The sequence below is a fragment of the Balaenoptera borealis genome (genome assembly GCF_965194805.1).
Source record: "Balaenoptera borealis genome assembly, chromosome: 20".
Taxonomy (NCBI): Eukaryota; Metazoa; Chordata; class Mammalia; order Artiodactyla; family Balaenopteridae; genus Balaenoptera; species Balaenoptera borealis.
Window position 1 is genome coordinate 1,424,239 of NC_138879.1, and position 140,849 is coordinate 1,565,087.

At 52.3% G+C, this 140,849-nt stretch overlaps 3 protein-coding genes and 1 long non-coding RNA gene across 16 annotated transcripts; 2 read left to right on the forward strand and 2 right to left on the reverse strand.

The window, feature by feature from the left end:
* Positions 1-32,744: 32,744 nt before the first annotated feature.
* On the reverse strand, positions 32,745-37,259 carry LOC309619356 (uncharacterized protein; the record flags this gene model as incomplete). Its single annotated transcript, XM_082374462.1, has 3 exons — positions 32,745-34,652; positions 36,269-36,982; positions 37,143-37,259. 3 exons carry the CDS (start codon positions 37,257-37,259, stop codon positions 34,119-34,121), a joined length of 1,365 nt encoding a protein of 454 aa, XP_082230588.1. The 3' UTR covers positions 32,745-34,118.
* Positions 35,921-68,581, forward strand: AXIN2 (axin 2). Of its 9 annotated transcripts, none has more exons than XM_082370431.1 (12): positions 36,347-36,688; positions 37,749-37,842; positions 38,600-39,534; positions 48,792-48,923; positions 56,540-56,642; positions 58,810-58,950; positions 59,037-59,563; positions 59,747-59,944; positions 60,220-60,444; positions 60,868-60,963; positions 62,168-62,335; positions 65,645-68,581. In XM_082370431.1, the coding sequence occupies exons 3-12, from the start codon at positions 38,720-38,722 to the stop codon at positions 65,769-65,771; spliced, it is 2,532 nt and encodes an 843-aa protein (XP_082226557.1). In that variant the 5' UTR covers positions 36,347-36,688; positions 37,749-37,842; positions 38,600-38,719; the 3' UTR covers positions 65,772-68,581. The 9 variants fall into 9 exon arrangements, 8 of the variants coding, with proteins under 8 accessions (XP_082226559.1, XP_082226557.1, XP_082226558.1 ...); XR_014238124.1 differs by lacking the exon at positions 36,347-36,688 and having other exon boundaries at positions 37,121-37,842; positions 65,645-67,194; positions 67,817-68,581; XM_082370435.1 differs by lacking the exon at positions 36,347-36,688 and adding an exon at positions 63,633-63,724 and having other exon boundaries at positions 37,121-37,842; positions 65,645-65,782.
* Positions 68,582-68,750: 169 nt separating this feature from the next.
* Positions 68,751-73,395, reverse strand: LOC309617789. Its single transcript, XR_014238138.1, has 3 exons — positions 73,267-73,395; positions 69,600-69,843; positions 68,751-69,381 (listed from the first exon to the last, which is right to left on the reverse strand). It is a non-coding gene; the product is annotated as an uncharacterized lncRNA (long non-coding RNA).
* On the forward strand, positions 72,101-91,408 carry LOC309617785 (uncharacterized protein). 5 transcript variants are annotated; one of them, XM_082370505.1, is made up of 6 exons: positions 72,101-73,383; positions 74,836-75,001; positions 75,536-75,748; positions 79,119-79,181; positions 81,387-81,499; positions 87,832-91,408. In XM_082370505.1, the coding sequence occupies exons 3-6, from the start codon at positions 75,713-75,715 to the stop codon at positions 88,016-88,018; spliced, it is 399 nt and encodes a 132-aa protein (XP_082226631.1). In that variant the 5' UTR covers positions 72,101-73,383; positions 74,836-75,001; positions 75,536-75,712; the 3' UTR covers positions 88,019-91,408. The 5 variants fall into 5 exon arrangements, with proteins under 5 accessions (XP_082226631.1, XP_082226629.1, XP_082226633.1 ...); XM_082370503.1 differs by lacking the exon at positions 72,101-73,383 and having other exon boundaries at positions 74,117-75,001; XM_082370507.1 differs by lacking the exon at positions 72,101-73,383 and having other exon boundaries at positions 74,136-75,001; positions 87,745-91,408.
* Positions 91,409-140,849: the final 49,441 nt, after the last annotated feature.

Here is a 140,849-nt window from a genome sequence, read left to right on the forward strand (position 1 = left end):
AAGGCTGAAGCCTGAGCCGGCCTCAGATCCTGGTCCCGCCTCTCCTCGCTCGGCCGCCGTGAGAGCCGACTTGGGCGCGTGGGTTTCATCCGGTCGCCCGCGTGACGGGGCCAGAGCGCCCACCTGGCACAGGGGGGTGCCGAGCCCAGCCCCACCCCATCGCCCTGATGTGTCACCCCTCCGAGGCAATGCGGTGCCCCAACCCAGATGAAACACTGAAGTCTCGAGTCCCAGGCTGAGCAGAGGCCTGGGGCAGGCAGGTTGGGGACGCCTTTTATCAAAACCCCCAAAATTGAGTCCTGCAGGCAGTCGCCCCCTTCCTTCCCCTTCAGAGCCCCCCCGCCTCCGACCTCAGCTTGTCCTCTCCGCCACTCCAGTGCACATCCTCTTTCCAAGTGCAAAGCACTTTAGGGCCCATCACCAGCTGTTTCCAGATCCTCGGGAGCGTTTTATAAACCAGTTCACTCAAATAAGGATCCCATTATACCGTGCCGATTCACTGTGTCTTCCTAATGACCAAAGAGACAAGAGGTTGAGATGAAATTTTTCCAGTTGAACATCAATTGGACTTTTCAAACTTCATTTCAAAGTTCTGTTTTGAAAAAGCAGCAAATGTTGCATGAAATCTGCAACATATGTGGACAATTCAGATGCATCGTCTTCCGAGGCATCTTCTCTCCTGGGTGACCTGAGAGTTGTGGTGGCTTCCCGGTAGCCGTCAGTGGCCCCTGGCTTCACGGAGTTGGCCAGCGTGGCGGAAGAGAGGCGAGGCTGACCCTCCAGCCCACTGACGTGAGATTTAAGCCCCATGTCTTGTTCCTCGGGGAATGAAGAGACACTGCCCACGGATCCCATGGACACAGAGTTCAAGGAATTCCATTCCAAGGGACCACAAAATGACAAGCATCCCAGGCCCTTGTGTTTCTGTGGGGAAGCAGAGGACAGAGATCTGTGGGGAAGCGGAGATTTGCAGACAGAAGACGCAGGGCTGGAGGCACCTTGGGAGATCCTCAGGCCTAAGCCAGTTGGGATGGATGGGGTACGGCTGCCATGTTGGACTTTATGAAGGAGGAATTTGCCCAAGTTCACAAAACCAGAAAATTGCAGAGCTGGACCTGGTCTGACCTGAAGCCGTGACCTTGGGGATTCATCTGGTCAATTGAATCAGCAGGCAGCTGAAGTGCCTTTTCCTTTCATTTGTTAAAAAACAAAGGGAAATTGGGACTTCCCTGGTGGTCCAGTGGTAAAGAATCCGCCTTCCAGTGCAGGGAACACGGGTTCGAGCCCTGGTCGGGGAACTAAGAGCCCACATGCCGCGGGGCAAGTAAGCCCGCGTGCCAGAACTACTGAGCTCGCACGCCTCAATAAGAGAGCCCGTGTGCAGCAACTACAGAGCCCACGCACCCTGGAGCCCGCATGCCACAACTAGAGAGAGAAAACCCGCTGCCACAACTAGAGAGAAGCCCGCACGAAACTAAGACCTGACGCGACCAAAAATAAATAAAGAAATAAAATAAATATTTTTTTAAAAAGGGGAAATTGACAAACCGCTATTGTTATAGAAGGCCGACTTAGGCCCTGGAAGTGCAGACCAGGCACAGGCCCTGGAGACCAGCTCAGATGGGCAGGGATTTCTTGATGGAGAAGGTGTGAGGTATGAGGGAGAAAATGCAGGATGGCTCCAAAATGTTTGGCCTGAATAGCGAGAAGCACACAGTTGCCCTTACGTGAGATGGGAGAACACAGGGGACACGGGTTCGAGCCCTGGTCCAGGAAGATCCCACATGCCGCGGAGCAGCTAAGCCCATGTGCCACAACTACTGAGCCTGCGCTCTAGAGCCCGCGCTCCACAATGAAGAGTAGCCCCTGCTTGCCACAACTAGAGAAAGCCCGTGCACAGCAACAAGGACCCAACGCAGCCAAAAATTAAAAAAACATTTTTTTAATTAAAAAAAGTTCCTCCCAGAGCTGGAGCTCATGACCACAGAAAGGGAGCTGGGTCCCATGGCAGGGCCCTTATGTATTTGAAGATAAGGAAACCGAGACCAAATTGTGGGAAGAACTTACCCAATATTACACAGCCTGTTAGGGATAGACATAAGATTAGATGTAAAGCTTTTAATTTACTCTCTACCACGCAGCTACTTCCAAATGGGGATGAATCATTTCCCATAGGTTGCTGTGTTTCTGGGTGAAAAGGGTTTTTTATTGTTGCTTTAAGGGCATGTTAAGTTCTTTGAGAGCAGGAATTCTGTTCAGGTCAACATCTTTGATTTTGTGCAAGGTGCTTTGCTGGCCCTGGTGCCTCACAGAAGTATGGTCGATGTGGTCTCTGTCCTGAAGGGTCCCTGGTGTTTACCTCCATTCCCTGCCCCTACAGATGCTTAGGAAATTTCCAGATAGGAGTGGGCCTGGCCATCTGCCTGGAGGCCGTCCTCCGTCGCTTCTCTCTACGCCCCACACAGAAACGTGCGCGTACCCTAGGTGTTCCTACACGTCATGTAAAGTCTTCTTTACACCACAGTTTTTCTTATTCCTTTGGACAAAGGAGGATGTTCACTGTATAAAGATTAGGGGATAAAAAGCGTAAAGAGTGTGTTGTGGGCTTCCCTGGTGGCGCAGTGGTTGAGAATCTGCCTGCCAATGCAGGGGACACGGGTTCGAGCCCTGGTCTGGGAAGATCCCACATGCCGCGGAGCGACTAGGCCCGTGAGCCACAATTGCTGAGCCTGCGCGTCTGGAGCCTGTGCTCCGCAACAAGAGAAGCCACGGCAGTGAGAGGCCCGCGCACCGCGATGAAGAGTGGCCCCTACTCGCCGCAACTAGAGAAAGCCCTCGCACAGAAACGAAGACCCAACACAGCCATAAATAAATAAATAAAAATAAATTAAGAGTGTGTTGTATTCCAGCTCTCGTAACGGTGGAGCAGCTTGTATTGAACTAACTCTCTGGAAGAGATCAGTGAAAAACTCTTGACAAAATCATTAAAAAAAGAAAACAACAACTATTTTTGGAATTCCCTGGAGGTCCAGTGGTTAGGACCCTGCGCCGTCACTGCCGAGGCCCCAAGTTTGATCCCTAGTCAGGAAACTAAGATCCTGCAAGCCACACAGCACAGCTAAAAAAAAAAAAAAAAAAACTCTAATATTTGGAGAGACTGGAGAGTGGCCAAAATCAGGAATAATCTGGAGGTAGTCAACCTCTGAAAGAAGGAAGCAGCACAGGGAGCCGCAGTTTTGTTGTTTTCCCCCTGAGGGCAGTCTCCAGTCTATAGGACCTGGGGAGACAAGAACTCAAGCAAAAGCCCATTCTCTTATTTCTTTGAGGTATCAGAAGACACAGTGGGGCTGCCAGGGTGGCCAGAAATTGAGGAGAAATCTAGGAAAAGAGGGAGCCACAGATGGGGAACCTCAAAATCTGCAAATGAACTTATCTCCAATTCTTGACTGATCCCTGAACTGTCAATGTGTGGAGAGACCCCAAGGAGCACAGAAAGCAACTGCTGGAAAATGCAAGTGCGGAGCAAGTGTCTCAGCACAGCTACCACAGGAGAGATACAGGTTAGGGTTTGAGTCCCATCAAGTTAGCTGCCTGCTTAAAAAAAAAAAAAAAGCTGTGATCGTCAAAGGAAGATAAAATCCAAGCTCTACAGTGTTTAAAGCACCAATGTCTAGTATCCAATTTAAAAATTTCAGGATGTGAAAAGAAACAAAATATTATCTTAGTCAAAAGAAAAAACAATCAAAAGCAATTGACCCCAAAATGACTCAGATGTTGGGATTAGTAAACAACGACTTTCACTCAACTTCTATAATTTTGTTCAAGGACTTAAAGGAAAAGATAGTCACAATGAACTTTAAAATGGAGAATCTGAGAGGAGAAATAGAAAAAAAAATTTTTAATCAGAAATTCTAGAACTGAAAAGTGTGTCTGAAATGAAAATTGTACTAGATGAGCTTGACAACAGATTTGGAGAGAGTGAAGAAAGGTCAATAAACTTAAAATTAGATCAATAGCATTTAATTTGAAGAAAACAAAAAGTATATTGCAAAAAACAAGTAAAGCTTCTGTGATTTCTGGAACAATAATGTGGGTTAGAAGATATGTGTAATTAGAAGCACAGGAGAGAGAGAATAAGGAAGAAAAAATATCGAAGAAATAATGGCTGAAAATTTGGTAAATTTGGTGAAAACCATTAAGTTACAGATCAAAGAAATTCAGCAAATCCCAAGCAGAATAAACAGTACAAAGAAACCATACCTAGGTACATCATAGACTATTGAAAACCAGATATAAAGAAAAAATCTTGAAAGCCACTGAAGAAAAAAGACATTATAACCAGGAAATGATGTTATGAATGAAAGCTAGCTTCTCATGAGAAACTCTGGGAGCCAGAAGACAAGGGATCATCTCTGAAGTGCTGAAAAGAAAAAACGTGAGCATCCTTTCAGATTGCCTCTCCCTATCTGCCTGGCCACTTCCACCGCGTGGCTTGGGAGCACTGGATGTGTGTGGTTAGTTCTATTCAATGTTATCACATCTGTGTCTATTTTGTTTCATTTTGTTGGGTTTTTTTTTTCCTAATAGATATTTATAGTCTGATTAAGAAGACCAAGGAAACATATAAGAAAAGTTAAAATATATGTTTAGGGAGTGTTTTTGGTTGGTTTTATTTAGCTTTTTATTGTGGTATAATTTGCATACAGTAAAGAACACAAACTTTAAGTGTACAGCTAGATTAATTTTTATACATGTGATCATCACCCAGACGAAGATGTAAAACAAATCCATCACCTCGGAAGGTACTCTCATGCCCCTTCCCAGTCAGTACCCACCACCAGAGGTAATCACTAGTCTGACTTCTATCACCAAAGTTAATTTGCCTGTTTTATACTTCATATAAATGGAATATAGCATGCCCTCTTGTGCCTGGGTTCTGTTATTCAACAAAACATCTGTGAGTTTTAGCTATGTTACTGTTTGTACTAGTACTTAATTCCTTTTTATTGCTGTGTGGTATTCCATTGTATAAATACCCCCCTATTTATTTATCCTTTCACCTTTTGATGGATATTTGGGTTCCAGTTTGGAGTGATTATGAATGTAACTACTATGAACATTATCGTACATGCCTTTTGGTGGACGTGTGCAATCATTTCCCCTAGACATGTACCAGAAGTTGAATTACTGGGACATAGGACAGACATAGGCTTAGCTTTGGTAGATATTGCTAAATGATTTTCCAAAATGGTTGAACCAATTTACACTCCTATCAGAATGTACAGGAGTTCTCGGTGCTTCGTGTGCCTGCAAACATACGTATTGTCAGTCTTTGAAATTTAAGCCATTCTGGGGGCTGTGTGGTGTTAGCTCTTGCGGTTTTACTGATAATTTGCATGCCGCTGGTGAGTGATTATGCTGTACCAGTTCGTCACCCCAGCAGTCAGCACAGACTGAGGCGTAGAGTAGGTCCTCGTGCTGGCTGGATTGAATTGTGGCAGCTCTTCACCAACCTCCACCCTGTCTCAGCCTCACAGAGAGACCGTGGAGCAGACTTCTGCAGGCGTCAGAATGGGAAACTGGGGGGAAATAAAAGTACCCCCTGCCTTAAGGCTCTGCCCTTAATATAGGGACAGTGTGTCTACATCTTTCTTCCAAGGGACCTAGAATTGGGCGTCGTCCTACGATTCTTCACGACTTCCCCGTACAGTGAGATCACTCAGGACTAGCCCTGTAAGTCAGCCTTGAGAAGGAAAGTGGTGTCCAAGTTCATCATCTCAAGACAGTAGCACGGCTAAGGTGAGAACTCAGGTCACCTGGCTGAACCTAAACCCCAGGCTGGTCTCCTGAGACGCAGAGCCTAAGGCAAGCTGCACCTGATGCCCCCAAGACACCACGCGCTCTGATACTGCTGTGTTGGGGACGGTAGCCCTTTGCCAGGGGGCAGATGCGTGGGGAGCAGCTGCCTTGGCCTCGGCCCTGGATTGGAAAGGCTTGCTTCTCACCCCCACCTAGATATTAACCACGCCGCAGGCTGCCAGCCTGTCCCCAGCTGCATTCCTTGACGGCGCGTGTTTTAATAAGGCCCGAGCGCTCCTGGCAGGCTGGAATTCGCTGTGTGGATTCACCAGACAGGATTACAGAGGGGCTTTTCTTCGCTGCACCGGGCCTGGGAGTGGGTGTGCATTTCTGCTCGGCACAGCGTCTCCAAGGAGGCTTTCACTTTCTAAGAAGGGTGCTACCCACTGAGCTATTCAAAGTGGGTAAATGAGAAAATGGGTTAATAAAATACATGCTGGCGAAAAAGAAAATAAGATTAAGGGCTGATGTTTGGGCTGGGAGTGCTTTTCTGGGCTCCAGGAAAAACAGAACAAGATGATTTTTTTTTTTTCGGCCCAAAGGACGTCATACCCACAACACCACCACTAATCCAATTTTCCTGTTCTAACAAGTATTTTATCAACACCTTTTTAAAAGTTCAGTTCTCATACTGGCGAGCCACTAGTTCCACTTTATAGATATATTTTCAATTTCTTTGGCAGAATTGACTATACAGTGCTGATTTGCCCTGAGGCAAGGGCAAGGGGGTACATTTGATATCATCTTTCTACATAAGCACAGTTGGAGGGGTTCTCACTTTTAATGGCCCAAGAACCCGTGCGTTAATTACAGGCACTTAGGTGGTGCGGTCACTCTAAGGGAGCAGCCAGCGCCGGGGGCCTGGCCCTTCCCAGCCCGGTTAGAGTTAACCTTGTCCGGTGAACAGGCAGTGATCTTTTCTCTCCTGAATCAGGAAAGGGGGAAGGGAAGACACAGGGAAGCTGAGAACTGAGGGTTTCATCAGTTAAGACTCTTTCCCAAACTTTCAAGCCGAAAAGGTTTTTGAAGAGTTTCAAGCATGTTTTTGCAAGCCGTTAAAAAAGAAGAAGAAAGGTTAAATCTAAAAATTGCAGTTTGGCAGGCAGTATTCCCTGAACTCAATGCATTGCTTGTGGTATTTTTGAAAAAAGAAAAGAATTTTGCTTTGAAAATGTCATACTCCAAAGAAGTCTTTATAAGTTATTTGTAGGGGAGTTGACTCCTATTTAGTTGAATGGATGATACGAGTCTGCCTTTAAAGATATTTCAAACTGTTCCAAACAGTCTCCCTCCTGTTTTTTGGGGCTTTTTTTTAAACAGCAGCAGACCTACCAGTAGATCAGGGTAGGAGGAAAGACATTTCCATTTCAATGGAGAAATAATAATTACAAAAATGTTAAGACGCTAAGGCTCATGCCGGATCATCTTCTCAAAAGATCTGGAAACGGCTGCGGTTCTGCTGGGCCCACAAATCTCCCCAGATGTGAAGGCGGCATTAGGGTGACTTATTGGAACTTCAGGGAGGCGTTGCCACCATGCCATCAACGACTGTTCTAGAAAAAGCACTCTGCCTCTCTTTATTCTTCCGCCTCAAACAGCCTGCCTTCCTCCTGCCCTTCGGGGGCTACTCAGAGCAGAGAGGAAGTGCTGCCACGTCCCCGACTTGTCTCCTTGGCGTCGGGACAGGCACGGCATCCCGGCGGTGCTGACAGGGCACCTGCCAGAAACGGGCGGCACCAAGCCGGCGAGCTCTCGGAAGCGGGGAGCGGGCTGTCGGTAACGGGGTGGGGGAGCACGTGTGTGTGAGCGGCAGGTGATGTGGCAGGACGTGATTGGGACGGGCAGCGAGGACACCTGTGACCGCTCCGGAGCAGCACCGCTTATCCAGAGTGATGGCGCTTGCCTGTTCTTCTCCACGTGGCGCGTGATGCTCACAGCGTTTTCGCTGAAAGAGGCCTTGGAGAGGACCTAGTCCAACCCCTCACTTTACGGAAGAGGAAACTAAGAATTTCAGTGGCTTGGCCAAGGCCACAGGGCTACGCAACGATGAGTAGGACTGAGCTGCTCAGACGGCCCTGACACAGGTGAGCCCTAGAATAGACGCAAGCGCAGGCGGGCCTGCGTATTCTCTGGTTCCACATCCACGGAGTCAGCAGACTGAGGCTTTGAACCCGCGAATATGGAACCCGAGCGTACGGAGGCCCGCCCGTACTCTGCCATTAAAAGTGAGGGATTTGAGCACCCTGGGATGTTGGTGTGCGCACGGGGTCCTGGAACCAATCCCGCACCGGCACTGAAGGACTCTGGTCCTCTCTTCCCTCTTCTCTAGTAGGACTTCAGTCTCAGCACTGTCTCAGCCCGTCACACACAGTAGGTGCTCGGCGAGTGGTCTCAGCACGGTCTCAGCCCGTCACACACAGTAGGTGCTCGGCGAGTGGTCTCAGCACGGTCTCAGCCCGTCACGCACAGTAGGTGCTCGGCGAGTGGTCTCAGCACGGTCTCAGCCCGTCACGCACAGTAGGTGCTCGGCGAGTGGTCGTAGAAACACGTACGTGCACAGCCTCATCAGGTCACCTGCGCGTGACTCCTTCCGAGAGCAAAGGTCGAGGCAGGGGCATGAAACAGTGGGTTCTGGCAAAGATCACCGGAAACTGAATCCTGTTTTCCCATTGACTTCTTCTGCTGCCGTCCTGGTGGGGATGGGAACCTCTCTGACTGATCAAACATCAAGGCCGTGGCTTTGATCTCCTCTAGCCCCGTCCTATTTTCCTCATGCCGGCATTAGCCATCTGGCCCTGGTCAGTAGCACGTCTGCGATGGGCCGCGGAGCCCAGACGAGATAACAAGGGTGACGGACACGGCGCCGGGCAAGCAGAGCCGCTCACTCGTAGGGTCACAGTCTGCTGGGGACGGGTGCTGTGGCCTGTCGCCAGCAGTTTGAGAACTTGGTAGCATTCGACTCTTCCCAAGTTAAGAATGTCTCCTTCACCTTCATCTCCTCTTCTGTAGCTTCTGGGTCAGGGGTCCCAACCCCCGGGCGGCGGTACCGGTCCGTGGCCTGTTAGGACCCGGGCCGCACAGCAGGAGGTGAGCGGTGGGCGAGTGAGTGAAGCTGTGTCTGTATTTACAGCCGCTCCCCCTCGCTCACATTACCGCCTGAGCTCCGCCTCCTGTCTGCGTTATGGTGAGTGGTATAATTATTTCATTACATGTTACAATGTAATAATAATAGAAAGAAAGTGCACAGTAAATGCAGCGCACTCGAATCATCCCGAAACCATCCCCCCACCCCCGTCCGGGGAAAAATTGTCTTCCACGAAACCGGTCCCTGGTGCCAGAAAGGTTGGGGACCGCTGCTCAAGGGCCAAGGATCCCCGACTCAGAACCTCCTTCTCCTGGTCCTTGGGCTGATGGCCGACAGTGTCTAATAGAATCGGGTTGCGCTTCCAGGCCTGACCAGTAGGTGTCCCTGTTTAACACGTGATGGGCTACACCCTGGGCCTGAAAGTTTGCCCCGTCCTTGAGTAAACCCGGTGCACATCCGGTCTGGGCAGTCCTGCAAGATGGAGCTTGTGTAAAGCGAGGCCCACTGTGGCTCTCCTCGTCCCGCCGCCTCTCCCGACCAAGCAAGTCTGCAGTGGTCCCAGTGGCAGCCACGACCCCTCGGCGCTGCCCGTCTGTTCCAGGCAGCGTGCCAGGACCTGGGGGTGCGGAGGGAGACGCAGTGCCCACTCTCAAGAAGCTCCACGGAATGCACCCATCTTTCCTGGGTCTGTGCACACAGAACGACAACGCCTGGAGGATGCTGAGTACCGAGTGCCGGCGACAACGAGCCGAAGACACCGCACTGCCTCTGACGATCGCGGTGGTTCCGAGACGGGGTCCCGCCCCGCCCACCTTGCAGACGAGGAAGTCGAGGCACAGAGCGGCTGGGAGAGCTGTCCTCGGCCGGTACGAGGCAGCGCGAGCTGTAGACTCAGGCTAAATGGTGGATCGCACGGGGCAGTGGGTGTGACTTCCAGTGAGGCCTGCGGATCTTGAGGGCATTCCTTACTTCCGCCAAAGTGAAAAGCATCCCGGCGCGCGGGCCCTCTGCACACACACACCGCCCCCTCCAGGGGGCCACTGGGCCGGGGCAGGGAGGCTGTGCCTCCTTTGAGTGCTGACCTGAGGCCCGTTCTTGCTTTGAGGCCAGAGCCGGGTGGAAGCTTATTAAAAAGAATGTCCCTGGCTCTGGGCCCTCTCATGCCTCCAGCAAAGCCACCTTTAACAGGGCCTGTTCCTGACACTTCCTCTCATCACACGCTCAGCCATCCTCTCTGAAAGCCACTTGAAAGGAAGGCCTTTTACTCGGTTCCTAAAGTAACACCGTCTCTGTGGCCTGCAGCATCTTTTGGAGAACCCTCTGGGTGAATTCAGGGTTAGCTTCTCTTGGTAATGAACATCCATTTTTCTCCTGCTGCAGAAATGTTTGTCACATTAAAAAAAAAAAAAAGCAAGGTACAAAGGGGGCATATTGGCATACCCCAAAGGGAAAGATGGATGAAGGATGCTGAAGAATCCAGCCAAGCCCTGACCCCGGCTCCCCCAGAACATCCCGCTTACCACGCTGGACCACGCTTACCACCTCTGTGCCCGCCCACGGCCCCCCCCAAACCCCTTCCTGCCCAGCCCCGCCCCACAGATTTACATATCAGAAGCCAGGATTAGGCTTTCTCAAAACCAATAATTAAAAATAAACTTCCTATCAAATCTTCCTTTTGTGAGGAGAGAACATTGAAAGAAATGTTTTCAAAAGTATTTTAGAACAACCCAGGGCATTTAAAAGCTTAAAAAAAAAAAAAATCCATGCCTGCCATAAATTTTTTTTCCCCTCTTATTATAAACAACCCCAAGCATCTTTACTTTCCAACGTGCAAAGATTAGAAAACCACTAGGAAATGGAAAATCCTGCCGTGAGGAGGAGCGATTGCGATTATCCCTAATGTGGGCCAATGTGGGCTTCCAGGGCTTTTTCAGCCTTTTATTTCTTCACAGTAGAAATGTCTGAGCAGTTGTAGTTCTGGCAAAAATGCAAATGAAACCCTCCAATTCAAGTAGAAGTTCCTCCAGGGTCTGTACAAATCATATTAGAAAGCAGCTTTTATGTATCTAGAATAATTACACTTGATTTGAAGGAGTTTGTTTTCTGTTAAGCTAACTTTAGCATCGATGCTAATGGAGAGCAGCTGTACCGCCGCATCCCAGGCCGGGCAGCACCGTTCTGCTCACGTCGAAGGACGTGTACGTGTTGACATAGATGTAGCACGTCAGAGATGATCACGGCCAGGGACATCTGCCACCCCCTAAGCGACCCCGAATTTCTGCGCCTTCTCACTGGCTGGGCCCGGGCAATCTGCCCCCTCCTCCCCTGGGCCTCCTTTACGCCCATTCCCCACCCGCCTCCCCCAAAGCAGGGTGGCCCAAGGCCCTTGCCTCGTTCTGAGTGACATGCCCACATTTGTGACCCCTCTGGTTCCTTTAAATCCAAGAAATGGAAGAGTGACCTAAAAGAAATGAGGGCTGAAGCTTTAAAGGATTTACTCTCTCAGAGAAAAAGTTCAGTCCCTGGGAGAGAAGAGCCCTAGGCCTTTGGAGAAAGTATGAGAAACATTTTGATCTTTTCACATAAACCACTCTACTTTTCAAAACCTGCTGCTTTTTTTTTTCCCCAGAGTGCTCACTGAGTCTGTGTATAAATAAGACGGAAGAAATGAAAACCCCAGACAGGTTCGTTTCGCATGGAATCATAAGCATAAATGTTGGGGTCTCACAGCAGTGTGGCGGCCCCCTGGCCCTGGCAGCAGGGCCTGACTTGAGCTCTGGCCGGGGACAGGAGTGCAGCCTTTGCTCCCCGAGTCTCACTCGGGGGCCACCAACCACCTCCCTGAAACTCGAGCACTGTGGCCCCAGCTCTGGCCCTGGGTGCAGAGAGGCCTGACACCGGGCAGGCCAAGGGCAGACCTGTGTGTCTGAGCCCCCCCGGGCCGCCCGCCCCCAGCCCGGGGACACTTTCCAGGGCCGGGCTTGGCTCTGATGCTGAGATCACCATCAGGGCCCGGCACAGGGAGAAGGGAGCTTTCCAGACGCTGGACACAGCAGGGTGGGTTTTCGTTTTATTATTTCTTTTCTAATGAGGAGAGGGGGCGTCATAACAGGGGCAAAATGTGAGCTTTCAAGTCCTCCGTTGGCGGGGCGTGTGCGTGTGCGCGTGTGGGGGTGTGTGTGTGTCAGGCTGCCCGTTGGAGGGGCGACTCTGGAAACGTGCGTCAGAGACGGGGCAGGGCTGCTTCTTGCAGGAGGCGGCCTCTTGGTCCAGAGCAATTGGGAATCTGCAGAAATGGCCTCTTCCCCTGTGTGTTTTCATCCTTTCTGGGTAGACGAGCGTTCCAAATGGGATTCAGTGAAAAAGAGAAATGAAACATTGCCAACGTTAGTTAGCACCCGCCCCCGTTTTCTTCTTTTTTCTTTTCTCTCTGCATCTCTCTCTGTGTATCTCTCTCTGTATCTCTCTCCCTCTCTCCCTCTCTCTCTCCCTTTCTCTCTCTCTCCCTCTCTCTTTCTCTTCTTCTCTCTTTCTCTCTGTCTCTCCCTCTCTCTCTCTCTCTCTCTGTCTCTCCCTCTCTCTCTCTTTCTCTCTGTCTCTCCCTCTCTCTCTCTTTCTCTCTGTCTCTCCCTCTCTCTCTCTTTCTCTCTGTCTCTCCCTCTCTCTCTCTTTCTCTCTGTCTCTCCCTCTCTCTCTCTTTCTCTCTGTCTCTCCCTCTCTCTCTCTTTCTCTCTGTCTCTCCCTCTCTCTCTCTTTCTCTCTGTCTCTCCCTCTCTCTCTCTTTCTCTCTGTCTCTCCCTCTCTCTCTCTTTCTCTCTGTCTCTCCCTCTCTCTCTCTTTCTCTCTGTCTCTCCCTCTCTCTCTCTTTCTCTCTGTCTCTCCCTCTCTCTTTCTCTCTGTCTCTCCCTCTCTCTCTCTTTCTCTCTGTCTCTCCCTCTCTCTCTCTTTCTCTCTGTCTCTCCCTCTCTCTCTCTTTCTCTCTGTCTCTCCCTCTCTCTCTCTTTCTCTCTGTCTCTCCCTCTCTCTCTCTTTCTCTCTGTCTCTCCCTCTCTCTCTCTTTCTCTCTGTCTCTCCCTCTCTCTCTCTTTCTCTCTGTCTCTCCCTCTCTCTCTCTTTCTCTCTGTCTCTCCCTCTCTCTCTCTTTCTCTCTGTCTCTCCCTCTCTCTCTCTTTCTCTCTGTCTCTCCCTCTCTCTCTCTTTCTCTCTGTCCCTCCCTCTCTCTCTCTTTCTCTCTGTCTCTCCCCCTCTCTCTCTCTCTCTCTGTCTCTCCCCCTCTCTCTCTCTCTCTCTGTCTCTCCCTCTCTCTCTCTCTCTCTCTGTCTCTCCCTCTCTCTCTCTCTCTCTCTGTCTCTCCCTCTCTCTCTCTCTCTCTCTGTCTCTCCCTCTCTCTCTCTAAACAGGGACACACAGGGCACATAATGATCCTGAAAGAGCTTCTGCCCAGAAATCCCGGGAAGACTTTTGCAAAAAAGCAAAAAAGAAAAGAAAAAGAGTTGTGATTTTTTTCCTCCTGACAGTGAGGGTCTGGGTGAGCCTGACTTTCCTCTTTGGTGGGAGAAGCTGGGATGCAAGTCCCGCCTTCCGACAGCCTCTTGGAGGGACACTTCCTGGGGGGGACACTTCCTGGGGGGACACTTCCTGGGGGGGACACTTCCTGGGGGGGACACTTCCTGGGGGGACACTTCCTGGGGGGGACACTTCCTGGGGGGACACTTCCTGGTGCACGAACCCTCAGCGTGCTTCACCCAGTGTCACGCACCAGGACAGACATCAAAGCCCTAATTAAACCCATTCTTTAGTTGCGTCTTTTTGCTTCATTACTTTCTCTTCCCCTTTGATGAGGGCTGCACCTCTCTGATCGCCCCCAAATTATCCCTTTTTCTTTATTTTTCAGAGGATCTGAAAATCGCTCCCTGGGGTGTTGTTATGGGGCTTTTCCCCTCCTTTCCTTTTTCTTCCGCAAGTTGGGGACTCAGTCCCTTCCCCTACCCGCCCCCTAGCAGGCCCACAGTTAAAGGGATATTCGCACCTTTCCCCTCCCGGCTGCTCTATTCTCATGAAGTTTCCACTGATTATTGTCCTGAAATTCCTTGGTCCAGTCATAGATAAAAGGATAATGACTTCAAAGAGAAGAGTTAAGAGTTTAACCCCAAGCTAAGAGAGTGGACAGAGAGATAATTGAGGGTAATAACCCGTCACAGACTTGCTTTCAAAGGATCGCCAAGCTGAACTCTCAGGTGGCTTTAATTTTATTAACATTTGTAGCCGCGGACTTGAGAAGACGGTCTGGAGCCATTCCGAGCTTCAAAGCTCCAGGTAACACCCCGCCCGCCCGGCCGGCCGGGAACCTGACATCCGTCGGGCCTGCGGCTGCGCTCACAGGACGGCGGCATTGCCTGCAACCCCGAGCTTCTTAGCCAAACCGCACACCCAGCGCCCCCGGGGCCAGGCGGGGGGAGGCGAGCGGGCATCAAAGACCCCGCGGGGCCCCCTCCTCAGGATGGCAAAATCGAGAGTCCAAGTCACACGAAGACACAAAAAAGCGCAAGGGCTGTCCAAGGCCTGGGAGCCCTCGTCCGCTGCTCTGGGGTGGGCTTTGCTGAGGCTGGGGACCCCGCTTTGGGACCCCAGGAGCCCAAGTCCACCCCGTGCTGGTCTGGAGCGCAGGCAGTGGTTGTGGGCAGAGCTTCCTTCACCCTCAGGGGCCTCCCATCTCGACTCCTAGCCTCCTCTGAGACACCCACCCCCATCCCGCGCCCACGGAGAGAGTCAGGCCCGTCGACCCGGCGCCATGTATTTAGGCACGTGAGAAGATAGCGTTTTGAAAAGGGAGGTGACCTGCCCCGCAATCTCCTGCTCACCAGCGGCAGCAGCAGCACCAAGACGGCGGCAGAGCTCCGACCCACACAGCAAACGGCGCAGACCAGACCCGGGGAACGTAACCTAGAAAACTGCCCAAGGCAGACCTGCCGTTTAGCCTGGACCCTTGGAGCCTGCCTTGCTAGCGTCTCTCCGGAGCCTCCAGGCCGCCCTCCAGCCCTGCACACTGCGTGCTGCCCCTTCAGTAAACCCCAAAGGTGAGAGGGGCCTCTTCTCGGTCACTGTGGCCGCTTCGGGCCGGCCCTGGTTCATTAGGCTGGTCGCCCAGCTCCCAGCCCTAACCCCCAGGGTTGGAGGGGCCTCGGTAACCTTCCAGGGCACTGGAACTGCGTGGCTTCAGGCTGCCCTCTGGGCCGTTAGAAGTTGAACAAAAGGCCTTTGAAATGGATCTACACTTGCACAGCTGCCCTGGGCGGCAGCGATAGCCTCTCTCTGCTGACCCGGGGGCAGGGCTCTCGGACCACATTCCGGGGGCCGAGGCTGGGGGCTGGGGGAGGGCTACGAGAACACCTTCCCCGCTCCCCAGTCGGCCCAAAAGGACCACCGACCGACCACAGCCTGCCCATCCGCAGCCCTCACTCCAGTCCTCGCAAAAGCCTTCTCTCAAGAAGTGTAAACGACTGCTACCCTAGCAAAAGGGACCTTGGCAGCTTCTCAAGCTGCGGCCCAAAGTCCTGCAGTGGAATTGCATACCTGGGCCTCGGGTGGAAGAATTGGGGGCGGGGGCTGAAGCGAGCCGGGGGCCCTTGTGCAGCGGCCCATGTGCCGGCAGCTGCCCACCCCTTGCAGAACGCCTGCCTCGGGAGATGGGGCGGCGAGTGGGACCAGGGACGGGAGCCAGCTGTGGCCCCTTGGGTTTAGCATCTTTTAACACCTGTGATCTCTCGTCACCTGGTCTCCAGTAGCGTCTCCTTGGTCACACACCCTCCGAATCATGCCAGTGGGGGTGCTCCATCCGTTCTTTGCATTTGGTTGGTTCTTGGAAAATTGTGATGAACTTTCAGTGTAGCCCGGTAGTGCAAAATTATATATATTATTTCTTCCAGAATCCAATCCAACGTTTGTTTTAAAACTCATCTGCTCATTTAGATATTACATACTGCAGCCTGCGTGCTCCCGTAGGAAAGAGGGACATCCTGCATGCAGCCCCGCCTTCCCGCCCCAGGAGCTGCGTGGACAGCTTCTCATTCTCTCACCCAGAGCCCCTGGTCAGCAGAGACGTGCCTGGGGTCACAGTCACAGGCCTCGGCCCTGAGACAGAACGAGTCCACGCGTGAAACTGGATGCTGGGAATGTGAGCATCGCCAGCGTTTGATCTTTGTGACGTTGGAACCCTGATGTCTCGATTTAGACACACGTGTGGTGTGTTTTATGAACCCAAACTTGTTAGGCAGACAGACGTGCGTTCAGGTCCAGACTCAGCCATTTACTGCCTAGCTTGGCAGGGACAAGTCCTGTAGCCCTCGGATCCTCCGTCTCTCCAGTGGCGTGGGACGAAGTACAGTCCCCTGTGAGGCAGGCACCTGCCCTGTGTGCAGCTCTGGGCAGATAAAAAGGACTGAATCTTGTCCTTGCCCTTAAAGAGCTTCGGGCCCAGATCTCTGGGGAGAGGCCCCCTTACCGCCCAGTGGGACAGGCCTTGGATGTAGACACAGGGGTCCCAGGAGGGCCTGGCCCCGCTGAAGAACCCACAGCGAGATGGGGCACGAACTCTGCCAGAGGGAGACGTTCTCCGAGGCTCCACTGGTGCCCCTGACGGTTCAGATGTTACAATCTGTTTTGACTTTTTTTCTTGCAACCGTAAGAGTCCAAGACAAGTAGTAAATGGGCCTGGAGCATGGATTTTGATGCTTTAGAGGGAGTCTTTCTGCCTGCGAGTCTGCCAGGGAGAGAGTGCAGATGGTCTGCTAAGGGGCAGGGGGAGAAAGGGGTCCCCTGAGCACATCGCCCGAGTGCTGAGTCTCCAGGAGAGGGGCAGTGGCTTCCCCGCCGCATTCTAACGGGGGAGAGGTTGATTGGGGCTGAATGGCTCTAGAGCCCTGTGGAAGGCTGGCCTGGCCCCAGAGGGGGTTGGGGGGGCAGCGTGTATCTGGCTGGCTGGGAGGAAGGGTGACGAGCTAGCTGGCTCGGGCCGGGTTAAAGGCTTATCAAAGTCTTATCGACTGGCCGACTTTGATCTCTTATCTTCCAGCCCGAAGAGGTAACTCAGATGCTCACTGATTAATTGCATCTGGGTGGAAATCACGTGCCTTCGCAGTATCGGCGGCTTGTAGGGACAGACCAAGGTCTCTGTCAGTATCCCGCCTGAGGGTCAAAGTTCTACCCCGTGCACCTTCTCATCATTTGCGTGAAGGCTGCAAAGGCAGCTGGGGGCCTGGAGGGGATGCTCAGTAAATGTCACTTTCCTCCCTGCCTGCCTGAGTCTGACATTACTCACCATTTCGGAAGTGGAATATGCTTGAACATTCCTGGAGAACTTTCCCAGACTGGATTCCCGTTTTTATCTCTGTAACAGTCTTACAGATGGGCAGGGCAGGTAGGGCCATCCTGGTTATGGGGCTAAATGGCACTGAGTCACCGATGGAGGGGGACCCGCCCTTGCCCCACATTCAGACAAGCAGTCAGCGCAGCCCGTGGAGGGTCTCCGGGCTGCGGAAGCTCAGCTCCGATTCTTGCTGTGAAGCCCGTTGTAGCCACCGATGTGGTTCATTGTTAGCTCTGAGCTCGGCGTGGGCCCAGCGTTCTTTTCTCCACCACGGCCTCTGCCCTTTCGCAGCTGGGAGGACTCTTTTACAGCCACAGTTCCCCGTAATCCTGGAAATGGATTTTGGACTATCCTTGACCTCCTTGATTTGAACCCCGTAAGTTCCTCCCAAGCACGAGCTCCCGGCTGGGCCTGACTGAGCCCGGTGCCCGTGGTTTGCACAAGGAGTCCTTGGGCAGTGTCCTAACTGGAGCAGGTGACTGTCATCCAGTGTCTGCTCTCCGAGCCCTCACCCCCCTCGGGCACCGGCTTCTTCCTGCTTTCACCCTCAGCTTTCCCGCCTGCATCTCTGGTGGAAGCTGCTCGAAGCCACTTTGCCCGCAAGCGTGGAGAGCATGTCTGTGTCCCCTATCCTACCCCCACCCCAGCCCTTAACCAGTGACCAGCACATGCTGGGGTGTAAATACCCCAGCTCCCTCCTCCCCAAGCCAGGATGACCACGAGGGCTGGCCTCCAGATCGGCCTGTGGATTGGACCTAAGTTCCCCTCCACGAGACACCACTGGACATCACAGGCCCCCCCTGCTCCCCTACGGGTTTTCCCTGAGACTGTTTCCTAATAATTCACATGAACGCCCATCTCAGGGTCTGCTTCTGGGAACCCCGACCTGAGACGGTTGCTGAAGTCCAACATGAATATCTAACCAAGGACAACCTCTTAGATTGTAACGCTGTCCCATCGGGGTCTCGGCATCTGGAATGCCACTCCTCATGGAATCCGGCCCCTGACAGTCCACAGAAGGCACTTCCTAAAATGCGGCTCAATTACACAGCTTCCCCGCTAGCTGATGATGTGTTTCTCTGTGAAGTCAAGGCCAGAGGATCAGGTTTGCCCTCAGTCCAGCCACGCCAACTCCCCTCTGGATACCCGCATGCCTCACGCGTTCTGAGCTCCTATGGTGAGATCCTGCGGGGAGCCAGCCCCTCCCCCAGCTGTGTCTCGCTTCCAAGCCTTTGATGCTGCTGGCCCACCTTCCAGGGCTGCCCCTATGTCATCTCATCCTGGGCGGGCTCAGCGCCCTCTCTCACCACCCCCCCACCCCACGGGCATCTCCACTTTGGCCCTTACCCTGCGGTTGTCACACCGTCTGCTTCTGGGTTCGTCTCTCACACACTGAGGGCTCCAGGAGGACAGAGCCTGTGTCTGACCGTCTCCGACACTGTCCCTGAGCCTAGGACAGTGCATGGCCCGTGGCAGTCACCTGCAGATGTGGGTCGGGCTGACCTGGCCACGCTTTTTGAAACTCGGTGGTCTGAACTGAATTGTGTCTCCTCTCAAGTTCATACGTTAAACCCCTAACCCCCAATGTGATGGAGTTTGGAGGCGGGGACTTTGGGAGGCAATGAGGGTTAAATGAGGGCATGAGGGTGGGACCCCATAATGGGATTAGTGCCCCTATAAGAAGAGCAAGAGGACAGAACTCCCTCTCCCTCTGCCATGTGAGGACACAGTGAGAAGGTGGTCATCCATAAGCCAAGTAAGAAAGCTCTCACCAGGAACCAAACTGGCCGGCACCTTGATCTTGGACTTCTAGCCTCCAGACCTGTGAGAAAATAAGTATCTGTTGTTTAAGCCACTCAGTCTATGGAATTCTGTTACGATAACCAGAGCAGACTAATACCCCGGCACAGTCAACCCAAATGTATACATTTCTGAGTGAGTACAAAAGCACCTGCACTGGAATCCAGCATTAAGACCTGCTAGAATTTTTTTTTTTTTTAATAATAGGAGAAAAAATTAAGGCATTTCTGTCCATCAATTTTATCTGCATATGATGACAATGCTACCGCCCATTTGTTTTAGGGTATCTTGGTCCAGGCTTGTCTGAAAATCAGTGGACTAGCTCACCAAGCCCAAAACCTGGCCTCCTGAGTCTCCAGAGCAGAGCTCTGGGCCTCTGTGCAGAATTCTGACGCGGTGACAGGTGCAGCCTGCAGCTCTGTCTGGCACCACCGGGTCAGGGAACTAAGGCAACTCTAAGGCCGGACTCTCCAAATGCTCTCACTCCATGATCCCACCTTATCTATTTTACCCCCCTTTCCTGTTCTACTTTTAAATTTTTTGTATTATTTGCATGTGATATACGAGGTCAGCAGGGAGGCAGGTATCCCCAAAGCCAAATAGTGTGGATCCTTCAGAGATGAAGGCAGGGAGGCCAGCCTGGAGGAGGACGCATTCTGACCACTCTCAAGGCGTGTGGACATGAGCTTCACCTTCCTAGGCTCAAAGTCACCTATTTTTCCCGGTTCTCTGAGGGCCGGCCAGAGGGGTGGTGTGCACTTTCTTACTCTGTCTTGAGTGGGGGGATTGGGTGAGAAGGGGTCTCCCAGACCCCACCTGCTCCATCTGCACCCCTGGTCACCGGGCAGCCCTTGCCTCCTGGGCCTGCAGGACTCCAGGGGGGCGCCCCCCTCCTGCAGTGCCAGCATGTTGGCCGGGGCTTTGCTGCCAGCAGCGGGCACTGCCCTTGCCAGGAACTCGTAAGGGTGATCCCACAGCCAAGGCTTTGTAGCCCCTCACGGGGAGCGAGGCTGCGTAGCTTCCCCTTCAGCTGATCAGGGCCCGTGGGCCTCCCCCCACCCAAGGCCATCAGCCCTTAAGAAAGCAAGTCCTTGTCCGGTGCTCAAGATCCTTGCAGGGGGCTCCGCCAGGGCCCACGGGGGCAGAGACCCAGCCCCAGCCGTGCGGAAACGTCTTCGGCCTTCCCCGCAGAAAGCTTTGGGGACGAGGGCAGGGGAAGAGTTAAGTTCTGGGCTGAGGCTTCAGTGTTCAATTTCTTTATTTCCTGTTGATGACATTATTGTCTTCCTACAACCATTGACACATGTTGCTTTCATCTGTTTCATTTCAAGACATGAGTACACTCGCTGGAAACTATGCTTAATAGCTAAACTCAAAACATTTGGATTTCCTTTCCTTCTTGACTCTTGCTGGAATGCCGCATTCTCTGCTGGGCTGGTTTTTTGGGTGGTGGTGGCCTGGGTTTTTTTCAGCCACCATTTTTAAACCAGCAAAGAGCGGCTGCCTGGCCCGTTGCCTCGGGCCCATCTGTTACTCAGGGGATGCGTCCCTTGGGCGGGGGTGGGGAGGCCAGAGTGCATCCAGCCCCTCGTCACGGTGGTTGCCCAGCACCTCGTGGCCTCTTCTTTGGCCCAGCTCCCTCCCCTGCCTATGCAGCTAGGGGGTGGGCGGGTGGGTTCTCCCCGACGTGGCTGCGTCCTTGAGCTCCTTGACTCACGGCTTAGACCTCCTGAACAGAGCCGCCGGAACAGAGCGGTGAGCGTGTCAGTCTGGACCCAAGGACTGCGGGGGACAAACAGGCCTGGCTACCTGGGCATGGCAGCTGGACAGGCCTCCCCCTGGCGTGGCCTCGGATGGCAGGCGCCGTTGGAAGCAGGCCAGCCTCACCTGGTTGGAATTGGGTTTGACACATGTTTCCAAACCTGGTCACAGCCACTCACCCTTCGCTGGGCTGGGGCGGCGTCGCCTGTTGACGCGGTCTGCAAAGGGAGCGAGTCAGCTCAGGAGGAGCGTGGAAGGGGGCCGCCCACCTGGCCTGGGAGACGGCCCTGAGCTCCGCAGGCCCAGCGGCACCAGGCTCGCCGGGGCATCTTAGCCATTCTCCTACGGGGAGGCCGGGGCGCTGCAGCACAGCCTGGCTCTCTAAGGCGGAGGTGAACATCTACGGGGCCCCTACTGTGTACACGGACTCTCACGTCCACCTTCTTGTTTCACCCTCCCTGTAACAAGGTGGTTTATTCCCACTTCACAGTTGAGAAAATGGAGGCTCAGAAAGGGCAAAGTCTGTGCCCAAGCTCACACAGCTTTTCAGTGGTGCAACTGGGGCGTGAGCCCAGGCTGCAGTCTCCTTCTGGCTGCATCACACCTGTCCCCTTCCCAGCAGCCTGGGGTGCGGGTGTGGGTGCGATACCATTCAGCCCGCCTGGTTGCCCTAGAAGGAAGGGCCCATGGACCCCTCCCTCCTCCTCTTCCCCCACTTCGCCCACCCTGGGCCCTTTCTGCCCAGCAGATCCGCATTTCAACCGGGTAGGAAGCAAGTTCACCAAAGCTAACAGGTAGGCGAGGGCGGCTGTGTGCATTCTGTCCAGGGGGAGAGGACGTTTGCAGCCGCCCTGGGGCCCTTTCAGGTCTGCACACCTGGCCGGGAGTCTGAGACGGCAGGAAGTGTGGAGAACAGAACTTTCAAGGGAGAAGCCTGTGTGGCGAATAGAGGTGCTGAAGGGATCACAGGGCCGGGAAACATAGCCCTCTTATCTGTTCAGATTCACCAACACACGTCCCCTCGCTGGGGAAATGGACTTCAAATTCTGTAAAACTAATTACGTATTTTCCTCCATTTTCTCATCTGGTATTTCCAAGCCGTTCGTTTTCTGGTTTGTGTGTGTGTGAGTGTGGGCGTCTGCGTCAGGCAGTACAGGGACCCAGATGCAGTCTGAGGGGGCGAGCAGCATGGGACAGAGGATGCCGAGCTGTCTTTCAAAGATGACATTTCTGAGAAGGCCTGTTGGCCTGTCAGGTTGTCCCCAACAAATGGAGATCCTGGGTTGCTTGGGCTTCCAAATGGCCTTGAACTGCAGCTCTTCTGCAACCCTGGAAAAATGGGGCAAGACCAAGCTTATTTAAAATATTGTCCGGGTAGAAAAAGGCATTTCAGAATGGCAGGGTCAGGACTTCCCTGGCGGTCCAGTGGTTAGGGCTCCGCGCCTCCACTGCAGGGGGCACGGGTTCGATCCCTGGTCGGGGAACTAAGATCCCGCAAGCCACGCAGCATGGCCAAAAATATAAAAAAAAATAAAGTTAGGGAGGGTTAGTGGTGGGCGCCAGGGGATTCCCTCACCCTCCCCAATCACACGTTTAGTGGGTGAGAACACGTGGCCGACTGGACAAGGAATAAAGTCCTCTCAGTTTGGTGGGTCCCATCCTAAAGACGGCAGCGCCGGGCAGATGCCTTCAGATATTCAGGCCCGTGAGCCCTGGCTCCTGTCACTCAGAGAACGGGAAGCTGGACCAGGGTTTTTACGAAAACGCCCCTCTGCTAAAGGGCGCCGGCCACAGCTGGCAGAGGCCCACACACCGTCCCCAGGGAGGTTCATGCGGCAGCTGCTTCCAGCCCGGGCACGGCCACGGCCCCAAAGGGCACCTAAACAAGTGGGGCTGCATCTTCCCAGACCGCGGCCCCCCCGCCGAAGTCCCTGCCTCCTCACCAGAGCCCCCCTCTCAGGGAGCTGGGTGGCCTCGAACTGCTGACTTAGCCCCTCTGAGCTTTCAGCTGTGCTGGGCTGGCGGCAGCCCCGTGCACCTTGCAGAAGGGCTGGGGGATGGAGGGACCGACGCAGAGGCTGGTCTTCCCACACGCTGTGCCCCCACCCGGCCCCCCGGCTGCTCACCACTGAGCGGGTGACCTTCGTGAGGAGTCTGGAACCCTCTGGGCAGGATGGCTGCTCAGGCTGTGATCTGGGCAGCCACGTGGCCCCGTGACGGGAGGGCCCCACTGGCTTTAAGGTCTACTGTCACCATCTTGAAATTCCTAGTAACGGTCGGACAGGCACGGTCGGACAGGGACTGAAGTTGTGTCTTTACTGCAGCAGGTCCCGCTACATAATCTCTGTGAAACAGGCTGATAAGGGCGGCGGTTAGGCGAGGGCTCAGTGCGGTGAGCCGCCCGCAGGGGCCTGGCCGCCCGGAGGTGCCGCCTCTCCTCTGCCATCTCTTCCTGGTGTCACCTGCCGCTTGCCCTGGGCAGGATGCTCGCTCCCGTTCTTTCCGGTGCCCGCGGAAGGCGTCCCCTCCTTGATCTTCTCTATCTCCCTGGACTCCGAACCAAGGGTTCAAATATCTAGGGCACAGGGACCCAGACGTGGCATTCACAGCCGTCTCCTCGGAGCCCTTGAAGCCCTTATCAGAAAGGAAACTGCTAACGACTCCGTCTCTGTTTTATGGCCGCTGGCTCTCTTTATGGCCCTTTTACTGCCCCAGCCCCAAGGGTTCAGACGGTGCCGCTCTCTGTGGGGGAAGATGGCGCCAAGGAGGGAACCTCCCCACCTTCCCTCAGGGGACAGGGACGGGGACAGGCCTTGGCTTCCCTGGGGCCGGGCAGGGTCTGGCTGTGGACGCCTGGCGAGGCCCCACGGCGGCACTTGCTGGACCGAGGGTGGTCACCCTGCCCGCGTCTCCAGGGCCGGCTTCCTGGGCCTCACGTACCCCCGAGCAGGAAAGTAACACTCCCGGCGCTAGCATCGCTCCGCTGTCTCCGCGCCCGCCACTGTGGCAGGCGCTTTGGGCCTATTCTCTTGATCCTCATAACATCCTGGGCCTATCAGGTGCCAGCACTGAAAAGTGGCAAAGAAACCAGAAAGGACAGCTTGAAAATTAGGTCATGAACGACCCTTACCAAGTAGTTATTTGTCCTTAGCTCCATTTTATGGATGGGAAAATGAAGGCCTCAAAAAGATATATAAATAGGTAGGTAGGTAGATAGATAGATGATTGATAGGTAGATAGATAGATAGATAGATGTTAGATGATAGATAGATAGACAATAGATAGATGATAGAAGATAGGTAGATGATAGATAGATACATAGATAGATGATAGATAGATGATAGATGGTAGATACATAGATAGATGATAGATACATAGATAGATGTTAGATGATAGATGATGGATAGATAGATAGAGAGATGTTAGATGATAGATGATAGATACATGGATAGATGATAGATAGACAGATGTTAGATGATAGATAGATAGATAGATAGATAGATAGATAGATAGATGTTAGATGATAGATAGATAGGGCTTATTCAAGGTCACACCTCTATGGTGGTGGGGTCAGGATTTGAAACTTGATTTATCTTCCTGACTGCTGAGTCCAAAATGTGCTGTTCTTTAATTCCCCTGGTCCTTCCTTCATTCCACTGTGTTGGATTCGGGAGAAATGGAACGCTTGGTCCTGGCAGCTTTGGGAGCGCCGTGTCGGTCAGGTTGTCCTGACGAGCACCCCTGGACAGATCTAGCACTTTGTATGTGTGAGACAACAGCCCAGCATAGGCCGCGTGGTGAAGTGTGGGAAAAAATACTTCTGTGATGGGGGGACCGTGGCTTCTTGCCTCCGTGTGTCCCCCTTTGTCCCCATCTCTTCCCAGACTTGGGTGCCCCTGGGTAAGGCCCACCTCAAAGAGTATATTTATAGGGGAAACACCTTCTAAACTGGGTGTTGGAATTTTAGGGGGGGCTAAGAAATAGCACCCCTCTCCCCTGCCCCAGGGCACAGCGGAGGGAGAGCAGACACAAGGGTCAGGCGGATGGAGGTGAAGCGTCCGCAGGTGCCCAGCAGGGACCAGCGACAGGGCTTCCCAGGGCCAGGTCCCCGTCAGGCACGCTCGCCGCTTGGCACTGGGCTGGAGAGACAACCTCGAACCTTCCCGTCGGGCCTGTCCTCGAGAGAACGGGGTGACGGGGGCACTCTGCAGGTCCACCCCGAAGAGGGAGGGGCAGAGCTGGAGAGCCCCATCATCTTCTGGCACCAGGGCCCCCCATGGAAACTAGAGGAATAAGCAAGGCAAGCATGCCCCCCTGCAGGGCGTACGGCCAGGACGCAGCCCCCCAGCTGACCAGCAGAGGACGGAGCTCGCCTGTGTCCACAAGGGTGGCTGGAAGACGTGGTCAGCGAGGAGGCCTCCCAGCGCCTCCATCCCGAAGTCTTGGAGCTCTGTTCACAGACGTGGGCAAGGCCACGCGTGGAAAACCCAGAACTGTGCCCCTTGGCCTCCCCCGCCCCTGCACGTCCCTCCAGAGTCAGGAAAACAGGGAATCCCCGTGCTGGGCCCACGGCACCCGGTAAGGTCACCCAGCCGCTGTCCCTAGAGAGGGAACTGGAATGTGACAACTGCTGGCCGGGGGTCACCGCCGGGCAGCCGGACATCCCTCCAGGGCCTCCCTCCCACCTCCCTTCCGTCCAAGGGGCAGCAGTAGACGCCCGCCACGCAGGGCGCCGGGCTGGCTTCAGAGACGGCGGGAGATGCAGGTGGGCTTGCGTACCCGCTTTGGTGTCTGTGGGCGAGGCTCTGCCCAGAGGCCTCTGGGAAACCGAGGGCCAGGAGCCTCCGGGACGCGTAGACCAGGCACCTGTAGCAGGAGGAGAGCACAGAGGGCCGGAGAGCAGCGGGGGCTCCCTCCTGAACCCCATCATGCTCCACCGACCCCGCCTCACCAGACCCACCGCAACGCCAAGATGCCATCCCAGCCGCGCCCCAGAGGCACTCGAGGCCTTGGGCGGGTGAGACCCGCCCGCATCCCACCGGCTGCACCAGCGGCAGGACGCGCACCCGGGCAGGAAGACGTGACACGTCGGGGGCCACCGAGACGCTCACCCCGAGGATTCTCGTGAGACAGGCCTTTTTGCCAATGCAGAAAATGAAGGAGGCTGGAATCTCCACCGAAAAGGTTCCATGACACACAGCATCCCGCAGGATTTTCACCTCGATCATCAAAAAATCGTTAGAACGGAGAGCAGCAGCAGGCTGAGGCGGGCACCTGCTGCCAAGTGTGCGAAGCTCTGTGAAGGCGCTGTGTGAAGGCGGCCCCGGGCTCCCCTGACCTCACCCCGTGGGGCCCACCTTCCTGCCCTTGGGAGGAGCAGCGAGAGTCAGGTAACCCGTCAACACACGGCAGAGCCGTGGGCACTGATGCCGTGCAAGGCTGCGCAAAGAATGATGGACCGTTTTCAAGCGCCAGGAAGTCACACGGGCGCCGCAGTAAGAGGTCAGCTGGCTGCAGCCCCGAGCCGCATCCTCGGGAAGATGAGATGTGTCCGCCGGCCTTGGGAAACCATCTGCGCCAGGAAGCGGAGCGCGTACATCTTTCAGAAGCTACATTTGCCAGCTAGAATGTGTCCACGCAAACGCCACCTTACCTGTGCCAGGATTTTAGTCCCATTTTAGAGTTAAGGGAAGAGAGTCTCAAACAGCCCCAAAGACTTGCAGGCCGTCCTGGTCAGGGAGTCGGGCCCGGCCCAGGCTGCCCTCCCCAGCCCCCCATAGGACTAATTCTCAGCCGGGGCTCAGTGTCCCCGACCGGGGCTCTCACCACCTCACTGTATCGCCTCACTTAACCCTCATGACTGGGACTTCTGTTCCTCTCATTTCATGCTTGGGGAAACTGAGGCATGGTGATGCGACAGCTCTCCGGTGGAGGGGAGCTGCGGACTTTCAGAGCCTCCGTGTTGACCTCTGAGCCACACTCTCCTGGCTCATAGTGACACTTCAGGATTAAAGAAAAACCCCCTCCCCGGGGCCCAGGAGGCCAGGCTGCCCACCTTGCTCTTGCTTTCTATGGGTTTCCAGAAAAGGGCAACATCCTCCTGCCTGGGGCCTGTGCGGGTCCCACTCCAGCTGTCCCAGCTCCAGCCAACCCTGGGCTGCAGTTCACTGACTCCGGGGAAGATTCTGGGGTCTGGGCTCTTCCTCCCCCCACCCCCCCCACCCCCACCCCCGGCTTCGCCTCCCAAGGCGATCAGAGCCCCATCTTGTGCCCCTGGTTTCTCCTGCCTGGCGCCTGCACAAAAAATATCGACACAGCTGTTGGGTTATGAAGTCTGCCTCCGCTTCCTAACGCCCCCAAACAGGCCGCTCAGGGCGGGCACCACGGCCTCCCTTCCACTCTGGGGCCTCGGTGCCCAGGGGTGGACGCCCGCCTTCCTCTTCCCGTCCTAGAGCCTGAGAGCAGGCCCGGCTTCTGGGGCAGCCCAAGGGCATGCAGGACCTCCATTGTCTTGTAGAGTTTAAGGTTGACACCTTTTCACAGGGAAATCCAGAGTCCGGACGCCCTGGGGCGGGCTGGAGCGGGGGGAGGGGCATGGCCCAGGTCGGGGCCGCAGAGGTCGGAGCTCAGGGTGGGGGGCTGGGGAGGGCCGGGTCGGTCGCAGAAAAGCCAAGTTTGGGTGAAGCAGCTGCCCGACCAACACGAAGCCGCCGGCTGCCTAGGAAAAGCCCAAGTGGACAAAGCCCTGGCGGCCACCCCTCGCCCTGCCCACCCTGGTGGCAGAGCTCGCCCTCGCCAGTTTCACGGTCTTGGCCTCTGGAAGCCTTCCTGAAGCTGGGGGCTCTCCCGGGGGCTGAGCATCCACCAGGAAGACCCTGACACCCCCCTCCCGTCCGCCCCCATCTCCACTCAGCAGGCAGCCGTCTCACACCTGCCCGAACACCTGGCCCACTGTTCTCAGGTCTTCTCTGAGCTTGGAATAGAGATGGGGGGGGGACGGAGCCCCTCACTCTCTCCCTATTGGTGACCATATTTTCTGGCCCCCAGATCAAGCCACCAGGTCTTGATCATTTTCTTTTTTGTTGTTTTAGATTTTTGAAACTTTTAGTTTATATTTTGGTCTTACAAATGATCATTTTAAAATTGACTCTTCTGTAAGAGGTCTTGATCATTTTCTGATTTGTGAATTAATGGATTCATGTGAAAAGTTTTGATCTTGAAAAAACAAATTCAGTTCTGGCCCAACTCTTCAGACAAGGAAGATTGGGAGCAAGATTCCACCAACTTCAACAGAAGACTGAGGCCAGGAGACCAATCCTGTAGCTGATAATATCTATTCCCCTCCCCCTGGACTGAGTATTTCTTTTTTGCAGAATTGAATTTTTTTTTTCAAGAAGGTCAAATATTCCACTTAATTTTCCCCTAACATTTTCTAAGTGTTGGGGTGATTCCTCGAGATTATCAAGACGGATTGCCCAGTTTCAATCATTACTGTATCTTGTTCTGTGCTCAAGTTATTGGGGAAAGTGGTTATCAAGAGAACATTAGTAACAGGAGTGAAGTTCAATTCACACATTTTAATTTATGTTTGGGATACTAATGTTTTTGCTAAGAAGCCATATCTAATATGCAGATAATTTCTCCTTGTCTGTTCAGGGGACCTACTCCTCACGGTACCCCATCATTAAGATGATCATCAAAGAACAAAAAAAGACTTCTCCAAAGTAGTTCTGGGCCATGCCATTCAGGAATTGCCCCTCACCCCCATCTAAGTTCATCGACAGGAATTCTGAGAATTACTCTTTAAAGATCGTCATCATTCAAAGAATTAGCCCCAAGTCCCTGCTACTTTTGGCACCGTTTTTAATCCCAAAGGTATTCTCATTAGCATCTCTCTTCGAAGTTCCAATCACTCCAGAGGGAAGATTCATTTCCCTCTTCTAAATTCGAATGTGATAACTAACCAGTAATGTTCATATTTACCTTCTAGACCAATAAGTTTTGTGTCTCCATTTAGGGGAGAACATTCTTGGGAAAATGTGACAGCAAAGTAAATGTTTCTGAGTGTGGTCAAATGTCACTATCCCATAACCCACTAAAATCTCAAAACGATTTTGGTGCTCATTTCATAAACTGCTTGGAGAAATTTGATATATTTCTTATAGAAACTTCCAGTGACCTTTGAAGAACTTCAAACACGTTATAATTATGGCCAGTTCATGCTGGTCACCGCCCCCCATCAATGTGCTGTTATGTAATGAGGTGCAAAAAAGATTCCCGTTGCCTGTGTGTATTGCAACTCGGTTCTCAGCATCAGCAACGTTGATTGACAGGGCAAAAGTCTTATCAGCGGGTCTGTTTTTGCCATTCCCCTTCGCAAAGGACGCATCTCAGTCTGTGGGTCCAGAATCTGGGCACGGCTTGGCTGGCTGCCTCTGGCTCGAGGTGTCCCACGCAGTTACGGGCCAGCTACCAATTGGGCTTCCAGGCATCTCCAGGCTTGGCTGGGTAGGAATCCTCTTCCAAGATCACTAGGTTGGTAGGTAGCAGGCCTCGTCTCCATTCCACAGGGCTGCCTTATAATCCTAAAAAAGTACCCGAGACAGAAGTCCTAGTCTTTTCATAACCTAATCTCAGAAGGGACATCCTGTCACGTCTGCCATATTCTATTTGTTGGAAGGGAGTCAGTAAGTCCCACTTGAAGGACTTGGAGGGAAGGAATTACACAGGGCATGAAGGCCAAGACGCAGGGGTCATCGGGGGCCACCTTAGAGGCTGCCGACCACGGCTGTCCTTGACGCAGCGACTAAAGGCCTGACTCTGATGGGGGTGCTTCCGAGACCCAGCTCCAGCGCCCAGGCTGGCATCTGCGCTGCTCGGCCCGTGCACGTGTTTCACCAGTTGTTCACTATTTCACAGGTCGCCTCTGTCCACAGTGCAGTTCAACTGTTTATTAAGTCCCGACCTTGTGCCAGGGGCTAGGGTGCAGGTGTCATAAAACACGGCCCCTTCGTCCTGGAGTTCGTGGTTGAGTGGTGGACCCAGAAGCACAACAACCTGTGTCCCGCTGAGAGGTGCAGCCCGAGTACCAGGGAAGCAGGAAGAGATGCTCCCGGTCTGGGCAGGAGTCGGGCGAGGCGTGAAGCAGCCAAAGAGGGTGGCCGGGTGGCCAGGGGACTCTTGAGCGTAAAGGCGCAGAGGAAGGAAAACGGGCGCTCCGTGTGGGGCGCTCTCGGTGGGCATGGGGGGCAGCAGGAGACCGAGCTGGAGCTCAGCCCGGCCGACCGCCCCACGCGCCACGCTCGGAGCTCTGGGCCCCATCCTGAGGGTCCTGTGCAGGCAGGGGAGGATCTGGAGCCAGGAAGGCCGCAGGGGGTGCAGATCGCTGTCTGTGGTAGCATAACCACAGTAGGCGGCCCTGGGACCGGGGGCTGTAAACTGCAGGGGGGGAGGACGGTTAGAACGTTCCATCTTCCTGACAGGAGATGAGAAGGGTCAGAGCCGAGTGGTGGTTGCAGGTATGGGGAGAGGGTGGTGCTTTTAGGCGATTTTTAGGAGGCAGAATGATCGGGGTTGGGCGCTGGATGGGGGTGCATGGGGCAGAAGGAGTCTGGATCCAGCCCGGGTTGCTCGCTGAGGAGGCAGGGATGCTGGGGCACTGCCTGACGGAGGACGCCTGGCTTCCACGAGGCACAAAGGAAGCTCCGTTTGTCTTAAGAGCCTTAAATTCGAGAACCTGTGGCCGGCAGTCCACAGCGGGCAGGATGAAGATGGCTCATGAAAGAGGTGGAGCTAGAGGGCCAGGAGGTCCGGGTCTCGGGAGAGCAGGGCTTGGAGCCGTGGATGGGGACAGAAGACTGGCCCAGAAAACACCTTAGGTGGCAGGACCCGGAGAGGCAGGAGAGGGAGTCGGTCCTTGGTAGAGGGTCCTGCCCGAGAAGCCAGAGGGACTTGAGAAGTAGGAGAGCTGCAGGTAAGCCAAGCCATATACACAGATCCAGATGGGCCCACGTGACTCCACGTGGGACGCCTTTTACCTGGCTGCCGATGGTTTTCGCGGGTGCAGGAGACCGTGAGGGGGAGGGAGTGTAGACGCGAGTGTAGACACCTCTTGAAGGATGTCTGCCAGCCACCTTCTACTACCAGTGCTTTAATGCCAGGGGGGCAGGGGATGAGGACCTCGCTAGAGCATCGGCGCAGACCTGACGGAGGGAAGAGTCCACAGGGAGCGAAGTCCAGACCCTCGCCAGGTGTTCTGGGGCAGCCTGGGACCCTGCCAAGCGTCCTGGGCCACCGTGGCCCATCCTTTGAGCCAGGGAGGCACTCTGTAGCTGGCAGAGATGCTGAGAGCAAGTCAAGAAACCCTGATGTGAGAGAATAAAGGAACCGATTTCAAGCCTGGCACAACTTCACTTTCCAGAAGTTGTTTAAAAGGAGCAGGACGAAACCTCAGGAGCAGAGAACAAAAATGTCTATGGAGAGAGAACTTAGGAACACAGACCTATTTATTTGCAAAGTTTCACATGTTACCAGTTGGAGTGCTGACTTCAGGGATTTTTTTTTTTTTCCTATCTACCTTTTACTTCCTTTTCTGAAAATAACCTTTGTGTGCGTGTGCATCTGCTTGACACTTTGGAGAAGATAAGTTCAAAAATCAGAACCTCTTTCTGGATTTGTTTGAATACTGATGGTCTCCTCTTGTTCCACGCTCAGACCAACTCTTGAAAGTCAAACTCCACAATGATTCCTGGTGGGACACCAACGATGCCAGCAGTTTGTAGCTCCATTTATAATAAATATTAAAAGCACGTGAAGGTAAATCAGATTAGGAGGTTTTAAATTATTGTTTTGCTTAACTGTGTTTTAAATTGAACAGACCGAAGATGATCATTTTTATTAAAAATACGCTTCCCCCCCAGTGCTGCTAGGGATGGGATTTCCTAAGGAAACCTCACTTTTTCGATTGTGGCTTCAAATCTCCACCTTGACATTCCCACTCCTCCCCCACCCCTCTCCAAATGGGAGGAAGTAGGGAGAGGGTGGCAGGAAGCTGAACCCGTCTTTTCCTGTTCTTTTCCTCCTCCCAGACTCTGTAAAAGCCAATTCTCCCTTAGGTGCACCAACCCCACTGAGATGCACTTGGAAACATCTGTCACCATTAAAGACTTGGTGGAACCCCCCAGGAGCCGGCTGAAGGGAGCCCACTTCTGGGGGTCGAGGCCGTTCATTGGTTCATTGGTAGGAGCTGAATGACATACGCTTCCGCGGAATTTCCAGCTCAAGCCCTGTGACGATGCTTTTAGGAAAGCATCCCAAATTATTATTATTATTCTTTAAAGTAGCAACCTTCCTTTATTTAACTCACTTGAGGATATTTGATTACCTTCATAATTGTAATCATTAAGATGGCTGATGACTTTTTTCGCTTTTTTTTTTTTTGTTGTCATTTAACTTGGTGATTTACTTTTTAAAATTTTATTGGAGTATAGTTGATTTACAATGTTGTGTTAGCTAAATTCTATTTATCAGCCCTGCCATGGAAGCCAAAGACTCAAGATGCTCAGGACCCCGTCTTAGACAGCCCTGCCTTGGGTCTCCTCACCATAGTATGGGGGGAAAGAGGATGGAGCGGGAGTCAGGACCCTCGGAGGTTCTAGCTCAGCTGGGAAATGGGCCAAGAAACCTTGGGAAAATCTCCTCACCTCCTCTTTGCCTAATTTTCCTCATCTCTTAAATGACGGGTTGGGTTAGATGACATTTTAAGGGCTCCCCTGGCTGGAAGATGCTGATATTTTGGGGAGTACTGGATAGGATGCCTTTGGGAGCCGGCAGACAGCACAGCCCCCAGTGCCGCCCGGCTCCGCTCCTCTCCCCCGGGAAGTCAGCGGGGGGGGGGGGGGGGTGTCACCTCTGCAGGACCTCCCTGCTCAGCTTCCAGGCCTCTGGCCCAGAGTGTGACTCCTATCTGGAGGGCATCTTTGCTGCGGAGATGGGAGTTTCTTCCCAGAGCAGCTAGCAGGCTATTGGGGAAATGGGGTGACTGCAGGAATCACTGCCATGTTCGAGCTCCTGCGATGTGTTAAGCCTCGTGCTGGCTGTTTACCTCACAGCAGCCTTTTGAGGGGTGTTCCCTGCACTTCACAGGTAAACACACGGGGCAGGGCCTCAGAGCGGTTAGGTGACTTGCAGTCTCTAGAAAGGTTGCCTGAGTGTCTCTCCACCCGGCTCCCCAAACAAAGCTACATTGTCTAAGGTGCCACTTTTCCAAAGAAATAAAAGACAAAGTCACGGAGTCTTAAAGAGTGATGTCCTGGGTCCGAGCTCCTCTGAAGTCGCAGCTGGTGTGACTTCCCCACCAGAGGGGTTTTTGTCAGGCTCACTAAAGATTGGAGATCTGGCCAGATGCCTCTCAGGGAGCCCTGAGTTTTCTGGGATTCTAGGATTTCAGCCCAGTACATAATTGCAGAAAAGAATTACTCTCTGCTTTATTAAACTTGTCTGCACTTAGGCCAAGTGGGCTGTTGATCCCCGGTAGGGTTTGTCTTTAAAGGAGGCGGGAGCGAGCATGTGCAGAAATCCATCACCTTGCTTTCCAGTTTCCAGGCAACCGCGCAGGATTACAACAAGTCACATGACCTTGCGGCTGCCAGGAAGAAGGGGAAAATGGAAAACTGTGCTATCTTGAGAAAGGGGCCGGGTATAAGCAAAGGACTTTGGATTCTCCTCCAGAAACGTTATCAACAAGTAGTCGGAGACCTGGAGGCTTGAGAGGGCCCCACTGCTGGGTGGGAAATGTACCACCAGGGGACAGGCGAGGGGTAAGCTGGGGGGAGGGGAGTCACTGGCCCAAGGTGACCGAGCACCTGTTCTGGAAACCAAGCTCTCCGAAGGGTTATTACTGAGAGGACCAAACTGAACTCAGCCTTGCTCCTGTGGCGCTATCTTCATCCGCCCTTCTTGTCGCTACAGCCCTGGGCTAACGAGGCAGCAGAAGGCGAGCCCTTGGGTTACAGCCGAGCCTGTGATGGTTAGAGCTGGCGGGGGGGCAGTGGAGGGGAGGAAAACCACCCATGAAGACCAGCTTTCCACTTCCTTTTTGAAAGCCTCCTCTTTCTGATCATTGTTTATTTTGATTTTGGATGTTTGGAGTTTGCAACCTCCCCTCCCTCACATTGCGTGCGCGTGTGTGTGCGCATGCGCACACACACATGCCGTTGCTGTTTATATTGCAGACGCTTTTATGGCAATTCATCCCCTTCTGTATACACTTTTGGCCCTAGGATCACACCCTCTGTGGCTGAAAGACTCCTGGGAACCACAGGGACGGCTTTGCTCCTGGCTCTCCCGGGTCACCCACGGGGGTGGGTGTGCAGCACTCTGAAAGGCCGGGCTGTTGGAGGGAGCTGACCTCAAGTGGACTGGCTTCCAGTTTCCTTGCACCCAGCAGCTGTCCCAAGGCAGGGCTGAGTCATCTGGCCACACCCGCTCACTGGCCTTCCTGGTTTGCCCCAAGGTGGCCATGTGTTTCATGGCCTGGACCACTGGCTTTATGCCAGCCTGGCCACCTGGGAAGGTGAGCCCAAGGAGGAGACCGTGGGCACAGAGGCAGGTCTTGGGGAGGGAGATGCCACCCCCTACGGTGCCCAGGAGCTGGCAAGTCTGGCAGCGTGGCTTTCCAGAGCTCTGGTCCCTTGTCACAGCCGGGAGGGCATCTTCCCTGCTGCTTGTCGTGTTCCAGCAGGCCACGGGTGGTGCATCCTCTTCCTCTTTTCCTATGGAAACCTAAACAGACAGAGAAACACATTTCTTGCATGTTTTAAAGTCCTAAAGGCCTAATGAAGGTTCGAGGCACCTCTGCATTGAACAGGGTTTGTCGTCCATTCAGTTCACTAGGGAAGTAAATAAAGAAAAAGTGAGTAGAGTTGAAAGCCACAGCTCTGAGTATGCCAAGCTCTTCCTCTCACCTCTGGGACAAATTTGGGCTCCACCTTTATGTTTTTTAAGAGGAGGAAAAATCAATTATTAGCTCATCATATGAGAGATCATTCTATAGCAACAGACAAGTAAATAATGTTCTGGGTTTGTGGTATGTTTTCTTATTACTTTAAGTGAGAAGGTTGTACCTCCTAAACATTTTGGGATGGATGTTGGGAAGGATTCAAAGGTGACAGTGGGGTGAGGAGTTTTCAATACATTAAAACTGAGAGTCGATGGGGAAAGAAGACATCCCATGTCTGTTTAATACGTAACGTATGGGAGGATGGGGGGATGCTTCCAAGAGAGTGTTGCCTATACAGTTGATACAGAAAGACGGTCGATGTACGATGTACGTGCTGGGAGAGTCCTGATGGCCAGGTTGGGAATTTGGGGTTAAATCTTCAAGAAATTGAGGCTCGCTTCCCAGCGAGGTGTCAGGGCCCCTCTCCAGCACTCAGGCCCCTGCTGGCAGAGTCACACCCCCATCTTCACACATCCACAAACTACGCACCGTGACCCTAACTCACACTAACTCACACTCAGAGGCAGGAGCGCACAAGCACGCCCGTGCCTTCTGAGTCCAGGTCCACGTCCCTCCTGTGACACTTGGCCATCCCATCCCGGGACTAGCCACTCCTTTGACAAGCTCCTCCAAGCCCAAATTCCCAGGGAAACTTGAACAGAGGTAGAGAAGTGTTCGATGATAGCAAAAAACAAAACAAAAAAACAAACAAAAAAAACTGCCTGCTTGCAGTTCTTGCGATGGCTAGGATTCCACAATAAACTGTTGCTTTCCCGAGCTGGGGAGGACGGGGCAGGCCGGGGGAGGAAGCCAGAGCAAAAAGGCCAGAGCACTTGAGAGGCGGAATCAGAACTCGGGCCGGGAGCGCCCGGGTGGCCTCGGGGGCCTGGCGGGGGGCGGGGGCGGGCTGGGCTGGGCCGGGCCGGGGCTGGCGCGGGGCGCTGTCCCTTTAAGGCGGGAGGCGCGGGCCGGCCGAGCGCGGCAGTGATTGGCGCGGCGGGATCACTGGCGGCCCGGGCCCGGCCCGGGGGAGTCGGCTGGAGCCGGCTGCGCTTTGATAAGGTCCTGGCAACTCGGTAACCACCCGAGCGCCGGGAAATAAAAATAACCCCTCGCAGTCATGGATCGCCGGGCCGCCGGGCGTCCGAGGCGCCCGTCTCCCCTGGCGAAAGCTGTGCTGTAAAAGGTGGGGGCGGAGGCGCGGCCCCGGCCGAGCCGCTTCCGAGCCGGGCCCCCCCGGGCCGGGGGCGAGGTCGCGCCCAGCCGCGTCGCGGGCGCAGGGCGCGGGAGAGGGTCCGGCCCGGCCGAGAGGCGGCCGGGAGGGCGGCCGCGAGCCGGACGGTCCCGGAGAGGGGCGGCGGGGGCCCCGGGGGCGGCCCGGAGCGCGGCGGGCGCGTACCTCCCTTTCAGGACCGTGCGCCGGCTCGCGCCTTTGAAGTGCACAGTGAAATCCACGGCGCAGTTTTTGTTGGAAGCGCCCGGAGGACGTTGGGTGCCCGGAGTGGCTGCTGGAAGCGGGGCCCGTGTCGAAAGCCGGGCCGGGCGGGGGCCGGAGGGGCCAAGGGCGGCCGCGGCGGGGGCGAGGCCCACTCGGATCTTCCGCAGAAAGAGGGGCGGCGGGGCGCGCCTCTGCCCCCTCCCTCGCCGCCGGGTTCCCCGCACTCCCTCCCCGGCCGTGCGACTCCCCCATGTTCCCCGACGCCGGGACCGGCCCGGGGGGGCCCGGGGCCGTGGCGGCGAGCCGATCCGGGGGCCGGGGCCGAGGCCCTGCCCGGGGCGCCCGCGAGGTCTGGGCGCGGAGCGCGCGCGCGGACCCCTGGTGAGTGCGAGGCCGAGGCGGCGGGCGGCCCGCGCGCTTTGATGTGCCGGGCGGCCCTTTGAAGTGGGCAGGCCGGCTATTTCGGGGCGCGCTCCGGGCGGGCGCGGAGAGGGGCGGCGGGCGCGGCGCCCGGCGCTCCTGGGGGCTCGGCCGGGGTGGCGGGGGCCCGGCGGAGAGACTTGTGCGAGTGGCGGCCGCGGCGGGGGCGGAGCGGGGGCAGATCCCCCTCCCCCGGGGGCGCCGCGCCGGGGCGGTGCTGGATGGGAGTCTGGGTGCGAGTGTGCGCCGGAGTGCCTTTGGGAGGTGGGATGAAAGGGTGGCGGCGCCCCCTCCCCTCCCCCCGCCCCCTCCCGCCTCTCTCTCCTCCCCTCCTCTCCTCCCCTCCAGTCCTCCCCTCCCAGCCCCGGTCCGCGCAGAGGGGCCCCGAGCGCCGGCCGAGGCTCAGTCTGCGCGCCCGAGCGGCTCGAGCCCGGGGCGCCCGCGTCCCCCGCGTGTCTCCTGCCGCCCGGCCCCGCGCCCCCGGCCGCCCCGGCCCCTCGTGCGGAGAGGCCGAGCCTCCGCGCGTCGCCATTGCTGGACCGGCTGCCGCTTTCCGCGCTTCTCCTGCGGGCGCCTCCGACCCGGGCTCGGGGGCTGCGAGCGCCCACCGGGGCTCTGGACGCGTCGGGGTGGATTGGGGTCGGGGGGCGGGCCGGGGGGGCTCGGCGGAGATGAGAGCCGGGCCTCGGGCCGCCTTGGTCTTCCAGGTAACGGGGCCGCCCCACCTCCCCTCCGCCCGGGGAACGCGGCGCTACCGGCGGCCTGAGGCCCCGCACGGGGGCCACGCGCGCCCACCCGGAGCCCAAGGTTCCCGCCCCCGGTTCGGGGTCGCGCCCCCCGCCCCGCCGGCCCGCCCCTGCCCTCTCCCGAGTTTGATCCTCCCCTTGCTGGGGAAAGCGGCTGGTTTACTGGTTAGATAAGACTTTTTGCTTTTGGGAAAAAGAGGCTTGAGGTCAGCCGAGTCTGGGATTCCTGGCACAGGCAGTGGTAGCGTGAGACGGTTTCTGATCCGGTTTTGTAGGGTTTGCGGCTCCAGGAGGCGGGGGGCGCGGGGGCGACGGGTCGTGAGGCTTCTCTGCTCCCTGGCAAAGTTGGAAGATCAAAGCCTTGTCTGAGTGAGTGGATTTCTGGTTTGGGGGAGCCCGGAAGACCGAGGTGTAGACTGAGCCGGATTCTTGGCGGGAGGCGGGGGCGCAGCGAACGCTTCCATCTGGGTTGCGGGGCGGGGGCTGCAGCCGGGAGTCCGGGCGCCCGTTCCGCCCTGTGCTGGGCGGGCTTTCCTCCTCGGTCGAGGCTCTTCTGAATTTTTAAGGAGTGGGAAGGGGGGGCGCAGGGGGAAGGGGTGGGTGGGGGGAATGGGAACCAGATGCCGGGGACGGGCGCGTTTGGAGCTCGAGTTATCTGTGCGGAGAGCCGAGTGGGGAAATTTACCGAAATTGGTTTCACCTGCACACAGCCCAGCGGCGCGGGGTGCGCGTCTTTGGAGTGGATGCTGTCGGGGCGAGGGGAGGGCAGGGGAGGGGAGGGCCGCCCTGCGTGCGCCCGGGTCGGTGGGTTTTTGGAAGCTGGTGTCTTCCACCTCCCGAGCCCTCCGCCCCCCCTCCCCCCCTCCCCCCCTCCCCAGGCCCCTTCCCCGCCCCTTCCCCCTCCCCCTTCCCCCCCAAGCGTGCAGGGAGCTCAGATTTCGCCTTTGAAAAAGCAGCGTCTGATACTTTAGATGAGCACCTCGCAGATAGCTGGGTTGCTTGATTTGAATTTGAGGAGTTGAAAAGCCTGTTTACTTTCTTGCTTTGATGTTGGGTAGATCTGGTTTTGATTATATCAATACCCTTTTCTCTCCCTCTACCTCCCCCCCCTTCCTTTTCTTCCCAGAAAGGAGGCTCGGATGAGTCCCTGCTGACTTGAGAGAGAAAGAGAGACCACGCTGATTGCTGAGAGGAACTGGAAGGAGAAAAAAAAATTCCTCAACTCAGCGGGAAGAACTCACTCGCCATGAGCAGCGCTGTGTTGGTGCCTCGCCTCCCAGACCCCAGCAGCAGCTTCCGCGAGGATGCCCCGCGGCCCCCAGTGCCGGGCGAAGAAGGGGAGACCCCACCGTGCCAGCCCGGGGTGGGAAAGGGCCCGGTCGCCAAACCCCTGCCTGTCTCCTCCAATGCCAGGCGGAATGAGGACGGGTTGGGGGAGCCGGAGGGGCGGGCGTCTCCGGATTCCCCTCTGACCAGGTGGACCAAGTCCCTGCACTCCTTGCTGGGTGACCAAGACGGTGCTTATCTCTTCCGGACTTTCCTGGAGAGGGAGAAATGCGTGGATACCTTAGACTTCTGGTTTGCCTGCAATGGATTCAGGCAGATGAACCTGAAGGATGCCAAAACTTTACGAGTAGCCAAAGCGATCTACAAAAGGTACATCGAGAACAACAGCATTGTCTCCAAGCAGCTGAAACCTGCCACCAAGACCTACATCAGAGATGGCATCAAGAAGCAGCAGATCGATTCTGTCATGTTTGACCAGGCGCAGACTGAGATCCAGGCGGTGATGGAGGACAATGCCTACCAGATGTTTCTGACTTCTGATATATACCTCGAATACGTGAGGAGTGGGGGTGAAAACCCAGCCTGCGTGAGCAGCGGGGGGCTGGGGAGCCTGAAGCTCGTGTGTGGCTACCTCCCCACGCTGAACGAGGAAGAGGAGTGGACGTGCGCCGACTTCAAGTGCAAACTCTCCCCCACCGTGGTTGGCTTGTCCAGCAAAACTCTGAGGGCTACAGTCAGTGTGAGGTCCACAGAAACTGTCGAGAATGGATACAGGTGAGCCTTTGGTGGAGGGTGAGGGGCTGGGGGAGCTTGGAGGGTGAGATGGCCTTTGCAGATGTTTTGAGTTAAGTAGGGTGGATGGCCGGATGCACGTGCTGCGGAGGCTGACAAAGGCCTGTCTTGAGCTCGGACCGCTGGCCACGAACCCTTCGATCTTGCGTTTTGCTGTTGAAAGGGGCGGGAAGGTGAAGCACACACGGCTAAATACCTGTAGTTTTCCAGTGCTGACTTCACCCAGTGGCAGGCAGTGTGCGTTAATGCGGGTTACTTACTATCCTGGGCCAGTCTTGGGGTGGGGTGGTGGAGAGAGGACAGCAGCTTTTGATGCCGCTGACTCACCAGCTACCAGGCACCGGTTTGGGAAGGGGTCGTTCACAGCTAAGCAATAGGGAGTAGGATGAACGTGGCCGGGGAGGCACCTGGGTTGTGGCGGAGCCCCAGGAAATAACGTGTGTGCCCACTGACCGTGGGGTAAGTGGGATCTATTGAGCTTTAAGTTCAGATAAGAGCCAGCAATTGGCTTAACAGCTGAGCTTGCGGTTCTCTTTGTGGAATGAGATATTAACCCTGCAAGAAACCCTCCTAAGGAGGGGAGGCCCTGTGACTTTCCCGAATGCAGGACCCTTAGCTTTGGAGTCTGCTGATACATTATTCTGGCCCGAGGATCAGACCCCGGTTGATTATTGCGTTGCTTGGTGCTGATGGAGAAGAGGTCTTGGCCGGAGAGGACTGGAGAAGAGAAGAGTACCTTCTCTTTCAAGGCTTCAGAGACAAATAGTTCTTTATAGAATGGCCAAGTCTCAAGGTTCTTGACCTTTGGAGGCAACTTCAGACCTCCTGTTAGAATGAGTTTTTCTGTCTCTTTCTCGCTGTCCCCTTCCAAATATCCAAAAAGAGAATGAGCCTCTCAATCCCGGGTTGTGGTGGACAGCGTGCAGGGGAGGGGCTGGCCGGGAGCTGCTTACCTCGCTGCCCATTGTGACCTGCTCCGTGGGTTCGGAAAGGCAGACGCGATCTGGCGGCTGTCTCTCTGGAGGTTACCCTCCCTCTGTAGGGTCCGAGGCAGGAGGAGGGGCAGAGGAGCGGGGTCTGAGCCTGGAAGCCTGTGATCTCGGGGTGGCCCTGCAGGGAGGGAAGGATTGTGCTGGGTCCACCAGGGGGCGCTCCTGCAGCCTCGGGAGCCGGTCGTCTGCGCGCAGACATCTGGTCTACACCTTAAGTGGGAACGGATTGGCTTTTGCGAGGGAGCCAAGGATCACGTGAGCGGAGTTGTTTCAGCATCTTTAAGCTCATGGCTTCAGGCTGTTCTGGAGGAGGATACTGGCTCTGGCTTCTGTGGCTGGCAGTAACGGCCACCTGCCACCCCTGCCCTGTTCTGTTAGGTGGACGGTTGGGTAAACCCCGCTGGCCTCCGTGCCCTCCAGGTTGGCAGCGGTCGCCAGGGCTACTTAAGGCCTGTGGTCAGGCAGCTTCTCCGGGAGCCTTCAGACAGTGGGGCTTCTGTGTCCCCCAGTGTCAGGGCCCAGAGCACCACCTTTGTAAACAGCGCCCTGCGTGGTTTTGGAGCGAGACAGGCTCCCCAGGTGGGACCCTGCTGTGACCCCTCCCCTTCGTGGGCGGGCAGTGGGACCCAGCCTTGGCGCGCCCCTCCCCCTTCCACAGCCCCCAGCTGGGATGCTTCTAGGACTCGGCTTTATGGGGTGACTCTCCGGAGCGTTGGGGACCCTGGATGCAGGGCCTGGGGTGCTTTGTGTGTCAGCGCTCGGCTTTTGGCTGGGAACCGTGGGTGTTCGTGTACAAATGACACCTTTCGTTGGCCTCTGGGGTTTCCATACTAGATTCGTGAGTGTGTTTTCTCCCACTGTTGGGATGAGACGACATATCTTACCTGGACCGCACATGTCTTACCTGGGCATCATCAGAGAGAAATTAAGACACACCCTGATAATTTTTTTAACATGCAAGGTATTCAGGGGTGCCTGAGGTGTGTTATTAGGAGCTGCCCCGAGTTATTCAGAGGCCTGAGCTGCAGCCCGGACCGCCTCTTACCACCTGGGTTGAAGTCTTTCTGAAGCCCGTGTGCCCTCTGTAAAGTGAGTGGGCAACCCTCCCTTCAGTTTATGTCACAGGTTGCTATAATATTAGGACCAAAATAATAAACAGGAAAGCCCGTTGTGAAGGGAAATGTCTGAACAGACGTAAAGCATTATAATTGGCTTGACTTAACAGCGCTCACCACCGGCTGTGTGAGAAGGGCCAACCAGGTTCGGGTCCCACCTTCAGAGAGTGAGCCTTGGGTTCTAGCACGTGTTCACTGTGAAGTTGCAGCATGTCCCCTCCCCACGCCTCAACTTCCTCTGCCTGCTGAACTTGAGCCTGCTTTCGCAGCTGGTTCTGGGATGTGGGATCGTCCCTAAGTCAAGTCGGCCTCCCCGCCACTTGTCAGGCCAGGTGCCCGGCCTGTGGACAGCCTGATAAGTCAGTCCAGTGAATGAAGCAGGAAACCTGAATCCTGCCGAGGGGTCGGTCCCTTTCACCAGCTGTTGGGGAGCAGTCTCGGCAGCTGGATGCCAAGGGCATGGCTGGTCGTTAAGCCCTTTGATTTCCTTGAGCGCCTAGAGGAGCCTCGTTTTTAATGACTTGTTTGTGTCCTTACTGACGTGGTGTCAGGTTTCACGTAAAGAGTTGGCGCCTAAGAGCAGGCATGGTCCTCAGAGGGAGGGGCTCTGGTTGGCGAGTGGTCCAGTAGGAGGCCTGGGCTTCTGATGGTCCCTGTAAATAACCCAGAGCCAGGGCGAGGCACACAGCCTACACACAGACACACACACAGACAACACACACACAGACACACACAGGCTACACACAGACACACACACAGACTAGACACAGACTATACACAGATTACACACAGACATAGACTACACACAGACACACACACAGACACAGACTATACACAGAGTACACACAGACACAGACTATACACAGAGTACACACAGACACAGACTATACACAGAGTACACACAGACACAGACTATACACAGAGTACACACAGACACAGACTATACACAGAGTACACACAGACATAGACTACACACAGACACACACACAGACTACACACAGACACAGACTATACACAGAGTACACACAGACACAGACTATACACAGAGTACACACAGACATAGACTATACACAGAGTACACACAGACATAGACTACACACAGACACACACACAGACACACACAGGCTACACACAGACACACACAGGCTACACACAGACACACACAGACTACACACACACACACAGGGACTACAGACACAGACACACAGACTACACCCAGACACACAGACACAGGCTACACACGGACATACACAGACTACAGACACACAGGGACTACAGACACAGACACACACTACACACACAGACACACACGGACACACACACACAGGGACTACAGACACAGACACACAGACTACACACACAGACTATACCCAGACACACCCAGACACACACACACCCAGACACACACAGGCTACACACACACAGGGACTACAGACACAGGCACACAGACTACACCCAGACACACCCAGACACACACACACACAGACACACACAGACTACACACACACAGGGACTACAGACACAGACACACAGACTACACAGGCTACACCCAGACACACACACAGACAACACAGACACAGGCTACAGACGGACACACACACAGACTACACACAGACACAGACTATACAGAGTACACACAGACATAGACTACACACAGACAACACACACACAGACACAGGCTACAGACGGACACACACACAGACTACACACAGACACACAGAGTATACACACAGACTACACACAAAGACTACACACAGATGCACACACAGACAACACATAGACACAGGCTACACACGGACACACACAGAGACTACACACAGACTACACACAGACATAGACTACACCCAGACACACACCCAGACAACACACACACAAACACACAGGCTACACACGGACACACACACAGAGACTACACAGAGACTACACACACAGAGACTACACACAGACATAGACTACACCCAGACACACACACAGACAACACACACACAAACACACAGGCTACACACAGACACACACACAGAGACTACACACAGACTACACCCAGTCACACACACAGACAACACACACACAAACACACAGGCTACACACGGACACACACACAGACTATACACAGACACATACACAGACTACACAGACACATTACACACAGACTACAGACACAGACACACACACAGACACATACACAGACTACACAGACACAGGCTACACGCACACACACACAGACTACAGACACAGATTACACACAGACACACAGACCACACACATACACACAGACTACACACAGACACACACAGACACACACACAGACACATACACAGACTACACAGACACAGGCTACACGCACACACACACAGACTACAGACACAGATTACACACAGACACACAGACCACACACATACACACAGACTACACACACACACACAGCCTACACAAGACACACACACAGACTATACACAGACACACACAGATTACACACACATGTACACACACAGACTACACACATACACAGACTACACACAGACACACACAACACCTGGAGCGTGGAGGCGTGTGCAGAGGGGCTGTGGAGTTCGGAGCCGGGGTCGGGATGCTCTCCTTGCCCTGCCCTGGGCGGTCTCCCCTGTCTCTCACTGGACCCTCTGCTCTGACCTCACGTGAAGCCAGGGGCCCCAGCAGGTGGCCCTCTGCCGGCTCCCCGCGCTTCCCGTCCCCCCAGAGCGTGCTCGCTGATGGGGCCGGTTTATGCAAAGCCACTGGCATCAAGCTTGGCCTCCATCATCAAAGAAAATGACGCGAGAGGAAAGCTGTGCTGGAAGCGGCGGGCCACAGCGAGCGGATAGAGGCCCTGAGGAGGGCGCTTTGCTAGGACACGCTTGTCGAAGTTTGCCTGCTCTCACAGGGGTGTGGCCTGATGCCATCTGCGTGCCCGGCCTCTCTCGCTCCAGGCCCCCAGCCTCACCTTAGAAGACGCTTGTGGGAGGGAGCGAGCATCACCTTCTGGGCAGTGACTTTGTGAGTAAAGTGTCAGAGGGCTTTGGAAAAGAAGAGCACACAGCCTTAGAAGCCAATACTTTTTAAGTTGCATTGTTTTGAGAGGGGACCCAGAAGGGGGTCCCAAAGGTCACGTCTATTGTGCTGTCTGTATGGGCTTTGCCCTGGTGTCTGGGGAGCAGGCAGGGGCCTGCAGCATCTCATCGAGATAAGAGATAAGAATGGTGGTGGGGGGAGAAGAGGAGCCGACATTTCCCTTCCCTTAAGGTCCCAGGAGCCTCTGCTACCTGACAGCTGAAAGCCCTTTGCATGTTGAAATTGCAAACCAGGTCTGTGGATGGACGCCCAGTGCAGAATCGGTACATAGGCCTTTACTCTCCAGAGGAATTTAAAACCCTTGCAGCAACTGGGAGCACGACAGTCCTGAAGAAATCCTCAAAGCATCTGGGTACAATTACTGTAGTGTGGCTGAGTTTCTTCCCTTCTTTTTTTTTTCTTTTTTTTTTTTTTTTAAAGCGATCACAAGAAAGCAGCTCTAATTCATTTTCTTGAAATTACGTGATGATTTTGACGAAGTTCTGAGTTCTTAAAAAATTGAGTCTCTGTCTCTCCCCACAGGCCTGCCACCTTCCTCTGCCTTGTCTTGTTATGATGGTAGGAAAATCCCAATACTTTATTGCAGGCAACTGAGCTAAGAGCAATATATTCCATTTTTAATTACTGGTCACACAGTAGCCCTCTATTTTGGAAGGGAGGGAGGCGAGTTTATTTTGGGACCCGTGTGTCTGACCGGGAGCACAGAACTCTGTCCACACGTGGGATTTGAGCGAGGTGCCTTTTTCTGCTGGGGAGGGAGGGGTTTCTGTTGAGTCATTTTCTCCCTGTAGAGGCTGAGTTACAACCCTCACACTTGGGGCACTGTTAATGTGTTAATACCACAAAGATAGCAACACTGAAGGGATGGAAAGAGTGTGTGAAGGCTGTTTAAGGCCATGTTGGCTCTTTTGATCTCCATGCTATGCCTCTTAGGCGAAAACACCCCTCAGCAACCCGCTCGGTCCTAGGTCCTTAAAGAAGGAGAGTGGACAAAGCTTTGAGCTTCTGCCGCGAGCCCCACGCTGCCTGCAGCTGGGGAGACCCAGATGGGGAAGACAGACCTGTCCCTGCCCTCGTAGAGCTTGTTGTCTCGTACACGGGACAGGCCTTCACCATGGAAACGCACTGACGATATGTAATTGTCATGATCAGTGCCACCCAAGAAGTCTTGCTTTTGTCGGGGGGTGGTTTTTTGGAGCGTTCCTATGCCACCCCCGTAAACAGTGCCCTCGTTGGGCCTCTCGGAGAACATACGGACCCCGTGCAGGTGGCCGTGTTTGAACTGCACGTTGTTTTAGTGGAGCCCTGTGTCCACGGAGGCTGTGACAGCTGGGGTCACCCAGCTGGCCGGGAGCCAAGCCGGCCCCAGCCCTCGGCCTCTTGATTTCTGTGTTACTTGGTTCCTGAAGCCCATCAGCTGCTCCATCCTGCTTTGAGGCAGCAGCCTGTTTAGGCAGCTGCGGGCTTTGGGCCATTTTAAAGCCTTGGACGACCCCGTGACCTGCCCTCACCCGCTCCTTGGGTCTGCCCTGGCCATGGAGAAGTGATTTCTTCTTTCTGGCTTGTAAGCCGTTTCCTCTTGTTCCACCTTCAGTGGCAGTACCACCCAGAGCCACCCTCCTCCTTATCAACTAGGAGACTGTCTTCACTAAATCATCCCTCATCTCCCTTCTCCAGAAAAACCAACTGCCTCTCCTTGGTTGTCTCCACCCTTCTCTCTCTCTTGCCCTGGTGTCTGGAAATCCCACACTGAGGACGTGGGGACCAGTTCTATGCCATGGAAGAGCTCACCAGCCTCACTGCCTCATCGTAGAAAATCCTGGGGGCGGAGGGGGGGGCCAGAGTGTCCAAGTGACAAGGTCAAGGTCACTGGGCTGTGGTATTCAATGGCCAGAGTGTCCAGGTGACAGGTCAAGGTCACTGGGCCATGGTATTCAATGGCCAGAGTGTCCAGGTGACAAGGTCAAGGTCACTGGCCCATGGTATTCAATGGCCAGAGTGTCCAGGTGACAGGTCAAGGTCGCTGGGCCGTGATGTTCAAAAGGTTCAAGCGCCATGTTCCTCGTTTGCACTTTCTGGTCACTTCTCCACCACACCACATCCCTGAGATCTGGCTTGACGTTCCGGCCTAGCTCAGACGAACAGACTCGGGGTCCCTGCTGCCATCAGCTCCTCCAGGTGGCCGGAGGTGGGTTCCACGCGGCCGGGCCTCCAGCGGGTGGCCTCCGACGAGGCTTTTGGCCCCCGCTTGGGGCCCGTTTCCTCCCTGGGGGGTCGTGAAGACGATCGGGCAGCAGACAGTCCTCGAGGCCCTGCCGTGGGCCAGGGGAGGTGCAGCAGGGAGCAAACCAGGCCCCGCCCACAGCGAGCCCTAAGTCGCTCCTCCCGGCTCTCAACTCGTACACCTCTGAGTGTCACTCTTGTTTGTTTTGTCACTGCAGCTAGAGGGCAGGCCCCCTGAGGACAGCCGCCCGAGCCGTTCTCCCCCCTTTTCCAGCCCCACTGCCCTCCCTCCCGCCAAACTGTGCAGCGGCTCCCTGCCCACCCCACGGCCACTTCAGTGCAGCCTGGTGGCCCCCCCGGACCCCTCGTGCCGCTGGGGAAGCCCCAGGCCCCCCCACCCCAGCCAGCTTGACGCCCTCCTGCCCCAGGCCGGGGAGGACTGTCCGCTGCTTCTCCCATCCCTGGTCCTCACATCTGCTCCCACCCGGCCCGTCCCCTCCGACACTGCAGGGCCAGGACTTCCTCTTCCAGGTCACTCGTCGTGCCTCTTACGCGAGAGCTGTCTGAAGCGTCGAGGCTGGTCTCTGAACAGAGGCAGAGAGAGGGGCTGAATGGGAGCCGCACGCATCGCCCCCACCCGCCGCTTCCAGCTCTGACATCCAGGGCCGTTGTGCTTGCCCGGCCACGGGGCACATCTGTCAAGTGGGCACACGCGCTCCTCCCCCAGGGGGCTGTGCGGACTGGATGTGTAAGGGGTGCCTCTTCGTGGGCCTGTGCTCCGCGTCTGCCTTCCTCCTGGTACCCCTGCCCAACCCCCGTTACGGGGACCCGCCTGCCAGGCCATGGGTGCCAGGAGACCGGAGACCGGGGCTGGGCACCTCACGAAAGGCTTGGGGCTCGGTGAGCGCGGGCAGGAGGTGCCGGCACCTTTCAGGGGCCCCTTTCATCCGCCAACCCCAAGGCCATCTTCACAGACCGGCGGCTGCGGCCTGGTGGAGTGAGTTCCCTTACTTGTACTCGGCGGCCCCGGCAGAGTGGGCCTGGGTCTTTGCAGACGAGGGCCCCTCCTGCAGCCCACCGGCCACGGCGGGTCCTCCCTCTCCCTTCCCTCCCTCACTGAGGCCCTCGCGGTGACACAGCAGGTGACACAGGAGGAACACAGCTGGCTGGGCCGGCACACTGGCGTTTCTGGGAGGAGGTCGGGGGGGCAGAACAGGGGACGGAGGCCCCGGAGCAGGGCCTGGACCTTCCTTGGAAACAGCTGTGCTCCTCCTCTCCCTCCGGTGGCCCTCGGCGGCCCCGGGGTGGGGGGCAGCCTGGCTGTGGGCCGAGGCCCAGCTCGGGGCAGGACGGAAGCCCCAGATCTCGTCCTGAACTCTCCTGTCTGTCCGTCTGTCCGCTCGCCAGGCCCAGCCGCTAGTTGTTTGCCTCTCAGGTCTCCGCTAGCGGAGCCCGGGCGGGGAGTGTGGAAGTTTCGGTGTCCTGGGGCCCGCACGTTGTCTTCTCCCCATACAGGCCTCGGGGGGGGGGGGTGCGGGGAGGGAGGACACTCCACCCCATCGGTCATTCCCTAGCCCCCCCTCCAAGAGCAGGGTCCCCCCTCCAGGTGACTCTTGAGAACTCTGTAAGGTGCCCTGGGGTCCCCTGTCCCCTGGCAGAGCTGCGGCTCAGCAGGCCCCCCTGTGGCCCCTGCTTTCTGCCCAGAGGAGCACCCAGCCCTGGGCAGCAGGCTGGCCTGGAACACGTCGTGGGGCTGTCCTGGGGCCCCCCGGTTCCCTGGGCTTTGGGCGAGAGTCGGTGATGCGGTGCTGTGGCCCTTCAGGAGGAGCGATCCGGTGAATCCGTACCACGTGGGTTCCGGCTGCGTCTTCGCGCCAGCCGCCAGCGCCAACGACAGCGAGATATCCAGTGACGCGCTGACCGACGATTCCATGTCCATGACGGACAGTAGCGTGTAAGTATGTTCTGGTTTCCCCACCGCGTACACGGCTGGCAGTGTGACCCGCCAGGCCATGGGGCAGGGTCCTCGCCCGGCTTTGCCAATCCCACCTGTGTCCGCGTGGACGTTTGTTGGATGGGAGGGGAGTAGGCCGCAGGGGTGGCCCTGGTCTGGCTCAGGAGGCTCCCGCGGTCGCCTGGGTGGAGTGACGCTCAGAGCCTTGAAAGGGGGTTGAATGGTACCTTCACAGAAGAAAGCCAAACCAAGGTAGGAGGTTAAGGTGAATGTCCACAGATTCCCTGAGTTTAAAAGCCCCTCTTCCGGTTATCATTGCGCCTGCCTTCCCGGTGGGCAGGAGAGGGTCTTGAATCCGGGTGTCCCTCTGCAGAGCCAGCAGGTGGGGAGGCGGGGTGGCGTGGGAAGGGTATGTGTCTGGGGGCTCAGTGAAGGTGGGGTCAGAAAGCCAGGGTTCCCTCCAGGACACTGCGTGCCAGGCTGCCTCGCGGATGTGCTCACGCGGCCGTCACCCAGCTCGTCTGGTGTCGGCGGGCGTCTTCCCTCTGCAGCCGGGGCTCTGCCCCTAAGTGGGGGTTTTCTCCAGAGCAGTTTCTGACCTCAGCTCTTTTGCAGATGGACGGCTGGCATTTCTGGATGCAATCCAAGCCATCAGGGTGGTCTGATGGCGGTCAGCAGGCCATGGGGCAGGGTCATGCTTTGAGTTGGAGGTCATTTGAGGTCATGCAGTGGTGACCTCTGTGGATGGAGAACAGTGACCCTCTGTGAGCCTCAGGTGGGTGGGAGTGGGGCGGGGAGGTGGACCAGGCGTCCCCGTCTCCTGCCAACTTTGGAGATTCTGATTCAGGAGGCTCGGAGGAGGTGGAGCCTGGGCTTGGGCGAGACTCCCCAGGGGCACGTCTGCCAGCACCCAGTTGAGAAGCACCGTTGTAAAAGTGGTCTTTGGAGGCTTTTCTACAAACATTTTGGAGGAGGATCTTCTGCTAAGGGAACCGTTTTGAAAGGCAGGCCCGTGGAGCCGTTGTAAGTTCTGGCACGCTCATGTCGAGTTTGTTCCTTCTAGCTTGCTTCCCAAAACGGGACCGGCTCTTCTTCCAGTTTGTTTGAAATGATCTGGTTTCCATTGGCCAGTGATCTGTTGCTTGGCCTGCGGTGTGGAACCAGTTGAAAGGAAAGTTGACGGGTTGGTTTGGGACTCGACTGTTGATTTTCCTGGTGGCTTTTATTGTGTTACCTCAGATTCCCCTGTTAGTGAAAGGAGGGAGATGTTTAAGGTGAAAAGTTCCAGTTTAATAAAAGAATAGCAATTTGGCATGAGTGAAAATGGAGGGAGGGAACACATCTTTCATCCAAAGTGAAGAAATGAGGGTTTCCACAGAGGTAAGTTTTCCATATCGACTGAACTCTTTAAGTTACTGTACTTGAAAAATATTATCCTTTGGTGGATGTATTTCTTAAAACAATGTGTTTTTGCTCTGTCTTTATTGAATAGTATTAGACAAGGCATAATTTGTTTCTTGATTCAAATAATTTAATCCCAAGGTCTGTTTTCATTCTACATTGTAATATCATCTCACAGAATTCGAAATTGTATAAGGCTTTCTGCCCCTAGAGATATTGATGCCTCACCCCCCTTTTTAAGATAGTTCTTCTTTCTTCTCTCTGTCATTCTGCCTGCTGTCGTTTTTTTGCTCGTGTGCACTTGCTTCCAGCAGCAGCATTCCTCTAGCTTTTAACTAGTGTTTGGATGACGTGGTAGTCAGCGTTATGTGTAAAATAAGAGTGAGTTGGACTTGAACGAGGGCATTGAGCGACTCTCCTTAGCCAAGGGTAGTTTCCTTTAGACTAGGAGGCTTCTGTTTAGTTTTCTTCAAGGTTATTTTTGGCTGGCCTCCTGCTCCCCGTCACGGACGTGTGATTCTGGGTTCAGGATGAGATAACTTGGGTGTAGTCCCCATACCCGGTTGAGCCTCACAGGACCCAGTCAGAAAGGTTGGCCGACGCTTGAGACTTTTACAGATGAAGGAGGAATGCCCAGCGCTCCCATAACTACTCCCGTCAGAGACGGAGCCCAGATCCGGGCCAGACAGGCCCCTGCCCTTGGCCTGCTCCCCCCGGCCCCGCGTGCATGTTAGGCCCAGTAGTTGATAATGAGACCTTTGAGCTACCTTGAGTCTCCTTTAGTTTTATTTATTGGTGACCACACAGCTTTCCTTTTTAACGGGGAGGGGGAGGGAGGAGCAAGTTTGGACTTCCCCCCTGCACCCTCTGCCTTCACCCCTCTTTTTTTTACCCCCTTTTATGCCCGGAAGAAAAACCCTCGGTTCTATCGAGAGATGACTTGAAAGCCCTCGCCCGCCCTTCCCGCCTTTAGCTAGAGCGTTCGTGGGCTTAAGGCCCTCACTGCACGGGGAAGCCGCGTTCCGGGATCAGAGAAGTCAGCTGTCCTGGGCGGCAGGGGTCGGCGTGTGGGCCGGGAGGGTCCGTGTTGGTAATCGAGACAGAGGGCAAATCCCTCATTCGGCGGCTTTCTCTCCGGGGCACAGCGGGTACCCCTGGGTCCCAGGTGGCAGAACCTCAGGGCGTGGCCAGCCCTTGCCTCGGCGCAGCTGCCTCGGGCTGGGGATGAGTAAACCAGGACCCCAAGGGGTGGGGGAGGGTCCCTGGGGACCTGGGGCTCGTGTGCTGGAGCCCGTCTTCTGACGCCAGGGTTGGGGGGCCTCTGGTCCTCCTCCCAACCTCTAGGGCAGCTTATTGGATGCAGCCGGCGCAGCCAGACCCCACGTGGGCATGTTGGTGCCGCCGGGCCCGCGTTTCCCATCAGCGTGGGAAAGGGGTCTCGGCACAAGAGCCACTCCGACGGGGCGCAGGCGGGCCCGCAGGCTTGGCAGGCGCTGAAAGCCCGGGCCGGGCGAGGTGCTTTCTGGCCGGCTGGCCCGTCGGGCAGGCCCCCCGGGATCCTGGGCCGGGATTAGAGCCCTCTTCAGCTCGGCCAGTTTGGGGCCTGGGGCAGAGCAGAGCCCGAGCGAGCGATGGAGCGCGGGGGGGACGCGAAGCTGAACCGAGTCGCTTTCGGCCCGTTGTCCGTCAGGGAAGCTTCGCGGGACGAGAGGGCAGCAGGCCCCTTTGAAACCTCCTGGCGCTAGTGAATAGGAGCGCCCCGTAAGGCATGAAAGGAGCCCTGGCCGTTTCTCGTGGGCACAGAGGCCGGGCAGCCCCGCTGGGGGCTGGGGAAGGGGCGCAGCTGGGCGGGGGGCAGGAGTCGCGGGGGTCACAGGCCGCCTTCTGTAGACTCCAGAAGGATGGAGTTCATCAGACACAAGCAGTCGTCTCACTTGCCAGGGAAGCAGTTAAGGCCCAGGGCCTTTGCACGAGGCCCAGGAGAGCTGGGCTGGGGGGCCTTGTCCTTGGCGAGTCCAGGGCCCGCTGCCGACTTCTGGTTCCCCGCTACACAGAAAGCCCCGTCTAAGATGGCTGGGGAGTTGAGTCTTTGTACAAGGCCTCTGAGAAGGCTCTCTTACGAGCCCATTGCTCTGAAACCTACATTCTCAGAAGAAATGGCTTTTTTAGTTGTTTTTTTTTTTTGGAGAGTTAGACTCCCAGCCAAGTCCTCAACCCCAGCCCTTGGGCAGAAGGACTGCGGGGGCTGTAGGAGGACTGCAGTGGCGGGGGGGGTGGGGCACGCTAGAAACATCAGAAGCAGCAGGTTCCTGGCGCCCAGGTGTGGCCTCTGTTAGGAAGTGAAAGCTAGGAGGACAGCATGGAGGCGGCGCCCTGACCTCTGTCTGCGCAGAGCCGCTCCTGAAATCAGCATCCGCTCGATCCGGAGGGTGCTTCTGCTGAGGGTGTCACAAAATCAGCCCGAGACCTTCTTGTCGCCTTTCACACAGAGGGTGGCCCAGGTTATTTTATAATATTTATTTTTATTTCCTTATATCTTATTTATGGGTTTACTTTGGACCCCGGGGAAAGCATCTGAGCAAACTTCAAATAGTGCCTTATCTTACGAACCGGTCTTTTGATGTTGGCTGTGATCAGAGGCCGCCTTCGGAGTGGCGGCCAAACGAACATGCGAGTGGACGCGTGTGTACGTGAGCCCGCTATTTCAAAGCCACCGGAAAGTGACATTCAGGTCAGGCCGGGCACGGCCGAGTCAAAAGGCTAAACTAATGGGCTCGGCTTAAATGGCGACTAAGTGGAGTCCACACTTCAAAACCAGCGCTCCCCAGAAACAGCTGGGCCTGGCAGCGGGCGCGTTAGCTAAAATGTTTACAATTAAAAGAGGCCGTCCGGGGACCGAGACGCTGGCACGGGTCAGCTCGTGGTCCTGAGAAGCCAGGAAACCGATCACAGGCTTTCAGAGCCTGGATGAAAAGAAGAGAGGCCCCCTTCTGGAATGAGGGGCTGTTTTGGAAGAAGGTTCTTGGCTGGAGGGTCAGGGGGGTGGGGTGGGATTAAAGGCACATTTCCTTGAAGGTGCCTGTCGAGCCTCTGAGGCTTTGCAAGTCGGTCTCCCTTTCCTGTGCTGGTCTCGCGTTTCCTTGCCTGCAGCTGGACCCTTCGCCTGCCCTGGCTGTGGCGGGCATGCATGTTCTTGGTTGGAGGAGTGGTTTAAAACGCATTTGTTCCTCTTGCCTTCAGGTGGCCAGGGACCTGCTCCGTCTGCCTCCCCAGTTAACTTTTCTTTCTCCTGCTTTATACGGAGACAGAGCGCGAGGTGTGAAAGCCTTACCGCTCCGTTTCATCTTGGGAGGCAAGGGGGAGGAGCAAAGGCTTCTGGGGGACACTCAAGGTCAGAGTCTTGGAGGGGACGGGCGGGGGCCTCCTGGGACTCGTGCGGCCCCGTGTGTGTCACGGTGGGATCCATGGGGTGCTTGACCCACACCCCCAGGATTGCCTGGGAGAGGCCTGGAGCAGAGCCATCCTCTTATTACGGCCCCGGAAGAGTTGCTGGTTGGGACGTGGACCTTGTCTTGCAGCCCTGGGGCAGCAGAAGTTGTTGCGCAGACCATCGTGAGACCCAGTCTGTTGGTTCCCCGCCGTTACCCACACCCCACAAGGGATTTAAGGTGGGAGGTGGGGGGCCGGCATGCCCCATAGCCAGCGAGCCCTAAGTGGTCAGGAGGACGTTCCAGGATGTTCCCCAAACCCCCCATTCACCCCTTCAGAATGTCAGGTGACCCCGTGGGGCTTAGGAAATGGTGCCCCCCGCATTCAGACCATTGGGAAGCTTGGCTCCTCCAGCTGGGCCTGGACTGTATGTGTCTGAGTTAAGGATGCCTGTTCTGGAGTCCGCCGGTGGCTTGGATTAGAAGCCTGGGTCTGACCTACTGACTGATTCCAGGAGCGCTTTGGAGCATCTCTGGTCCTCCATAAAATGTGGTGATTTAGGGGTTTTGTGAGGGTGCAGTTGGATTATACATCACTCAGTCCATGGGGGGCCGGCAGCCTTGGGTTGGAGTCGGCAGGCATGGCCCTTAGTTGCTGGTCAAGCCAGGCCTGCTTGCGACAGGCCCACGTCTTGTGAATGATCCTGGGGTGAAAAGTTTTTTGGTAACGAAGCTCCAGGTGGTTCAGGAAGTTTCTGGACTTAGAACCTTTTCTCCTACTTGGCCTTCGTGGGCCCAGTCCCGTCCCAGGTCTTAGTGAGTAGGAGGCTGCTTAGGAGACTTGACCTCGCTGGTCAACGGGCTGACCATTGCCACAGTGCTTGCTGTCTGACCCCCCTCAGCCTTTCCCTGGGACAGGACTCACACGCGTGAGCAAGTCCTTGCTTTATGTTGATCTGTCTTCTCTGCCTGTACCCTCAGTACGATCGGACTTTATGTGCTTCTTTTCCAAGGTTTGGCTCACAGGTCAGTTCATCTGTATCTGTATTGCATCCCTGAGGCGGCAGCCCTTTTCTCCTGCCCAGGTCAGCAGCCTTCCGGAATCCGCGGCCATACGGAGGAGCTGGAGGTCGACCAGTTGGCCCAGGCTGCTCCTGGCATTTTTAGGCGCAGCTGATTGTCACCCAACTGCTGATGAGCCAGCCACCCGTTGATGAACAAAACACCAGGGAAAGGGAACTAGCCAAACAGCTAATTTCAACATTTATAGCCTCGAAGGATGATTCAGTATGGAAATGTTTGAACCCTGAGGCTTTTGTAAATAAGTGGCTTCTGGAAGGAACAGCAATGGGAAAATAATCACACCTTGACCGTCTGACTGCTTTCAAGAACAAAAGTTTAAAAAAAAAATCATAGCAACTCCAGGTCCTGTTTTTAGTGCAGACTAGCTGGAGTGGAGGTGGTGGTGGTAGAGTTGTTTTTAAACTTCTTCCATTTGCTTTTTAAAAATATAGTGATGAAGAAGAACATAAGGGCCCCTTCTGCCCTCTGGTCTTTGCTCAGAAATCACCTTCATGGAGAGGATTTCAGTGACCACCGCCTCCCTTTTAAAATGCAGCTCCATGCCCCCGCTGTCCTCACTCCCCATCTCCTGCCGTGTGTTTCATCATAGTGCTTACCACCTTCTAACTCACCATAGATCTTGCTTTTTTTTTTTTTAATTAATTTATTTATTTATTTATGGCTGTGTTGGATCTTCGTTTCTGTGCGAGGGCTTTCTCTAGTTGCGGCGAGCGGGGGCCACTCTTCATCGCGGTGCGCGGGCCTCTCACTATCGCGGCCTCTCTTGTTGCGGAGCACAGGCTCCAGATGCGTAGGCTCAGTAGTTGTTGCTCACGGGCCCAGTCGCTCCGTGGCATGTGGGATCTTCCCAGACCAGGGCTCGAACCCGCGTCCCCTGCATTAGCAGGCGGATTCTCAACCACTGCGCCACCAGGGAAGCCCCATATCTTGCTTTTTAATTTTTGCTTATTACCTGTTCCGCGCCGTTAGAGCACAAGCTTCCTCAGGGCAATCATCTGCATTTTTATACCCTTCCTTCGCTGCTCTCTTGCCCAGAGCCTAGAACAAGGTCTGGCACATAGTAGGTACTCAAATATTTGCAGGAATTGCACAGAATACCACGGAGTAGGGGCTTTCTCTTTATGCCCACATTGGTCACGGATCTGGGAATCCATTGGTTGGGGGTAGTAGGGTTTGGAGCTGAGGGAAGGAAGGAGCCCAAAGATGCCTGCCGGGGACTGATAAAAAGGAGACACTTGGGAACAACTGGGAGGTTGACTGCTGGAGGATAGCGCACACCTCCCCCAGTGCCTGGCCTAGTCTCCTGTGGCTCTGGTCCCTGATTGCCGTGGTAACAGACCGTTGGAGGGACCAAAGGGGTCTTAGTCTCCTGCTTGGGGCACCTGTAAAATAGGGGGACCTTTACTCTCCGGTGGGCTCAGTTCTAAGACAAGAGCTGAGACACGAGCTCTTCCCAGGTTGATCCTCCTGCATCCGAGCGGGAGCCGTTTCCAGAGAGGCTTGAGGGGCAGGACGTGTGGCGGTTGGGCCTTGGGTTGACTTTCCCTGCAAGGACGGCCACAGTGCCCGGGGACGGGGGGCACTCCCAGCCCCAGGAGGTGCGCGGCCCTGTCTGTTGGCAGGGTCTCAGGAGCGCGCGTGAGTCGGCCCGTGCGCTAAGGCCTCCTCGTGAGCCGGTGGGTTCTGCCCTTTCCTTTCCCTTAGAGATGGAATCCCTCCTTACCTCGGGGGGAGTAAGAAACAGCTCCAGAGAGAAATGCATCGCAGCGTGAAGGCCAACGGCCAGGTGTGCCTACCTCATTTCCCGGTGAGTACGGTCGGCGGCTCTTTTCTGGGAGGAAGAGTGGGGGGCTGGGGGCTGGCGCCTGGGACCTGGGGGAAGGGAGGGCAGGGGAGGGCCACGCAAGGGGCGATCTGCGGTTCACCGGGGTGTAACCCAGAGCAGGGGTGCCCACGACGCCCTAGTCGGCCTTTTCCGTTTCCTCGATTCAAAAAAGAAAACTCCATGAGAAAGAAGCGAAGCAGCGAAGGGTGGGAGGGAACCGGCGCTTTGTGTTGGGCTATCCCGTTAAGTCCATCCCACCACAGAGGCGAGAACCGTGCCTGGCACGTCGTGGGTGCTCCCTGAACACTTGCTGGTCGACTGAATGAAGGAAAGAGAGAGAGAATGAGGAGGCTGGAGGGATCTGCCTCCTGAGGGTTACGTCCTGGGACGTTCTCCTTGTGTTGCCCGCGTGGCTCTGTCGTCTCAGTCACCGTTCATCTCTGTGCTTGGCCATTTCTCCTCCGAAGCCCTGGAGGTCGGCTGTCCCTCTTGTCTGTTTCCAACCCCAGAATGTGGCTTAGTGCCTGCTTGTTGAATCTGCCCCCAATTTGTGTCTGAGCGTCCCTTGAGCAGCTCCTTACTGCGATTGAGATGAGAGGCCAGCGTGGCGTGGAGGGCTTCTCCGGGTCCTCCCCTACGATTTCCAAGTCCCGGGGGGCAGCCAGCCCGTGGCCCCCGCACATAGAGAGCCGCCCCATCTACGTCTCAGGAGCTGTGCTTCTTGCGATGCCCTGAGGTCCAGCTGCTCCTTAGGGAGGGGAAGAGAGTGCCCAGCTTAGAGCAGCACCGCTGCTTAGAGTCCTTCCTGCCAGCTTCAGAGAATGCGATTTGTCCGTCGGTGATGTCACATGTCGGAAGTGGACACATCGAATTGCTAATCCCACGTTGCATTAGTGTGCGAACTGTTGCGACTTCTCTCTGAAGCCCCCCGGACAGTCCAGGGCAGACTTAAATTTGTAAAATTAGCCTACTAAGTTTGCTTTTCTGGGGACCTCCAGCACCCCCTCCTCAATAACATCCCCCCCACCCATACAGCAGTATCGATGATATATACATATATGTGTGTGTGTATATATGTATATATATATATTTTTGACTTGGTGGGGGCGTTGGGGGGAGGTATGTGTGTTTAAGGAAAGCTGTACAGCCCCCCAGGATTGTGAATTATGTGATTCTGTCCTGGGGTGTGCGATCGTTTTATCATCTGCGGCTCGGGTGGGGAGATGCTGGCCTCTGCAGGTTGGCTCTCTGCTGCCCCCATCCCGCCCCCTCCCAAAGAAAAGGGCCAAAGCAGGAGGCAAACGAGGGGTAGGAGGCAGAACCATGAGGGGCTGGGGCTGCGGGTACCAGACGACGGGAGGGGGACAGAAAGCCGGCCACGGGGGTCCTCTCTGTTGGCTGCGTTGGCCGGCGTGCTCGTGCCTGTTTATATTCCATACCCGGTTTGGAGATGTGCCCTTTTCCCTCGGTGGATCCGCTTCAGGCAGCTGAGCGCAGCAGTTCTGCTGTTAGCCGGCAGCAGCTTGCTTCGTTTTCTGTACAAAGAGACAGGAGGAGGGGCGGGGAACACGAGGGGGTCCGGGGCAGCGGTAGACAACGCCGCCTCAAAGGTGCGCAGTGTGCGGCCAGGAGAGACATTACCGCTGCGTCTGATCTGGGCCCTGTGACTCCTCTTTTTTTCCCCCCTCCCCCTTTTTTCCCTTTTTCCTCCCCCCCGCCCACCTCCCTTCCAATCTTATTTTTTACATTTCCAGCTCCCTTTCTGTTTAGGCTCTACTTTTTATTCCTTGAGGTGGGCTCTCTCCCCTCCCCATCGCAGAGAGCTGCCTTTTTTTTTTTTTTTTTTTTGATGTTTGACAACAGTCTTTGAAGATTTTCTAGTTCAGAGTAGCGGCTGATGGGCTGGTTGTACTCCAGAGGGAGAGCAAGCGGGGCCCCTCGCAGTGCGGCCAACTGCTCCTGCCCGGGGCGCGCGCTGCCGGGACCATGGCTCTCCATGAGGCCGCGGCCCCCGCGCATAAAGCGCCCGAGCAGCCCGGGCCCCGCGCCGCCCACTCTCCGCGCGGCCGTGGATGCGCCGCGGTGCCCGTCCCCAGGCCCGGGCAGCCCCCTGACTGCGTCCGCCCCGTGTCCTCCCCGCGCCCCGCAGAGAACCCACCGCCTGCCCAAGGAGATGACCCCCGTGGAGCCCGCCGCCTTCGCGGCCGAGCTCATCTCCCGGCTGGAGAAGCTGAAGCTGGAGCTGGAGACGCGGCACAGCCTGGAGGAGCGCCTGCAGCAGATCCGAGAGGTGGGCGCCGCCCCGCCCCCTGCCCGGGGTGGGGGTGGGGCCTCCTGCTGACCCCGGCGCCCCCCGACCGCTGCCTTCCCTTCCAGGACGAGGAGAAGGAGGGCTCCGAGCTGGCGCTGAGCGCCCGGGAGGCGGGGCCCGCCCAGCACCCGCTCTCCCTCCTGCCGTCGGGCAGCTACGAGGAGGACCCGCAGAGCATCCTGGACGACCACCTCTCCAGGGTCCTCAAGACCCCCGGCGGCCAGTCCCCGGGCGTGGGCCGCTACAGCCCCCGCGCGCGCTCCCCGGACCCGCACCGCCGCCGCCATCTCCTGCAGCACCGCGCGCCCCCGCCCCCCGGGGGCCCGCTGCTCCCCGCCGCCCCCGCCCCGGCCGGCTGCCCCCTCCTCGGGGCCCGGGGCTTCGTGAGCAGGCAGACGACGAAGCACGTCCACCACCACTACATCCACCACCACGCTGGCCCCCGGACCCGGGAGGAGGTGGAGGCCGAGGCCGCCCAGCGCGCGCGCTGCCCCTGCCCCGTTCCCATCCCCGGGGGCGCCGACTACCCCTGCTGCGCCAAGTGCAAGAGCCACCCCGGGGCGCCGGAGCCCGCGGCCGCCGCGCAGGCTGGGTAGGTGTCCCGTGGTCGGAGGGTCGGGGGTCGCGGGCGCTGGGTCGCAGGGAGGGCGGCTGGGTGGGCGGGGCATGGGACTGGGTAGCAGGTGTCCCTTGCCCGCCCGCCTGGAGGGGCCCCGGAGTGGGAGGCGGAGGCGGCCTGGGGCCCCGGGATGGATGCGCTCCTCGTTCCCCGCAGCGGCCGCGGCCGAGGCGCCGTCCCACCCCGACGGAGCGGGAGAGGCTCGGAGCCGGGCCCGGCCGGGCCAGCTCGGGAAGGAGGGGCCCCCGGCGGAGCGGGGCCGCTGCAGCCACCCGGGGAGGAGGGAGACCGGGCGCAGGACGTATGGCAGTGGGTGCTGGAGAGCGAGCGGCCGGGCAAGCCCAAGCCGCACAGGTGAACACGGCCGGCTCGCCGCCCGGGGCGGGGGGTGTGGGGGGGTGGTCCTCTGCGCCACGCGCGAGTGTGACCACGGCCGGCGGCTCCTGCCCTGCTAGTCGTAAGCGTTCGACTGGGCCGCCCGCAGGAGTGCCGCGCTGGGGCCACGTGCCCAGCCGTGTTACCGTCGCGTTTTTTTCCCCCCTTGTCTCTGTGATGTCTCCTGAAGCCACGCTTTCCGGCTCCCTAATCCCGTTTCTCCCCCCGGCTCTCTCTCGCCCTTGCCCCTTCAGTGCCCAAAGCACCAAGCGGGCCTACCCCTTGGAGTGTGCCCGAGCGTCCCCAGCCGGCCGTCACCACCTGTGGGCGGGTGGCAACGGGCACCCCCGCACCGCCCCCCGCGCCCACCCGTTCACCCAGGACCCTGCGGTGCCTCCCCTGACCCCACCCAACACCCTGGCGCAGCTGGAGGAGGCCTGCCGCCGGCTGGCGGAGGTGTCCAAGCCCCCGAAGCAGCGGTGAGTGGACGGGGCGGCCCGTGGCGGGTCCCCTTGCCGGCCTCTAGGGACGGCCCCCCTGAGCTCCAGTCGTTCCGAAGGGCTCACCCGGACCTGGCGAGTCCTAGGAGGAGGAATCCCCCACAGCGCCCGTTCCCTTAGGAAGGTCCTGAGGGGTTAAGGCTGGGGAGGTGAGCTTACGAGGAGCCGTGACCCATGGGGCTTCTAGAGACTTCAGCCCTCTGCCTGGGCTGCAGCGTCCAGTGCTGGGCTCCTGGGCGGCTTAGCGCAGCTCTGCCCGGTCCCCAGGGGCTGCTGCCAACACAAGGCCTTGGTTGGGTCTCGGCGGGGATGGAAGTCGGAGGCCGGGGAGAGCGGCTCTCTGTCCGCTTCGCATTGGCCGCGGGGACGGCAGGCTTCCGTCTAAGTCCTTGGTGTCCTCAGGTGCTGCGCGGCCAGTCAGCAGAGGGACAGGCACCACTCGGCCACCGGTCCGCCAGGAGCCACGCCCTTCTCCAGCCCAAGCCTGGCTTCGGAAGAGTGAGTATCTTTACCTGGTGTTGCGGAGATCCGCCCGGAGGCTTTACGCTTTCAGGGTATTCTCTGTCGGGGGCTGTGGTTTTTGAAACCTTTTTTTTAGTCTATAAAATCACCTTCGTTTTTATATTAGCGACAAGGAACAGTAAACTCAGATGTTGCCGTAAATTAGGATCTCGGAAAACCCCACCTGTACCGAGAAACGCATCGTGACTTGTACACAAGTGTTCCTTCCTGAAGTGGTGGATGGCTCAGGGTTCCTGGACTCAAGCTCAGACGGGAAGCCTTTAGCTGATGGGTAGAGGGACCCCAAAGCCGGAGGGAAAGTTGTCCCCACTAGCCCAGAAAGTTCGCGAGTTGGAAAACCATCTTTGTGTCACACTGAGCCGGAGGATGCTTCTCCACCGTTGCAGACACAGAGAGGGGACCATCTTTGCTGTTTTGCTGGGGGAGCAGCACATCTTCCCCACTGGTCCCACGATTCCTGTCCTAAACCTACACTCTTGTAAACTGGGCAGGGAAGCCAGCCTTCGTTTCACTCCAGGGTGGTGCGTTGAAAAAGTGTTAGGTTGCAGAGATCTAAAGGGGCCTAAATCATTAAAGTTTTTTTTGTTAGTGTCTTCACTGTGAGCAATGAACAGTGTTGGAAGTGAGAAGACCTCCATCCTGTTAACAATTGGTGGACCTTAAGTTGACCAGCTATCAGGGCCTGCATCTTTTTTTTTTTTTTTTTTTTTTAAGCCACTCCACAAAAACTCAGAAGTTGAGATGACTGAGGGCTGACCCCACCCCCCGCCAGTGGGCTCTGGCTTTCCGGGCTCATGCCACTCCTGGGTTTGTCCCTACAGCAGACGCTGGTCAGAGCGAGTGTCCCTGTGGCTCTGGGTGGGTTTCTTCTTTCTCATCTTCCTTGGCAAGCACCCCATTGGTGCCCCCCTGATGGACATTACTCTGTTCTCCCATTGGATGGAAGGAGATGGTCCCTTCCTGTGTGCCCCACACAGATGACCTGAGGGAGGACCGTGTGTCCACCAGCAATGGCTGCCTCTGTGATACGGGACCCGCACCCTTGTGGTGTACAGCTCCAGCCCGACTTTATCTCTGGAGACAGTGTTTGCAGCCCCCCTGGGTGTGTACGTGCATGTATGTGCACACGTGCTTGCTGCCTTCAAATGCAGGACTTGTTGCTTTTCCATCTTATTTTCAGTCACAAAGAGCCAAAGAAGCTGGCAGGGGTGCACGCTCTCCAGGCCAGCGAGCTGGTCGTCACCTACTTTTTCTGCGGGGAGGAAATCCCGTACCGGAGGATGCTGAAGGCTCAGAGCCTGACCCTGGGCCACTTCAAAGAGCAGCTCAGCAAAAAGGGAAATTATAGGTAAGCGTCCCATGGCTTCTTTCTGCTCCGGACTTGGTTTGCTCAGAAGCAAGAGCCAGGGTCGCTTCCTGGCCGGGCCAGACCTGGAGGGGCCACTGGAGGGGCTGCGCGATGCTTCGCTCTGTCTCACTGACACTGTCCCCTCACCCCTCCCCGAGATGACACGGCAGCAGCGGCAGCAGGGAGGGCTCTGTGGGCACCTGGGTGGGCTTTTTTTTTACCAGGTGGACGAGACTGAGGGTTAGGGTTAGGAGCCAAGGGGTCGGCTGGCTTTGCCAGAAGGAGAGCTGGGCTGGGGCCGTCTCGCGGAGGCTCTGCCTGAAAGGGGCGAGGGGTGTAGGGGAAAGCTAGGGAGAGAACAGACAGACGGAGAGACTGCCTGATGAGGAGGCTGAAAGGCTGCCCTCCTGGCACGTCTGGGAGAGGCCGTCCTCACCGAAGGCTCAGGGACAGGCAGAGACCACTGCCTGCACTGTGGCAGCGTCCTCTTCCCTCAGCCTCCGTGCCCCAAGTCACGTGGGGCAGGGTTGCCTGTAACAGAAGAAGGGCAGGACCTGTGGGGGGGCACCGGGGAGGGGCGGGGTCAGGGCTGGCCGCCCCTCCTGCTGGGGCCTCGGGACGGAACCCGCCCTCCCTCCGGGCTTCCTCTCCCCTCTACACGGTCCAGATGCCCACCCTGGCCTGCCGGACCCTGGAGGGGATTCAGGAGCCGGGGGCTGGCCCTGGGCGTCTCTCGGTCACTTTCCCCTCACCGTGGGGCAGGTGATGACCGGAGTCCCACCTGCCCCTTCTCGGCGGCCTCCGTCCCAAGGGAACCCGTGGGTTCCATCCCGCTGTGTCCCGGGTGCCGTGTGCAGGGCTGGGACAGGAGAGGCGGGAGGTTAGAGAGGAGACAGCCTGGGCCCGGAAGGTGCCCCCCTGCTGCTGCCCCAAGCAGGGATGGCGCGGAGAGCTCTAACACACTTCACCACCTGCTGGGCGCACGCCGGCTCTGGACCCCCGGCAAGCCCACCCCCGGGGCCCGTGACCCCAGCCCTTCCAGAGCAGCCACTTCCACCGGGGCCGGTGGGCAGGGAGGGGCTGATTTGGGCAGTGGCCCAGACTGACTCTGTTTGCAGGGAAGGGACGGGGCTCAGGGCCGGGACCCTGCAGGCGACCGACAGCGGGGCCTGGAGCTGGGCTGAGATCTTTCCCTTTTACACCCGGGCAGAGACAGTTCTGGAAATGAACCAGGGGACTGGGGAACGGGCCTGGCTCCTTCTTCTTCTTCTTCTTCTTCTTTTTTTATCTTGAACAGACACAAGGTGAAACTAATTACACAAGTGTGCCCCTCCAGGGATTCATTTTGATCTCAGCTTTGGCTCGGCTGGACTTTGAGTGGAACCGCAGGTGACCTTCAGGGGAGCAGGGCCAAGGGGCGCAGAGCAGAGGCTGCAGGGACGGCGCCACACGCAGCCACTCCAGCCCCATCTGGCTCTGAGTTTTCTCTAAGGCACACTCAGCAAGCCTGGCTTTGAAGCCCCGGCCTCCCCTCTCATGCACACAGACGCGCACAAACGGGCGGCTCGCAGATCCTTTGCTGATTGGATCAGGCCGCGGCCCTTCCCAGCCGCCTTGCGCGGCTCGACCCGCTCCCCGGGCCGGAGCTGGACCCTGTGCCCGCTGGGTCGGGGGGCACTGCAGCACTCGCACCCCTCACCGCCGCCCGCCATCCGAAGCCCAGCGAGGACGGGGCGGGGAGCGGGGGCCTGGGCTGCGCTGAGCAATCTCAACGTGGCAGAGCTTCAGAGCAGCCCCTGCAGACGTGCCAGATGGCAGAAGGAAGCAGAGTTTGCCACACAAAGCAGGTCGCAGTGGAAGAGAAGCTGAGGGCAGCGCAGTGCCTTTGAAGTCCGGGGGGGGCGGGGCAGGGCCGGGGAGGAGTCAGGAACAGGGTCACTCGCTGCGGGGCCCGAGGCCTGCCTGGCGTGGTGTAGGCATCGGAGCCTGTCATTTGGAAAGAACTCCCCCCGCTGCCCAGGGTCTCCTGTGCGCAGCGCCCCTCCCCCAGCGCTCATCGGGCCCCCTGGGACTCTGCCCCGCCTCACGCCAGAGCGTCTGCGCCGCTGACCCCCTCGAGCTGGGCGGTCACCCCGATGCCTTAGCCCAGCCGGGAACGCCAGAAACCCAGACCCTTGACTAAATGCAGCTGTTTCACTGGGTTTAGCCTTATCTCCTATGGAAGTACTTGGCTGGTCTTCATTAAAGAGGAAAGAAATTTAGCTCTAACCAAGGGGAATTTAAAAAAACTTTTTAAGGAGGAAAGACAAAAACAGAAAACCACTGTAACCCTGAAGACACAATTACTTTTTTTTTTTTGAGAAGCTCTTACCCTCCCCCCAGGGGACCGTGACCCTCCCTCCACGAGTGGCCTTTATTGGCTGAAGATGACGGCTTGCAGGGGCGAGTTGAGAGCGTCTGAGGGGTCTCCCTGGCCTGGGACGGGGAGGGATAGGCCTTGGCTTCATGTCCTGGGAAGGGGCTCGGGTGGGCCTGGCCGAGCGGGACAGCAGTTTTCAGACGTGACTCTCCTGGGACAGGCTGGTGGTTTGCGTCCTTGCAGTTCAACAGGCTTCAAGCAAGAAGCCGGGGTGGGATCGAAGGAGCTTTTTTAATCAGCGGGCAGAATAGGGGCCTTTAGCGTTAGCCCTGGAGGAGGGGAGGGAAGGGGCGGGGGCAGAGGGGAGAGTAGCGGGGCTCTCGGTGGCTGCAACCCCGGGAAGCAGTGGGCTGCCCGCCTCCTGCGGTGACCACAGGGGAGGCAGCCTGTCCTGGCCCCCCCAGCCCAAGCTGTGCCCGACACCAGCCGGGAGGGCTGGCCCTTGGGCGCTGGAGGGCAGGGAGCATGAGCGGTGCCAGCCTTCCGCAGACTCCTGCCGGGTCGGGGGGCTGAGTCGGGGGTCTCTTTGAGGGACCCCCCCTCCAGGCATGCTTTGCGCTCCCCTGCCCCTCCCCCCCAAAAATAAAGTGGGAGAAAGAAGCAGCTGTCCTCTGCAAAGGGTGCCTCTCACCGTGTGTGTCGGGTGACAGTGCTGGGCCTCGGCATTGTTGGCAGCTGGGGGGTGCCCAGCCGCCGCCTCCGGGGTCCCTGCCTGGCTTTACCCTCCGACCAGCCGCACGAAGCAGACCCGGGCAGAGAGTCCCCTGCCGCCCGCGGTAGCGGCATTCTCAGACCCCTTCGCCCCCAGCGCTGACAGACTGTCCTCTCAAACCGAGTAGAAAATAGAAAATGCAGCTTTACCAAGCCGCGTGTTGGGTTTTCCTTTTAAGGTATTACTTCAAAAAAGCGAGCAACGAGTTCGCGTGTGGAGCCGTGTTTGAGGAGGTCTGGGACGACGAGGTGGTGCTGCCCACGTACGAGGGCCGGATCCTGGGGAAGGTGGAGAGGATCGACTGAGCCTCGGCGTCTGGCTCGGGCCACCGGCCTCGGACAGGACGGCTCTTGGCTCTTGTGGACGCTGACGGTATCGGAGAGACCGCCGTGCATAACCTATGACTTCCTAGGGCTCTAAATCCATCAGCTAGGAGAAGCTGTAGCTCACCTGGACAGGAATCCTTCCTGCTATTTATTGGACAGTCGGCTCCCCCGCCCCCAGTTTGTGGATATGCTGCTTTAAACACGGAAGGGGGAGAGAGGAAGTTTTCGTGGTTGTATTTCACTGAAAGAGGATTTAAGCTGTGCCGTGCGTTTCTCCAAGTGAACATAGACTTTTAAAAAAATGGTGTCCTACCATTGACACATGCAGAAATTGGTGCATCTTTTTCCCCCAGCGCTGCTCTATTTTGTCATAAAGGTCTTGAGCTTTGATTTGGGGGCCCTCCTGTCGGACAGGATGATTCATTGTGGAGGCGGGGGAGCGTCCCCGGGGCCCCAGGTTCACCCCGTGACTTCCTGGAGCTCCCCACCAGGGCCCAACACCCGATGGCTGAGGCCTTCTGGAACCATGTGGTTCGACTTGTGCTTGTCTTGAAATGACAACAACTTGGGAGTCTTCTAAAATTAGTCTTTGGACCCCAGCCATTCTGGAAACTACCCCCTCCCCTTGCGCCCAGCCCGGCAAAGAAGCGAACAGTTGTGGGAAGACCTGACAGCACCTTTCCTCCAGACACCTTCATCGTGACGTTCGGGTTTTTACATTAACTTAATCTGTGCATTCTGTTTGCCATCGTTCCTTGTACCATACGTCTGTATATATTGTACGGAGAAGAGTATTAATCCACTATCTCTAGTGCTTGACCTTGAATCAGTACAGTACCTGTACCTGCACGGTGTCCACGCCGTGTGTCGCCCTATATTGAGGGCTCCAGCTTTCCCTTGTTTTTTGAAAGGGGTTTATGTATAAATATATTTTATGCCTTTTTATTACAAGTCTTGTACTCAATGACTTTTGCCATGGCATTTTGTTCTACTTATACTGTAAATTATGCATTATAAAGAGTTCATTTAAGGAAAATTACTTGGTACAATAATTATTGTAATTAAGAGATGTAGCCTTTATTAAAATTTTATATTTTTCAAAATATCGGCCTCGTCTTTGAACCCCCTGGGGTGGAAGTGGGTTAGAGGCCCCCTTTTGTATATGAACATTCTTCGCTTGATTTTTCCCACTGTGCTCGAGCCCATTTCTATGTGACCGGAAGCTCTTCTTACCCAACCGGTGTTTCCAAAAACGATGTCTTCAGGATCACCCGGTTGCTGACCGGCTGAGGATCTTCTCGTCGTGGAGCGGGTGTGGACAGCGTCTCCTCTGATGTCCTCCCCCCGTCTACCACCTGGATTCAGCCTCTTCCTCCCAGGCAGATGCCTGCCATCTGGCCAGGTAGGTACAGGTGGTGAGGAGCTGGGCTGGGGTCCTCCCAGGAGTACTTGTGTTTTAATAGGTGTCTCGGGGGTGAAAAGCCACTGAAAATGGTGTGCAGGTCGTGAATGCCCAGTGGGGTCAGTGAACCTCGGTCTCGGTGCTACTCGGCCACCCTCCCCATGGCTGGGTAGACCAGACGGTTCAGTGAGAATAGTGCACTGTTCGCCGACAGTTTGCTTCGTGTGGCCATTGTTCATCCAACAGACACATGTCCCGTCCCCGTGCTCAGAGCACTCAGGGCTGGGCTGCATTTCAGATCCCAGAGAGCAAGTCCATGTAAAGGAGTCCTGTGATGAACCCTTTTTGAAATAAATGTCCAAAGAGGAAAAGGTGGGGGAGGGAGGGATAAATTAGGAGTTGGGGATTAGCAGATACAAGCTACTATATATAAAATAGATAACCAACAAGGACCTACGGTATAGCACAGGGAACTCTACTCACTATCTTGTAATAACCTATAATGTAAAAGAATCTGAAAAAGTATATATGACAATCACTTTGCTGTACATCTGAAACGCAACATTGTAAATCAACTATACTTCAAAATATAAAAAATTTTTCATCTTTAATTTAAAAAAAGTCTACAAATAATAAATGCTGGAGATGGTGTGGAGAAAAGGGAACCCTCCTACACTGTTGGTGGGAATGTAAATTGGTGCAACCATTATGGAGAACAGTATGGAGGTTCCTCAGAAAACTAAGAAGAGAGTTGCCATATGATCCAGCAATCCCACTCCTGGGCATATACCTGGACAAAACTGTAATTCAAAAAGATACATGCACCCCTATGTTCAGAGCAGCATTACTCACCGTAGCCAAAACATGGAAACAACCTAAATGTCCATCGACAGATGAATGGATAAAGAAGACGTGGTATATATCTATACAATGGAATATGACTCAGCCATAAAAAAGAATGAAATAATGCCATTGGCAGCAACATGGATGGACCTAGAGATTGTCATACTAAGTGAAGTAACTCAGAAAGGCAAATACCATATGATATCACTTACATGTGGAATCTAAAATACGACACAGTGAACTCGTCTAGGAAACAGAAACAGACTCACAGAGGACAGACTTGCGGTTGCCAAGGGGGAGGGGGTGGGGGAGGGATGGAGTGGGAGTTTGGGATTAGCAGATTCAAACTATTGTATACAGGATGGATAAACAACAAGCTCCTCCTGTAGAGCACAGGGAACTCTATTCAGTATCCTCTGATAAACCACAATGGAAACGAATATATTAAAAGAATGTATATATGTGTATAACTGAATCACTTTGCTGTACAGCAGAAATTAACACAACATTGAAAATCAACTACAATAAAATTTAAGAAAAAGTGTCTGTGATGGCAGTTGGACTTGACTTCTCAGGAGCGGGGTCTGCGGCGGATCTGGTTGACTTTTTGTTCCTCTGTAAGCTGGTTCAGGGCCGACGAGGCAGAGGAAGGCAGGGGATGGGGGCCGCGCGGGGATGGGGGGCCGCGCGGGGATGGGGGGCCGCGCGGGGATGGGGGCCGCGCGGGGATGGGGGCGGGGCCGGCTTGCACTGCGCAGCCTCCCCGTGGCAGTGTGGTGGGGCGGCTACCAGGGGAGCTGGCGAGAGTCCGCGAGAGTCCGGGCTGCCGGATTCGGTGATCTTGGTCCTCAGGATGCAGGTGGCTGCACCCTTCCCCTCCTGCTGGAATGGGGGCTCATAGCGGGGTATCCCAGACCCACTCCCAGAGTCGTAAGGCTCTTTCCAATCCGGAAGGATGAAGAGGCTCAAGCTATTGTGCCTGGGGGGCGTGGGGGGGCGTGGGGGGTGTGGTTATGGCTTTTCGTCTTCAGGCCTTTGGGTTCATCCCATGAGAATAATGAGGTCTAATACGGGCTTGGGGTTCGGACAAACCTGAACCCAAGTCCCGGTGCCACCACCTCCTGGGGGACCGTGGGCACCTTCCCAGCAGCATCTGTGGGGCAGAAACCAGATGAAGTGACCACTCGTGCTTGTACCTCTTCGCAGGGGCCCGTATCTCTGCTTCTTGTTTTCACCGTCTGGGGCTCCTCACCTGGCGGGGATGGGCTTCTGGGATCCCTGGACGCTTGACACTGTTTGCAGAATCACCTGTGCCTTCCTCTGACGAGTGGGTCTATGGCTTTACTAGCATATTCGAAAGAAAAAGCTAAAACGCGAGCCCTCCCTCCTCCAGGCCCTCGGGTCTCAGCGGGGAGCTGGTGAGACACAGCCGCCCCCCCCCCCAGATCCGCCCCCAGCCCCCGTCCACGCCCCGGGGAGGCCTAGCTGCGATGGAGTCTCACTGCTCCGGGCCTCTGCCACCTCCCCTCTCGAAACCCCAGCTGTAAATCGGGCCCACCAACCTCATCTTCATTTCCTAGGCGCTCCGGCCTCATTGTCCTGATTAATTGCTGACCAGCTCGTCACAGGAGCAGCACAGACCACGGGGCTGAGTCCTCTCTGGGCTGCGCTTGTTGGAGCTTTTACAGCTCCATCCTCGCTCCCTGGGTGATGATTAGCTCCTCGAGTGGAAATTCCAGGCCTCCCCCTCTTCCTGCTGCAACATCTGGGCGCGGGCGTCCGGCTTCTCCTGCCCTGGCACAGGACCTAGAAGTGGGGGGCAAGGCACCGGCAGGCTGCTGGAGTCGGAAACTGAGACTTTTCAGCCGGAGCCTCGCTTTGGCCCCAGCGCATCTTTAAATTTTTCTTTATCAAGTCTGACCTTACGCGGTACCTGGAAAATCTGTGCGGACCCTCACCTAGGGGGACGGTTGATGTGGAGATGTGGGGTTTGGGGAAAAGGATCCTGTCTTCTTCTCCCCCAACCTCAGGGACCGTAATCGTATTGTCAAAAGGAAGGAAATTGGAAATCACCCCAAAGAAAGTAGTCCAGTGTATTTGAATAATCAAGTAAGATTGGGTTTTTTGTGGTTGTTGGTTTGTTTGGTTTCTTTTGTGAAAAAAAAAAAAAAAGTTCCTCTTTTTTTACCTTTAATAAATAATTTGGTTGTACAGAAACTGCCAAAATTACATAGAAGCTTCAAAAGAGTGGTTTACATCTTTCTTAGCAATTGTCTCACTTTATCAACCGGATTTTCTAAAAATCTGCTATGAGAGTGAACTGCTGCTGTATTTGTCCCAGGAAGTGGGTAGTAGTGATATGGTTTACAACATATATACACACACACACCACCACCACCAAAACCAAAACAAACAAAAAATGCATTTAGGTCAATGCTGGCTGTTACCAGAATCATCCCAGCATAGAGCTTAGCACCTAGAGGGCCCTCAATATTTGAGGCAATGAAGGAAAAGGAGAAAATAAAAATTATCTATAGTAGGACCACCTAAGATTCAGATAACCACTATTACACTTTGCAGTATCCTTCCAGGTTAGAATACACACACACACACACACACACACACACACAAGCGTAGGACATTATAGTATATACAGTTTTGTAATCTGCATTTTTCACTCAATAACATCTTTGGCATATGTCCATATCAACAAATATTTTTCTCTATTCTTCTACAACATGACATAAATGTATGGCTGAACTCTACCTTATTTAACTCATCACTTATGGTTGGACATTTATCTAGTTTCCAAATGGTGCAATTAGAAGCCACATTGTAATGAAATCTGCAAAGTAGATTGGTAGTCTGAGCTAAACAGTCTTTAATTATTAGGATGAAGGTTTTTCGTGGAGAATCGCTCATGGAAGGTCCTTTTTAGGGCTTTGGCCACATCCTGTCTGTGAATTCTTGACTGTGACTCCCCAGTGCCTGGCTCATGGGCGACACTCAAGCCGGGTTTGTGGCTTCAATTTCCCTCTCAAGCCTGGATAGTCGAGGCTCGCCTTAATCTGAGCCCAGCCTGTCTCTCTGCTGTGATTTCCACTTGCGAGCTGGGTAGTCTTGAGCAATGAATTTCCCTCTACTTGGGTTTGCCTCTTTGTAAAACGAGAGTCATGAACGTCCTTCAGGGTGCTGATGGCAGTTGCTAAGGTCTGCACGGTTTTCAGAAGAGAGTCTGGCCCACGACAAGGATCTCGTACACATCAGCCGCTATTGTCCCCTGCCGTCTGGGTTCAGGCCTGACTCTGCTCAGCCCTCTTCCTTCTTCCTCTTGCCTGTTATGAAGCCCTGTCCCCCTGCCGTTGCTCCCCACTTCCCCAGCCTTCCCTCTCAGAACCCCAGAACTCGCTCAGCCTGTGCTCACATCGGCTATTTTTTTCTTTTTCCTCCCCTGAGCTATAAGCCACTTGGAGAGCAAGGCCTGTGGCTCAGACCTCAATGTGCAAGAACTTTACAGATAGAAGGTCACCCCGAGTGATAGAGAAAGTGCGAGGTCAAGTTCATCCAGACATCCCATGACCACACCACCCTCCTGAGCCCCCCATATCCGACTTCGCTCTGTTTTCCCAAACTCGGCTTTGGCCCAAATTATGTCATCAGGAGCCCCAGACGTGTCAGACTTGGTGCACGGAGAGGATCAGAGGACAATCCTATGGTCCGGAAGTTGAGGGTTGGCTTTCCCTCCTACCCTCTCCAAGTGATCTTATCAACAAGAGGAAGCCGGGGGTCAGATCCCTACGGTGTTGTGTTCGGGGTTGCCAGATTTAGCAGATAAAAGTAGAGGACGCCAGTTAAATCTCAGATAAACAATGGATAATTTTTTGGTGTAAGTATACCTCACACAACAGTCGGGATATGCTTATACTAAAAACTTATCTGAAATTCAAAGGTAACGGGGCGTCGGGCGTTTAACCTGGCGAGTCCAGTTGTGATGGGGGCTGTGAATTTCTCACCTGGCCTTCCTCCCGTTTTGCTGCTAACGTGCTCTCTTGTACGGCAGAGGCTGGACAGCTGAGCGCCGCATTCTCCCGACCCCTTTGTGTCTGGATGTGAAGTGGGCTCCGCCACTTCGTTTCTCTCAGTAGGAGGCAGAGGTGTCTTCCCTCTGGCTCGTCGGCTGACTACCAAGTGCTGGAGACACAGGGCTTGTTGCAGCCTCGTGGGCGCCCGTTCTCGGCTCCCTGGTCCCCGAGGGGCTTGGAGCTGGGAGAGATGCCCGACTCCCCTTGGTGGCGTCCGGCCACCAGCTCACGGGTGTGCAGTACGTGTAGGACGTGTAGGATCGTTGCAGTGGACCCCGGAACGCTGCCTGGGCAGGTGAGCTCTGCGGGGTTTTGGAAGTCATGACCACAGGCTCCACCTGGCCTGCTGCTGATTTCTTCACCAAATTTCTAAGCATCTCCTATCCTGTATCAGTTTACTTTATGTTAAAATGCTACATTAGTCTGGGGTGTGGTAACAAAATACCACAAACTGGGTAGTCGAGAACAGCAGAATGTATCCTCTCACAGTTCTGGAGGCTGGAAGTCGCAAATCAAGGTGGCAGCAGCACCAGACTCCCCTTGAAACCTGGAGGGAAGTGGCCTTCATTGCCTCTCTCAGTTTCTGGTGGCCCCAGGTGCTCCTGACCGGTGGTTGCATGACCCCAGTCTTCACATGGCGATCTCCCTGTGTCTTTTCACACAGCCCTTCCTCTGTACTTGTCCGTGACTAAGCCCAAATGTCCCCTTTTTATAAGGACACCAGTCATTTTAAGTTAGGGCCCACCTTCATCACTGCATCTTAACTTGACTGCATTTGCAAAGACCCTATTTCCAAATGAGGTGCCATTCTGAGGTACCGCGTATTAGGACTTCCCTGTAACTTTTGTAAGGGGGACACACTTCAACCCATAACAAATACCTAGAGTGATGGCTGTCTCCCGACCGATAGAATGGGGACACCTACCATTTTCCTAACAGAAAAAGAAAAGCACAAATCTTTCAAAGAGAAAAACTTGAAGCATCGTCTTAAGGAGAAACTTCCTCTGACCACATGAAAGACCTCCACACTCCCCCCGCCTGCCCGTCACCTTGGTAACTGCATCTTCCCAGTCTTCCTGCTGTCACAGACCCCAGCAGACTCTGCCGGCTTTTCTTCCACACGCTCTATCCTGACTACTACACACACCTCTGATTTTCATCTCCACTCAGCCTGGGTCAAGCTGGAAAATCCAGGTTGTCCAAATCTTTGACCATCTGAAAATGAAGCCAGGATCTGGGCGTTTTCCCTCTGTTCTCCTGGAAGGTACAACAGGACGAAAAGCAGGATGCCACCATCTTTCCACAAAACCATCTTGGCTACCAGGATATAAGACCCTTGGGAGAAATTATGGAATTTCTGTCTCCACAGATTGCCAGGTTGAGAAGACGAAGTCAGTGGTCATCTTTAGGCCCGAAGGCTGCGCCCTAGACTAGATGAGCTTTCCAAGTCTCTTCCTCCCTGGGATTCTGAGTTTGGCACGGGCCTGGGTGACTGTATTTTTCCCAAGGGAAACGGTGGGCTCCCTGGTTGCTGGGGGGCAGCTGGGAGGGATGGGGGTAGGTAGAGCTGGTGGCAGGGGGGGTCTTACTGACTTTTAGGGGGAGGTTTCTGTCCTGGCGGGGACCTGCATCAGTAAAACGAGCCTCAGCTCCCATCCTCAACCAGGCGGTGCGTGCTCGGGCGTCTGTTTCCACGGGGGTGAAGTCTTTTGCGATCATCAGTTGTGTAGATGGTTTGTGAATCATTGTGGAGCACTTGGCCGGGCTGGAGACGGCAAGACGCAATTAGTCCTCTGACGGACACGGTTTGTCAACATAAAAGGTTTGGGCGGAAGGGCCGCCAGATGACACCCACTGCTTGGCAGACATGAGACGGCTGCAGGCCTTAGCTGTCCGTTCCTCCTGCCCGAAAACGCCCAGGGGGTGAGAGAACGGGGAGGGGCGCGAGCCGGGGGAGGGACGCAGCTGCTGTGCATCTGAGCCCTGTCCCCTCGGCAGCGCCAGGCCACCTGGAGAAGCAGAGACGCCTCCCAGCCTTGCTTTAGGGGCCACGGCTGCTTGGGCCACCTGCTTCCCTGTCGGTCAGAGGCCAATTATCCAGACTGAGGGATAGCCGGTCCCAGGGCAAGGGACAGAGAGATGGTGAGAAAGTGAATTAAATGGGAGAGTGGATTATGATAGTAAAAGTCTGGCTTATAGAACATTTGATATGTGAGTTATTTAGAGATTTTTCCTTTAAATTTTTTTTTTTTTTTGCTAACCACAGAAATAAATAGTCATGGTAGAAATTTTGAAAAATACATAGAATGACAAAAAAAGGCCCTCCAAATCCATCTATAATCCCACTACCCATAGATAGCAATTGATAATATTTCGGTGCATTCCCTTCCAGTATGTGGCACACTCTCTTGCTCTGTATTCTGAACGTCTCCCAGTTTTTGAGGATAAATCCCTACATGTGTGAAGACTTGTATCGCTGCAAGCAAACTTTGTGGCCATTCTGCAGACCGCCCTGGTCACTGTGAAGACCAGCCACCTGTACCTCCTCTTCCAACGAGAGCCCATCATCGCACAGCCTCTCCTGCTCGGAGGCAGGCGGCAGGCTAAGCCCAGCAGAGGCTCCTGACTCCCCAGGAACTGTGGAATTCACTTTTGGGCGGGGACGGAATGGCTTGCGGTTCCTGCCGGCCTCTCCTCACCCCTTACCTGTTGGGAGGTCCTTCTTCTGGGTCACACCTGCTTGATTCGTCAGCTGCTTGCCTGGTTCCACTGCTCTGCGTCTCCCACTTTGTACCACATCTGATGACGTCTTGTTTCTGATCCCGGTTGATTTCCACCCTTTGGGCCCCACTTCCTTGCAAGAATCTCCATAAATGACACCGGTGAGATGTTTTTCTTGCATTTGTCCCCGCTGTTATTTTAGCTAGCTCTGCGTCCATGTTTTTGTCTCCCGATAATAGTACCTTGGTTTTCCTTTGGCGAACACCCCTCAGCTATACAAACGGCACAGGATCTGGCCAATTAATACATTCCATCCCTCTGGCTATCATGACGGGTTCGAGGACGGACACGTGACTAATGTGGATCCAGTGAGAGTCAGCCGTGGGGCTCGTGCCAGGAATTCAGAGAATGCTCTCCTTCTGCTGGGGCTTCTGCAATGGGCGCAGAATCCTTGAGCTCCTGGAGACCACAGTGTGCAGAGTGACCCACCCCCACCCCCAGGGTTGAAACCAACAAAGAACTCAGAGCCACAGAGGAAGGGATGGGGGGCAGAGAGAAAGACTGACCAACTTCCATGACGTCACTTGGATCCTCGGATTCAACGGCCCCAAAACTTGGCCTTGTGAGCCAATAAATCCTGTCATCCCTTTTCTGTCTTAACTCAATTTGACTTGGGTTTTGTTTAGCTCAACCAGAAGACTTCTGACTAATAATACAGCTCCTGTCCCTGGAGTGGGCGGATGTGTTCTCAAGACCAAGAACACACACCACATGGTCCGAAATGGGGAGAGAGAGGTTGGAGGGGGGACACTTGCCACTTTGAGAAACAGGATGGAGTGATGAAGAGATATCTCAAGTTCAAGTTCTAGAGGATGCCACGTTTAGATGCTTGCAACCAGAGGCTTAGGGTATGTAATGGCCTTTTTTTTTTTTTACTGGTTCAGGTACTTTTTTTTAATTAATTAATTAATTAATTAATTTTTTTTTGGCTGTGTTGGGTCTTCGTTTCTGTGCAAGGGCTTTCTCTAGTTGCGGCAAGTGGGGGCCACTCTTCATCGCGTTGCGCGGGCCTCTCACTATCGCGGCCTCTTGTTGCGGAGCACAGGCTCCAGACACGCAGGCTCAGTAGTTGTGGCTCACGGGCCCAGTTGCTCCGCGGCATGTGGGATCTTCCCAGACCAGGGCTCGAACCCGTGTCCCCTGCATTGGCAGGCAGATTCTCAACCACTGCGCCACCAGGGAAGCCCCTTCCTCATCCTTCTTTTTCCCCTTCTTTCTCCTCCCTCCAGCCGCTCTTCCTCCCTCCTCTCTGCCCTCCCCCTCCCCTCTCCCCTTCCTCTTTCTGTCTCCCCCTCCCAGTACTCACAGGGGGTTTGGGGCAGCCCCGGTCCCTGCCCTCCTGAACCTACCATCTCTCACAGGCCCATTTTGGCCTCTAGATGCCCCTCCCAGCACCCCGGCCATCCCCCACCCCCAAAGGGACCCTCCCGGCGGGGATCCCCTTGCCCCCCACCCTGGAAGGGAGGTCCTGAGACTGAGAGCCCGGAGCCCAGGGAAGCTGCTTGTGCAGAAGGGAAGTGAGAACCGAGCTGAGTGCTTGTGATTATTTTTCTCCCCAGGGACCACGAGAAAAGACTTCTGGGCTCCGAGTCTTTATAGATCCTCACTTCCTTGGCAAGGCGGCACTCCTGTTCAACCCGGAGTGTTTAATTACCAAGGAAAAGAATGATTTTTTTTTTTTCCCTGAGAATCCATTTAATTATTTGATTGCACAGTAACCCAAGAGTGTGAGAGGCCTGTAGCCAGAAGGGACTTCAAAGCAATACCTTGATGTTGCTGAGTGGAGCATTAATGGGTTCTGAAAGCAGGCGATTGCTAAAGAGAGAGAAAGTATTCAAAGCGCCCCGCGATCCTGCCAGCAATCTCGAAAAATGCATAAACACTGGAATGTTCGCCGGCGAGGGGAGGCCAGTTCAAAGGGACTGGGAGAGTTTTCATGTAAAGTTTAGAGTTTAAGACGTGACTGTTGGTGACGGAGCCTCAGCGTTTGAACTCTTGTTTATTAAAAACAGTTTCCCAGCCATTCCGCGGCTTCCCAAAGACAACAGAGAAGTGCAGGCTTTTTCAGTGCAGAAGATTTCAAGGCTTCATTGATTTCTACCTAGGGGCTCCCCACTCCTCAAACCGCCTCCCCCTGCCCCCCTGCAATCCTTTATGCTTGCTTGCTTGCTTTTTTTTTTTTATATATATAGTTTTTAAAATCCCGCTATCAGAGGGAGACAGCGGCAGAGAGGTTGGGGGGTCTCCTCCCACAGTTTCACCCAGGAGAGCAGGTTGCCCTGCCGTCCTGTTCTGCTGGGAGGGTGGGGACGGAGCTAAAGACTCCCCACCCCCATCCCAGGTCCCACGGGAGCCCAAGTAGCCGAGGGCCCTTTAGGAGGCCGGGGGGGGGGGCAGCCTAGACTCTGTGCCCAGCTCTGGTGGCCCAGCAGGGCTGCTGGTGGTGGGCGTCTCCGCACCCCCCCTCAGCTCCTCCTTGTGTCCCAGCATGACGGAGGGGACCTGGCACTGGCATTCTGCCCTCAGAAGGGCAGGAAGGTCTTCAGCTTTCCAGGTCTGATTTCCAAGCCCAGGGACATGGGCCAGTATCTTGCCGGGACCCCAAACTGCTCCTTGATGAGAAAAAAATAGAGGTCACGTTTTCAAGGTGATTTAAATACATGCTAGGAGGGCCCTCCAGCCACCGGACAGCATGGGTCCCGCCCCCAAGGCCTCCGCTCTGCTGCTACTGACTGCACGGACTCGGGATCTCATCTGGGCATCTCGCTGCTCCCGCACCAGGAAGAAATGAACTTCTCTGCGTGGGCCAGGCCGGCACCCAGAAAGCCGGAGGCAGCACGGGGCAGAGCCACAGCTCCCCAGAAGCTGCTCCCTGGGGACGCTCTCTCCTTCCTGGCCTTACTAGCGTGGAAAAGCAGACAGTGAGTCAGGCCCCAGAAGCCCCGCAGGACGCCTCAGCTCTGCCTGGGGCTCACCGTGTGGCCCCTCGAGCAATCCTGTCTCCTCGGGCTCATTGCAGGATCCTGAACCGTCGGAAAGCACAGTGAGCAGAGGCTGTGGTGGGCCCCTCCTTACATGGGGGCTCCTCTGCCCTCGCGTTGAGGTCACGGCCAAGATCCCACCCAACTCTGTGCTGCATCCAGCTTTAATACAGTACAAAGAACAGGTTTTTTAAAATAAACACGGTGTTTTGCTTAACCAGAAGCCCCCCATGCTACCAAGTACAATTTTCACTTAAACCTCTGCGTGGAATGTGGTCCAGGCCCCTCCCCACCTCCCACTCCCACCCTCCGTCTTACAGGAAGACGGATCCTCAGCGCCGTTGCAACTGTCTTTATGACCTAAGAGGCAAAAATTTCCAAACCGCAATGTCCGTGTTCACACCCCCTGGGCATCCTCTTTTTGTTATGAATTTCATTTCTTTCTGAGTCAGAGGCAGTGGCGTGCTGGCAGACGTGTAACAACCAGCTCTCCGGGGAGTAAACCCTGATTTGTAGCATCTGCCAGTTTCCATGGTGTAAATGCTCCCACCACGGTTGCTTTGAGACGGAAACCTGAGGTCAGCTTTCACAAGCCTATGTGAGCTGGTCCCAGGACACCACGGAAAAGGGCTCCAAAATGATCGTTTCTGAGATGATCATCATAGAACTGCTTTCTCCTCACCTACCTCCATTCCCAAAGCCTGCACCCTCACCAAAAGGTTAAAGCGTCTTTTGGCTTTATGAAAACATCCATGGATGGAGAGATCAAAGCATAAAGAATGTGGGGTTGCGGCAAAGGTTATTAACACGTTATATAGTTTCCTGATGTCAGGCACCATGCAAACGGCATTTGTGGAAATGGATGTGTGTATGTGTCCGTATCCACATCTATGTGTGTGTGTAATAATCGAATATTATAATACTATCGATTGACCACAGACTTCTTTGTTCTTGCTCACCTCCTGGTTTCACCCTCCTCAAATTCTAGTTAGGAAACATAGGTTCAGTTTTGTAGGATGGGAGGGGTATCTTCAGTACTAAGAGATTGCTCAGGGTACTTTACACTTAGAACCATGCATTTTTAGTGACCTGGTGCATGAGAACAACAGAAAAGTATTTCAAGGTAGTGTTCAGGGTCATTTTTTTAAATCAGTTTTATTGAGGTATAATTTGCATAAAATGAAATGCTTCTGTTTACTGCAATCAAGATATAAAACATTCTCTTTTCTCTTTGCAGTCAATCTTCACTCTCCCACTGCCCAGCCAGGAGCAATCAGCAATCCACTTTCTGTCACTACAGGTTGGTTTTGCCCGGGTTTCTTTGGGCATTTGGGGTCAGATAATTCTTTGCATTTTTAAGATGTTTAGCAGCACCCCAGCCTCTACTCACCAGATGCCAGTAGCATACACCAACTTGGGACAGACCAAAAATGTTTCCAGATATTTCTAAATGTCCCCTGGGAGCGCAAAATCATCCACAGTTGACAATTCCAGAATTTCAGATAAATGAATCACCCAGTAAGTACTCTTTTGTGTCTGCTTATTTTGCTCATGGTAGTTTTGAGGATTTAGCCCTGTTATGTGTCTAGTTCGTTGCTTTTTATTGCTGAGGCTTAGTCCATTGTATGGATGTACCATAACTTGTGTGTCCATTCACTTGTTGATGGACATTTGCGTTGTTTTCAGTGTGAGGACATTATGCATATGTCTCCTTTCAATATCCATTGATAAGTTGTGTGAACATATGTTTTCACTTAAGTAAGGAGTGAAATCATTGAGTTGTATATATTTTTTTTAATTTTCCTTTTTAAAAAATTTTATTTTATATTGGAGTATAGTTGATTTAAAATGTTGTGTTCGTTTATATAAGTATGTTTTTAACTGTATAAGAAAAGGCCAAACTGTTTTCCAAAGTGGTCTTGTCACTTTATAGTTCTACTAACAATGGATGAAAATGTGTGAGGGTTCCATGTCCTCTCTACCATTTGGAATGATTAGGCTTTTTAATTCTCAGTCTTCTAGTGCCTGTATAGTATATCCCATTGTATTTCTCTGACAACAAATGACATTGATCACCTTTTAGTGTGCTTATTGGTTATTAATACATCTTCTTTGGGGAAATATCTGATAGCATCTTTCATCTATTTTTAAAATTGGGTCATTTGTTTTCTTATTATTGAGTTAAAAGAGTTCTTCGTACATTCTGGATACAAGTCCTTTGTCAGATGTTTGTATTTCAAATGTTTTCTACCAGTCTGTGGCTTTCTTTTTCAATTCTTTAATGAAAAATAAGAAATATCTTTGAAGACCAGGTATTTACTTTGATGAAGTCAAACATCCATTTTTTCTTTTTTGATAGTGCATTTTGTGTTTTTTCTAAAAAAAATCTTTGCCTACGCCAAAGTCAAAAAGACTTTTTCCTCCAAAAATTTTTATGGTTTAGCTTTTATAAAGTTTAGCTCTATGATTGATGTTGGGTTAATTTTTGTCTATGGTGTAAGTTTAGATTTACGTTTCATTTCTTTTTTTCTCATGTGGATACCCAGTTTTTCCAAAGCTATCCTTTTCCTGTTGACTTTTTTCCAGCACACTCATTAAAAAATCAACTGACCATAGATTTGTGGGTGTAGTTTTGGATTCTCTAGTCTGTTCTATTGATAAATTTGTCATTCTTTAATGCCAGTCCCACACTGTCTTGGTTACTGTAGCTTTATAATGTCTTGGAATCAGATGGTATGTCTTCCCAATTTATTCTTCTTTCAAATATTTTTGACTAGTTTAGGTCCTTTATATTTCTATACACATTTTATAATCAGCTTGTCAATTTCTAACCAAAGACTCTGGGATTTTGATTGGGACTGAGTTGAATCCATAGATCAATTTGGGTAAAACTAACATCTTAACAACTGAGTCTTCCAACCCATGAACACAGCATAATTTACCATTTGTTTAGGTCTTTAATTTTTCTCAGTAATGTTTTGTTGTTTTCAAAACATTCATATTTCATATTTCGGATATATTTTGTTAAATATACTCCTAGGTTTTTCTTGGTTTTCTTTTAATAATATTATATTTATTTATTTATTTTTAATTATTATTTTTGGCTGTGCTGGGTCCCCGTTCCTGTGCGAGGGCCCCCTCCCCCAGCCGCGGCGAGCAGGGTCCACTCCCCATCGCGGCCTCTCTTGCTGCGAGCACAGGCTCCAGACGCGCAGGCTTAGTAATCGCAGCCCACGGGCCAAGCCGCTACACGGCACGCAGGATCCTCCCAGACCAGGGCCCGAACCCGCGCCCCCGCACCGGCGGGCAGACTCTCAACCACTGCGCCACCAGGGAAGCCCTTTTAATGCTATTATAAATGGCATTTTAAAATGTTACTTTCCAATTGTTCTTTGATAGTCCATAGATAATAACTGAGTTTTTTTTTTTAAGATTTTTTTGATGTGGACCATTTTTAAAGTCTTTATTGAATTTGTTACAATACTGCTTCTGTTTTATGTTTTAGTTTTTTGGCTGCGAGGCACGTGGGATCTTAGCTCCCCGGCCGGGGATGAAACCCTCACCCCTTGCACTGGAAGGCGAAGTCTTAACCACTGGACCACAGGGCAGTCTCGATAAGTGAGTGTTAATTTGGACCTCATATCCTGCGCTCTTGCAGAACTCACTCATTTCTCTCAGCTTCCTGAATATTTTCTAGGTACACAATTGTCTTATGCAGTGAGTAGGGTCTGCGCTGAGTTCTGGTCTGGGAGCCTCGGTGCCCACCAACAGGCTTTCCTGACCTTGCCTCTGGTCCCAGCCTTCCATTTCCCAGGCAGGAGGGGCCACAGTCCTGCAGCCAGTCGCCCCCCTCCTCTGGGTGGGCTGGAGATCAGACCCCTCCCAGCAGTCTGGTGGTGACACAGAGTGATCATGAGGGCCAGACGAGCCCCACTCCTCTCCGTGCCCTATTTAATTCAAAAGAAAAACAATACTCAAGGACAAATTAAATATAATACTCAGCTACAAAATAAATATAAAGAAATCAATCATTTCTGGTCTTTCTCTAGTTCAAAGCTTTTGGGAAACATTTAAAAATTAGTTTTTGGTGCCCGGCTTTGTAAGTGGCCAAGTACATGCTTAGACTGACTGCCCCTGGGAACCCCAGCACGGCAGGTGGCACCCCTTCAGTGCCCCTCTAGCTCCTCCCCCTCTCACCACCGCCATCATCACAGTCAATGTCATTGTAGGCAGGATGGCTATATCTGTATTCCCCAAGTCCCTCCCGTGGGGAATCGCCTTGCCCGACTCCATGTGACTCTGGTGAGCTGCCAATCACAGGGCTCTTCCTCCCCGACAAAGACGTGGGTAAGGGGTCCAGGTGGACACTCACTCAGTTTATCTGGCCCCGTGCTTGGCTCAGGGATACACAGACCTTCCCAAACTCCTTTAGCTTGTTTTTTTGTTTGTTTGTTTGTTTTGTTTTAAAAAGCCATATTTGCCTTCGAATGCATACAAAGTGTGTAGCCTGACTTTTTAATTTACTTTTTAATTTTTTTAAAAGATGTATTATTTATTTATTTATTTAGTTATTTAATTTATTTTTTGTTGCTTCGGGTCTTAGTTGCAGCACGCGAGATCTTCGTTTCGGTGCGTGGGCTTCTCTCTAGCTGTGGCGCACGGGCTTAGTTGCTCCGCCGCATGTGGGATCTTAGTTCCCTGACCAGGGATACGAGTCCCCTGCATTGGAAGGCGGATTCTTTACCACTGGAACACCAGGGAAGTCAATGTAGCCTGCCTTTTTAAAAACTTAATATTATATTGTGAGCATTTTTGTGTATCCCTAAATATTCTTTGAAAATAGGGTTTTGTTGGCTGTATTGTATTTTATCCAATATATTTATGCTAAACTATATTAAATCGATTTCCTATTTTCAGACATTTAGGTTGTTCTTAACTTTAAGATCTTCATGATATATAAAACAGATAACTAATAAGGACCTACTGTAGAGCACAGGGAACTCTACTCAATACTCTGTAATGGCCTATATGGGAAAATAATCTAAAAAAGAGTGGACAGAAAAAAAAAAAAAAGTGGACATATAAGTATAACTGATTCACTTTGCTGTACGCCTGAAACCAACACAACATTGTAAATCAACTATACTCCAATAAAATTTTTTTAAAAATAGATAAAATCATCATGAAGAACTCTGTGATTAACATCTTCATATGCAAATCTTCATATTTATTTCCTTAAGAAACATTCCTAAAAGTGAGAGTGACTAAGTGAAGGGATGTGAAGAGTTTAATTCATATTAGCAAACTGCCCCCAGAAATGTATTTATATTTTTGGTAGCTTTGAATCAGAATTCCTGTTTCCCATACTCTTAGCAACACTGAGTATTTATTTAAGTGAAAAAAATAGAATTTCACTGTTATTTTAGTTTGTATTTATTTTATTACTAGACAGGATACACTTTGTATTCTTGTATGTCTTCATTTGTAAATTACATGTTCATTGAACTTTTCTTTAACTGGAATTTTCCATTTTTTCCTTATTCACTTTTAAGAGCTCTTTATATATGAAGGACATTTACTTTGTCATATATGTTCTAATATTTTGTTTGTTAACCTATATAATTTATAATTGTACACACTTTTCTTTTAACCAATAGAAATTGTTCTTTTTCACATAGAGAAATTTTACATTTAAAAAAAGTATTCAAATCTTTCACTCCTTCCATTATATGTTCTTTTTTTTAATATATATATATATTTTAAAATTAATTAATTAATTAATTTTATTTTTGGCTGCGTTGGGTCTTCGTTGCTGCGCACAGGCTTTCTCTAGCTGTGGCGAGCAGGGGCTACTCTTCGTTGTGGTGGGTGGACTTCTCATTGTGGTGGCTTGACTTCTCATTGTGGTGGCTTCTCTTGTTGCGGAGCAGGGGCTCTAGGCACGCAGGCTTCAGTAGTTGTGGCTCACAGGCTCAGTAGTTGTGGCTCGTGGGGTCTAGGTATGCGGGCTCAGTAGTTGTGGCACGCGGGCTCAGTAGTTGTGGCACGTGGGCTCAGTAGTTGTGGCTCATGGGCTCTAGAGTGCAGGCTCAGTAGTTGGGGCACACAGGCTTAGCTGCTCCGCAGCATGTGAGATCTTCCTGGACCAGGGCTCGAACCTCTGTCCCCTGCATTGGCAGGCGGATTCTTAACCACTGTGCCACCAGGGAAGTCCTATATGTTCTTAATATGTGTTTGCTTAGAAATGCTTCCCTACCTGACCTCATAACTATTCACTAATATTTTTCCTGTTTCTCTTACCAAATTTTAAAAAATTATAAATTTCGCCATTTCTTCTCTTTCCTTTGTCTGCCTCTTTAGGATAATCCGTTTTCTTAGTTGGTGTTTTCCTTCAGGGCTACACGCCCTTAAAATGGAATGATCAGGCTAGCAGCTCCCTTGCAAATTAGACCCAAATCTTCAAAGGACAGAGAAAAAGAAAGATTGCCTCCTTATTAAAGCAGCCACGGGGAGAACTGGGGCCAGCCACTTCCATCTCAAGAGCACCTCAGCTTCTGGTCGTGCTGCTTCTATGGGAAGGTGAAGCAGGGACCATCTGGCTAACTCTCTCCACCCCAGGGATGGCAGCCCCAGAAGGTTGGGGATGGCCACTTCCATCGGGCCTCAGACCAATGATTTGTCGTCTCTGGACACCTTCCTCCCTGTAGCCCCCTTCAGCCACTGCTGACCCACACAGCACCAGCCCCCCAGGTAAACTCAGCACCATAAACCCTCAAGAGGGGAGGCAGAAATGGGATAAAAAGAACAAACATGCTTTAAGCACTATGTGATATCTATATCTATCTATCATCTATCTTTCTATCTACCTATACCTATTTATCCATCCATCTATTATCTATCTACCTATATCTATCTATCTCTAGCTATCTATCATCTATCTTTCTATCTACCTACATCTATCTATCTATCCATCTATTATGTATCTTTCTACCATTTATTTATCATCTATCATCTATCTACCTATATCTATCTATCCATCCATTATCTATCAATCAAGTATTTATCATCTATCTACCATCTATCTATTATCTATCTATCTAGCTAGCTATCTATCTATCTTTCTATCTACCTATATCTATCTATCCATCCATTATCTATCTATCAATCATTTATTTATCATCTATCTATCACCTACCTACCATCTATCTATTATCTATCTATCTAGCTGGCTAGCTAGCTATCTTTCTATCTACCTATATCTATCTATCCATCCATTATCTATCTATCAATCATTTATTTATCATCTATCTATCATCTACCTACCATCTATCTATTATCTATCTATCTAGCTAGCTATCTTTCTATCTACCTATATCTATCTATCCATCCATCTATTATCTATCTATCAATCATTTATTTATCATCTATCTATCATCTATCTACCATCTATCTATTATCTATCTATCCATCTAGTATCTATCTACCTACCATCTCTCTCTCTATCCATCCATCAATTATCTGTCTATCATCTGTCTATCCATCTATTATTTATTTATCTATCTACCATTTATTTATCTATCAATTATCTATCTATCTATCTGTCTATCTATCCATCTATGTATCAAGATCGTCATTTTAACCCTACCACCACAGCTACATTGTGTGGTCAGCAATACCCAAGGCTGTGAGACGTTGGGCAAAAGGAGTGGACTAGGTCTGGGAAGTCGTCAGACAGGACCAGTCCAGTGGAAGGACTGGGCAGGAGCGGGAGGTGAAGACCCCGAAAGAGCAAGGGAGGTGGGAGGAGATGTGGGTTCCGGCAGGATGACCCTGAAGAGACACAAATGTGCACAAAGGTAAACGCAGAGGACCCAGGTAAGAGTGAACTGTGGAAACCACAGGGGTGAGAAGGCGTGACTGGCAGATCCCACGCTAGGGCTCAGAGAGGTCCACTTTGTCCTGACTGCCACACAGCATCTCCTGGAGAGAGTGAAAAGGTGGGCGCGATGTCCCCTCCACCCCTCGCCGCATTCACGTGACCCAAGTCCTTGTCAGTGCTCACTGCCTATCCTCCCACCCCCAACCCGAGGGGGGTCAGGACCACTTCAGACAAGCTTGAAGTCGCGTCCCCAAGGAACAAAGCTCGGGGAGCAGGAGACTTGGGAGATAGTCCCTTGACAGAGATTCTCACCAACCAGTTGAATTCAAGTGGGTTTCCCTCAAGAGGAGGAAGGGCTGGGGTTCAGGGTGTGGCTCGCTGCCTGAGGGCCTAACACCGCGCACCCCTCACTCAGGCGTGAGCTGCAGGCTTTTATATCCTGCAGCCCCGTGTTTTGCTGAGGCCTCCCTTGCAGGTTGGGACAGGTGGGCAGCAGGTAGTGGCAGAGATGCTGCCGCCTTCGGAGTCCTCCAGCCCTGTTCTGAGGCTTGCTCTGTCCTAGAAGGGACCACCCCGATTCTCACTCTAGATCTTACTAGCCCAGGGGCCAGAGAGCTGAGCAGCCTCTTATTAAACCGCTAAGGGTTCTTTGTTCTATAGCTGAGGACCGAAAATGCAGGACAGCGTCTCTCGGCCGGTTGCTTGGAGGTTGCTGGGAAGAATCCCTCAGCAAGAGAAAAAGAGGTTTGGACCCAGATCACAAGGAGAAGCCAGTTCTTCCCTGCTTTCTGTTCTTCGCCTGGAATGAGGCTCTGGCCACTTCCATTAAAAATAATAATTAATAATAATAATAAGCCGAAGAAACAGAGCTGCAAACTTGCTTTTGGAGCAGCCATGGGGAGCTTTAAAACCTGCTGATACCTGGGCACCACCCCCAGGGATTCAGATTTAATTGAGGTGACGGTGGGACTCCCCCCGGGGATTCTAATGTGCCCCCAAGGTTGAAGGGCTTTACCTTTAATGGTGAGGATGGAGGGGTGGATACTTTTTTCCACCCTGGTGGAGTGAGGTGGGGTACGCATCCTCACTTGGAGATCAAAAGTCCACTTTGAGGCCCAGGATAAATGGGTCCTTTGACCTGCTCTTACCCAGAGCAATTTTATTCTCTGTAATCAGCACATTCTAGTGCAGGGCTGGAGGGTAGAGGAGGTAAATCTAACTAAAGCATCTCCCCGCCTCTGAGCTGTTGATGGTTTTTTCTCTCCACCTAATCACAAACCCTGATTAGAACTTTCCAGGTGTGGTTCCTCCTGCCAAGCTCTCCCTGACAGCCACAAGCCCCTTCCTTCCCCCAGGGTTTTCTCTACCCTTCAGGGCAGGGAGGACCTTTAGTTTCCTGGAACCCTCCCAGGGCCCTTCACGTGATAGATGCTAACGAAATATTCGTCACTGAGCTGATTCTGTGATGTATTTCTCCTTGAGCTGATTCTCCTGGAGACCTTCCCTGCCTTAGTTTCCTTCTCTATAAACTGGGGATAATAATATTCACTTTGAAGGGTTGACGTGATGGTGAAATACAATGAACAGAACACTTTTTCCATGCTAGGCCATTTTCTAAGTGCTTTATTTCTATTAACGCGCTGGGTCCTCACAAAACCCTGTGAGACAGGTCCTATTATTATCGTCATGTGCCAGTGGGAAGGTCTCCCTTCCATCTCCCTTCTGTCCCCTGAAGGACCACTGACACTAAAGGCTGGGGCTGTCAGCGGGGTGGGCATGGGGGAGGGGCTCTAAATTCAAGGTCAGGCATCACTGCTCTAGAAATGGGGCCCCCTCTCTCCTCTCCCGCTCCCCCCTGCCCCCAAATCTCCCTATCTCTACCTCATTCCTGCCTTTCTGGATTAAGCCAAGGGGTTGTGCTTTTCTCTTCTAAGAAGGTTTGTCAAAGCATCTCTAAGGGTTTTCTTAAACATTTTACCTGCAGGATGACTCATGCCCCCACCTGGAGACAGAGGTGGGTGCCGTCCGTGACACAGAGAGGAAACCCGTAAATGCTGCTCTCCTTCCTTAGGAGCTGGACCTGCCGTTGGGGGAGGTCCGAATCCTGCCCCTCCGGCCCTCCCTCTCCAACCCACTGCTCTCTCTCATTCACAAGCGTTAATGGAGAAACTTTGATCTGTGGGACGCTGGCCAGGCAGGAGGAACAGGTCCCAGAGGGCTCACGCCTGGTCCCCATAGGACGACCACACCTTGTGTGATCAGTGGAGAACAGAGGCGCTTGCACACAGCCCATGGCACAAATGAGGACTTCAGGAAAGGCTTCATCAAGGTGGTCGCAACTGTAGGACACAGCAGCAGACAGAAGGACGGGCATCCACGAGCCTGGGCAAAGGCCCGGACGTGTGGAAGGATTGGAGACATTCAGGAACCGCCAGGGTTTGCAGGAGCACGGGGCCCCCGGAGTGGAGCGGTGAGGAGGCTGGAGACCAGGCCAGGCCTCCTTGAAAGGACTGGGCGCCTCCTTATATGTGGAACCTAAAATATGACACAGATGAACCTCTCTGTGAAGCGGAAACAGACTCACAGACACAGAGAACAGACTGGTGGTTGCCAAGGAGGAGGGGGATGTGGGAGGGATGGAGTGGGAGTTTGGGGTGAGCAGATGCAAACTATTAGATACAGGCCGGATAAACAACAAGCTCCTACTGTAGACCACAGGGGACTACATTCAATCTCCTGGGATGAACCATAACGGAAAAGAATGCATAAAAAAAGAATGTATACATAAGTTTTAAAAAAAAGTTACAGATTGACTTGTTAAAAGGAAGTACACATAACTGAAACATTTTTTTAGAATCAAACTTAGGTGCAATTTAAAAATAAATATAGCTGTTGAATTTTTTAAAAATAAAAATAAAAATTATATTTAACCAAAAAAAAAAAAAAAGAAAAGAAAAGAAAGGACTTGGTGCCTCCATCCAGTGGTCTGGGTTTTCAAAAATGAGACTCAAGGGTCTTCCCTGGTGGCACAGTGGTTAAGAATCTGCCTGCCAATGCAGGGGACATGGGTTCGAGCCCTGGTCCGGGAAGATCCCACATGCCATGGAGCAACTAAGCCCGTGCGCCACAACTACTGAACCTGTGCTCTAGAGCCCGCGAGCCACAACTACTGAGCCCGCGTGCCTAGAGCCCGTGCTCCGTGACAAGAGAAGCCACTGCAATGAGAAGCCCGCACACCACAGCGAAGAGTAGCCCCCGCTCGCCGCAACGAGAGAAAGACCGCGTGCAGCAACAAAGACCCAGCGCAGCTAAAAAAAAAAAAAAAAATGAAACTCAAAAGCCATCCATGAGCAGTAAAATGAATGTCGAAGGCTGCCACCAGCATTAAAAAAAGAGGGTAGGAAACACGTGTGCGTTGCACATCATGGTGCTAAGTGTAGGAGGTTTTGTTTGAGTTTTACCCGTGTGGGTGCTCGCAGGTGTAGGCTGGGCTTCCCTGGACAATGCATTTCCCCCGGGGGTGGTCACCGTCGGTGGGATGCTGTTGGGGGTCCCAGCCCGTGGGGGAGGGTCTGGGGAATGTTCTCGCAGCGTCTCGGGCCACCTCGTGGCTGTTCTGCCTGGTGCAGGAGAGTGGGAAGGGCCCCCTACCCACACCTGTGGGCTGCTGGCATTTCCTGAGGCAGTTGGACTTTGAAGGCTTAGCTGGGGCCTGCTGGGCAGTGGCTCGCGCTGAGTGCAAAGCAGTTTTGAGGGTGGGGTGTGTGGAATAGCTGCTTAGTTAAGACGGGGAGAGGTTGACAGGAGGGACCTTTCAGTGGTTTTCGAGCTCTGTCTCTCTCTCTCCCCACTTTCTAACTTGAGGGGGGAAGAAACCTCTTTCCTACTCTTTCTTCTTCCACCTCTTCTCTCTTTCACAGGCCTGGCAGGCGCCACTGGGCGTCTGTCCATCCTCCCCGAGGCCCCTCCTCCTCCACCTGGAAAGGCCTGGATTGCAGATGCAGTTTATGCACAGGCTGTTGTTTGTCGGGGGTTTCACCATTCACCCTGTTAGATGACCATAGTCTTGACCCTCTCAAGTATTTTGAAAGTATATCCGGTTTCCCTACAAAACAGCATGAAAATATCTCATGGCAAGTTTGGAAAGTGGAAGTCACTCAGGTGTCAGAGCAAGTAGGCCCAAGTTCAAGTCCTGGCCCAGGGGTCTATGACCCGCGGCCTTGGGAACGTTAACTTCTCGGAGCCCCTCATGCCTCACCTGTGAAAGAGGTTGTTGGGAGGACCCTGGAGCTGAAGCAGGTGAAGGGCAGAGTGCAGCGCTCGCCGGGACAATCCAGTGGCGCTCAGCCAGACGGGGCTGTGAGTGTAGACGTCACGGCTTGTGTCTCTCAGCGCTCACAGAAGCCAGAGCCGAGAAGCACATCAGCCAACTGGCGCCTTTATTTTGCACCTGGGGAAACTGAGTCTGGAGACAGGAAACGATTTGCCAGCGTCATGTAGATCAAATAGATTACACCTGCATTATGGCCTCTTTGTTGAGTTTATACCTAGGATCTCTAGAGGGTGGCTTTTAAAATCAGAGGGGAGTGTCTGCCCCCGCCCTGAATCCTCAGGAACACACTCGTAAACACACCAGTTGCGTGGGACCAGCAGAGCATCGGGTAATGATGGTCTACTTCGGAGCAGAGCCTGCCTGTTCACAAAACGCTTTCATTTCTACACCTCGTGTCTCATTCCAGTGAGCCAGCAGTAGGCAGGGCAGCCAACATCAGCACCATACCTATTTCCAGAAAGGGAAACGGAGGTTCAGAGGACTAAGCGTCCAGGGCCAGTTCACATAGCTAACATGACTGCAACATTCACAGACGTAAGTATATTCAGAGGGCCGTTATTCAGCTTACCACACTAACCAGTCCTGGACACCCTGCCTTAGGGCCTCTCTGTAGATGCTGATAAGTGTCCTTTCATGTCTAAGACAGTTCTGGCCAGGTATTCTCAGTGCGGTGCCGGTGAATATTTAACAACTGGCTTTCTGCATTAAAAACAAAACAAACCCGATTTGTAGCGTTTGCCAATTTCTGTGGTGTAAATACTCCCACCATGGCTGATTTTAAGCCACAACATGACTCAAGGAACATGAAATTGAGGAGATGTGCAACCAGACTGGCCCAGCACACCACTGGACCTTTCTTTTTCAGGAATACATCCTGCTGGTGTTGTTCTGTTTGGCTTTAGTTTTGCAACGTGACACTAGCTTTGGAGCCAGGGCAAACAGTTGAGATGCTGACTGAGGTTCAGCGGCCCTCCCTTCCCTGCCACCTCCTCTGCTGTCGAAGATTTGACCGATTTCCAACAACTTAACTGAAGCACAAGAGTTACCCCTCCCAGGGATATTTGGGGTTTTTGTTTGTTTGTTTAACTTTCTACTTTGAAATAATTACAGATCCAGAAGAACTGGCAAAAAAAAAAGAAAAGGAAAGAAAGAAGGAAAGAAAGGAAGAAAGAAAGAAAGAAAGAAAGGAATCCCCAGGAGGTCCTGTGTACCCTTCACCCAGTTTTCCCCAATGACCGCATCTTGGATAACTATAGCGCAATATCAAAATGAGAAAAGCGACGTTGGTACAATTCATAAAGCTTATTCAGATTTTGCCAGTTTCACATGCACTCACTTTGTGCACGTGTAGTTCTGTACAATTTTATCGCATGTGTAGGTTGGTATAGCCACCGCCTCCATCAAGATACAGGACCGCTCCATCACCGCAAGGCTTTCTGGTGTTCCCCCGACCCCTTTATAGCCAGGCTCACCCTCTTCCCCATCCCTAACTCCTGTCAACTAGTGATCTGTTCCCCATCTCTGTAACTTTGTTATATCAAGAGTGTCATGTAAATGGAATCACAGTATGTAACCTGTTAAAACTGGGGATTTTCTATTCAGCATAATTCCCTAGAGATCCATCCAAGATGTTTGCACATCAATTACTATTATCACCGAGTTGTATTCCAGGGAATGGATGTACCACAGTTCACCCACTGAAGGACATTTTGGTGGTTTCCAGTTTTGCACTGTTACAAACACATCTGCTAGGAACTTCCGGGTGCAGGTTTTTGGGTGAACGTGAGTCTCACGTCTCTGGGTTGAATACCCAAGGGTACCGCTGCTGGGTTGGATGTTTGTATGTGAACATGGATGAAAGCCTTAGAAGCCAGAGGCCGTGAAACCCAGGAGCAAGGGGGTCAGACACAGCAGGGGAGGGAGGATATTTCTGAGCACCGGGCTCTGCTGGAACTTCTCCAATGGCACCATGTGCTGTAGACTTCATGAAGATGGTGGGAGGTGCCTAGAACGTTCTAGAACCAGGTTTCGGGAATTGCTGTCCTAGGCATTAAAACCTGGGCCTGCTACTCAGGGAACCTAACAAAAGTGAGAGCGGGGCAGCCCTCACCCCAGGCCCTCTAACCCTCCCCACTTCGCCGTTTATCAACACGACTCTTGCTCTTATCCGAGAAGGCCCCTGGCTATCCCACGGTCACCTGGCTGGTCCCCACACCCCATTCCTATCGTCATCGGCCTGACCCAGGGCCCCTCTCTTCTTCCCTCTCCTTGTCCGAATTCCAACTCTCCCTCCTGGAAGCCTGCCCCGTCTTTCCCAGCCATTCCCGATTGCTCCTCGCCTTGATCTTGTACTGGAAATAGTAAGTGGTTTTCAAACATTCTTTGAGTCACAGATCCCTTTGTTCAAAGGAAATTGTACCCAGAAATATACACAAATAAAAGCGATAAAGGCAGAGCCCTCAGATTAAAGCTAGCGCAGGGGTGGAGGGAGCCTGGAGGCCTCCCTGCCGGGCCCCCCTCCTTCACACACACTCCTGTCCCCCCTCCCCGCCCCTACCTGCCCCTGGCAAACCCCTGAGGCCTCAAAAGTCCCGGCCCGGATGGCAACACGTAGCATTTACCAAGATTCGAACGTTTCATTCTTGTTCTGAACTTCTGGGTTCTCTAGAATTCTCTCTTCTGTTTCTCTTGCTCAGAGGACAGTAGATCTTTTCCCACTGAGCTCTTGTCTCATTCACAGTAAACCCCATCCTTCCATCCTCCTGACAACCCACCATTCTTGGGTTTCTGGGTGCCAGGGCATACGACCAGCACAACCCTCCTAGTGGGTGAGGCTGCGGCCAGGCGTCAGGGGGCTCGTGCCAAGGTTGGCTCTGCTGCTAAATGGGTGGGTGGTCCTGGGCTGGGCCCGTAACCTGCAGGGGCCTCAGCTGACCTGCGTCTATAACGAAGCACTTAGCTTAGGTGGTACATGCGAGCTGTCTACATGGGTCTCATTTTACATTAACAAACACGCATTGGACGCTTGCTGGGCACAGTGCTGGGTTTGGATCTGGATCTGGAAGACGTGAATAAGACGAGGTCCCTGCCCCAGAGGAAGAGAAAGACCGTCTAGACGGGGTGAAGCCGGGAGGAGGTGGGGGGACTCTTCTCAGGGGGCTGGAGAAGGCCGCGGACGGACTCAAAGACCAAATCAGGGCGTGGGTACCCTGATGCGGGGGGCAGCATCGCCCGAAGCCCCTGGGCCCTGCCTCGTCTTCCCAACCACTCACTGAGTCCCCGGTAGCGGTGCCTGTCGTTCCCACCTTCCTCTTCTTCATGGTGCTCTGTACGACTGCGCTCCCTACGCCTGCTTTGCGCTGAGCACTTGACACTCGTTTCTGAGCTTCACGCTGGCCAGTGAGGACGGTCCTGTCATGCACCCATTTTCAGATGAGAAAACGGAGGCTCAGCGTCTTTAAACAACTCAACTGAGGTCACACAGAACTGAGAGGCTGTTGGGATTTGACCTCCTGAGTTGTTGCCCCTAGAACTCACACTGACACCCTGCTGGTGATTCGGGTTTATTTAATTGGTTTTATTGCTCCTTTTTAAAACACCACTCACTCGGGGTGAAGCCTGGGCCTCTCGGGCCCCCTCTGCTCTCGGTAGAGTGTGAAACCCCCGACGGGGCGTTTGCAGCAGCTACTACACGACGGACACATGTTCCTGCTCGGGGGAGAGACTGGTGTTTGCGTCATTCCCACGACAAATCAGTGTGGGCGGCTGGTCACGTGGCGGGGAGTCCCCAGTCATCTCATCCCCAGTAGCCGGGTGATTTCTAATTCTTTCTTTACAGTTGTGGGCAACCCAGCCCGCCTGACGGGCAGCTGGAGGAAAGGAGGCTCAGAGGAGGTGACTCAGGATGGAAGAGGTGCGAAGGGGTGTTTGGACCCCCAGAGGGACCCCCGAGCCAGAGGACGAACCCAGCCTTGGTCCCTGTGGTCCTGTCGCCTTGAGGGCTCCGCAGCCTCAGGGGACAGTGAGAGGGCCCCGGTCCTTCCCAGGGGGACGAGTCAGGAAACACACAATAGACAAAATAAACAAGTAACTACACCTGTGTTAGAAAGTGCCAAGCGCTCCGGAGCGCAGAGCACATGGGCAGAACGGAGGAGTGGGATCTGGGGGGCCGCGGTTGCGGGGGACTTTGTGCAGTTGACCATGTTAAAAAGGGGGTCGGTTATAAAGTCGGCGTCATCCCAACACGACGGTGGTGAGTTGACCATCTGGATATCTGGGGAAGAACATTCTAGAAAGCGGGAACCGCCAGCACAGAGGCCGCGGGAACCGCTTCTTCCTGGTGGGCTAGAAGCTGCCTGAGAGCGGGCCCCGGCTCCTCAGCGGCTGCCCCTCCAGCCTGGAGGGGGTGCCGGGTCCAGGGTGGGCGCTGGAGAGCTTGCTGGAGGGAAGACACTTACTCTCCCGGCCAGAACCCCCGTGCAGGAAGCATGGAGGGGCGTGTGGGAGCCTTAGGCTCTGGTCCCCTGGAGCTCGGATCCCGAGCTTGGCCCCCTCCATCCCGCTTCCCGCCCCCCGCGCGGGGTCCCTCCCAGCCGCACGCTCACGGTTCTCCCATGTAGCCGCCCTCTGACTTGGAGCCCTTATCACATCCCCCCTTTGTGTGCGAGCCAAGCTAAACACAGTTGGGGACTGTTGCGCGTTTTTCATATTTCCTCACGAGTCAGTGCCTCCAGCTTTTCCATCGTTTCTCCCCCGTGAATGGTTGGCAAGGAGCAGGGGCCCGGCTCTTGGCCGAGAGACACAGTTACCTCTGGCGGGATGGAGCGCGCCCGGCCTTTCTGCTCCGGGCTCTTGCAGCCAGGGGGTGCCCGCTGACCTAACAAGAAGGTAAAACCAGTCTCAGGCTGAGTTTCCAGAGGGGGTGCCCAGCAGGAGGTCAGGTCAGAGGGGGCAAGACCAACCCAGTCACTCAAAGCTTTGTGGAGCCCCAGTCAAGGGCTGGAGTTCAAAGCCACAGAAGACAGACGTGTAAACAGGTCATCACGATGAAAACCTTACAGGTGCCTTTAAGGAAGTTCTTGGCCCAGAGGCACCCAAGGAGAGGACAGTCCATCTGCCTTGGTGACAAGAGACGGGAAAGGTTTGTGGGGCGTTTTCGTGTGGGGTTAAAGGCAGAGAACCTAGAGATAGACAGATCTGGGCTCAGATCTTGGCTCTGCTCATGGTGGTGGTACCATCTTAGGCAGTTTACTTACACTGGCTAAAACTCAGTTTTATTCTGAGTTTTTTTTAAATTTAAGTATAGTTGATTTACAATTTTGTGTTCATTTCAAGTGTACCGCTAAGTGATTCAGTTATATGAACATGTATTTTTTCAGATTCTTTTCCATTGTAAGTTATTACAAGTTATTGAATATAGTTCCCTGTGCTCTACAGTAAATCTTCGTTGCTTATCTATTCTATTTTAATATATAGTAGCGTAGATCTGTTAATCCCATACTCCTAATTTATGCCCCAGACCCTTTCCCCTTTGGTAACCATAAGTTTGTAAAATTCAGTTTTTTAACCTAATAATGCCACCCGTAGAGCGTTGCTGGAGGGATTAAAGAAGATGATACAATAACTGGTCACTACGGTGATCATGCACCCACTCAAATTGTGGTCCAAGAACGACCAGCATCTGCCTCAGCGGGGGGCTGGGAGAAATGCAGACTCTTGGGCCTGCCCAGTTGCATCGAGATGGAACCAGCGTTTTCACCAGATCCCCAGGTGATGTAAGGTTTGAGAAGCTTTGCCCTGTGGGTAATGGGATCCTGTGAGGCCCTTGAAATTCCGTGTGAAGTTGTGTGATACACGCCTAGGTGCATTTTTTCCAAAGCTGAGGGTCCATCACTTTCAAGGGGTTTTCAAAGGGGTGTTGGGAACGCCCCGGCCAGTTTTATATTTTAGCTGATTCCGGTGCAGGGTGGATGGGGGTGGGAAATGTTCATAGGGTCCAGGTGAAAGGTGATGACGACCGAAAGCAGAAATGAGACGCGTGGAGAGGAGGTGAGAGGTGTGCGAATAAACACACAGGAGACTGTGTGGCTTTTAGGTCTGGAGGCAGAGGAAGTGAGGGGTATGAGTAGTTGAGACCGATCTCCAAGTTCCTGGCCTGAGTCATATCCGGATGTATGGCTGCTTTATGCACCAGCCTAGGGAATGCAGGGGACGGGGCGGTTTGTGAAGAAAGAGGGAGGGTTTAGAAGAAGTACTGCGGTGAGAATGCTCTCAGGGAACTGGGGACAGCACACCCGCTTGCAGCATTAGCTGGAGTCAGTGGGGCTGACCCAAAGAGCTGCTGATCAACCACACCAATGAGGACAACGTGCAGGGGGTTGAAGCGTGTCCCCCGCAAAACTCACGTCCAGCCAGAACCTCGGGATGTGATCTCGTTTGGAATTAGGGTCTTTGCAGATGTAACTCATTAAGACGAAGTCACACTGGATCAGGGTGGGCCCTATATCCAGCGACTGGCTTCTAAAGAGAGCGAAGGACACAGAGAGAACAGGCAGAGACTGGAGAGATGCCGCTGAAAGCCAAGAAACGCCAAGGACCGCTGGGGCCACCAGAAGCTGGAAAAGGCAGGGAGGATCTTCTCTAGAGCCTTCAGAGAGAGCACGGCCCTGCCAACACTTTGACTTCAGACTTCTGTCTTCCAGAACTATGAATGAACACATTTCTGCTGTTTCAAGCCGCCCACTTTGTGATTGTTCCAGCTGCCCTAGGAAGCTAATACACAATGTAAACGGAACAGAGTAAGGTACTGGGAGCCATATTTTAGCTTCAACACATTCTAATCCTGAGTCTTTCCTCCCTTCTGGAAGGCTGGGAACTTTGAAAAGAAGAGGAGGGTGAGATCCTCTGACTTTATTCCCCAAGAACAGCCACAGTGAAAGAATTAGTGAATGAGTCACCTCTGCTTGTCTTGGCCTTGAACTCCAAATGCCCTTCAGGAACCAGTGAAGGGTCCCCAGAGCCAGCCCTGGAAGACACGGCCAGGTCCTCCAGGTCAGGGCTGTGGCCTCCACCAAGACCACAGTCTTCTTCAAGCCCAAGGCCCTCACCTGTCAAATAGGGCTTGGTGCTTAACTTTCCCTCGTGACTCCTTGGGCTGCTGGAGAGTGGATGAGAAAAGATGTGGAGCTCTCGGGAGAGAGGAGGTGGCCATGTCCAAGAGGGTCATGAGGAGACGGCACCTGGGGTCCAGGGCCAAGACGAGCAAAGGCGCCCGACCGCAGAGCAGATGAGCACTGATATTCCCAGCACCACCAAGGCTGCTGGTGAGGAGACCCCAGAACCTTCTTTAGAGACCAGTGTTTTAACTGCCTCCTGTTCAGCCCATTGGTGAGGGAGGGATTCCTGGCCTAGGGCTACACGATGCCCTAGGGTTATGCGATGGAGGAATTCGTACCACCTGACAGATGAGACCAACCGCTCATGGGTCACACAGCCTCACCCTGGGGAAGGAGGACACCACACATGGTGCAGGGTCACGGGGGCTGCACTCAGGCACAGCCTGAGTGACCAAGGTTTCTGGGAGGCGGGTGGGCTTTGTAGTAGCAAGAGGGCAAGACGCCCCCAGGCTCCCCTGGAAGGATACATTGGCTCCTTTGAAGAACTCCATGGGCGCACAGCAGACTGAAAGGCACCACTCAGGGGCAAGCAGGAAGTGCACCTGGCCCCTTGACGGGGAGGGTTGTGTGACTAAGGGACCTCACCCATGGGAGCAGCTTGGGGCAGGTGGAATTTACAGGCAGGACATTCAACGCCCTCCCAGTTTCCCAGTGCCAAGGCAGCACATCGTACTGGGCCTTAGTTTCAGTCCTTCTTCCACGGCCAGGTGAAGGGACATGCAGAACAAGAGCTGCATCTTCTCCCCCTTTGCTGCCAACACTTCCTCATCCCTGGAGATGGTGCTGGATCAAGTCTCATTGCCTCAGACGTCAAGGCCCTGTTGCTATTCATGGATTGCATGAATCCAACGTTGGTTCTTGCCAACACGTCTTGGACATCTTTACATGACACCAAGGTCTCGTTGCGATGGGGGTCTGTGGTGACCGTAGGTGATGGGCACGTCCTGATCGACTGAAACTTCTTATGGACTGTTTCTTAGCGCTGTCCTGATGATGGATCCCAAGGACCTGTGGCTCAAGGCCCAGCTCCCCAAGGGCACCTAGGAGCCGTGAGTGTCCCGGCCATGGTTTAGAATCTGACCTCCAAGGGCGCGAGCAGCCAAGTCCCCTGGACTTTAGGTCTTTGTTTTCTCTTCCGATCAGTCGGTGGGTGGCCGCAGCGTGGGACCTGCGGAGTGATGCAGATTGCTGGAGGGGGAGCCCGCGTGCTCAGAAACCTCGTTGTTCTCAATCGAAGCCATCTTCCGGTTTCGTGACTACCCTGGGGCTGACGGTCACGTCTGGGGTTGAGTGTCCATTATGTGCAACGTCTCATAACAAGTTCTGAAGGCGGAGAAAAAGCTTGATGTTCCAGCTGCCCGAATGCACACATACGTGTGGAAAAGACTCAGGATTCTGTGTGAAAACACACGGAAGGTGCCAATCGGAAAGACAGCCTTCACTTACTTTCCTTCACCCCACTCCCGTCTAACATGGAAAAGAGGCCTTCGATAGCTTTCACTCTTCAGTTACAAGTCAAATAAACCCACGCGAAGTAGCTTAAGACAACAGAGGGCTTTGCTCTAAGGACACAGGGCTATCTTTTTGTAAATCAAAGGCAGAATCTCGTTCTAACGACCTACGGTTGCAGAACAAACCACCCCCAAACTTACTGGCTTCGAACAACCGTAGTAGTCACCTACTGCTTCTGAAGCTGCAGTTTCGATGGGGCTCAGTGGGGAAGTCCCATCCCTTGTGCATGTGGTGTCATCTGGCTGGGTTTCACTGGAGCCCGGAGGATCCACTTTCAGGACGGCGCGCTCAGACGGTTGGCAGGTTGGTGCCAGCTCTCACCTGGATGCTCGGCTGCAGCGGAGGATTAAGGGCTGTGGTTCCTCTCCACCCGGGCCTCTCCCTGTGGGTCTGTTTTCCCAGCATGGTGCCTGGGTTCCATGGATGAGTGTCCCAGGAGATAGAGCCATGTGAAGGCTGTATTGCCTTTTTTTTTTCCCTAGTTGTGGTGAGCGGGGTCTACTCTTCGTTGTGATGCGTGGGTTTCTCATTGTGGTGGCTTCTCCTTGTGGAGCACGGGCTCTAGGCACGTGGGCTTCAGTAGTTGTGGCACGTGGGCTCAGTAGTTGTGGCTCGCGGGTTCTAGAGCGCAGGCTCAGTAGTTGTGGCGCACGGGCCTAGTTGCTCCGCGGTATGTGGGATCTTCCCAGACCAGGGCTCGAACCTGTGTCCCCTGCATTGGCAGGCGGATCCTTAACCACTGAGCCACCAGGGAAGCCCCTGTACTACCTTCTGTGAACGGTTCTATGTGGGGACATACAGCACGGCAACCACTCTCCACGTGTGGCTATTGAACACTTGAGATGTGGATGGTGTCACTGGGGACATGCGTTTTAAATTTCATTTAGCTTTAATTAATTTAAATTTAAGTAGCCTCACGAGGCAGGCGGCTGCTGTATTGGACAGCGGTCTCGCCCTCTGGGGGGGGCGCTCGGATGGGCTCTTCTTAGCTCACAGGCCCATCCACACACCTACCAACCACCTTCAGAGATGGGACCCCTGCCTGGGTTTGAGTCGCACGTCTGACTCCACGAGCAAGACTCATCTCAACCACATGAGCTGGGCCCCGAGTGGAAAGAGGGGTGTGTATCATAAGCGGGAGCGGAAAGCAACCTGGGCCGGTGAACACCCGCCCCCCAGGCCACGCGCCGTGAGTCACATACGGCGCTGAAGGGCGGAGGGGTGAGAGTTGTAAGGAGGAGCATTTACCCGGCAAAGTTCACGGAGACCCTTGCCTTTGGGCACTGCGCTAGCCGCTGGGAACCCGTAAAAACTCATGACAGCCGTGAGGGAGTAAAACCCCATTCCTTCGCAATCTGACAGGGGAAGCCACCTCCTGAGGACGCAATCACAAGACAGGGTGAAAAGCCCAAAAGGAACAAACACACTGTCAGCAGGACGGCTAATTTTGTCTCAGTGTAGCCAAAAAACAAGCTCTGATTCTCCCTAGTTTGCGAGCTGCTGAAATGCCGAGAACTGACCTCTGTATATTTCCCCCTCCTGGAGGGAGTGTTAAGAAATCGCTTCGGTTCTAGTTTAAAAAAAAAAACAACTCAGAACACAGAGTCCGGTCTGGGAGAGGAGCCAGAGTCTGGCAGACGGCTAGGCATGAGTTGTCTAAAAATAGAATGGAGGCTGATTAATGACTGTCTTTAACAACGAGATCGAACCTGAAGGATGTAAAACAGCCACCGACACGGGCTCCTGGGGACTTCGCGCTGTTTTAGAGAATTGCTCAAAACCCGGTTACCCAAGAGTTTGGCCCGCATGCCCACGGCTCCACCGAGCTGGCCAGGAGGACCTCGTCGGGTCACGCCTGGCTGGTGGCAGCGCGGGGGGACGGCTCCTGGTCTTCTCTCCCGTCCCAGGCCTGTCTGGTCAGCGCCCGGCACCCCCTGTCCTTGTCCTGCCAAGCCCTCTGTGGGGTCAGGGTGGCGGCCAGCTCCTTCCTTCTCCCGGAAGCCTGCCCTGGGCTTGGTGAGCCTCGAGCTCTGTGGCGTGGGCACCCCCAGGCCGGGGGCCATCAGAATAATCGTTCTTCTCGTTGAGGGATGTTTACTGACTCTGAACCCATTGAGTCCTCCCAACAAGCCTATGCGGTAGGTCCTTATTAGGTCCCGTTTACAGATGGGAGAACTGAGGCGCCCCGATGCGGATAGCTTACCCAGGGTCACAGAGTTCATAACGGAGAACTGAACCCAGGCACTTGGTTCTGGGGTCCACACACATTCTGCTCCTTTGTCCCTACACATCCCCTACAGAGAGGTACAGCCCCAGCCCCATTTCATAGATGGGGTCGGGAGATGTCTCGCTGGTTTAGAGGAATAAACACCCAGGTGAGTGGGGATCTGGAGCCCAAGGCCTGGTCTGGGCTCTGCCTCCGAAGTGCTCTGTGACCTTGGGGTTGTCACCCACCCTCTCTGGACTGCAGTTTTTTCATCTTCATCCTGCCTAATCGTAGCCATTGTGTTTGAGCTTCTACCCCACGCGGGCCTTGCACTGCTCACCCTACACACAGTAGGTACTTAGTCCTCCAACAGCACCCTGGGGCTGAGGGCAGCAGGGACCCGACGCAGGGTCCCCAGAGAGTCCTGCGTAGCCCGAGAGTCAGAATTTGAACCCAGGTCTGCTTGGTTCCAAAGCCCCTCAGTTTTCCTCTGTTTCACAGTGAGACTCACTTGGGGAACGGATTTAGAAGCTCTAGGTGGAACGGGGCTGGGCCTTCTACCAGGGCATGCGGGCTGAAGCCTAAGGATCAGCCTGTGGCGTTTCCGTGGGGGCTGTGGGGTGTGCAAAGTGACAGCCGCGTCACCTCGCGGTCTCTGCCCCAGTGAAGACTAGAGTCTTTAGGGATGGATGGGGCTGCAGAGAGTGAGGACAGGAGACCGGGACACACAGACCGCGGCCACCGAAGCTGAGCGAAGGAGGCCCAGGCACATCCGCGGGTGTGCCCTTTCCTCCAGCGTCCCTGCACCCACACTGTCCCCCTCCCCGCCTCCCCCGCCCCCCGGGCCCTGCAGCCGTCGCGGCTCTATGGTGACCGCCCCCCGGCCTCCTGGGTGATGGACGTTGCTTTCTCGCCCGGGCCTACCCCTCCACCCTCCGATTTTCTATTTTGAAGCCCCTTCAACTGCAGAGAGAATTCACTTTGTCTCTTGAGGACACTGAAACCTGGAACAAACAGTCTCTGATAATAAATGCCCCTTTTTTTTTTTTCTTTTTTGCAGGGGATCAAAAGCTCTCTGGACCCTTTCCTAGCGCCAGGGCACTCCAGCTCTCCTGCTCAGCCTGGGACGCTGGACGGCTCAGGAAAAAAGGAGCTGGGAGCGCTGGGCTTGGTTCGGGTGGGTTCTAGGCCTTTCCTGGAGAGATCGAGGGCAGAGGCTGAATTCCAGGCCCCCGGGCGCTGAGGAGCAGGGAAACGCTCCGGCGTCCCCGCAGTGGACCTCCCCAGGGGCGGCTCTGCCAGCCTGGGGGGTAACCCTGCCTGCAGGAAGGTGCCGGCCTGGGATGCCGCTGGACACGTCTGGACCCAAGTCGCTGGCCCCCCAGGCGGCTGCCAGGCTCGGGGGGCGCTCTGAATGCTGAGGGTCGCCGTGGCCAGTGGCCCAAGTCCGGGGCTTCCAAACGAGCTGAACACCCCCCCCCACCCCTCCCCACAGGCCCTCAGCAAATACAGACTGAGGCCGCCAGCCTGCGGCCACCGGCCTGGAGTGGCTTTAGCGTCCTGCAGGGGATCTGTAGGCACCGTTCCTCCCCAACCCGCTGGACTCCGCTTCGGAGGCTCCGGCGTGGGGAGGCCAGAGCTCTACCCAGAATCTCCTTCTGTTTCGTGCCCGCTTTGGACATCCCTCCTCCGGGAGGTGGTGGCCACGGGCACGGACTCTGCAGCCAGACAGCCCTGGGTTTATCCTTGTTAATCTACAGGCCAGTTGCTCATGCTCTGTCTGCAAGACCATTTGCTGGCTAACACGTTACCCCCAAAACAAGAGTCTTTAAAAAATTTATGATGGTGCGGCTTCCCTGGTGGCGCAGTGGTTGGGAATCTGCCTGCCGGTGCGGGGGACACGGGTTCGAGCCCTGGTCTGGGAGGATCCCACATGCCGCGGAGCAACTAGGCCCGTGAGCCACAACTACTGAGCCTGCGTGTCTGGAGCCTGTGCTCCGCAACAAGAGAGGCCGTGACAGTGAAAGGCCCGCGCACCGCGATGAAGAGTGGCCCCCACTCGCCGCAACTAGAGAAAGCCCTCGCACAGAAACGAAGACCCAACACAGCCAAAAATAAATTAAAAAAAAAAAAAAAAAAAAATCATTGTCATCCTTCGGTAGTAAGATTAGCGGGGGTGGTGTTATTACCCCAGCATGAGAGAACAGCACCTGCATTACTGTGCTGCAGACATTATTCTCAGTACTTTCCCTTCCCTAGCTTATTTAATTTTCACAACCACCCCAAGTGGTGGGTACTATTATCACCTCCATTTTACAGGAGAAGCTGAGGTCAGGAGACTAGTGAGTGTGGACATGAGACTGGAACCCAAGCTGCCTGACTTCCAAGCCCACACTCAGTGTAGACCAAGTCCAAGATCCCCTCCTCTCACAAGGTTTTCTGGAAGCGTCTTTTTTTTTTTCCAGCCACCACTCGTCGCTTCCTTCTCCCAGCTTGGTAAATCCAGATGGTGCGCTGGCCCATACTGGGAACATCTGGCTTGCCCCCTCCCTCGCCGCGTGACCCTAGGCAAGTTTCTCCTCTCTCTGATCTCCAGATGCCTCATCTGTGAAGTAGGGACATGAACCACATCCCAGAGCTGTTGAGAAGATGAAATAAGAACTAGTGAGATCACAGGTCAAGCCGAGAAGCCTGCATTGCTCAATGGTGTTTGGAATGACCAGCCCTTTTCACCAACCAAACTTGCGCTGATTTCTTCAGGATATTCGGGAATGGGACACAGAGGATGAAGGTTCCCCGTCACTCCCAGCCCGGGACTGGCAACTTGACCTTGGGTCAGACGGGTCGGCCGGCACCGGTGGCTGGGTGTAGGGGTGGGAATGAGGGACACCCTGATTCTTGTGTTCTTAAAATCCCAGGTGGATGGACGTTTCCCCACTGAGCTGGAGCTGGTGTTCCTTCTGCAAGATCTGTGTACGGCCCTCCCTCTGCTTGAGCCTTTGCTGGTCCCTGGGCTTCAAGCTGGGGACCTTGTTGGGGTCATTTGTGTCCCACCAACCCTTCCCTAGCACAGCTTGATGTACAGTGGACACTCAGAGAGAATGGAACGCACTCTGGGTCATACAGGTGAATGCCTTGAACCTTGGTCACCAGATTGGCTGAATGGGATGTTAAAGGTAACTCAAACTTAGGCTGGGATTGACGTATACACACCACTATATATAAAATAGGTAATCCACAAGGACCTACTGTATAGCACAGGGAACTCTGCTCAATACTCTGTAATGACCTATATGGGAAAAGAATCTGAAAAGAATAGATACATGTGTATGTATAACTGAATCAATTTGCTGTACCCCTGAAACTAACACAACATTGTAAATCAACCATACCCAAATATAAAATTTTTTAAAATAATAAAATAAAAAATAACTATATAAAGTAAAGAAAAAAAAATGTAACTCAGCCTTACCTCGGGCCCTGCTTCCTTTGCACAGGGCTCGGCTTTAGAGCCTGTTCAACGCATGCTAATTAATCACAGTAACGGAGACGTTGAAAGAGCAACTGGGTTTTGCTGAGTGTCCAGCGTGTGGGTCAGGAAGCAAGGGGGAAGCTCCGGCGGCCTCAGTCTTGCCCACCCTCCTCCTCCTCGTTCAGCCTCCCTGGAATCTCGAGAACAAAGTGCCCCTTTCTTTGGTTGGAGAGCCAGTTGCTCTGGGCCCCCCAAGGGCAGCCAGCCCCCAGGCCTCTCTGCCGGAATCCCCCGGTAGACAAGGCCTCCCTGTGACCTTTCACCTTTTGGCCTCTGGGTGAAAGACCATTAACCAAACTGCCTTCCCCAGTCTTTTGTGGACGAGAGTCCTTTGTCCAGCTGTCCTTGAAAGAGAAAACCTGTGGAATGATGGCCTCTGTCTGCACCCAGGCTGCCTCTGAGCTCGGGGCCACGATCTTGGTTTGCCCAGCCCTTTATTTTTTTTATTTTTTTAAATTTTTACTGGAGTATAGTTGCTTTACAATGTTGTGTTCGTTTCTATCCAGCCCTTTATAATTGATCAAATTCTTCCATGGGTGCCATCTCCTTAGGTCTTCAGAGAGGTTATGGTTCTTGCCCAAGGTCACCCAGCAAGCAAGTGGCCAAGACAGGACTGGCTGCTGGTCTTGTGACTCATCCCCATGGTTGGTACCAGGCTGACAAGCAAGAGGCGGGAGGGGCTTGGGGATGACTTGGAGGGAGGCTTTAGATTTGCCCCATTTCCGTCTGCACATTGCTTACTAGGCAGGATTTCTAGATAAAACTAAAGAAAGAGAGTTACTATTTATATGTATTGAGCGCCTTCTTTTTCCAGACACTTTACGTAAGTTATCAGAGTGGTTCCAATTTAGTCCTCATGGGAAACCCTTGAGATGGGTGTTCTTTTTTTTTTTTTTTTAACATCTTTACTGGAGTATAATTGCCTTACAATGGTCTGTTGGTTTCTGCTTTATAACAAAGTGAATCAGCTAAACATATACATATATCCCCATATCTCCTCCTTCTTGCGTCTCCTTCCCACCCTCCCTATCCCACCCCTCTAGGTGGTCACAAAGCACCGAGCTGATCTCCCTGTGCTATGCGGCTGCTTCCCACTAGCTATCTATTTTACATTTGGTCATGTATATATGTCCATGCCACTCTCTCACTTCGTCCCAGCTTACCCTTCCCCCTCCCCATGTCCTCAAGTCCATTCTCTACGTCTTCGTCTTTATTCCTGTCCTGCCTCTAGGTTCTTCAGAACCATTTTTTTTTTTTTTTTAGACTCCATATATATGTGTTAGCATATGGTATTTGTTTTTCTCTTTCTGACTTACTTCACTCTGTATGACAGTCTCTAGGTCCATCCACCTCACTACAAATAACTCAATTTCATTTCTTTTTATGGCTGAGTAATATTCCATTGTGTATATGTACCACATCTTCTTTATCTGTTCGTCTGTCGATGGACACTTAGGTTGCTTTCATGTCCTGGCTATTGTAAATAGAGCCACAATGAACATTGTGGTGCATGACTCTTTTTGAATTATGGTTTTCTCAGGGTATATGCCCAGTAGTGGGATTGCTGGGTCGTATGGTAGTTCTACTTTAAGGTTTTTAAGGAACCTCCATACTGTCCTCCATAGTGGCTGTATCAATTTACATTCCCACCAACAGTGCAAGAGGGTTCCCTTTTCTCCACACTCTCTCCAGCATTTGTTGTTTGTAGATTTTTTGATGATGGCCATTCTGACTGGTGTGAGGTGATACCTCATAGCAGTTTTGATTTGCATTTCTCTAATGATTAGTGATGTTGAGCATCCTTTCATGTCTTTGTTGGCAATCTGTATGTCTACTTTGGAGAAATGTCTATTTAGGTCTTCTGCCCATTTTTGGATTGGGCTGTTTGTTTTTTTGATATGGAGCTGCATGAGCTGCTTGTAAATTTTGGAGATTAATCCTCTGTCAGTTGCTTCGAGATGGGTGTTCTTACTGTTTACGTAGGAAGAAATGAATATCAAGAGGCCGCACAGCTGCAGGGAGGAGGAGCAGGGATTTGTACGTCTGCAGCTCATCCTATTCCTGCCACCTGTGTCCCTGGATTGTGGTGGGCTCCTGTGTGCACAGCTACCCAGAACGACTTGAGGATCGGCCTGGGACTGCACAGGTATTCTGGCAGCAGTGTGGACCCAGGGCTTTGGGAGGTTGAATACGGGCTTGGGGAGAGCTCGGGCTTTGGAACCCGGCAGACTCAAATCCTGGCTCTGTGGCTCCAGAGCTGTTGGCCTTGAGCAAACCATCGAAGAGCGTCTGCCCAACGGGAGACGTGTTCCTTGGCTTGTGGATTGCTGACCACACATATAAGCTGTGTTCAAGAATGGTGGCCCTATTCTTCCTGGGAGACTGGGAGAGAAAGCAGGCTGAGCAGGGGTAGGGAATTGCTCAGCTATTTCTCTCCTCTCTCCCCATCATACTTCACCTTCAACGTACTACAAAGAAGACAAACTAGCCCATGGGCCACTTACCTCCCCGAGTTAGAGCAGCTGCCCTCACGAAGCCAGTGTCCCCACTTGCTCCAGGGCTGGATGGAGTGTCCGCCTTTGAGGCCAGCCGGCACTCCTGCCCTGAGTGGCTGATTTCCAGGCAAGTCTGTGTGCACTGCTGTGGCGCTTTCTTGCTCCGTGTTTCAGAGATCTGTCCCACCACCCTAACTCTATCGCGTGGCCTGGAGCGCGTGTGTGTGCGTGTGCACGGGTGAGTGTATGTTGGGAGGACACAGGTTAGCTTTCTTCTTCTTGAGAATAGCTAGTACTCCTACAACTCAGCAGCAAAACCCCAAACCACCTAATTAGAAAATGGGCAACGGGATTAACAGACACACACTACTGTATATAAACTAGATCATCAACAAGGACCTACTGTAGAGCACAGGAAACTCGACTCAATACTCTGTAATAACCTACATGGGAAAAGAATCTGAAAAAGAATGAATACATGTATACGTATAACTGAATCTCTTTGCTGTACACCTGAAACTAACACAACATTGTAAATCAACTCTACTCCAATATAAGATAAAAATTAAATCAGAAGAAAATGGGCAAAGGACTTGAATAGATATTTCTCCAAAGAAGACATACAAATAGCCAATAAGCATATGAAAAGATGCTCAACCACACTAATCATTAGGGAAATGCAAATCAAAACCACAATGAGATATTGCTTCATACCCATCAGAATGCTATTACAGGAAAAAAACAAAAACAAAAACAGAAATAGAAAATAACAAATGTTGATGAGGACACGGAGAAATTGGAACTCTTTTGCATTACTTGTGGGAATATAAAATTTCCATGCAGCCACTATGGAAAAACAGTATGGTGGCACCTCAGAAAATTAAACATAGGATGACCATATGATCCAGTAATTCTCCTTCTAGTTATATACCCAAAGGAATTGAAAGCAGATATTTTTATACCCATGTTTATAGCAGCGTTAAGTCACAACAGCCAAAACAGTGGAAACAACTTGAATGTCCATCAACAGATGAATAAACAAAATGTGGTCCATACACACAATGAATGCTCTTCAGCCTTGAAAGGAATGAAACTCTGACACAGGCTCCAACATGGATGAACCTGGAAGACATTATGCAAGGTAACATAGACAGATATGGAAGGACAAATATTGTACGATTCCACTTCTACAAGGTCCCGGGTGCAGTCAGATTCATAGAGAACAGAAAGTAGAGCAGTGGGGCTGTGGAAAGGGGGAAGTGGGAGTTAGTGGTGAATGGGCACAGAGTTTCAGTTGGGGAAGAGGAAAAAGTTCTGGAAATAGATGTTGGTGATGATTGTGCAACTTGTGACTGCACTTAATGCCACAGAACTGTACACTTAAAAATGGCTAAAATGGTGAATTTTATGTTATGTGCTTCACCACAATGAAAAAAGAACGGCTAGTAATAACATCTGCCATTTATTGAATCCTTATTCTATGGCGGTCTCTGGGCAAATCACCTCACGTGCATTAGCTCCTCGAGGTGCTTGTTGCCTCATTTTAAGGATGTGGGAGCTGAGGCTTAGAGAGGTTAGGCCCTGGCCTGGGACCACATGGCTACAGCAGGTCACAGATTGGAACCCAGGGCCTTAGATCCTCCCAGCCTCGCCGTACAGCTTCGCGACTTCAGGCTCTGCCCTGAACACAGTCGCCCTTGTTTGCCCCCGACCTCTGTGGAGCAAGGTGGAGACCCCGACGAGGAACCAGAGCTCACCAGAGTGGGGCAGCGTCAACACCACCTGTATGGGAGGTGCTAGAGGTGTCAACGTTTAACTTTCAAAAAATTAAAGACACGACTGAGGCTCGTATAGTGAGTCCGGGTCCAGGACTGGGACCGAGGCAAAGACCACTTCCTAGGAGCTCCTCCTTCCTCCTCGGAATCCCAGCTTTGCAGGGGTCCAAGCTGTATTTAATTCATGAGTGAGGGACCCGGCTGGTAAAGCTGATTCACAGGAGTGTACGAGACACTAAAGCATATGTCGTCATTGAAATAAAGACTGCTGGCAATGACTTTGCTAAGGTCAAAACTGTCTAATGTCCTACAGGGCGATAAAACTGTTACCTTTGCTAAGGTCAAAACTGCCTAATGTCCTACAGGACGATAAAACTGTTACCTTTGCTAAAGTCAAAACTGCCTAATGTCCTACAGGGCGATAAAACTGTTACCTTTGCTAAGGTCAAAACTGCCTAATGTCCTACAGGGCGATAAAACTGTTACCTTTGCTAAGGTCAAAACTGCCTAATGTCCTACAGGGCGATAAAACTGTTACCTTTGGGGCTATCTTTTCCACCAGACAAGAGTCGTTTGCCTCTCTACTGGACAAACATCTTTGGCAACTTATCAGTTTCTTATAAACAAGTTAACATTTAGAGTCTGGGTCTTTTTTTTTTTTGCCGTGCCATGCGGCCTGCAGGATCGTAATTTCCTGACCAGGGACTGAACCCCGGTCCCGGCAGTGAAAGTGCCGAGTCCTAACCAGTGGACCGGCAGGGAATTCCCTAGAGTCTGGGTCTTAATCAATAATAAATAAGAAGTTAAAATGACTTCATATCAATTGGTGCAGTCCCTATGGCAAACAGTATAGAGGTTTCTTAAAAAACTAAAAATAGAGCTACCATATGATCCAGCAATCCCACTCCTGGGCATATATCTGGAAAAGACGAAAACTCGAATTTGAAAAGATACATGCACCCCAATGTTCATAGCAACACTATTTGCAGTTGCCGAGACATGGAAACAACCTAAGTGTCCATCAACAGATGAATGGATAAAGAAGATGTGGTACATATATACAATGGAATACTGCTCAGTCATAAAGAAAAATAAAATATTACTATCTGCAGCAACATGGACGGACCTAGAGATTATAACACTAAGTGAAGTAAGTCAGAGAAAGACAAATATCATATGATATCACTTATATGTGGAATCTTAAAAATAATACAAGTGAACGTATTTACAGGACAGAAACAGTCTCACGGACATAGAAAACAAATTTAGGATTGCCAGAGGGGAAGGGGGAATAAATTAGGAATATGGGGTTAAGAGATACACACTACTATATATAAAAGAGATAAACAACAAGGACCTACTGCATAGCACAGGGAACTATTACATTATCTTTTAAAAAAAAATGACTTGGTATCGAATGACCCTGTGGTGTTGCCCAGATGCATCTTCAGGGCCCAGCCCTGTCCCCCAGCCACCGCGAGTACCAGCCGCTGACAGTTTCCAGCTCTGTCGCTTGCTGGGACTTGCCCGAGATGGAAGGGTGCTGCCTTCCCCAAGGTTCTCCCCTCCTTCCCTTACCCCTGGGGGTGTCTTGAACTGGTGTTACAAAGCCTAGGCTCTGGCCTCAATGTGGGACCACACTGAAGGGCCACCCCACTCCAGAGCTTCCTACGGGATGGGCTGAGGCTTCCGTGGCAGCCACACGGCAGGGCAGCCTCTCCTCGCGCCATTCTTCCTTCCTCACTACCTTCCAGGTGTGTCTCCGGAGAGCATCCCCCATGCACCGCCTTTAGGCTCTGGTGTCCGTGTCCGGTCTAGGACGGGAGGGTTTGTTCAACAGTGCTCTAGGATGCCTTTGAAAAAGCATGACGTCCTCTATTTGCCTTATTTCCAAGATTTGGGATTCTTCCTTCTTAACGGGAGTTAGTAAAAATCCATGAACAGACAAGAGTGGGCAGAATACGCTCTGTGGAAACCCTCCTCCACACCTGGAGAAACAACCCCGGGTCCCCTGCCAGGGCCCAGAATCAGCCTTCAGGCTGCGAGGGGTGTTAGTGGGGGACTGGGAAGGGGCTGTCCCCTGGCAAAGGTGAGAAACCTGACTGGCTGGCCGTTGGTGCCCAAGGTCAGATGGCATTCTCCACCTCCAGGCAAGAGCCGAGAAAGCGTGTCTAAGTCCTCGGTGGGGCGGGGTGCGGGGAGGTGTTTTTCGCTGAATGAAAGAGCCTGATGGACCGAAACGGCAGGGCCTGAGCGCAAAGCCAGAGTCCTCTGCTCTGAGCCCACCGGCTTCCCAGAGAGCCAGGGCGAGCTCCTGGTGAGTCAGGAGACTTCAGCCCCTGCCTCTGCCTTTTCCTTTCAGAGACAAAAATAAAGTTCTGGAAGGTGCGACTTAAAATAGACCTTTCATAACAGATTCATTCCTGAGCAAGAATGTCACGACAGCATGAAATGTGCAAAGGGCTCCAATCTGAATTCCACTTGAAGTATTTGGTGGTGATTATTTTTCAAATTCTCCCACAAAAGGCACTTTTCAATTCCAGGAGAGCAAGAAAGAACAGTCGGGATCAGGGCCAGGTAATTTCTTCACTGGGGGGAAACGAGTTTCAAGTTTTAGGTACTGATCTAAGGCGTTTTGGAGAATGAGCGTATTTAATGGATTTTGTTTTAAACAAAAGCCCAGAGCTATTGCAGAAAAATGCCTGAAAAGCAGAGGCTCCGATGGGAGGTAAATTATCTCCGGGAAAAGTGTCATGAGCCATTATTAAGCACTCAGTCACTGTTAAGGGTGCGGGGTGTGTGCTCTGAGGGTTTTAGAACCATCACATCTATAGAACTAGTACAAGACCAGGCTGGGGCTGGATGAGGTCCTTCTGGCTGTAGAGGAACGAGCTCCAAAGCTCACTCTTCTAGGGGGGATCCCCCTCTTGGTACAGACTTGCTTTCCATCAACACCGCATTCACCTGCAGACAAACGCAAGTTGACAGAAGCGGCCATTTCTGAGCAGCCTCTTCCGCTCCATGTGGATTTCTTCCCCTCATTTTTCCCAGGTCCTTTTACTGTGTGGATGGGGCAAGGGCCATGTGTGCGTGTGTGTGTGTGTGTTTGTGTGTGTGCGCGCATGCGTGTGTGTGTGTTGGGGGGTGTCGTGGAAGGCTCTCTGTCCTTTTCCTTGGGGACTTGGCACAGTTTCAACAGCATGAGTTAGAACTCCAGGCTCATGGCAGCCTCCTGCAGAGGGACCCCTCAGCCTCTTTCCTCGCTTCCGCAGGTGCTGCTTGGGGTCTGTCCCACCCGGGGTTTTTACGCAGGTAGGTTCCCTGTGGCCCATTTCCGAGCTATATTGTTTCCAGGGGGTCCGAGTTCTCTGCCTCTAGGAGAAAGGTCTGGAGTGGTAAATGTGAAAAGTGGCACAGTTGTGTATATGTATACACACACATATACACGTATACATATGTGTGTACGTACACATACCTATACGCCTACATACGTATGTACATATCCAGCTCCTTTCCGCATCCCCTCCAGACCAGAGAAGATAGCACAACCCCGCTGCCCCAAACGTTTAAAGTGGCTCTAACGAGTCACAGCAGCCACTGGGTTTTGTTTCTGGTCCTTGATGGAGGGTAAGTTCACTGCTGCCTTGTCCACAGGTGCACCTTCTGGAAGGTTTGGAAGGAGGCGAAGGTCGCTGAGGTTTGGTTCCAGGGGTTCTTTTCAAGAAGGGGCCACCCAGCTGGAGGCAGAGGCTCTGCCTGCAGGCACAGCGGGAGGGGGGCGCGGGCAGGGGCCGCTCAGGGACAGGCTCTGGGCCCAGCCGGGGGACGCTGCCACTGCCGGGGACCCCAAGGCGCGAGCAAGGGGCAGAGAGGGAGCAAGGCAGGAGCTGGGCATGGCGCCTGCATCCCTGGGGAAGCCGGGGGGCCCAGGGCTTGCTTTGGGGGAGGGTCTCTCACTCTCCCACTTTATGGGTCCCTCTGGGAACAGACGTTCGGATCATTTCGGCCAGTGGAGCTCTGCCCCAGACAGGAGTCTAAGAGAAGCCCAAACTCTCAGCTACGGTGACCAACTCACCCCGATGGGCCCAGAACTTTCTGGATTTTAGCCTCCCAGGAAGCTTGTCAGTCCTGGGCAAACCTGGACATTTGGTCACCCTGCTATCGGGCAGCCCCTCCTCAGTCCCGGCTCCCGTGAAGGAGCTGCAGGGGCCAGATCTGCCAAGAGGAGGCTTCTAGAAACTCAGGGTTACCTTCGCAGCATCTGGAGTAGGTGGAGTTGGGCGTATGATAGTAGGACCCAGTGCTACTATCCTGGTAGCAAGTGGCAGAGCCACAGATAGAGGCAGGACGGGACCCTGGGGTGGGAGGCTATGCGGGCAGGGAGAGCCCGCTGTGTAATTACACTGCAGTGGTGAGACAGGCTGGGACCTGGGACCTGGGACCCTTTGCTGCAGTGCCCGTACCTGGACAGAAGGGGCTAAAAATAACTGTGTGCATGCACAATTGGGGCAAATTCTGGACAACAAGATACAAAAAGGCCAAAAGAACCCAACTGCCACTTCTGAAGACCCGGGAGCAAAAGCAGGGTCCTGTGCAGGCCCCCTGCGCTCAACACCACCTAAGGGGCGGGCAGACCACCTCAGCCACCCCTCCCGCCTGACCCCCAGATGCACCCCTGCCCTCACCCCATGTAAGGAGCCAGCTTGCCCCGCCTTAGCCAGCAAGCAAAGGAACGTGTTGTTTGTTCTCACTCCCCTGGCCGCAGCAGGGGCCCCGGTAAAGCCTTGCCTGAATTTCTTGTCTGGCCTCTGATCAATTTCTATTGATTAAGGAGGCCAAGAACCCTGGTCGGTTACAGTGGGACTAACAGCTTCCACGTTGTGTCAGGGGGTGGGAGGGCAACAATGTTATTTATTTAACAAATACTTATCTTGCAGAATGCTTACCCCCAGGCATCATTCTAAGCTCTTAACAATTATAAACTCATCTAATCCGCACCATCACCCTAAATGTGGACCCTCTTTGATGCTATAAACCCAGGTTCTCAATTAGAGGCAATTTTGCCCCCCAAGGGACATTGGGCAAAGACTGGGGACATTTTGGGGTTGTCACAACTGCAGGGGGAGGGGGCGCATCTATGGAGTAGCATGCGGGGGTGCTGGTAAACGGCCGAGGAGGCACAGGGCAGCCTCCCACGGCGAAGAATGATCCAGCCCAAATGTCAGTCGTGCCAGGGCTGGGAAACTGCCAGGACCAATGGGAACAGTCGGGCCCTGGGAGGTACCACCTGAAAACAGCGGTCTCCATTCCCCCGCCCCCAGCCCCGTCTCCAAAATGAGGCTAGAACAGGCTGTGCTTGGTTGGCTTCTTGCTGTCGTTTCTGGGGTTCACCCAAGTTTCGGATCCACTTCTTATTCACTGTTGGAGCAGCTGCACTCCTCTGGCCTCACCACCCACCTTTGTTCTGGTCTGTTGAGACACTGAACTGGATTTTACAGCGATCGCCCTTGAAAACCCCATAAACGGCATTCGCAGCCCTTAGCAAGGATGGGGGCACCAAATCAGGAGGTTGAACTTCGGAAGATGAGTAACACGAAATGCCCTCCAGGGTCCATGCAGCTGCACCGCTGCGTTGCCCACCCCTCCACCAGGCTGTGCGGATGTGAACCAAAGACAAAGCCAGAGTTCAAAGAGGCGTGAGGTCGCTCCTGGGGACACCCCCGAGCTCGTGCTGGCTGCCACCAGCTCTGAGTGGGGCAGAGGCGAGGGATAAGGTCGCTCGGGACCCCAGGCTCCATCCTTTGCCTCATTATGTGCTGCTATTTTCACTTGAATTCGCTGGGGTTAAAACTGGAACTTTCTCCTCGGGGCCAGGAAGCTAAGCTGCCTTCTGGAACGGGTTTCAGAGGTCACACCGTCTCTCCTTGCTGCACAGAAAGATCCTCCCAAGACCAGGTACAGGATATGTTGGGTCCAGTGCAAGATGAAAATGTGGGGTTCCGGGTTCAAAAGTTGAGAATTTTAAGAATCTCGAGGCTTCGACAGCAAGAGCCTTAACCCACACGTAGGCCCCTCTGAATGTGGGGCCCTGCATGATGGCACAGGTGGCATCCCCACGAGGCCCGCCCCGCTGCTCCCAAGTCACTCTGTGGTCTGTGACCAGGTGACAGGGTGTCCTGGTTTACTACTGTTATCCCAGCATAATTATTAAGAATTCCATTTCATGCTCAATACTGTCCTGGTTTGGACAACAAATTATATGGTCACCTTATAATTATATGACCACCTTCCAGATAATTGTTCTCTCATCCTCCTTATGTTATAAGATCACACAAAATCTAGCCAATGTGGGATATTATTTTGGAGACAAAGTGATGTAACCCCTGGCGTTGACTGTCATGGTTTACTAACCACATGTTCATATGCTAATCTCGTTCCATCCTCTGCAGAACAGAGGGTCTTATATTTGCAGTTGAACTAAGTGAGGCTGAGAGAGGATAAATAGTCTTCCCAAGAGGCCGATAAGAAGCAGATCCAGAACCCAAGCCAGGATAGTCTGATTTCCAGGTAGGGTGACCTATCATCCCGGTTTGCCTGAGACTTCAGGGATTCTTTGGACATGGGAATTTTAGTTTGAAAACCGGGAAAACTTCCAGGAAAATCAGGACAAATTGGTCACCCTATTCATAGTCTACCATTCCGTGCAGGCTTCGTGAATAATTTTTGAATGAATAATATTATATTAAGCATCTTATGACCATCCCTTCTGGTTTTGTCTATGTATGTGTGTACACATGTATATAGACTACACTTTTGGAATCCTACTCGGTGCCAGTTTTTCATTTACAGCAGGGATCAGTGCAAACTTTGTCTGTAAAGGGCCAGAAGGTAAACATTTTGGTTTGCATGCTGCACAGTCTCTGTGGCAACTACTCAACTCTGCCCTTGGTGTGTCTGTGTTCCAATAAAACTTTACTTATAAAGACAGGCAGCAGGCCAGATTTGGTCCACAAACCATAGTTTGCCAATCCTGGGTCTGTAGCATAAACATCTTTCCATGCCAACTGTTCATGGATGATTGTCACAAAGGTAAAATCGTGATAGTCAAGCAAGTATAAAATGGGCACAGCAAAGATTTGATTCAGCTAGTTAATTAATGAGGGAACACCAGTAAGATGTTACAACCTGTTCAAAAGAGAATCTGAAGAACAGACGTACACACAGGAGATCAAAACTGCTGGAAAGAATTTGTTAACAGATGCGAGCAGGTTAACATCTTCATGGCAATAATAAAGTGTTATATTTGAAATCATCTTCTCTGCAGGCTGAACAACAAATAGGGCAGGAAAGCACTATGGTTTAAAGCGCTGGCCCAAGTCAGACACATCTGGGCTTCCATCCTGGCTCTGCCCGCTGTTGGCTGGGCAACCCTGGACAATATGTCTCAGTTTTCCCATCCTCAAAACAGAGACGATAATAATGTTAACTATGTCCAAAATGATTCATGGGCATGAAATGTACAGTGTGGGAATGTAGTCAATAATTATGTAATATCTTTGTACGGTGACAGATGGTAACCAGACTTAACCGTGGTGATGATTCTGAAATGTATAGCAATAGCAGATCCCTACGTTGTGCACCAGGAACTCACATAGGTCCTTTAATTTAGGTCAATTCTACTTCAAAAACAGACAGCCAAACTCATAGAAAAAGAGATCAGATTTGTGGTTACCAGAAGGAAGGGGTGGAGGGAGGGGGGATTGGGTGAAGACGGTTAAAAGGTACAAACTTCCACTTATAAGATAAATAAGTGCTGGGGATGTGATGTACACATGATAAATAGAATGAACACTGCTGGGTGTTATACATGAAAGTCGATAGGAGAACAAATCTTAAGGGCTCTCATCACAAGCAAAAATACTATTTTTTCTTTTTCTTTTGTATCTACATGAGATGGTCTGCTCACTAAAATTATTGTGGCCCTCATTTCATGACGTCTGGAAGTCAAATCACGACGCTGTACACCTTAACTTTTATATAGTTAGTGCTGTATGTCAGTGATACCTCAATACAACTGGAAGGAAAAAATAATAAAAATAATAAACTTAAAAGAAGAATAATGGCAACTGTGTCATAAGCTGTCGCTGGGGTCGCCTGAGACCGTCCATCAAAAGCTTTCGGGGCAGTCAGACCAGGAGGACCTCCAATAAATATTTGTTCTTGTGTCTTGTACCTTGTGTCACCACCCCGGGTGGTTGCCACTGCACAGTGGTCCCTTTCAGTGGTCTCTGTCCTTTACGCCCCAGCACACAGCCCCTTACAGGATATATGACTCCTAAAAGCTGGGAGGATGGACCAGGGCTAACCATTCCCGCCCCCTCTCCGTCCCTTCTAGTGGGTCTGTTTTGGGTTTAATGGGACATCGCCAAGATCATTGTCACTCCAAGCTGAAGGCACGTACTCAATGTGCCGCTCGTGTACCTTACATCGTTCCAATATGCCGGTGTTTTTGTTCTTGCATTCATTTTTCAAAATGTAAAATTCCATTAAATTTTAAAATATGTGTTTTGACTCATTCCCATTGCCCAGTCTGAATTTTGAAAAATATAAGTCAGGGTACGTTTGGGAAGGTTTTACTTTCAAGCGCTTTTAGTACAGCAGTCCACGCCAAGAAGTGCTGTCAGGGAAGGAGTCTGCGGACCTACCTTCACAAATGGATCAGTGTCCTTTCTATCAGCCCATCACTTGGACAGCAGACAGGCGCTGCTAACGTGCTTGAAAAGGTTGTTCCCCGGAGTAGATGAGACAATTTCTCTTTATTGTATTTTATTGTTTTTTAATAGCCTAGCTAATTCTTTCTGCATCAGTAAAATATTTCAGCCCAGCCCGGTTGACCTTGCCATAAATTCTAGGTCAGAAGATCTGATCTGACCTGATACAGCTGGGTTGCTCTGGACCACTAGGGCCTCAGAGCTTCTAAGTTCAGTGGTCCCGCCACTGCTGGGCTGCCTCTCTTGTTCCCCTCTGGTGATGCTCAGAATCTCTGCCATCATCCTCGAGGCCAGCCTGGCCCACCCAGGCCTGGCCCCTCACTTTTCGTAGATGCTCTTTCCCCCTAATTCTTTGAGAAAATCCAGGTTAGCAGGCTGACGTCTCTCAAAGCCTTGCTTTCGCACCGACGCATTTATCTCTGTCTTGTCTCTCCCTCTTCTTGTTCCCTGCAGCTTTGGAAAGTAGACGCTCATCCTGCCGTCTGAACCCTGAACCCATCCCCACCCACCTGCTGAGGGTCCTAAGGTATCATATAAACACACCCAAACCTTTTATCATCTTAAAATAACAACAGCCTAAACCCCCAGGCTCCAAACCCTCTCTCCATCCGATGGCCCCATCTCTCTCCACCCCTTCCCCGCCAAGCTTCTTGAAAGAGCTGTCCCCAGCCACGGCAGCTGTGTTATCACCTCCCCTCCACCTCTTCATGGACCACACGCTGGCAGCTGGTCCCACCATTTCACTGACACACTTGCCAAGGAGGCCAAGGAATTTTCTGTTGCAAAATCCCATAAGCACTGTTTTGCACTCATCTCTCCAGATGTCCTGCCACCTTTGACTATTCACCTCTCCTTAAAAAGTTTTCCCTTCCCTTGGCTCCCCGGATACTTGTCTCTCCTGGTTTTCTTTTTATCCCTAAGTATCATCTTATGGGACTTTATACTTGGTCTGTTTTTCATTCGATTGCCTCCTCCTGAGCGGTGCATCCGATTCCAGAGCTCCAGCGACCACCCACACGCATGGCATTTCTGTGGCTATTCCGGGATGATCCCTGCCTCTCTTTCCAGCCCAGAGTGGTCCCCAAGCCCCACCCCCGCACAGCCTGCAGCCGATGGCGTCTCCCGTATCATTCTCGAAACGTCGCAGTCTCGACGCAGCTCAAATGTCTCAACGTCCTCCCGCCACCTGCCCCACGATCCTCTCACCGACCACCATCACCAGGCACAGATACGGATGCCAGGACCCCGGGTGCCCCCTGCGACTCTCCACTCTCCGGTCCCTCCCTCTGCAGCCCTCCTCGCCCTGGCACGTCTTCCGCCCGAATCCCTCTCCAACCCGAGTCTGTCGCCCCACCTCTGTCAGCACTGCTTTAGCCCTGGTGGCACTGCCCTCACGGGGTGACTCTAGCAGTGTCCCAGCCCCTCTCTCTGCCTTCGGACTTGCCCACAGCCAACCCACCTTCTGTGCCGCAGCCGCAGGGAGCTCAAGTCCGTATCCACCTTGGAGTTCCCTGTGGCCGGTAGAGGTCGGTCTTCCCAGCATCTCCAGCTTCCCGACTCCCTTCCTTCCTCTCCACTTCCGGTTCACGTGGACATTCTTTCTTCTTCCCACGTTCTCTCTCCTCGGCCTCCTCTTCCTGGAAGCCTTCCCGGGCCTCCTCCAGACCTCCTGAACTGTCTGCGCGTGTCTTAGCCACTGCATTCATCACGTGGCTTTGCCCCTGGTTATTCTCTTCCGCTTTCCCGGAATGTATGTTCCCGGAGGGCCGGGACCCATTTTGTCCCCAGAATCCCAGGGTTTAGTCCAGGGCCTGGCATCTAGTCGACAGGCCAAACGCTCAAATGCTGTCGATGGAATGAATTCAGTTGTAGGAAGGCTGACAGTTTCGTACGTGTCGTTTGCGTAGGACAGAACACAAGCTAACAACAGGGCGTTGGCTCTGGTTCTTCTGTCTCAGCGCAACCTCTGGCCTCCTTTGTATCCAGCCTGAGCGACAAACTTTGTGGCTTCCCGTAGGTCCCTGTGGCTTCTAGTGGGAGTGGGGGAGAAGATCTGAAGTTTGGGCACCATTGCCTATGAGCTGTGTGACCCCATGCAAATCACCAATGTCTCTGAGCTTTCCCCCTTTATCCATCAAATACGAAATAGGAAGAGCTCCTAGAGATGGTGGGAGCTTTCACAAATTAAATGTGAAAGTCTGTTGTTAACTGCCAAGCTATTGGTAAGCATTTGGGGGATGGGATGAGAGCAGGGCAGGACTCTTTCCAAGAGACTTATCTAAAGAACCAAGATGTTTCGTGAGATTTTTTCAGATTAGAATTTTCCCTTTAGGCCAATATTCCCACCCCCCACCCCCCACCCCCCATCTTACTAGAGTGTGATCAGAACTAGGGCTTGGATTCCCTTTGGGTACCCCAGGGTGTAGGATGCTGCATGGTCAAAGTAGGTGTCAGTGGGTGGTTCTTATGTGGATGACGTATGGCATTGATGTTTAGGGACCAAGTAACAATGCTGTTGCTTCCTATTCTGTTGTGAGGTGAGAAAAAAGCAAAGGGAGTCATATTTAGGGGACAGTGTTGGGATGGGGAATGCTGAACACTCATTGTTTGTTTGTTTTAAAAATATTTATTTATTTATTTGGTTGCGCCGGGTCTTAGTTGCGGCAGGCGGGCTCCTTAGTTGTGGCATGCGAACTCTTAGTTGCAGCATGCATGTGGGATCTAGTCCCCTGACCAGGGATCGAACCCGGGCCCCCTGCATTGGGAGCGCAGAGTCTTAACCACTGCACCACCAGGGAAGTCCCTGAACACCTGTTGGTTTTGATTTCTGGCATCTGTTTACCTTCTCCTAATGCTGGGACCCCACTTTTTCAGGGGAAACATTCATCTCCTATTCTCAGTTCTCAATCTGGAGATGGAGTTGGCGTTATTACGTGCTCTAGGTACAGGCATGTAACTCAGGCCTGGCCAGTCAGAGCATCACAGTCTTCTGGCCACTAGGATGGGCATATGACCCTGTTAGAGCAAGTGGGTCTTGATGAGTATTTTGCTGAGACTTGTTGGGAGAGAGGTTTTTTGGACTCAAACCTGGGAGGATATAGGCTTGAAAATTGCTATCATGTCACCATATGAAGCTTGAGAATAAAGCAAATGTGGAGTAGATCAGAGAGACTGAGTGCTGCTGACCCCTGGATCAAACCATACCTGAAGCTAGAGTGTCTTTTCACTTTTCAGTTATCTGAGCCAATACCTTCCCTCTTTTGCTAAAGTCTGTGTAAATTGGGTTCTGTATGATCGGAACTGAGACTGAGAGTGATCTGATCCGTGGTGTAATGAGGTGACTTCGGCCAGGGAGATTGTATTTTCGACCCCTCTTATACCTTGCTGACCTCCCTGGTCTTTGTGGAGTTGCTGACAATGACAGAGTCTGTGCAGATTCAGGTACTGATCACCTTCTAGATTATTTAAAAGTGGGCCTCGGAGACTGTCAAGGAACTCTTTCGACCCTGAGGTCCCAGAAGTCTACAACGCTGCTCAAAGATGGTAATTTCATACCTCCAATTAATGCTGCAAAAATCTCATCTGGATATGGGTCAACTGCCAGCAAAACCTTAAACACTGGCTCTGCTTTGGTGTCAAATTGTAATTCTCCCCTTTCATCTTCTCCTGCCGTTCCTTCTGTTTTTCATTTCTCCTGATTTCTTTCTTTGGGCTTTTGATCTGTTTTCTATTGTTATCATTCAGACATTTCATGCCCACAATTTCCAAGCCCGTGTAATCCAACCATAACAACATCTGGGGTCTGTGCTCGTGTATGAATGTCAGCTCCTCTTGGTGCATCGGGACTGGGTGCTTGGCTGGATTATTCTATACCTTTGTTCCATGAAGCTGATTTTCCTCCGAGCCTTAACCCCGGGGTTTTCCAAGGAACTTTCCAAGGTGGGCAGGATGTGAGAAGAGCTCTCCGAGTATTTGCCTTGCTCTCTTGTCTTCCTCCCTTCCTTCTACCACCAGTGGTCTTCACATCGCTCTGCCTCTGGTGATTGGCTTCTTGGGATCATGCTTGCAGACTTTGGATGGGGTGTTTGAGATCTGGCTTGAATGACTTGAAAGGCCACTCTGTCCCTTATTGGTCATTTAATTGTGGACAAGTCACCTACCCTCTCTGAATGTCAGTTTCACTGGAGCAAAATAAGGATGACGATTTTAAAGCATAGGATTGTTGCGAAGATCAAATTCAATACAATAATTTATAGAAAACACTGGTACCCAGTAGTAATTGCTACCATTTTTGGGGTCAGAGCCTTTCATTAGATAGGTTCTTGGTGTCATGCCACTTAGCCCCGGGCCAACTCTATCAGGGGCTGTCATGATTTCCATTTGACAGATGAGAAAACCAGGGCTCGGGGAGTCCACACCAAAGTTGGCCCCTCTTCTTTCCCCCCAGGCTGCCTGACACATGGCAGAGAGGACAGCCGTGCTTCCAGAAGAAGCATGCAGGCGACTGCTGTGTCTCTCCTTTCTCCACACCCAGGCTGCTGTGCCCTCTTCTGTGATGCTGTCATCGCCTGGTACTAGAAAGGACAGCTGTTCACTAAGTCCCAAGATCACATTTCATACCTGTGATAAATGAACCTTGGAAAGGGAAGGAAACCAAACTCAGACTGGAAGAGAGACACGTGCCTTGGGTAACGGAAGGAGCCAGGGGTAGACCCGGGGACTGGCCAGCCGGATCTGGGGCTCCGATGGTGCCTTGAGGCCTCCTCTCTGCGCCTGTGTCTCGACTGCACCCCCTCCCGGTGGCGGCAGTGCCAGGCGTCCCCATCGTGCCCTCGAAAGCCCAGGAGGCCTCACTGGTCCTCCTGGATCACATGCCCGCCCCTAGGACAAGCAGGCCGGGCTGGGGCATGTGTCCACCTGGCCATGGGGGATGCGGTCATCCCCACCCCACCCACGCTGACCCAGGCAGGGCAGGGACATGTGAGTATCAAGGGCTATGATGTCCGTGGTTCTGTTTCCTGAATTTGGTTCCAAGCTCTGGTGCTACTACCCACTTGGGTCTCACCCCAGCTGATATTATCCTTGATGTCACAGGTTTGGGGAATTTTATGTATGTACACACACACACACACACACACACACACACACACACACACACATTTAATGTTCTATCTACCACATATATTTTTTCTAATATACATGAAAATAAATACCTAACTATGAAAAAAACTTCTACCCATATACTACATAAAATAATCTCTCATTCCCCTGGTAGCTACCCCACACGTTGGGAAACACTGATCTGACTCCATCCTTGTACAGTACAGCGGGGGAAACTGGGCCCAGCAAGCCAAGAAATCCACATAAAGGCAAATCAAAACTGACAGAAGTGGGAAAAGGAGCCTCGCTCCAGCTTTTCACCTGCTTTTGTAAATTCCCTAAAGCAGCAGTGGCTCTGCCCCCTCCCAGCTGTGTATCCTTGGACAAACTACTTAATGACTCTGTGCCTCTGTTTTCCCACCTGTAAAGTGGGGACAATGATAGTATTCACTTCATAGAATTGTTTTGAATATTAAGTGAATTAATATTATGAACCATTAGGGTAGCACATGGTACATAGTAAGCATTATATATATTTGTTAATACACAGATAGGACTTGTAGTCATGGTAAATATAAGTCTATATTGCAAATTCCCTGGGGAAGAATTCAAATGGTTCACCATCACTTTTTTATGAACCTCATTTTCGCCAAGAGCCACAAGTATAACATTTAGGGTAGATAATCACTTTACACAAAATTGACATACGTAAGAATTTCAGAAATGCTTTCTTCATTTCTGATTAATCTTCTATGGTTCTCTGCAGCCCAGGCACTCTGTCAAGTTAATAAAACATGAAACACAACTAGAAATGTTCTGAGAGGGTTCATTTCAAGGAATCACGAGACAAATTTTTTTTTTCTTAAAAGAAAGATGTTTCTCACTTCGTTGGTTAAGCTTGTAAGCACCCTGCCCACACAAGGGCCATTGTAGAAGCAGGGACATTTCGAATGTGCCATGTGACCAACAATGGGCCTTTTCTAGCACATTCTCCTTTCTAGATATTACAGCACCAGAAACTTGATCTTTCTAACCAGGTTCCACCCTAGAGAACAGCAAAATCTTATTCATAAAGACCTGTCTCTTCACGAGAAACTGATCATCTGTGCAGGAGCCCGGATGAATTTCACCTTGAATTAGCAAACATCGTCCTTCTTTCCCTCTCCTCCCCCTCCAGTGTCTGGGGACATTTTTGGTTGTCACAACTCGGGGTGCTGCTGGCATCGAGTGGGCAGAGGCCAGGGACACTGCTAAACATCCTGTGATGCACAGGTCCCCCCTGCAGCAAGGAACGGGCCACCCCAGTGTCAGGAGTGCCCAGGCACCAGTGACAACAGCCGCAACACTGAGAAATCTCGGAGGGAAAGTGGAATATTGAAAACTGCTTTTTAGTCTCTAAAGGCCCTCGGGAACTTAGGGGGACCTACTGATGTACAAGTGATGTGCAGAAACGCATAATATTTTGGTCTTCTCTCTCCTTTTTTTTTTTGGCTGCACTGTGCAGCATGTGGGATCTTAGTTCCCCGACCAGGGATCAAACCCGGGCCTCCTGCAGTGGAAGTGAGAAGTCCCAACCGCTGGACTGCCAGGGAGTCCATATTTTTGTCCTCCTTGAAACAGATTCTTACTAGTCTACCCTGGGTTAGCCTGGCTTGACTTACCTTTGGGCTTGAAAGTAACAAGTGCATTTCTAGACAAAACATTGACAACAACGTCTTCTTGCTAACTGATCCTGGCCTCTCCTCCATGAGCCTCTCGGAAGCCGGCTCTGTCCGTCTCCTCGTGGACAGGCGGAACCTGCCAAGCGAACAAAGACGAGGAGCCATCATGATTCTGCGCTGCCCCATCTCAGACTCCTTTGGGTCCAGTGCGAGTCTTGGAAAACCCCGCCACCCCCAGAACAAATGCTGTTTACAAATGCCGAAGGCAGCTGCTGGGGCGGGAAGTCCATGACGGTGCAGAGGGGCAAGGAGCTCCTGCTGGCCTGCTGCCCTCTGCGTGTCCACCAGCCAGGGCCCTGCTGCTCCATCCCTTCTGTGTGCGGCCGGATGACAGCCAGGCCTGGGGAAAGCATCCCGTTTGTGAGGAAAGGGGGTTTACACACAGGATGGCCCAGGAGCGCCTTGGCCAGGCCTCCAGCGAATGTCCAGGTCTGGAACTAGGACAAGACCGACGGCCCCGCATGTACAACGACCCATCCTGAGGTCAACCGTCATGGAGTGCTGGGTGCCCCTGGGTAACTGAACTGTGCCCTTGGGTGTCCTTGACAGGCCTGGGGCGGAGGAGGGGAGAGAAGAGGAGGGTCAGGGGGAGGGAGAGGGGCAAAAGCGAGAAGGAAGGGGGCCGTGCCACGCGGGGTGGCCGGGTGAGTGGGTTTGGGGCCGCCCTGAAGCAGCTGTGGATGGGCACTGGGTGCTGAGGCCAAGGGCGTGCCCCCTGGCGTTGGAGCCCACCCCTTCGAGCTTCCATCCGTCTCTCTAACCCTCCTCCTGTCCTCCGCAGAATCCCGACCCGTGCTCCTCACCTTGGCTGGGAGACTTGACTTCACTGTTTGGACCTTGGACACGCTCTATCCTTAGGGAAGGGTCGGTACCCAAACCCTGACCCTGACTGCTCTCAGCCTATGACCCAGACCCCAGGCTGCTCACCTAAGGGGACGTGGGGCCGGATCTGCCTTCAGGATGGGGAGGCCCCAGGGTTCTGCCAGCTGTCCGTACGCAGGGCAGCCGTGGCCCCAGCTCGGGGGCTGGCCAGCCTCCTCCGTGGGGTACCGCAGGCAGCAGGGAGTCCCCTCCCTCCCCGGAGTTGGGGCCGGAGACCCCCCCATCACTGCCACGGCCACTGCCCTGATTAGGGCGCTTCCAAGGGGCTTGAAAAATTTCCATCTAACTCGAAAGCATCAAAGAGGCCATGTCCATAATCCCACTAATCAATCATATACATTATTTACGTTTCCAATGCCCCTTCCATTTTTTCATCTGTAAAATTGTATGTTTTTCTGTAGTTGCAATTGTGGAGCATATATATTTCATTGAGCATTATTTCCTGTATATTCTTCCCAAGTTCTACCTCGTGCCCATATTTATTATTTTTGCAATGACCTAATGTAAAACTGAGTTAATTATACTGAAATTTATTTCATGTTCCACTATAATTGGACACTTCTTTTACTTTTAGATTCTTGTTATTACAAGGAAGTAATAAACATCTATATAGAACTAGCTCCCCTCCTTTTTTTTCTTGTTTTGAATTATTTCCCTCCAGTAAATTCCCGGGAGTGGGATTACTGGGTCAAAGGAGATGAACATTTTTATGGCTCTTGATGTATATGGCCAAATTATTTTCCAAAATGACTGTATCAATTTTTGTATCCCTAAGAGATGAGTAAGTATGTCTCAACAGGGGCGGGGGTAAGACTTCACAATTTCAAAACGAAATTTATTAGGTTTTTTTTTTCTTCCTCCTGCCCATAATGGGGGATTTTTAAACCCGTGCAGTTCTCCGGCTTTGCTTCAAGTGGTTTTCATTTATAAATGCTATTTTAACATCTCTCAGGCTCTCGTCGGTGATTTCTTCACATTCCTCTAGTCTGTTATTAGAAGGTCCAAATGTGGGCATTGGGGGAGGGGAGGAGGGGACACATCTGAGAGAGAATGGAATTAAAGTCCATGGAGGGCGGTGGTGCATTCGATGCGGGTAGGACCAAATGCTGCAAAGACAAGGATGGCTCTCAGGTCGCTGGGCAGGATGCCTGCGTGGTGGTTTCTTGCACAAGACCGACCGGGACTGAGGGAGGAAGGGACTGGGGCAGAAGCTAGTCATAATGGGAACTGCAGCTGGAGTCGTGGACCGGTGGGTGGAAGGCGGAGGGAAACCCACCGGGATATCCATTTTCAGAGGAAAGCAGTAAGAGGCTCAGTCACGGAGGATATGAAAAGTTTTTCGTTCCTTACCTGCTACTCTATCCCCAGCTCTATTTATCTCCCCCAGACTCTCACCCCAGATCCCAATAAGAGCAGATCGAATGCCCGACCAGTTAAATTTGGGACCAGGGTAGAGTCACTATCACCTGTTTCTCCTTCGGATGGTACTGATCCTGGGGTCTCGCAGGTTTTGCCGAGGCAAATGCAGCAGCCGAATGTGCGTGCAGCTGCTGTAACCTTATTAGCCACACTCCTAATGAATCCCTTGGAATCTCAGGCATTTTTCCTTCTGTCCTTGGCTCGAATGAAGGTGTGTTAACAACTCCTTGCCTCCGAGTTCCTAAATGAGCCCCACACCCTCTGCCAGCGATGCTGTAATTTTATCAAAATGGGACCCATTCCCTTTGATCTCCCCTGGTTCTTAAATCCAGCAGTTGTGTGTTCGAACATCAATAGAAATGGGGTTTCAAGCTTCCTCTTTCATTATCTTTCTCAAAGATTAAAAAGAGAGACAGAGAGAGCAAAAGGAAAAAAAATGTCCTAAGCTTTGCAGATGAGGCAATATTTTTAGAGTAATTACTTTATCTGATGATATCAGAGCTATGATATCACAGTTTAGAAATACAAGTCCACCCTAATCTCCCCATTTGAAAGGTGGCTTTTCTTAAAAATAAATGAGAATGGCGTACACCTAACCCCACCCTCCGCTTCCCCTCCTGCAAAGGCTAGCTGCCTCCTGCTTTGTCCATGGTTGTGGGGAGGAAGCGTGTCTGTGTGCTCTCAAGCTCTGGAGGTCTGGAGGTGAGTCTGAGAGCTTTGTAGATCAAGGATGAGATTCAACCCTTCCAACAAACTACCCTATTTTTCAAAAAAGGAACTTTCTGTTCTTGGCAGTGTGGGGAGAAGAGACTTCTAGATTAGAATAATTAAATATCTGACCCACGACTCCCCGAATGCCTGTGGCTTCTTGGGCTTTGATGTGGGCTGCTTACTGTAGGGAAAAGTACAGTTTCTTCTCAAAGCCTTCCTCATCTGGGAGTGAGTGGGGCTAAGAGTGGAGAACTCCAGGGTCTCTGGCTTGAAAACAAACAGGCAGGCCCCCAGCCTGAGTCTCCGGGCGGTGGGAATGTGAGGAAGCCGGAATCGTGACGACCTAACTCCTTCCCTTTGTCCCTACGTGGCTCGTACGGTCTAACTGATACCAACGGGGGTTCTTGGCCTCCTTAATCAATCAATAGAAATTGATCAGAGGCCAGACAAGAAATTCAGGCAAGGCTTTACTGGGGCCCCTGCTGCAGCCGGGGGGACCGAGAGCAAGTAACAGGTCCCCTTGCTCCCTCCCCAAGGTGGGGCGAGCTGGCTCCTTACATGAGGTGAGGGTCAGGGCGGGTCCGGGGGTCTGGCAGGAGGGGTGCCTGAGGTGGTCTGCCTGCCCCTTAGGTGGTGTTGAGTGCAGGGGGCCTGCACAGGACTCTGCTTTTGTTCCTGACACCCTGCTTTTGCTCCGAGCTCTTCAGAAGTGGCAGTTGGGTTTTTTGGTCTTTTTGTACCCTTTGCCCCAACTGCACATGCACGCAGTTATTTTTATTTCCTTACAGTTTCTTTGTATTTTGTCAACCGAGGAGACGTTTGTCCAGGTGCAAGCCCTGCAGCAAAGGGTCCCAGGTCCCAGCCTGTCTCATAACCTCTGCCAACGTCCACGGCCCTATCTCGAATCCCACTGCCTCTCACTTTATTCATCCTCCTTGGTCTTTTCCAATTCCTCCTTCTGGCCCTGGTCCCTCCCACTGCAATGCCTTTGCATAGGGCGGTTCTCTCTGCCTGGAATGCTTTCACTTCCTCTCTCTTTATACATTTAACCTCTCTTCATCCTTCAGCTCTCTGCCCACCTGTGTATCAGCTAGGGTGGAATGGGCTAAGCTGCGGTAACAATTAGCCCTTGAAGACTCAATGGTTTAATACAATAAAAGTCTGTTTCCTACAACCATTAAAGTCTGACATGTCTCCAGCTCTCCCTGGTGACTCCTTCAAGAAGTCACTCAGGCATCCAGGATCTTCCATCGTCTGGCTCTGCCATCTTGGAATTGGGGAAGTTAAGAGTGTAGAAGATTGCACAGAGGATGTCGGATGGCCAGGCCTGGAAATGGCTCACCCCATCTCTGCCTTTATTCCATTGGCCAAAACCTAGTCACACGGGCCCTCCTAGAAGCGAGAAAGGCCAGAAAATGAAGTCATCTGTGTTTGGGAGGAAAACAAATGTCTGATGACCTTGCAGCATTGTGTCCACCATAAGTGTCATTCCTCAAGCAAGCCTTTTGTTACCTCCTGACACACCTGTTTACTCTTTTTTTCTCTTCTTTGGAGCACTTGTTATTACAATTGCAATTTTATATTTGTTTGTGTGATTATTTGGTTGAGGTCTGTCTCCTTGACTATACTGTGAGCCCCCTGAGGGCAGGGACCTATCATGTCCTGCCTGGAACATAGCAGGCACTCAATTACTATTGTTTGCATGAAGGAATTTGTCCACCCATAAAGTTTCCCAAGTCTCCAAATTCAAATGCTTCCCTGGACAGGACCAGAATGGGAGAGGACAGGAGAGCCTTGGAAAAACATCTTTCTCTTTGCTGTGAAGCTTGAAATGTAAGGCGAAACATGCATTTTGGGTGGTGGGGGGGTTCTGTGTGATCTACTGTATTAATCAGTGTTCATAGTTGCAACCAACAAAATTCACCCAGAAAAGGAATTTACTAAAGGATATTCATAGAAACTGGAGGGGCCAGAGGGCCAGGCCGGGGGGCTCTGCAGCCTGACACAAGGTCCAGGTGACCCTCAGCACTGCTCCCGACCACGCCCTGGCCACTCCCCGGGATGACACCGGTCGGAGCCCAGGACTCCACTGCACATCCAGCCTCTGTCTGGCAGCGCGGTGTCTACCCTGGAAAGCAGATACTCACACAGCCATCTTTTAGTAAATGGATTCTGTGTGGCGCCTCATTCATGGAGTTACTCCCGAATCCATATCCCACGAAGGTGTTTCCGATTGGCTGAGCCTACGTCACGCGACCGGGCCCTTCCTGCCAAGAAGGATGGGAGAGTAAGTATCTGGCTTCTATCTTGGGGAAATGCAGATCATTTAGGGGGAAATAACCCAAATATAGGGAGTACGCTCAAAGGTAGCGGGTGGCTTTTAAAAAAAGGGGGGATTACTGTCCATACAGGAAGTTTCAGGTCTGTTAGGAGCCTGGGGTGGGATTTGAGATGATGTTAGGAAGACATGGAGGGACTAAACAGAGACCCCTAGAGCATCCCCAAGTGCACTAAGAGCATGCCATGATTTTGGGGAGGGGGGCGTTCTCTTTTTCAAAGTTTAATGAAGAACATAGGACTATAGAGCTAAAGGTGGTGAAAATATACTATTTTTTTTACAGACTCTAAATAGAAATTGTTTCAATCCTTCACATTGTTTTTTTTTTTACCAGTTTGCTTCGTTTTTCCTCTTGAACTTATTTGTAAAAACCAGACAGCAATAAAAACACTGAGGAGCAGATGGTGGGGTGCAGGGTGGGGACTTAGGGTAGCTCGGGCTCCCACCACCCAGGCTTGGGTCTCAGCTGCTTCCGCAGGAACTCAGTCCCTCTGCTTCCATCAGGCAGGACAATGGTCTGAACCGGGTCTCTTGGTCGTTGATGGGGTGCTGGGAGCTGGGAACCCCGCAGCACCCTTCTTCCCGCCTGGCGGGACACACTGTCAGAGATGCCATGAATGCCGGCGCTGGCCGCCCCGGGCGGCTTCCAAAGGGTGGTCAGGGAGTAGGTGGTGGGGATACTGATGGCATCGCACTGACAAAGCCTTGGCATCTCCGCCAAACCTGCAGAAGACAGAGCACGTTGCTGGAGCTGGGTGTAAGTGAGGGGAGGGAGTCTTAGCATCTGAGACTGGAATCTGGCTACAGGCCACTGGATCGAAGTTACCCTTCATACCAGATCCATGTGAGAGGCAATAGATCTGCCTGGAATGGGTTAAAGCAAAGTGGTGGGGCTGGGGAACGACAGAGGACCTACAGCCCAAATTCCCCGAGAGAAGGCTGCAAAATCTGGAAGACATGCAGAAGAAAGTAACCATCAGAGCATCACGGATTTCACAGTGGCCAGAGAATGGTACACATATTTATTTATTTTTCCCAGACCGTCTCATTTTGGCCTATTCATGATGCTCCTGGGAGAGGCGCCTGAATACCCCTTCTCTGTCCTTTCTCGGGGATCAGTTAGGAAAGGCTAGCTCGTGCTGTGGTAACAAAATGCCCACAAATCTCAGTGGCTAAAAATAGCAGATGTGTGTTTCTCACTCACTCCACTTGCCCATCACGGGTTGGTAGGTGTTCTGCTCTGTTGGTAGGTGGATCTGGCAGCCACCATCATGCACACACCAGCCCCTGGGGCAGAGGAAAAAGAGAGCTTTGCAGGAGGAGGATCTCTCTTTGGCAGTTCAACGCTCCCACGTGCAAGCAACGCCCACTTCATCTTGGAGTATTTGGCAAGAACTAGCTACCTGGTCCCACCCAACAACAAAGGGTCAGAAAACACAACCTTAGATGCCCAAGAACTGGAAATTTAGGGTAAAAAGCCCTCAAGACTACTTATTGCATCCTCTCCTCCTCCCAGGATTCTTTCCTCTCTTTTGGCCCCTCTGGTCTCTCCATGGGGTCCCATTCCATGGAGGCTCAGGGTTAGGGTTTTTAGCTTTAGGCACATCTCTTACTTCCAACCTTCAGCACTAATGGAAGAGGACATCACTGGTTTTTCAGAGTAAAGCATCTCCAACTTAGATACGTCTTTCTTTTGCTCTTTTTTGACAGCCTCTCATAGCGTTCCTTTGGTAGCTTATTTTGCTGATAAAGTTTCCCCACCAAAGTTATCAGACACTGTGGAACAGAGACAAGCCATTTTTGCTATGCTGTGGCCAAGTTCCTGCCCATATTGTCTGTTTTATTAAAGGCTTCCAGGAGTGAGTGGAGAGAGGGAAAGAGGAGTGGGCAAGGGATAAAGAAAATCTTATCTTAATGCATATGGAACCTTTTCTCTTGGAATAAAAGACATGATGCTTATAAGTCATTATCCTGTTTCTCTGACCCTGGTTGAGGAATATCATCTCCCTCCACTGCAAGCTCTATGATGAGGTGAAAGTTCACAGAGATGCAGATTCAAAAACTATACGCCAACAGTTCGCAAAGCATGGCCACTGGGCCAGCATTCTCAGAACCACTGAGGAACTTGTTAGAGATGCAAATTCTTGGGTCCCCCTCCCAGATTTACTGAATCAGAATCTCTGGGGGGCAGTGGTGTTCAACAGTGACTCTCACTAAAGTTTGAGAACCACTTTCTGGGCAATGGAAAGTACCTGAACCTGTCTGAGCCCTAGTTTCCTCATCTGCAAAATCAGAATAGGGACCCCACCCCTGACCAAATGATAAGGTCAGTAGCTCTGGGAACAGAGTACCTGATAGAGTCAGGCCTCTTTTTTTTTTTTAATATCTTTATTGGAGTATAACTGCTTTACAATGATGTGTTAGTTTCTGCTGTATAACAAAGTGAATCAGCTATCCGTATACATATATCCCCATATCTCCTCCCTCTTGTGTCTCCCTCCCACCCTCCCTATCCCACTCCTCTAGGTGGTCACAAAGCACCGAGCTGATCTCCCTGTGCTATGCAGCTGCTTCCCACTAGCTATCTATTTTACATTTGGTCATGTATGTATGTCCATGCCACTCTCTCACTTCGTCCCAGCTTACCCTTCCCCCTCCCCGTGTCCTCAAGTCCATTTTCTACGTCTGCGTCTTTATTCCTGTCCTGCCCCTAGGTTCTTCAGAACCTTTTTTTTTTTTTTTTTAGATTCCATATATATGTGTTAGCATACGGTATTTGTTTTTCTCTTTCTGACTTACTTCACTCTGTATGACAGTCTCTAGGTCCATCCACCTCACTACAAATAACTCAGTTTCGTTTCCTTTTATGGCTGAGTAATATTCCATTGTATATATGTGCCACATCTTCTTTATCCATTCATCTGTCGATGGACACTTAGGTTGCTTCCTTGTCCTGGCTACTGTAAATAGAGCTGCAATGAACATTGGGGTGCATGTGTCTTTTTGAATTATGGTTTTCTCAGGGTATATGCCCAGTAGTGGGATTGCTGGGTCGTATGGTAGTTCTATTTTTAGTTTTTTAAGGAACCTCCATACTGTTCTCCGCAGTGGCTGTATCAATTTATATTCCCGCCAACAGTGCAAGAGGGTTCCCTTCAGGCCTCTTTTAACGCTCTTTCTGTTCACGTGTTTTTCCTCCCTGTGCTAAGCTGTTCGGTCCATAAAGGGCCGCAGCGCTATCCCCCATCCCACGTGTTTCTCCTATACAGCCAACCCTCCCGTGGAGGAGTCCACGGTGGGGGCTCCACGTCCTCTCCCCTAAACCAGGGAAGCCCTGTGTGGCCGCCTCAGCCGCCGGAGCATGACCGAGGTGAGGCTCTGTGACTTCTGAGGTGAGAGCGTAAGGACGCCGCGTCTTTCCGCTTCGCTTCCTCGGGACACTCACTCTTTGCACTCTCGAAACCCGGCGCCATGCTGCAAGGAAGCTCGGACTAGCCCAGATGGAAGGACCACAGAGAGATGCCACGTGTGCGTCAGCAGCCCGGCTGAGGAGACAGAATGCACAAGAGGCACAGGCAAGCCATCTCCTTTGTTTAGTTTCCCTCTTTGCCTGTTGAAGTCCCGCTCGCCCCTAATGTTTCTGGGTAAGGCAGGCGGCATCTTCCCCACTAAGCTCTCCCTGGGACGCATGTAACAACCCCGCGTTTACCCCAGCCGGGGCTCTCCCCAGTTCTGTGGCTCCTGAAATGATACAAATTTGGGGAGATTAAGAAAAATAATCCAAACGATGAATACAGTATTAGGTATGGAACTATTTGTTTAGAAGGATTAAATAAATCACAAAAATATAAACTTTTAAAAACTGGCAAATACTACATATTTTTACATTAGCATCCCAACCCACCTCTGTAACATGTTTTCTGACATTTTCAACTGCACACTCCTTTTTTTTTTTTTTTTTTTAATTAATTAATTTATTTATTTTTGGCTGTGTTGGGTCTTCGTTTCTGTGCGGGGGGCTTTCTCTAGTTGTGGCAAGTGGGGGCCACTCTTCATCTGCACACTCTTTGATTGTCTCTTCATATGACAATCATTTTATTTATTTATTTTTTAAAAAATCTATTTATTTTATTTATTTATTTTTGGCTGCATTGGGTCTTCGTTGCTGCGTGTGGGCTTTCTCTAGCTGCGGCGAGCGGGGGCTACTCTTCGTTGCAGTGCGTGGGCTTCTCGTTGTGGTGGCTTCTTTTCTTGCGGAGCACGGGCTCTAGGTGCGAGGGCTTCAGTAGTGGCACGCGGGCTCAGTAGTTGTGGCGCACGGGCTTAGCTGAGCTCCGTCACAGCTCTTCGCACTGAAGGTACCAGTTGATCTGGCATGTCCACCACGACAGGACCTGTGCTTTCCTTGCACATCCAAGGGTCTACCAAGGGGGTGCTGGAGAATGTTTAACAACAGGCTCTCTGGGGGAAAAAAGCATATATAATAATAATTCATACTGATAGTAAAATGTATAGAAACTGTACAAATAAAATAGAAATTCTTTTTATTGTATGTTCCATATTGCCGGTTGATTCTTCTAGAATGCTTCATTGGTCTTTGTCAAACTCTTATGTCTGTAGCCAACCTATGGCTGCAACTGAAGAAAGTGTAGTTCTGACATGAAAGTTGACTGACATTTTCACGTATGTAACGAGTAAGATGAAAGTGAAACAAGGAATGTGTGTGTAGAAATTTCATTCATTTGTCCATGATATGGGTGACTTCTCTGCTGAACTGGATGATAGTTTTTGAATGCTGGAGGAGTAATTCCTCAATTTTTTGGTGTGTTACAATGTAATGGTTACAGAAATGGCACCCTTTTAACTTTAACCTGCATTCTTAACATTTCTCTATCATTTCTATATAGTCAAGAAAACACTAAATCAAGCCTTGGTCTGTAGCACTTGTTAATTTCCATGACGTAAAATATTCCCACTGTGGCTGATTTCAAGGGACCAATGGGACATCACTGAACAGGGAATTGGGGAGCAATGCACAGTAGTACCTTGTTATATATTATTTCCACCTGTGGTTATTACCACAGGTTAAATAACCTCAAGAGCACAAATAATAGTAAAAGTAAAATAGTTAGGAGAGATGTGTTTTAAGTTCTGATTACCTTTGTTTGCGATATAAATTTATTTAATGATAAGTTTATATAATTTAAACTTAAGTAGAGGGGAGAAGGGATAAATTAGAAGTTTGGGATTAACATACACACCCTCCTATATATAAAACAGAAAACCAACAAGGACCTACTGTACAGCACAGGGAACTCTGCTCAATATTTTGTAATAACCTATATGGGAAAAGAATCTGAATTTAAAAATATATATGTATATGTATAACTGAATCATTGTGCTGTACACCTGAAACTAACACAACATGGTAAATCAACTACACTTCAATTTAAAAAAAAAAGAATACTCCTATCTCCAACCTCAAAAAAACCTTAAATAATGGCTTTGTTTCACAATGGGTTTGCAGAATTCCTGCAAATGTGACGATGGACAGCCCAGCTCTAGCTGGGTCCCCTAGAGCTCAGCACTTGTCCTAGCACAGAGGAAACACTCAGCACACATTTGCCTGTTGAATGAATGCCTTCAGAACGGCTTGTCTCTGCCTCTCTGAGGGCCTGGGCCAGTCACTTACTCTCCTCTGTCTCTCCATCTAAGGCAAGAGGCTATTAGTGCCTACTTCATAGAGGTGCTGGGAGACTTAATTAAGGCTCGCTAAGTGCTTTGAAATCCACAGATGAAAGGCCCGGTGGGGGAGAACTGTATTATTATTCCAAGTATCATCTTAAGAAGTGGCTGTGATGAGACCCACCTGGCACTTCTCATCTTCATAGTGTCCTCCAGACATTAGCCAATTACACAACACAGGTCCCTGCCCGGTCAGTGGGTGTCCTCTGGAGAGGGACCATGCGGTCCCTTGGCCACCAGGGAGTGGGGTCCGAGCCAGGGTCCCATATCTTTCTGCTGCAACCTTCCGCCCAGCCTGGGCTTTCGCCTTCCCAGGCCCTGGTCCTCTGTTCTGCACAGACTTTGAAACCACTTTGCTTCTTTCATAGTGTGAGTGGTGCTACCCATTGAATGACCTTAGTTCTAAGATGCTTTTTTTTTTTTCACATATGAACACCCCTGAAATCTGTATACATCTTACAACTGATGAAGGATCATAGTTCAGTTGGAAGTGCTGTCCTCACCAGTACAGAAAATAATAGTGTGTCATACAATTGTCAAATGTCAACCAGTGTTGAAACATGGTTTTTTCACTCTAGAACTTACAGCTTTGTGATTTATTTCCTGCTAATTTTTTTTTACTTAATTATTACTTCCATTTTCTTTTATTCCTAGCTGTTAAGGTGCTGAAACTTCTATTTCTCCAAAGGTGTTTACATGAATGCATGTATTACTGTTACTTCAGGATTGTATTAGTCCAAACTGACAAAAAATTCAGTTAAGGAGCCCAGAAAATCTAAGTTAACAACAAAGTACAATACAGTCACTAGATACTAGAATGTGTCACAGAAAAAATAAAAAATTGAAATCTACCTAGAAAATTCAAGTGGAATAATTTTATAGGATCTCATAATTGCAATATTGTCTGAGCTTCATAGACACCAAATTTAAAATTAAAAAAAAAAACAAAATCAGCTTACAAGTATGAAATTTTAACTAGTGAAAAATTTTGCACAAAGACTGAAATTGGTAAAATTTTCTAAATTTCATATATATTTCCTTATATAATTTATCATTATCCAAATTCATATTTTGAAGTATATAAATATAAGCACAGGCTTGTAACTAAATGATTTGTTTTGTAAATAAAGTCTTTAAAATTTGGTTTCCTGCTAATTTTTTTTTTTTTATACTCTTTTTTTTTTTTAAACTTTGGGTTTATTTATTTATTTATTTATTTATGGCTGTGTTGGGTCTTCATTTCTGTGCGAGGGCTTTCTCTAGTTGCGACAAGCGGGGTCCACTCTTCATCGCGGTGTGCGGGCCTCTCACTATCGTGGCCTCTCTTGTTGCGGAGCACAGGCTCCAGACGCGCAGGCTCAGTAGTTGTGGCTCACGGGCCTAGTTGCTCTGCGGCATGTGGGATCCTCCCAGACCAGGGCTCGAACCCGTGTCCCCTGCATTGGCAGGCAGATTCTCAACCACTGCGCCACCAGGGAAGCCCCCTGCTAATTTTTTATAAGAATCTCTTCTCCTCCCATTCCCATTATAACAGTAATGTATGGGCACTATATTATGTGGAAAGGCAGATAAGTAAAATAAAGAAATGGCAACAATAATCCTAAGTTTCAATTTTTTGTGCTATTCACAATGTAATGGTTACAGAAATAACACACTTTTAACTTTAACCTGCATTATTAACATTTTTTTCCATTACTTCCTTAAGCCTAGATAGTCAAGAGAACAATAGCCTTTGCCAATTTCCGTTGTATAAATACTCAAAGATCAATGCCAATAGCTTGTTAGTCTATTTCTTTCTATACTTCTCTCCTTTCTTTATTGGGAACTTTTCCCTCCTCTGACTATAAAAATAACTTATGCCCATGATAGATAAATCGGAAAATATAGAAACCAGTATAATATAAAATACCATTCACTGATAATCCCATTGGCCAGAATGACCTCTATCAAGATTATAGTAACTATTATGGTTCTATATTACATAAGTAAGCCATGTTAATTATAATAAACAGACAAAAAGAAGAAAAATATCTACAGTTAACTTTCTGATGCATTTCCTTCTATCATATATTTGTCTTTATTCCTATCTAGAAACAGCTCTATCTATGTTTATATCTATACACACACAACATATGAAAACATAAAGCATGTATAATTTTTCCTGATTTTTAAATTTAACCTGAGTGCAGTACTGCAGTATTTACCAGAGCTAATCTTAAATATACTCTACGACCTGGAAATTCCATTCTTAGGTACATGCCTGTATTCGTTCGTTAGGGCTGCTATAACAAAGTACCACAGACTGCGTGGATTAAACAACAGAAATTTATTTTCTCACAGGTCTGGAGATTAGAAGTCCAAGGTCAGGGTCAGCTGGCTTGGCTCCTGAGGGCAGCGAGGCCTTTCTCCTTGGCTTGTGGATGGCCAACTTCCTCAGATTACACTATGAGTCAGTGGTAAAGCCAGGATGTGGACCTCAGCAATCTGGTTGAAAGGCCATATGCTCACCACTCCGCCACATTGCTTTGCCAGCCAAGTAGCATGGCTGACCGCCTCCCACCCCATGCAAACAAATCAAGATTGATTGGGTTTATTTAGCTGCCTTGCTGTTGTTGGACATTTAGGTTAGTCTCTTTTTTTAATTACAAAGAAAGCAGCAGTGAACATTTTTGCATGTTCATCTTTTCCTGCATCCTGATTCTTTGCTCAGTCTAGAGCCCTAGAACGCATACTACTGGATACAAGCCTTCGACCGTATTAAGGGCTCTTGCTACAAAACGCTGATTTGTTCTCCTGATAGATTTAACTAGTTCATATACCTGCAATTAGCTGCTAATTTACATATCTCCATAATACTTCCCACTTCTTTTAGGCCATCCAGAAAAGTCCTGGTCATCAGCCTTTCTGTCAGCTGATTTGTGCTCAGAAAAATTAAAAATGAAATCCTATCTATCTATCATCTGTCTATCTATGTGTGTTTTATATATATATATTTATTATATAAATGTAAATGTGTGTGTGCGTGCACACGCACAGAGATATCCTTCCAGATAGGCCTTCTAACTCTGGTTTCAGTTAATCTTAGAATGAAAAGCCAGAAGAAATAACTTTTTGAATGATCAGCACCAGAATTCCCAGGCATTGCGGTGGCTTCTTAGAGCTTTGACAATTTGACTCCAAGTGAAGAATGGTCCTTTGGTAACAGGAAAGACTTGATGTCCAAGGAATCTGTAGGTATTTTAAGGTATCTTTTATTTTCTGGTTGTTCACCTTCACGCTTATCCTTTGAGGCAATCTTGTCTTACTCCTTGGTTGGTGAGACCCAAGAAACTCTTTCTTTGCTCCCAAGGAACTTGCTGAAAAGACATGTGACAGTAGCTGTATTGGGGTTCAAATCACACACAACAAATGCCTGACCCATCAATCCACTGAATTTAAGAGATTGTAGAGATTAGCCTGTACTCCTCAATGTACCAAACAATTTTGTGATGTTTTGTTCAATCATGTATTTAATATATATACCTTAAACACACTTACTGATCACTGACTGACTCTTGGGTAGACGATAAACATCTTGTGGAGTGGGCTTCTTATCCTGCACTGAGAGCAAACAGGTCCTGGAAGATTGCTAGGGCCCAAGTGAGAATAGGAATGGCTTGACATCTGAGCAGGGAACATCAAAATCCCCAAACACGTGACTTTAGTTATAGCAGATAATTCCCCTATAACATGCATTGTAAAAATAGAACACTGCTATCTTACCACCAGTTGCTTCGAATAAATAACGCCTCTTTCTCTTTTCCAAGTTCCAAATGGAGAGAGAGAGAGAGAGAGAGAGGAGAGTCAGAGAGCAGGAGAGGAGTGATGAAAGCTGGGTTAGAAGGAGTGGCTCGGCCCTAGGGCCATGATGGGTTCGCTAAGAGCTCCCCCTGAGTGAGACATCCCTACCCACTGCGACGCTGGCAGAGCTGTGGACCCCCTCCTGCCACGGCCGAGAGACTTCCTTGAGGCAGAGGAGGGATGTGAATGCATCGCCACGACCATCTGTGGCCAAGGTGAGCCCTGGGGGCTGAGCTGAGCATCCCAGGTCCTCACTGATCAATCACACTGATCAGACCAGCCAGCCCTGCAGCCAGGATGAGGCACGTGGGAATAGAGGCCGGGACATCGCACCAGTGGAAGCATGAAGCCGGGGGATGGAGGGTCCCCTGACAGAGTCTCTTAGATATTCCAGAGCTCGTATTTCCCGAGAGTGTCAGGAGTCCTGGCTGAGTCTCACGTGGGTTATCAGCCTTGCCAAACACACCAGGGCTGCCTCATTCATTGGATGGGCGATGTTTATGCTACTTGGAGAAATCTCTGAAAATGCTTTACGAATCACATTTTCTGGTTCCCAAAGAGGTGTGTGTGTGTGTCCTGTCCACGGCTATCGCCAACATTCTACCATTTACCTACAATTTCTATTCACTTGTAAGAACCTTCACATCCTTAGGCTTCTTAAGTCCACTTAATTCTCTTTTCCTTTCAGGGCTCTTTCCCACAAACAGAAGCTGGTGATGGTGGTGCTGGCAGTGGTGGACGTAGGGGTCTTCCTTTATCATCTTCTCACGGGAGTAACTCACCCAGGATGAGATAAGCATCCGCGGCTGGGCTCATTCCCCATCCTCCCTGGACCACAGCCCCGGGTCTGCAGCATCACAAGTAGGATTCAGAGGTGTTACTAAATAATAGCTCGGACTGTTGGGATAGCTCATGAATAGTTGCAACAGGATATATGACATCTGCCAGCGTCAAGGGTCTACAGCAGAGATAGGCAACCTTTCCCAGTAAACGATCAGAGAGTAAATATTTTCAGCTTTGTGGGCTACATGGTCTTTGTCCCAACAACTCAATTCTGCCATTGTAGCGGGAAACCTGCCGTGACAGTATGTAAACAAACGTGCATGGCTGTGTTCCAGTAAAACTTTATTTACAAAAACAGACTGCCAGCTGGATTTAGCCAGTGGGCTGTAGTTTGTCCTCCCTGGTTTGGGTGCTGAGTGAAAACAATTGATCAGAAAATATAACAGCCCGCGGTGGCAAGCCGGAGTGCAGCCCCAGCTCTGCCATTGACTGGTGACTTTGGGTAAGTCCCTGACCATCCCTGGAACAGCTCGGCTTCCCCTTCTGTAAAATCACGGGCTGGGTGTACATCAGAGTTTGCAAACGGGCACTCAGGGTTGCATCTGGCCCACAGATGAGGGTTGTTTGGCTCGTGTATTATCCAAGACATTTTGAATTTGTTTCCGACACTTCAGATGGGGAAGATTTCATACAAAAATCCAGATTTCTGGCTGCTCTTGAAATCTCAGAAAATCTGGCACCCCTGGGCCCA

What these genes read in the sequence shown, in the direction of transcription:
- AXIN2 (XM_082370433.1), top strand. Translation starts at nt 38,720, where the DNA reads ATGAGCAGCGCTGTGTTGGTGCCTCGCCTCCCAGACCCCAGCAGCAGC. An exon ending in GCGGCCGCCGCGCAGGCTGG is followed by an intron (nt 59,564 to 59,746) that starts GTAGGTGTCCCG and finishes CGTTCCCCGCAG; the next exon opens with CGGCCGCGGCCGAGGCGCCG. An exon ending in TCCAAGCCCCCGAAGCAGCG is followed by an intron (nt 60,445 to 60,867) that starts GTGAGTGGACGG and finishes TGGTGTCCTCAG; the next exon opens with GTGCTGCGCGGCCAGTCAGC.
- LOC309617785 (XM_082370505.1), top strand. Translation starts at nt 75,713, where the DNA reads ATGCCACGTTTAGATGCTTGCAACCAGAGGCTTAGG. An exon ending in CTTGCAACCAGAGGCTTAGG is followed by an intron (nt 75,749 to 79,118) that starts GTATGTAATGGC and finishes TTCTCTTTGCAG; the next exon opens with TCAATCTTCACTCTCCCACT. An exon ending in CCACAGGGCAGTCTCGATAA is followed by an intron (nt 81,500 to 87,831) that starts GTGAGTGTTAAT and finishes CTCCTTCCTTAG; the next exon opens with GAGCTGGACCTGCCGTTGGG.